This window comes from Pyrus communis, chromosome 8 (genome assembly GCF_963583255.1).
Source record: "Pyrus communis chromosome 8, drPyrComm1.1, whole genome shotgun sequence".
In the NCBI taxonomy this organism is placed as follows: Eukaryota; Viridiplantae; Streptophyta; class Magnoliopsida; order Rosales; family Rosaceae; genus Pyrus; species Pyrus communis.
Window position 1 is genome coordinate 14102694 of NC_084810.1, and position 143731 is coordinate 14246424.

A 143731-nucleotide genomic window follows, 5' to 3' on the forward strand; every position below is an offset into this window, starting at 1 on the left:
AGATATAGCGTAGCCACCTCCTCTAGGTCAGCCTACGGATCATACAAAACAATAGTGCATTAATTTCATGAATGATAAGGCTTTGACAATTCACTTCAGAACATAATAACATTGTCAAATTTGTAACTACCTTGCAGATTTTGTCTCTGCCATTCATTTTCGCCACAATGCTTGCGGGTGATAAGAGCTGAACAGCATGCCTGATGAAACAATAAATAAAGTAAGCATCCTTCAGAGGGAATGAACTCACAAGCTATCACGTCTAAAATTTATGCCAGACCTTAAAGATGATTCTTGTCCTATCTCTCCAAGGTAAGCCAAACTGTCATCATCTATCGCCAGTTCCTCCACTTGTGCACGAATTACTAAGATCTGGCTCAAGCACCAACCATTACAGTAATCAGTAGTTTGACACTTTCACGAAAGGAAAAAAAAATTAGTAGTTTTGATACTTGATAAGAGTAGAAAGAGAAATTTCATAGACAATAAGCAAATGAAATTAGTCTAGACCTTGATCATCTCTTCAAGGCCGTAAGTCTGTGTTCGGATAATCACCAACCGGTCCAACAAGTCAACGGGTATTCCATGAGGACTAGCCATATCAGTCCCTCTGCACAGTAACATACTCATGGTTAGAAAGCAAGACATTACAATTACAGTGAGCAAACTGAAAGGACGTTACCGTCAGAATACTGAAGGTTTCTAGGAAATCCTTGTACAATTGGACATGGAAAGATAGGCATTGCCTGGGTATATCCTTTTATACTGACATATAGGTAGTACCTCGGAAGTTATATGGGCTAATGCCTGTATGATGAGAACTCTCATACCTTACATTGCAAATTCCTCTATTGGTCGCAAATATCACTATTGGAGACAACGAGCTCTCCAAAGCACGATTCAAGTATGAAAAGCACTCCATATCCAGCATATGTACCTATCGGTCATGATTTAAAAGTACAAGTGATTAGGAGAAATGTAATAGTTATAAAGGATTTGACTTGGATGAGAAAATAACCTCATCAATGAACAGAACTCCAGGTACAAGCTCCGCTACACCCTCATCAATATACCGGTTAACAACCTGTCATCAATCATTAAGTGTATCAAACAACTTCTTTCCCTTTTACTTTAAAGCTAATAGAAATATTATTACAAGGAAAAAAACTGTAATACTGGTGCAACCTATGTAAATTATTTCAATTAATTATAAGTTTCATTTTAAAGAAATTGGTTTGGAGTTTAGGGATTAGGGAGAAAAAATAGTTTGTTTCAAATTCTTCATTGCATGAAAAAACCTGAGCGCTTAACTACAGGAATTTGAAATACCCTACCATAGACTAGAGAAGAAAGAAGTCATAACGAGAAATTAAAGTTGAAGTTTTAAACTTAGTATACTCCATGAACCAGCTCACCCTGCTTCCATACATATAATAAGTAGAGAACTCTCTCAACCGCACTATTGCTCCCTTCCTCCAAATAACCACTTTCAGCAAACTATCAAAACTTTCCAGGCTACTAAACTACTGCCACTTCCAAAACTTCCTTGATAGACTGCCCACCTCCACCGCCGATAAAAGCGCTCCTCAATAAATTCCAAATGCAGGGGTAAAATCTCTGGTGACAGACTAGTGAAGTAGCAACGAATTCAAAACATTTGCCAATCTAATCCATACGAAGAACTATGAACACTAGGAAGTAGGGATAAAACTGAAGTTGATTTGACTTATAATACGTCAAAGGCTTGGAACTTTTTTATCAGTTGACTTCATTAGTAACTTTTTCAGCAGGCTTCTCCAACCATATTTAAGAAACTAGTAATGATCCTTTCTCATATGGAAACCATATCTTTGGCTCCTATCACAGAAAGGACATTAAGTTGGGTCAACATTTCTTTATTACAAGACTACCTTATTTATTTCTTGTCGCAACTTGTCAGTAATTTCTGTTTTCCTTGGCTTCATCATCTGACCCATTAGAGATAATATGTCTTGCCCACCTTGAGGCCGCGCATTTGCAGCATCCAGATCATGTAGTGTTACATCCTGTCAGGAGTTGTATAAGTGAACAGAAATTGAGCATCAAGAAAAGAGCAGATTATCAGTACACAAAAATTAAATTCTATTAACAAATATTGGACATATAGAATTTAAAGAAAGCACGATGAAAAATTGATCAAAAGTTGTAGTGTTAATGGACTTAGGAGGAGATACCAATAGGGGGTAGGTTCAGATGGTATTCCAAAAAAAATATTAGGCGTCCAATTCGATGAATTGACCAATCAATCAAGTCCAACTACTCGATTGCAGGGAAATAAAATTTTCAGCGTATTTCACGAATCCAATTCCCCGTATCAACCCAAAAATAAAACATAGAAACGGATTATTTGGGAAACACCTGCATCATGCAAGGATGATGCATATTCCTTTCAAAAATATTTAGCATCCAGCCAGCCAGAACCATTCACCAATCAGCTTGAGTAATAATCCATATAGTTACTAATAAGGCTGCAAGCTGATGAAAAATCAATCCTAGATTACGTCCACAAAATGGATGCTATCAGCATCGAACATTTACTAAAAGAGCACAGATCACATAGAACAAACCTGCACAATCTCCTTCTTTTTGTGAACCTCTCCTTTTGGAAGTGGTACGTACTCTTCTGCTTCGAGATCAAACTCTGTAGCAAAAGCATCACTTCTACCAACTCTTTTAACTGCTCCACTATTTGCTTCAATGTATATAACATCACCAACAGCTAACTGCATGTTGTATCAACAAAGTTGTATGAAAAGAAGAAATGACCTGATATAAAAGCCCCTTTAACATGACAACATGAGTTGGACATCGTTTAGACTATTTGCCATCAGTAGCTTCACATACAGTGTAAAATAGTAAGTAAAATTATATAATCAACATGGCGAAACAAAAGTCTCTCTTCTGCACAATAAATAATAGGGCCTTACCTTTTCCTTAATCAATGCATCATAAATAGTGGGGTCCAACTTCAGTTGCTTGGTTCCTTTAACAGTTTTTAATCCAATGATGACGTGACTAATGCTTTTACCATAGCCACCGCTAACGCTCTCTGTTTCTTCTGGTGTGAGCTCTGTCACCTAAAATGAGAATATCAAAACATCAAGAACCATAACCAACCAACTCAAATAGCATTATCAGACCGAATTATTGATAAAGAATTTGATATCAATTAGCAACTTGCCTCTCCTTCATAGACCTCTTTATTTTCCTTAATACGCAAACCAATAGCCCGTCTAAAATTTTCCATTAGAACCTCAGTTTTCTTTACTTCCGATGAGTATACTTCTGATCCAACCATCGGGCAGAATGGAACCTGCATACAAGATCAATCAACCGTTCGAAATCATGATGAAAAAAAACTATTCCTAATGGAATATGAATCAGAATCTCCCACAAAACACAGGATAATCAGTTTAACATGAAAAACTAGATTACTGAGAAAAAAATGGTCAGAATACCTTACTCCCAAGCTCCTGAGATATACCAAGAGCCAGTGCTGTCTTTCCTGTTCCAGGAGGTCCAGCAAGCAGAAGTGCCCGACCAGCCATCTTCTTCTGTCGTATCATATCAACAATAAGGCCTGCAGCTTCTCTTGCCTCCCCTTGACCAACAAAGCCAGCTGCCCAAGGTATTGCTCTTCCATTGGCCTGAAAAAGAATGACACCGAAAAACCCATATAACATTGCAATTCATTCAGATGGAGATCAGTCCATAAAATGCTGAGAAAGGAAAATCATTGCAGTATCGAAGTTAAACTCACACTAGTCTCTTTCATTTAAAACATAAAAAATAGATAATTAGCCATTTTCTTCCAAAAAATGGCCAGAAGAATAGACCCTTATACTTGTCCGGTTTATAAGTTGGTTTCTTTGCAGCCAGAAGTCGATTTATTTATCAATACAATATTATATATAGATAAAGCAATGACCCTTGATTTCAAACACACACACACACACACACACACAATTGCTAGGGAAAGTTACAGTAAACAACATTGCGAATTCAGTGAACACAAAAGTAAAAAATGAAGCATCAGCTACAACCCCTCTAAATTCTAAATATGCATTATCAGTCAGAGTACTAATAGCAGAACATTTTCGGCATATCAAAGAGGAATTTTGATAAAATGTAGTGCACCAAACAGACCCTAAACCCTAAAATCAAAGACAATTTTACATTAGAAAAAGGAATAAATAGTTTTGAAATGCACTACCAGTGCGTGTAGAACAAAATATATATATATATAGAGAGAGAGAGAGAGAGAGAGAGAGAGAGAGAGAGACCTCAAGACCAAGGCCTTTGATGTGGGTGTGAGTGGCTATGCGCTGCTTCTTGGTAGTGGACTGAACCTCTTCTATCCTCACCTTGTCCATCTCTCCTTCTCCCCCTCTCTCTTGAATTAGGGTTTTTTAGAGAAGAAAGTTCGAGTACAGGTGTTTAAACCTGTGAAGAATTTGGTCCTCTGTATCCGAGACGAGGAAGAAGAAGAAGAAGAAGGAGACGTTATTTTCCTTCTTCAGCTCTCCTATTAGATGGGCTTAGCATGTCAGATATGAGCTTTGGGCCGGGCTTAGAATTCAAATCACTCATCAATATCACTAAATGCTTAGGGATGTAGTCAAATCAGAATTTTATAAGACTTTAAGATTAGAGTATAGTCAATCAAAACTTTGAGAGAAGATTTTAAAAAGAATTTGAAATCATAGTGTAGTCAAACTAGGATTTAAGATGATTTTAAAAATACATCCAAACATATAAATAATCAATTTAGATTTTAATAGGAATTTTTAAAGTGATTATAAATCTTGATTTATTCAAAAGTGGATTTTGTTGGATTTGTGAGCACAAATATGTATAACCAAGAGAAAAAAGAATCTCACCTCAACCCCTAGGATTTCAAATCCACTTTATATTCACATTCTATTCTATCACTCCTTTCTTTCCTCGCTCACTCTTCTCCAAAACCCTAGCGGGTCATAATAGAATCTCACAAAACTCTTGCCACCCATGGATTTGATTTTTTATGACTTGGGTTCTGGGAATTGGATGAAGAGGTGAATTGGGTTGGTGGGTGGTGGGTATTTGAAGAAAGAGTAGCGGGGCTTGTTTATATCTAACCTCTTTAGAAATGATCAATTAAGTAGTATCAACTGGAACTTGAAGGTCAATCACGTCATTGGCAATTGCAATTGGGATCGAGATTTTCTTTCTTCTGTTGTAGATACATATATTGCGGATCTCTTGAAGAGAATGTGGAAGCTTAATGTACCTCATAAGGTTAAAATATTTAGCTCATTGCTTATCGTGGGAATACTTCATACATGAGATTGCCTATCTAGACATATTAATAACATTCCCACCGTTTGCCCTCTTTGCGACTTGGAGAATGAAAGCACAAGTCATCTTTTTATGAATTGAACTTTTGCTAACCAAGTTGGTAGCAGTCCAGATATTTGTAATACTATAAAGATAAATCGTTCCATACAGTTCAATGACTGGCTCCAGTCTCTTAATTACAAGGTGGATGGCAATCTAAATGACACAAGTGCGGCTTTGCTCATTTGCTGGTAAATTTAGAAAGAAAGAAACTTAACTGTTTTTCAGAATAAAAGAATAGACCCTAAGAGAGTTGTTGTTATTGCCCTAAAAATTGGCAAAGAATATATAAAAACAAATAAAAAGATTTTGATTTCTAGTAAAAGGAATGACAAATCCAACAAATGGTCCCCCTGATTCCAATTTTGTTAGATTAAACTTTGATAGTTCTGTTATTAATAAAGGTGCGGCGACAGGTTTCGTCATTAGAAATGAGAATGGGGAGCCTATTTTAGCAGGGGCTAGTAGGTTGGACATAATACTATTTCTATAGCGAAATGTCTGGCTCTTCGAGATGGATTATGGATGTCAAAAATTAGGAGTTTCAAAAAATCAATGTTGAAGGAGACTCCAAACTTGTTATTAACTCCATCCGTGGCACTTATCACATCCCCCTGGAGACTAAAGACGATATTCGAGGACATTCGGAACCTACCTGGTTCTTTTGAGGTGATTAGTTGGAAGCACGTTTCAGGGAGGCCAATTTTCTTGCAGATGATGTCACTAATGTTGGGTATTATGTGTGATAGCCCGTCCCAGAAATTTTAAAAACGTACGCGTGAAAAGACGGTTTTACCCCTAGTGCGTTTCCTTTACGTTTTGTGGTTGTTTTGGGTTCCTTGTTGCCATGTTTTGGGCCACACACCCTAACCTGCACCCACATCCATTCCCTTGCCCTGTACTCCCCTGTCCCGAGCCCCATTCCTTTCCCATTTCCCTTGAAACGTACGGACACACACACAAACTCATCGAACCTCCACATATCGAAGAAACCAAGACCATATTCATGCTCGTGAGGCTTGTAGGAGTCCAACCATACCTTTTTCAGGTGAGAATACCTTCGTTTTCACGTCGAACTCACGATGCCCGATCTTGGTACTGTTCATGCACACGTAATTTCTCATGTTTTTGGGAATTTCAAGCTTGTAGGAAGCTTGGTGAGGTCCCTAGGAGGCTCGGGGTGGTTCGTTTGAAGGTTTTGGACATCGGGATCACGAGTTTCAAGGTTGGCCGGAGTTGGGGTGATTTTTTAGGTGAGATTTGGTGGATTTTAGCACTTGAAAGTAGTATGATTGTGTTCCTCTAGTTCTAAGCTTCATTTTGGTACCAATTTTGTGAAATTTGGGTGAAAAACGAAGAAGTTACAAAGGTTTGAAATTTTCCCGATTTTCCGGCACCGGAGGCTCGCCGGAGAAGACAACGGAATATTCCGTCAAGTCTGACGGAATATTCCTGACGCCGTTGACCGAATCTGGTAAGGATAACGGAATATTCCTGACGCCGTCAGTTGACGCCGTCAGCGTGCCAGGCACGTGCCTGCGCGTGGCCGGCGCGTGGGGGCGCGTGCGACGGTGAAAAATTATTTTAAAAATATAGGGATGTTCCTGAGGTTGAGTAGATCACATTGGTGTATTCATACACCCCATTTGAGCATTGTATGAGAAGTTATTTCTAAACGTTGGTTTGTGCTTTAAAATTAACGTTTTTGTAGTTGTTTCGCATATAGGTGATACCTATCCCAAAGACGAGTGTGGTCACTCGAGGCAGAGGGGTTACGACCCTTCCACATACCAGTGAGTGGGCTTTTGGTTTTCCGTATATACCTATATACTTATATTTTCCCAGAAATTGATTTAAATGTATAGTAGTTATATGCCATATATTATATTGTCGTTGGTTATGCATGGTCACTTGCATTTATATATATGTGTGTATTGGTGCTGCGGACGCACAGGTAAGTGCCAGGTGAGTGGTGATTTATATTTATGTTCAGTAGTGATTTTAGATGCATTGAGAGCTCATAACCTGCATCCCCGGTGTTAGTGCTCCCGCCCAGAGTAGGGCACAGTCCTTCACGTGATGTTCACCTCCCGCACCACACGCTTAGCTTGGATCCAAGTTAGGTGCACAGTCCTGTCGTACAAACCACTATAGGTGGTTCCGACTCGAAGGTGACCCGCGATTATTCGCACAGCCTTCACGTGATCGTAGCACTAGAGCGTTTATATGTATTACACCTAGGCCTGTCGTACAGACCACTATAGGTGGTTCCGACTCGTGTGCAGGTCTAGTTAGTGAGATTGGGATTTGAGCTCTAGATTCAGCCGTACATGTCACGTTAGGTGACTCCGACTCCCAGATTATGTGACAGTGATATGATTATACCTGAGCACTTGCATTTCATTCTGAGATCTTGGCACGGCATATTCTTGAGCATGATTGTTATATTATATATGTCTATTTTCTGGGAAGTATACAAGTTTTACGGCGAGGGGTTAGAATTTATTTGTTAAATGGTTTTCGAAAAGCTTTGTTTTTGCCCATTCACGTTTTTGTTTTGCGCCCCTCCAGGTTCTAGTTGACTAGCAGGTTTGGTGGTTTCCCAGAGGACTTTCCTGGCATTTCTGACAGATCACCAGCGTAGGGCGACCTTCGGGTGTACTGTTGTCGCGTTGTTTTCTTTTGGACTGCTTTAGGCTTTATGCTCTGAACTTAGCGTCACACTTACGCTTGCACTTGTTTTTACTTGGTGTAAGACTAGTTTTTATTTATTCGTACTGTTTACATTATTATTTTATTAGCTTCCGCACTGTGCACATGGTTACGTCACTCTCACGTGACGGCTAGCATGCCCTGATCTCGATAGGGGTGTGTCATTATGTCAACAATCTACATGTTTAGGATAGATCTCTCCCCTTAGTTGCTCATCAAGCCTGTTTGTTATACCCAAAATGGTTGCACTAGGCGTAGACTTGGCAATTTCTTACACAACATGTTAACATGACACGTAAGCGACACGAAAATAACGGGTTTCGAGTCAATATGATAAATAATTGAGTCACGCCATAAGAACCTGTTAATAATATGTCCTTAACAGGTTTACACGAAAGTGACACACGGGTAACCTGTTTCGAAACGTTAAGAAAGAAGTTATTTTGATGATTTTGATTTTTTAAAGGAAAAATTAGGTTCACATCCCTATTTTTCCTACTTCATTGATTAAAACCTTATTCATTTTCAATTTTTTATCAATGTCCTTGGATTTTAATAAATGTCATTAATTATTTTAATAATAAAATATTTTATTTCTAAATATATTCATTTTGTGTTAGAAAAGTTACATTTGTTATATTTATATTCATGCCTTCATGGCTAAATTTTTTATCATATATTTTTACTTTTAGTTTGTACCCATTTTTAATTTGCAACTTTTTTTTTTAATTTGTACTAATTTTCTTTTCAGTTTTAATTTGTACCCATATATTAATTCCTTTTTGTGTCCATGTTTTTTAAACTTTTATTGGTATTTGTACCCATATTTTTAATTATTTGTACCCATTTTTAATTTTGTTAAATGTACCCATGCTAATTATATGCATTTAATTTATGTTTTAAAATACATCAATAGTTATTTTTTAAATGTTAATAATTATGTGGGTGCATTATTTTTTTGCTATAATTTTTGTGAAGAACAATATTACTCTAAAATTAATTTTTAAGTATTTATTATATTTAAAATAATTATTTAAATTTGTTTAAATTTCATAATTTGTGAGACATTAAATGACACACCCCGACCGAGATCAGGGCGTGCTGGCCGTCACATGGAGGTGACGTAACCATGTGCACGTGCGGAAGCTAAAAAGATAGTAATATAAAAAGTACGAATAATTAAAAACTAGCATACAAAGTGCTAAAAACAAGTGCTAGCGTAAGGGAGACGCTAAGTTCAGAGCAATAAGTCTACAGCAGTCCAAAGAAAATGATTCGACAATAGTACACCCGAAGGTGACCCTACGCTGGTGAGTGTCTGTCAGAAATGCCGGGAAAGCCCTTTGGGAAACCACCGAAACTGCTAAGCAACTAGAACCTGGAGGGGCGCAAAACAAAAGCGTGAGTGGGCAAAAACAAAGCTTTTCGAAAACCATTTAGTAAAATACATTCTAACCCCTCGCCGTAAAACCTGTATACTTCCCAGAAAATAACATATGTACGTATGTATATAGATAAGCCAATCATGCTCAAGAATATGCCATGTCAAAATCTCATAATGAAATGCAAGTGCTCAGGTAGAACTCATATCAATAACATAATCTGGCAGCCGGAGTCACCTAACGTGACCTGTACGGCTGCATATAGAGCTCAAATCTCAAACTCAATAACTGAACCTGCCCACAAGTCGGAACCACCTAAAGTGGTCTGTACGACAGACCTGGGTGTAATACATATATACGCTCTAGTGTTACGATCACGTGAAGGCTGTGCGAATAATCGCGGGTCACCTACGAGTCGGAACCACCTAAAGTGGTCTGTACGACAGGACTGTACACCTAACTTGGATCCAAGCTGAGCGTGTGGTGCAGGAGGTGAACATCATGTGAAGGACTGTGCCCTACTCTGGGCGGGAGCACTAACACCGGGGGTGCAGGTTATGAGCTCTCTAAGCATCTCAAACCACTACTGAATGTAAATATGGATAACACTTACCTGGCACTTACCTGTGCGTCCACAGCACCCAATATGCATATGTATATATATATGCAACTACTAACGTAACCAACGATGCATGAATAACGATAATGTAATGCATGGCATGTAACTGATAACCATTTAATCAATTTCTGGGAAAAATATAGTATATAGGTATATACGGAAAACCAAAAGCCCACTCACTGGTATGTGGAAGGGTCATAGCCCCCCTGCCTCGAGTGACCACGCTCGTCCTCGGGATACATATCACCTATATGCGAAACAACTATAAAAATGTTAATTTTAAAGTACATAACCAACGTCTCATACATTGCTCAAATTGGACAAATGAATATACCAACGTGCTCTACACAACCTCAGGATCACACCCAAATTTTTAGAAAAATTTTCCACCGCCGAACGCGCCCCCACGCGCCGGCCACGCGCAGGCACGTGCCTGGCACGCTGACGGCGTAAGGAATATTCTGTCAGTTTTGACAGATTCCGTTAACTGCGTCAGGAATATTCTGCCAGACTTGACGGAATATTCCATCTCCTTCCCCGGCGAACCTCCGGTGATGTCGCCGGCGCCAGAAAACTGGAAAATCTTTAAAACGTCCTAACTCCTTCATTTTTCATCCAATTTTCACGATTTTTGTACCAAAATGACGCCTAGAACTAAGAGAACATAAATATACCCCTTTTAAGACTTAAAAATCACGAGATCTCACCTATCACCAAACTCCAAATCCGGCCAACTTCGAACACGGCGATCCCGACGTCCACTTCCGTCAAACGAGCTACTCCGAGACTCCTTGGGACCCCACTAAGCTACCTACGAGCTTCAAATTTCGTAAAACGTAAGAAATTACGTTCGCATGAATAGTACTCAAAACGGACATCGTCGAATCGACGTGAAAACGACGAAGTTCTCACCTGAAAATGGTACGACTGGACTCCCACGAGCTTCACGATCTCGAATGTGGCCTTGGTTCCCTCGATCTGCTAAGGTTTGATGGGTTTGGGTGTGTGTCCGTACGTTCGAAGGAAGAGGAAGGAATGGGAGCACGGGAGAGAGACAGGGGATCTGGGAGAGTGACAGTGTGTGTGTGTGTGTGGCCCAACACATGCCACACCACACAAAACAACCAATAATGTAACGAAAACGAACTAGGGGTAAAAGTGTCGTTTCACACGTGAGTTTTCGATATTTTCGGGACGGGATGTCACATTAAATGTATAAATGCATAAGTTAAATCTCTTAAATGAGGCAAAGGATCTCGATCAAAATATTTAAACAAATAAGATTTCAGTCTAACAATTAGGTTGATTTGTGACCAGAACCAAAATGACATATTTTTAAAATACTAAAAAAACTTACTATAAATACAATAATCATAGTGTATATGTATATATTATAAATTAAATATAAAATATGTATTATTGTATTATTATTCTATATAAATTTAAAAAAATTTAAGTTTTATTATTTATTTGTTTATTTTTATACTATACTATAGGCAAAGAATGAGACGAAAAAAAATTATAAAATAGAAAAAAAAATACATTAAAATAAAAGTATCAAGTAATTTAAAATTTTCATTCTACACTCCAAACTTTCTATATTAGAAAAGAAATATACACTTATGAGGAGTGTAGAATGAGATTTTTTGAGTGCCAATAACACTTCCTTTTTTTTTTTTTTTGTAAAATTATGTTTTCCATTTTCATTATTTGTTGATTTAAAAAATATTTTCTTTAACAGGTAATGTGACAGCCCGTCCCAAATTATTCGTACCGTAGGTGTGAAATGATGATTTTGCCCCTAGTGGTTATTTTTCGTTGTGTGGTTGTTTTGGGGTTTTGGTTGGCTGCATCTGGACCACACACACACACCCACACTCTCATCCTCATCACTTTCCCTGTCCCGTGTCTCTCTCTTTCTCTCCCTTCTTTTTCTTCGTACGGACAAGACCAAAAACCTTCGAAAACGTTGCAGATCGAGGTGGAAAACTATACCCTTTGTGTTCGTGGGGTTCATACGAGTTCAACCATGCCCATTTCAGGTAGGAAATCCTTCGATTTCACGTCGAACCATGGAACCTCGATTTTGGTCACTGTTCATGCACACGTGAAATGTTGTTTTTCAGGGAATTTGAAGCTTGTAGGAAGCTTAGTGAGGTCCTTAGGAAGCTCGGGGTGGTTCGTTGGTAGGTTTTGGACGTCGGGATCGTGAGTTGTAGGTTTGGTCAGATTTTGTGAAGTTTTTCCGACGAGATTCCATTGATTTTAGGGCTCCAAAGTGGTAAGGTTTTGTTTTACTTGTTGTAAGCTTCATTTTGGTACCAATTTCGTGGAATTTGGTTTAGAAATGAAGAAGATATGAAGTTTTGAAATTTTTTCCAGTTTCCGGCAACGCAGACAGCGGCGCGGACGGCGGCGAACGGCAGCGGCTCCGGCGAGACTCATCGGAGAAGACAGGGGAATATTCCGTTAAGTTAGCGAAATATTCTTAACGGCGTCAAGTTAGTTTTAACGGAATATGCTTACTGTTGGACGGAATATTCCCTAATGCCGTTAGGGATTTCATCAGTGTGCCAGGCACGTGCCTGTGTGTGGGTGGCGCGTGGGGGCGTGTGAGACGTCGAAAAATTATTTTAAAAATATAGGGATGTTCGTGAGGTTGAGTAGATCACGTTGGTATATTCATACACCCCATTTGAGCATTGTATGAGAAATGATTACCTAGTTTTGGTTATGTGCTTTAAGTTAACGTTTTTATAGTTGTTTTGCATATAGGTGAGACCTATCCCGAGGACGAGCCCAGTCACTCGAGGCAAGGGGGTTACGACCTTTCCACATACCAGTGAGTGGGCTTTTGGTTTTCCCTATATACCTATATACTTGTGGTTTTTCCCAAAAAATGAAATGAAATGTTTATATGTTTTAAATGCCATGCATAGCGTTTGCTTATTTATTTATGCATTAGTGGTTGCATATATGTATGTTTGGTGCTGCGGACACACAGGTAAGTGCCAGGTAAGTTATGGTTTATGATGATGTTTAGTAGTTATGTGAGATGCACAGTGAGCTCATAACGTGCACCCTCGGTGTTAATGCTCCCGCCCAGAGTAGGGCACAGTCCTTCACATGATGTTCACCTCCCGCACCACACGCTCATCTTAGATCCAAGTTAGGTGCACAGTCCTGTTGTACAGACCACTTTATGTGGTTCCGACTCGTAGGTGACCCGCGATTATTCGCCCAGTCTTCACGTAATCGTAGCACTTGAGCGTATTTATTTACACCCAGTCCTGTCGTACAGACTACTTTAGGTGGTTCCGACTCGTGTGCAGGTATAGTTAGTGAGTTGGAGATTTGAGTTCTAGATTTAGCCGTACAGGTCACGTTAGGTGACTACGGCTAACATGCTACTTGCATTGATTGGTATTACCTGGTTTACTTACATTTTATGTAGAGGCATTCAACATGGCATATTTCTAAGCATGTTTTCTATATATGTGTATATTCTATTTTTTAGGAAACTATACAGGTTTTACGGCAAGGGGTTAGAACTTTTGATAATGAAATGATTTTGAAAAGCTTTGTTTTTGCCCACTCATACTTTTTGTTTTGCACCCTTTTGGTGGCTCACGAGGAATTCACGGCATATCTGACAGATTATCACCAGTAGGACCCACTCTGAGTGTGTTTAGTTAGTATTTGTTCCTCTGGACTGCACTAGGTTTTTTATGCTTTGAATATTGTTTTTCACACTTACGCTTACACATGTGTGTTAACTACCCTGTATGCAGTTTGGTTTCTATTTGTTTGTACTTTTATTATTATTCTTAACTTCCGCACTGTGCACATGGTTACGTCACTCTCACGTGACGAGCAGCATTCCTTGATTTCAGTCGGGGTGTGTCAGGTAACATGTCAAATCATATTACCTGATAATATTAACTGGTCGATTTCTAGTTGAATCATATTACCCTTTTACTTAAACGGAAGTTACATGATACGACCTATTAAGATATCAAGTATAACACGAAAACAACATGAGCATAAAAAATACGACACGAATGTCAGGTCTACCTAGACGCTTCTCTCTTTAATGAATCCTTTTTTTTCATAAAAAAAAAAAGTAAAAAAAATTAACCAATCAAGAGTTCAGCAAGAGTCAGTCCACACTAAAACACAACCCCACTCTCCCTTCTGACCTGCTCTTTGTTTCCTCCGATCCCAAACCCTCGGACCCACAGAGAGAGGGGAGAGTAGATCCCAATCGGAGAATGGCTACCGCTCAAGCGACGCCCGGCGGCGGCAGGCGCCAAGTGTTGGAGTCTATGTACTCGATGATTGCGCTCGTCTTCATCATCTTCGCCTGCGTTGAGCTCTGCGACGCCGCCACCGTCGTCGACGTGTATCGGCTGATCCAGTACGACATCTCTGGTGCTCCTTTCGGATCTCGGCTCGCCAACCTCAACCACCATGCTGGCTCTTTGAATTTCGCTTCTGGCTCTGATCTCTCCCGTACTGTCCTCATCATCCCCTTACACGAACTCAACATCTCCTTCGTCACTGGTACTACTACTATTACCACTCTCCAGATTAAGATTTGAATAAATCTCAGAAATGCTTCTCAAAAGTGCTTCGATAATTTTACTTCTAAAATGCTGATTAGTAACAATTCCGGCATTCGAATAAGTTCTTGACGTATTGAATGCAGGGCTCTAAATTTCCTTTCTCTAACAGCTCGTTAAAGTGAAAAAATTGATGTTTAAGTAACTGAATAACATATTGCGGTTTGAATGTTGAATATATGAATGCTCGAGACCAAATTAAGCAGAATGTTTAATATGATTGTTTCTAAAAATATAACTAATTTAAGTGAGCTTGTTAAGTTGGTTGAGTACCGACCAGCCTTTCCGTTGGTGATTTTGTGATTGCTGATCAAGATTGGTAATCATATTGCAGAATACATTACCCAGAAGCAGCCTCTGGGAGGTTTGCTGTTTTTGCTGCCCCAGATATTTAGTATTGAAAACAGAGAAAGGGCAACGAGCAATCATCAAACTGATGGAGAGGTGCCAATGAAGAATTATCTGGCCGAACTTGAAAAATTACTTATTCATTCCAAGATACCTGTGAGTCAAACAGCCATAACTTTTTCTTGTTCTTTTTACATTCAGGCAATTGTTTTTTGGTTTCTTGCAGCTCCCAAGTGATGGTTTATGATACCCGTGTGCCTATGCATATGCTGTTGTATTTAGCTTTATGATTGCTTGACAGCTAGCTTCTATAGTTTTCCTCGAGCCTTCCTATGTAAATTTATGAAATAGTGCTTAAATGATGAATGTTTATTTTCTGACTTGTTTGTTGGAACATTAGTTGGTAGGTTTCTGAATATTTCAGTGTCCTTCCGTGGTTTAAGATATATGATTAACTTTTTCCCCTAATTTTCTCCACCACTGAACCGTACGCTTGAGGTTCTTTATTTGATCAGTATGGCATATATTCTCAACATAACTTTGGTAGAAACAGCTACTAGCTTAATTTGTGAAATCCAATGCAATCTTAGTTTTCCCAGTAAACCACCCCAGTAATTGTTTTTCATTCCTTTTATTATCTTGCATTTTGAGTTTGAACCAATCAATGAAAGCAAAGCAAAGTACTTGCACCATAATTGGCGTTGTAGTGCATATGTTTTTTTTTTTTGTGAGCATCTGTTTAAGAATACATTCTCCAGCAATACTAAACTTGAAAATGGCAAGTAGATTCTTAAAAAAGGCCTTCTACGTTAACTTTTACATCATTTACACTTCCAATGTATCTTTTTTATCTTTAAAAAAAAGAAAAAAAAAGAAAAATTACACTCTATTGTATATACATTTGCCTAGAATTCGGGTTTCATGGAAGAACATCTAAACCTATTATCTATTTTCCATCCACTGCATGTTATTGACCAAAGAAGGATCAATGAATTATTCTAGGATTTCTTAGAATATGCATAGTATTTTATACGTATCTATGCTTACCAATAAGGGTGAAATATTGATCCTTGATTGTTGTACCATATGTTGTAAGAACTTTATTAGGAAACTTATTATGTGCTTTTCTAATATAGTCAATGGGAAACTAATATGTAGGTTCTAGTTTCAGAAGCAATGAATTGCATTCAGCATTCATAAATGAAATTGCATTGGTTCATGTTAATTCTTTCGTATCTGTGATTCACTATTTGAATGTTTGAATTTTGTTTGTTTGGAAAATTCATATATTAGGATGGGAGTAATTCTAGGTCTTAGTTGCGTTTTGCTTATTTAAGTGTTTATTAAATTATTTTTTCTAAAAGATATTTTTGTGGTGGTGTGTTCTGTTACAGTATCCTGTATATTTTGCTTTTGAAGATGATGATATTGAGGCTGTGTTGGCTGATGTCAAGCGGAATGATGCCACTGGTCAACCTGCTACTGCAACTACTGGCGGGTAAGTAAATGGCTATATGATTAATATTAAGGAAAACTAACGAAAAGGGCTTGAAAACTTTGAGTTTTAACGATAAGGAAAAAATAAAGAGTAAAGTGAATAGTACCAGGATTGACTTTTTAGTGTAAAAATGTGGTTTTTCATTAAAGTGAACAGTACCGTGGGCTTTTCGTTAAAACTCCCTTAATATTATGAAACTTATTTGACAGATAGCTGCAGAGTATAATGTGCATCTTAAATTAGAATTTTCTGAATTTCAAATCGATGATATGCCAGAAAATATTGGTCTTAGAGAGTGATTTCTAGTGAGAGTGAGTTACATTGGGAGGGTGGTCCCTCTAGTGAGTTCGGGCCCTTGTACCTTTTACTTGGAATGCCATACCAAGGATGCAAAGATTGCACAGAATCATTGCGTTACAAGTTCATCAGGATTCTAGAGGGGTGGCAATCAGAATTCCTGAAATAAATAAACTTATAGCTACTTCCAGAAGGTGGATTTTGGTGCAGCTTTCTGGTCATAGGAGGGTTAGAGGTTTAGAGAAAGGAATCTTAATTCCCATGGGATGTGAGCTGGTTTTGGCTAGGACAGCTGGAGGGGAAAAGAATAAAAGAACATAGGTCTGTAGACAAAATATTTGGAGACCGAGTTTGTTAAAGGTGGTTGTGCAAAACCACAAAGAGGTTTTTTGGGGGACTAGAAACTTGAAACTTGTAGTGTGAAAATACATATATGGTTGCTGATTCAGGAGATCTTTTCGATGACGTCTAGAAAACAAGTACAACTTATACAGCAATAAGCTTTTGTTCTTATCCTCGTTGTTTGTTTTCCTTTGTATATCATTATTTTTCTGACCTCATCTATTATTTTTCTTCTGCTCAATTCTAAAGATTTCAATTGTGCTTTTTTGAAGGAAAATATTTGAATCTTAATTATGCTTTAAATGCATACATATGGTTCTGTTTGTGGTACTGTTACTTCTGTATGATTGTCATTGTTCGCATCAGTCCTTTTAGGTATATCAGTAACAACTCACACTATACTTGTATATCCTTGTTTTGCACAAGCTTGAGGAGGGTTATAATGTTTAGTCATGGAACACCTCTGAATCACTTTCTTTTTCTGGTCACATTTCGCAGATACAAGCTTGTTGTTTCAGTGCCAGAACCCAAAAAGCGCGCATCACCCACCATCACAAACATTCAGGTTTAAGCTAAAAAAGTTTCTTGTTTATTTTTTCATTTTTATTTATTTATTTCTTTTGCCGTTGGCGTCCTCTTTCATTGGGTATTGAGATAGATAATAGTTATGAGTATGCTCCATGGGGAAATTTTTCCAAGTTGAATCATTGTAGTTGGGTCCATAAAGTTCTCCAAGGTTCTACAATAACTCCACTGGTCTGACCTTTTCACCAAGTTTTTAACAAAATTCATGCACTGTTTACGTGTGAAACCAAATTGGTGTGTTTGTAACTAATTGTTATTGAAGTTAATAGGCACGTATAAGTGTATCAAATTGTTTGGGATATATATTCTAAGCTTTATGGAAGATGAGTGTTTCTTTTTTCCCAAATATAAACAGCACACGTAAAAACGATGGCAACAAAAATGACCCCCAGTTTGTGGTAGCAAGAGAGTTTCTCAGAGTGTTCAAGAACATGACTAGTATTGTCGATGAGGATGATGAAGACTATTACGTCAAAAACGATAAAAGAGGCTCCTAACAATAATCTTCACATCCGTTCCAAAAATGAGTTTTCCATCATTAGGCTTCAAGACATGACTAGTAACTCCAATGCACCCTCGAAGAGTATTAGGTTTTGATTGCAATTCCGTAAAAAACTTGCTTTGTTTTTAGAACATGACTTGTTATTCTACTTGACCCTGGACTGCTCTTATAATGTGTTGGGTACATTTTCCTGTACACGGCTAAAGCTTTACTGCTTTTATGGATTGCATTTTAGCTGATTGGAACAAAGAGTTAAGTGATGGAGAAGTTGTTAATAATTTTGGCTTATCATATTACCTTAAGTAGTCCCCCAGGATTTATTTGTTGCCTACGTATTGATTAGTTGTATTCAATAGGATTTGAGTTTTTGCAGTCTTTTCCTGCAATGGTAGAGGTGTTAAAGCTATGCTAAGCTCAAAAAGTGTTCCAAACCTGTTAAGTAACAAGTTGACAACTTATGTTGCAATAACAACTTGACAACTTATGTTGCAACCAGAAATACCTTTAGTATGCATAGGAGCTGGTTGACATTGTAATTCATTGTAATACATTAAAGTGAAGTGAGGTCATTGCACATATATTCCCCCATTTTGTAAAACTCAATGGCCGGCCAAGATTATCTAGTTTCTCAGTTCTGTATTCATATTAGCATCTTGGAGATAAATATTTGTTAACATTGTACGTCACCTGTACTAAATATTTTCACACTTCTGAGCGTCGGTCCGGTTTTAGTTGTAGTCTTGTAACCTTATTCTGCAATTAGCATCAGCAAATGTTTTCATAGGAGCGTCATTGTAATTGGAAACCCTTTATTGGAAGATTGAACATGCAGTTGATTGTGTTTAGTTTGCTTCACTTTGTTTGGAAATTGAATGTTTCTTTTTGATGAACACAGGGATGGTTGTCAGGACTGAAAACAGAGGGAGAAGCAAATCAGCTTCCAACTATTGCTATAGTAGCATCTTATGACACTTTTGGGGCAGCTCCTGTATGTAACTTTACTGCATATTGTCAATAACTTCAGCTACTTTAATCGTCATAAAGGTCTAAATTTTCTTATGTTTATAGGCTTTATCAGTGGGAAGTGATAGCAATGGAAGCGGTGTTGTGGCACTTCTTGAGATTGCTAGGTTGTTTTCTGTTCTTTACTCCAATCCTAAGACAAGAGGAAGGTATAATTTACTTTTCGGGTTAACATCAGGAGGACCTTATAACTACAATGGAACTCATAAGGTGCTCATCTCTTCCTGGTTTATTACAGCTAGCATTTTGTCTCCAAGTCACTTAAATATTTTTCCTCTCTTTATCTTGTGTATTTCTTATTTATTTTCATTTACAGTGGCTTCGGAGCTTTGATCAACGCCAGCGTGAGAGTATTGACTATGCTATATGCTTGAATAGTATTGGCTCATGGGACAAGGACTTGTGGATTCATGTGTCTAAACCACCAGAAAATGCCTACATAAAGCAAATTTATGAAGTAAGCTAATAAAGTTTTTCAGAATATACTACAAGTTGTATGTTGAATTACATTGAGTTCTGCTAGTATGGTTTAAATGTGGGATTTGCTGTAGGGTTTCTCTAGTGTAGCAGAAGAACTGGGCCTTAAAGTTGGTCTGAAGCACAAGAAGATTAATATCTCAAATCCCCGAGTAAGCACCCGTTTTTTGGTGAACTAAGAATATTTGGTTATGTTGTGGCCGAACAATTTAATGATAATATTTCAAATCCCCGAATAAGTATATTGCTAAATGCCTCAAACTAGGAAAGATGTTTGGTTATCTTGCACTTTATTCTTGGAAGCAATATAACTATTATTTATTATAGCTCTGGAAGTAGATTGCTTTGGTTTTCCTCAGGTAATAAACTGGTATCTGGGTTGGTTGAAAATCTTGTACTTGGGGAATTTTGTGATACCTGCAATCAATTTCATTACTGACTTTGATATGGAAATCCTCAGGGCCCAATATCTTGCTATACTGAAATTTCATGGAAAATGTTTATGACTTGAGAAAATAACTAGAATCCCCTTAATCTAATATCTGGCTCTAGGATAATCAAACTAATCATTGTTATGCATGAGGTTCATTGCAAACTTTTAATCTATTGTCATCTTTACTGATCATCGACATGAATATTCTGCTTGTTTGGTATATGTTGAGGTCATACCTTACACAGACAATTTGTTGATTTGTTTTTAAAATTGTATGTTCTGCTGCTGCAACCAAACAGGACACTACTGATTTGGTGTTTTTGTGGGACTCTAAATCAGTCAGGGTGCTTCTTCTTCAAAGTACTAGTCCATTGCTAGAAACATGCTGTATTTTCATCACACTCCTGTACCCTACTGTTTATATCAGGTGATAAACCGTTTTATTGCTGTAGGTAGCTTGGGAGCATGAACAATTTTCACGGCTGAGAGTTACTGCTGCCACTCTTTCTGGACTCCCCGTTGCTCCTGAACTGTTAGAAAGCACTGGCAGTCTTGTTGATGGCAGGTTATTATCTATACCCACGTCTTCTTACTTCTGGAACTTATAAATAAATGGTCTTTTGCTGAGATCTTGGTTTGTGCAGACCTTTTGGGAATGAAACTGCAATCATCAGAAGTGTCAAGCTAGTTGCTGAGAGCCTTGCGGTAGGGTTAATCTATCTGGAAATTACTCTTTATTCATTCCTTTTTTCACATATTTCTCTCTTGGTTCTAGTACTATCTTTATAAGAATGCAATCATGGTTTTAGTACTTATACTATAGTTTGTAAGTTTTCTACTTTCTCTATTTTTTGTCATGCTTAAGGAGAGAGAACGTTTAGCCATGCTTCATAGATACCTAAAGCTTCGAATTATGAGAAGTTTTTGTGGAATCTTCTGTCTGTTATGTTGTTAACATTCCATACATTTGACAACTAGACATGTAGGTCTGAGAGGAGTGGTAGAGTCCATCTAGATAAGCAGCATGTTTGGGTGACTTGAGTTATCGAAGTTGAAACTTCAGGATCATGGTACTTAGAAACTTTGACATTATGCTGTATAGAAACTTGTGACTTGATACTGTAAAAGCAGTTGCACCTGGTGATTGTCATGTCATTCGATATAGAATTTAGAAGGATCTATAACGTAATGGTGTCCGCATCGTCTGTATTATGGATGCAGTTGATTCAGGTCATCATCAACTAGCATTGATGTGGAAATAGTTGCTTGAACAGGAAGTGTGTAACCTTGCGAATTCTGGAATATTAATTGTTATATTTGTCCAATAGAATTCAAAATGGTAGCCAGAAAAATTACTTAATGGGTTGGAAGTAATTGGTTCCTGACCATTATTATTTATAATCTCTAATGTATTATTTCCCTCTATTTTATTCAGAGGCATATCTATAGTCATGAAGGAAAGAACGTTCAAATCTTTGCTGACAACAGTAGTTTAGCAGTTAATCCTTCTTACATAAAATCGTGGTTGGATCTACTGTCACAAACACCTCGAGTGGCGCCATTTTTATCAAAGAATGACCCTTTTATCTTGGCATTGAAGAAGGTTGTACTATCTTCATATTTTACATACATTTCATGGTTTATATCTTCATACTCACAATTGCCTTGATATTATGCTAAAATTTGCTCACTATTTATTAAATAATTATTTACAGATATGCTCTCTAATTTTTCTTAGTGTATGAAAAAGAACAAAGTTATAAAGTTAAAGATATGTTGGATGCATCTAAGGTTTCTCTGTTGTTGACAGTCTTTTGAGCTCAACCTTCAGAAGTTTGGCAATGCTACTTTGCTGGGTTAATAAGTTTCATTTATGGGCTCAACATGTAATTGTCGGATTATGCAATATATGTAATACAATTTTTGAGTTTCTTAAAATAACTGTCTTTCTGAATTCAAGTTACCTATACTTAGAGATCATTCGTGGCATATGATCAAACTGCGAGCATGCAAAACTTCTCAGAGACATCATGGTAAAGAAACTGGGGACAGCACCTGGTGTGCTTCAGGCTGCCATTTTAGGTGGGGTTGGGTATATATTGTGGTAGACTACGGGATAATCAAGTACATAGAAACCATTAAAAAATGGAGGGAGGGGAGGAACCTTAAATCAAAGAGGAAAGTTTAAACCAACTTGTCTTGTATAAAATTGATTTCCTTTTCATTCCCTTGGTATTTGTTTCTAACTTATCAGAATTGATATTGTCGACAGGAATTGGAAGACAACACAGATGAGGTGAATGTGCAGCATGAGGTGCTTGATGGGATGTTTACTTTCTACGATTCAACTAGGGCTAGCCTTAACGTATATCAGGTACTAATTGTGTATATGAAAAAACAAAATTGTTTGATTGTGTTATTTTATGTTGATTTTTGAACCCTATACAAGGGGCATTACATTGAATGACAACTGCCTCTTCGGCTCTTCCTACTGCAAGGGCTTATACTTGCTAGTTTTCTAGTCTAACTCTCAGCTCTTATATCAATCTTCTTTGGTAGTACAATCTCCTTTATAGTGCTCGAGCTTAAATAAATTTCTCATGACACCTATTATATTTAAACTGCCATAGAAACATGCTGGTAGGAGTGTTTGAGAATTGTCCGTCATAAAATATGTTGCATTATCTTTTTAATTACCCGTCAGTTCTTTTCTTGGCGTAAAGACTGATCAGCCTAACCATGTTATTTCAGGTGGCTAGTGTGACATTCGATTTGCTGTTGCTTCTGGTCTTGGGATCATATTTGATCGTACTTTTCAGTTTCCTTGTCATCACAACTAGGGTATTGTTCCTAATCCTTACAATACCAAAGCATCGTATATTTGTCCTGCCATTCTCACTTTTTACTTGTAGATTGAATGGAATCGAGCCAGATATCTGAATTTTTTGAATTGCTTGTGCTGCTCGTTGACAGGGTCTTGATGATCTAATCAGTTTATTTCGACGACCTCCCTCGCGTAAAGTGAAAACAGCTTGATTACCGAAGGTAGGATTGCGCCAGAAAATTGCATTTTTGGTACTGAAGATTCTCTGGCTTAGATTAAAATGACAATTGACTAGTTTGTTAGTGGTTCCATCCATGTCTTGGCCTAGTTCATGTCACGAGGATCATTCAGATGTTCGTTATAGGAAGATGCTTATAGTTTATTGCGCCAGAAAAGCATCAAGGTGCTGAGAATTTTTTCTTTGTCGACGTTTCATATTTTATCCGAGTAATATTTCTGGCAACTTGTATGAATTCGATCGAGTGGGTCGAATAAATAAGGCAAAGGTGAAGATATTTACTTGGTTTTGCTAGAAAGCAACACGATCTTAGATGTTTTCTTTTCCACTCGCTTGTTACCTAGTGGTAGCAAAAATTTTCGGAGTGATCAATTTTATCACGCGATTGTTTCAACTCCTATAGAATGTGCAAAGTGCGATGTGTTTTCGAGTGAAATTCGAATTGGTCCATTTTTGTTCTGCATTTGCTTGTGTTTTGTTCTAATTAATATAACATTCCCATCGTCTTTGGTAAAAGCAAGTGTACCGCGTAGACATTCATAAACTGCTCTACTGTAATTCTTAGCGGATAACTCCAATTTTGGTTGAATTCCAAAGATCTTAGATAAATCCAAATAGGGTTTTTGTGTACGTTCATCAGTATTTCTAGATTTCAATACACCCAATGCCAGATAGCTGCCAAAAATCAGAAGCCTGAAAACACAGTATGTGCCCCATCCACACCTTGGTAACTCCAAGTACCCGGATTCGTTACAGTACCCCTTGCGATATTCCAACCGCCCCATGAATTGGTTATTCCTAAACGAGTCGATTGAATATATAGATTGTGCTAACGATTCAAGATTCCAAACGAGTTTTTATCTGTTTAGACAAAACTTTAGAAAAAAAAAAAAATTGCAAACTTAACCTTGGTGGTATTCGGTGAGAGAAAAACTCAAAGCCTGGTTGTTGAAGTTGGGTTATTTTTTGTCTAAGTGCATTTCCAATGTTAGATGAGCCAATACCTTCTTTAGCACACCTAAATGGTAACAATGTCAAAATATAAGTATGATACTCTACTGGCGTGTCTTTTGCAATAGGACTCGAATCTCAAGTGATCTCAAGGAATTCCTACTAATTCTTACGTAGTTAAGTACTATTTATTTTGAAAAGCACGGCTTCAAAAAATTTGATGGGATTGTGAATTGAATACAAGATGTCCAACCAAGTAGTGTAAGTCTCATATTTTTTTCCTCCTACAATCTCTCTCACTTTGTTGTACATAGAAATAACGAGCAGAATTAAATAGGAGTGTGTAGGGGAAGATAAAGGGGTGGGTTATCATTTTTTGTGTGAATATAGTGAATTTTCCTACACCTTGAAATGACCAAATTGTCCTTCCATATAGATGAGTTATCCAGAAATTCTAGCTCTCATTTCTCATTTTGTAGAGAGAAACAGAGAGGAGAGAGAAATCTCTCTCCCCCAATTCTAGTTCAAAGAAGCCTAAGCCACCCATCTTCTTCATCGAAGAGCTCTCTTTAACCCACCCATCTTCTTCATCCAAGCTCTCTCTCTTCTCTCTCTCTCTCTCTCTCTCTCTCTCTCTCTCTACATTTCGAATTTCGAATATACTCAAGAGCTCTCTCTCTAACCCACTCATCTTCTTCGATTTTTACCTTTTCATTTGTAGGTTTTGCGAACTGGGTTTGCTTAATTTTGCTTTTTGATCGATGGATTTATGGAGTTGAAGTGATTGGTTTGGTGTTTCTTGGAGGAGACCCAAATCCTTCAATTTTGATTTTTTGAATTTTTATTTTATCATTTCTTTGATTTATACGTGGATTTTCATTTCTTCTGTCTTCTCCCTCCCTCTGCTTCCTCTCTTGATCCAATTTACAAGCACCAAAATAGGGTTTGGCTTTTGCTGCAATTAAATGAAAAAACGTATTAAAGGTCAGTTGCCTTTTGGAGAAGAGATAAATTTGAGGGAAAAGAGAGAAATCAGAGTGGAAAAAAGGAAGAGAGAATGATATGGATGAAATTGTTTCGCATATTCGTTTGCTCTCTTCGTATTAAGCTTTCTCATACACTGTATGTACACAACATGCACATGACATGCTCATGCTATGCTCTGGGCTCAACCCAAAAACCCATAACTCACAGCTTTCTCTTCGAAATCAGAAAAATGACCCTAAACTATATATGAAGAATCGAAGATTCATTAATTTGAATTTGGTATCAAATTTGATTGGGTTCAAATATTTCAAGGATTTGAAAAAATTGTAGTTTGAATGGGCACGAAAGAACCCAACTGAATCAAAGAAAATTGTTTCATGAACTCGTTCGCTATTTTTGTATTTCCAGGGTTTGCCTTTAAATCAAAGAAAAAAGTAGTAAACTACGTTAATGCGAAGAGTATCAAAGATGTAAATATGCATCATCTACACATAATACACTATATGTGTCACGCCCCGATCCCAACATACGTCCAGGATAGCACAAAAGTTGTCACGCCCCGATCCCAATATATGTCCAGGATCAACACGTGACATCATCAAATAACTGTATATCTAACATACCCGCCTCCGGAATATATACCAAGCACATCCCAATCCTCGGATTGCGTAGTAATTTTTCGTACACTTTATGGCTGCATCTAACATCTCGTTAGACTGCCTACGTACCCTCAATAGGGATCAAGCCATTCACAGTTCGTCCGAACGTTATACTCAACTTTTATCACATTACTTTTAAGTGGAAAATCATAGCACTCATCAATCAATTAATAGAACTTGACATGCTAGAAATTTCTAGATTCAGGGTTACATAACAATCCCACATGATCATTACTATTTCCACTTCATCCATCGCATAAGTCATCATGTTTCTCCACATAAAATCACAATACATAGCATGAAACATATTAAAGAATCAACAAAGCACAATATTATTTCCTAGCCACATCGATCAACTAAAACAATCATACTAATAACAATCATATTCAGCGTCATTCCACAATCCTGTCAATTAATCAATTCATGAATCAAAGATGCATGATCTTAGCATAATTACATTAATCAATCAATGCAATAACATATCATTTCACGAATTTAACCAAGGAACTTTATATAATTCCATACTTGGATTATGAGTAATAAACATGGTAATTCTAATTTATATTCACAACGTCTATTAGGGTTAATTCTCAATCACTCGAATCTAGGGTTTTAGACTAACCTTATGGAAATGAGCAAGAGCAAGGATTCCGGAGCGCTCAACGGAATCCAAAATATCAAGTGGTTTCTTGTAATCTACCCAGGCCTATCACATGTATAATCAGTGCCTTCATCATGGAAACCGTGCACAGGCCAACCAAAACTTGGATAAACTGCGAAACTCGGGTGAGTGACAATAATACAAGTATGTGATATTCAATAAAAGGAAAGACCACCGATCACAGTTTATAAACCTCAAATATGCGTTTATAATTATGAAAACATATTCAAGTCTATGAAACTCTGAATGAGTCACCCAGACATCCAACAATTTTCCTAATTCAAAACCACAAGATTCTTAAAAAACCATTGTTCATATATACATTAAAAACTAGGGCTAGAGGGACGCAGTTCGGCCGAAACCTACATAAGTAACCAAACAGGAAGTGGCCCCCCCCCATAGTGGATTAACCAAGCAGAGCCACCCCTGAGTAACCATGTAGGTAGTGACCCCCCATCGCGGATTAACCAAGCAGAGTCACTCCCACGAATCTGTTAGGCAATGATCACCCATCGCGGATTAACCAAGTATGATCACCCCTAAGTATGTATGGCTATAAGGATAGCCCATCGCAGATTAACCAAGCATGATCCATAAATAATATGGTCCCCCATCACGGATTAACCAAGCAGGACCACTAGTGACCCCCCATTGCGGATTAACCAAGCAAGGTCAAGATAACAAAGTAGGTAGTGATCCCCCATCGTGGATTAACCAAGCAGAGTCACACCTCCATAACTATTAGGCAGCGATCACCCATTGTGGATTAACCAAACATGATTAACCAAACATGATAACCCTAGATTTTAAGAGTTCTTTAATTCGACCAATTTGTAACACCACCGCCTCTAAAACTATTTGGGCTTTGTTCCTGGCTTCAAGAGGAGTGGTTTGATGGTGGTGGTGCTCGACATGACCTTCACGATCGTCGGATTCCGCCGTGACACCCCCGGAACCCACGGGTTTCATTCTTATCGAATCCGTGTTCAAACCCAATACAATTTGGTTGGAAAAGGAAGAGGGAAGGCTAGGGAGTTGTTTCCAGGTGGCAATTTGCATCAATTCTTCGTGGAACGCCGTGAATGGAGTCGAGTTTGCAAGCCGTTGGGTCGAGCCGGCTGCTACCCGATTCCCCCTATTTTCTTCTTCTCTCCTTTCCCCTCCTTTCCCTCTTTCTGATTGGTCCTCCCCCCTCATTTCCTCATATTGGTTCATTTTACCTCCCATTTGATTGGGCCGAGTACCCCTTTCTGATTGGTGGCCTTGGTTTTAATTCTGATTGGGTTGAATTCCCACCTGGTGGGAATTCAATTAATATATAAATTTAAGTTTTAATAAAACGAAGGAAATGATTTTGAATGCTAGTAACTTTTCCATTATAATTCCGTTTTGCGAACGGTTTTTACCTACGCACTCATAGGATCAAGCTCTATCCAAAAATATAGATTTTGACCTCGAAAGGTCTATGGATTTTAAATCATTAATTTCGAAACCTCAACCTTCATAACTTGTTTAATTAAAATCTAAATTCAAATAAATTAATATAAATTCCCGAAAATAATATATAATCTCAATAATACAAATACGTAAATTATAACAGTGAAATCCAGGAACGGGATTTCACAATATGCACACCACATGCACATAATATGTATAGTACATACACATGATATGCACAGAACGAGAGAAACTTTAACAACAACATAATGGTATAGTGGATACAATTAAAACATAATTGTTATGTATATAAGGTTACAGTGATAGTTTGAAAAGTCTTGTTACGTATATCAACCACCGCTTAACCGTGCACGTGGAAAACATGATACTCGTTGTCGTTATTTCATGAACACGCATGACCCTTAATGTCCTCTATGTTTTTTCTTAATTTTTTTTTTTGTTGAGGCCAACTAGGTTGTGGTCATACTTGCTAAATTATGGGGCTTAACATACGTGCATCATAACTACTGAACATTCTTGCTTCTCATATAAAGATGTAGCCATACACACCATATGCGCACAACATGCACATTACGGAAAAATTTTCACAAATTTCTGCAATTGAACACTTGAACCAGAAATTTTTCCACCCAGTCTTGTAGCACGTCAAAACTTGAAATTTGTTCCACAACCCATACGCCCCAACATGAAATACAAACCCTAATTTAACTTCTAAGTATTAATTCATCTTACAAACAACCCATTTATTCCATAAATCATTGATGAAGGAACTTGGAACTAAATACCCTACCTTACTATGCCTGCTGAAGCTTCAGTCGCCCGAAAAAATGGAACTTTCCGGCCAAAACAGAAAATATGGTACAAAATCTAGCTCACTCTTACCTCTCTCTCTCGCATCCCTTTGTTCAAAATCAGAGGTATGAGGTGAACTCAAAGCCCAACTCACTCTTCTCGCCTTTCTTTGGACTTCCATCGCTTCGAAATCGAAGCTCAGAGATCTGAGAAAGGGAGAGAGAGTAGAGAGAGAAAGTGAGAGAAGAGAGAGAGGAAGGGTGAGAGAGTAGAGAGAGTAATTAGAAAACGAGAGGAATAACCCATTTATATGTGGGTATTTTAGTTCGATTTTGTGCATAGCTTGTGCATGGCCGGTTTGTCCTATTTTTGTCCCAAGATTAAGAAATTGTTCCATTTTGGAGTATTTTCCTTTTTTTATGACATTTCCCAATTAAGCATGTGTTGAGAATTCAATAGTTTATATAAAAACAATTTTTTAATGTACTTTGAGAGAAGGGCAAAGGAAGGGATCAATTTTTTAATGTACTTTGAGAGAAGGGCAAAGGAAGGGATGCTATCCCCTCCGGATCTCTCCCATCAAATTCTAGAGATCCGAAGATCCGGACCCTTGAAATTTGATCAAACAGCTACAAACATGGAGTCCCTCTAAAAGTTATAATAATTGTAGCCATTAGATCAAATTTCAAGGGTCCAGATCTCCGGATCCCTAAGACTTGATGGGAGAGATCCGGATGGGATCTCTTCCTGCAAGGGAATTGATTAAAACGTGACAAATGGATGGCTGAGGGTTTTTTTATCTGTCATAAACAATTTTTCAAGGGTATTTATCTACTTCAAGGTGCTTAAAAGATTGAGGATAATTCACGAGTATAGAGTTGTTTCCACGACCTTTTATCATCGAAATTCTTTCTCTATGTCGTCAGGGGCATGAAGTAGTGAAAATACACGCGAAAAAAGGCTCATGCGATGCAATTTTGATGAAATTTATAGCAGAAATTGACGGAGGTAGTACATTTACATTAAAAGAGGATTATGAGTTCACTCGCATATCTACATTCAAGTAGAAAATCTTTCTAACCATTTGCCAATGCCATAAATCAAATTTGATAACTCAAGCTCCATCTCCAATTTGCATTTAATTGTTTTTGTTGGTCTAATGGCCTATTTTTGTTATTTGCTAACAAACTTGGACAAACTTATGCAAGATTTCCTCAAAGGAAACACAAAAGTGCGGAAAAATACCTAAAAACTCACTCTTACCTAGCGAAAACAAAATGCGAGACTAAATTGAAGTGCTAATCACACTTTTCATTAAGAAAAAGTCGAGTGCACTTTCAATTAACAATTAGTACGCTTCAACATTGTGTTTAAAATTCACTTGCTTGGGTTCAGGGGGTGTTTAGGGGTATAAGATTGCTGAGAATACAAAGGTCTTTACTTGCGCATCAGGTAAAAGACTAAACAAACATTCAAAACTACGCGGCACTGTCAATTCAAAACTTACAAATACCCCTATATCGAAATTCCCCTCCCATGAGAATGAGAATCGAAATCCTATACATCATATGCACACGTTTAAAGGGGGAACGAAAGAAGAAGGCACACAACGAACAAAAACAATCCAGCTTGTAGACTCTGCTGATTCAGGTAGGCGTTCACTGACCTGCGTTAACATGCTGACGGTCAAGCTTTTCCGAAAAGGTTATGAGTGGGGTGCCTTCTGGAGTGCTCCGTATACCATGTCAATGAATTGATTATCCTACAGAGCAGGCAAAGTTCATATTCAAATTATGAACAAAGTTAATGATATCATAATTAAGAACCTAAAGATTATTAAGCAGTTACTTCAGTCGAGAACTCTAGATAATGACTCGGTACCCAATATAATTCAAAAAATTCAAAGTTGTAATGCAAACGGATGTCTCCTGGAAAAAGGCATCAGGAGATATAAACCTAGGTATTTGTTTCCTTGATGCATTTTTATCGATTATAAAACTACAAAACGTTAATGATGCATTTTTAAACAATTTCCAGAATATGTGAACGAATTTTGAACATTACTACAAACATTTAATCTTTTCAATTGAAAAAAAAAATGAGTGTAATTATATCTACATAGCACCATTACGACAAGACTAACCTGTACAAGCAGCATGAGTGCATTTCGTACTTTATCTCTGTTAACTGGCCCATAGTTCGGAGTCGGGAAAGAAGCAGGAGTGAGAGACGGTGGAGGAGCTGGCGGTGGAAAAGGTTGTAAAAGAGGAGCACCATATGGACGTTGCACACTTACAGCAGGTTGAAGAAGAGGAGCAGCAGGGATTGATGCAGAGACAGGTGGCATGGTTGTTGCTGAAGAGGAAGGATGAACAAAAAAAGAAGATGGCTTTACAAGATTACTGGCCAAGTTGGTGGTGTTACGGGATTCAGGGAGGTCAAGGTAAGAGGCTAAAGTTGTAGACGATAACAGTGGAGCAGATGGTACTTGCATGCCAGAAATACTTGAAGGGGCAACACCGACTGGATGAGAAGGTAGAGAGACTGTCGAAGACGACTGGTAAGGCTGTCCGGTAATTGCTGTAGTTGAAGAAGTCACAATAGTCATAGCCGTCTGCAATTAATGTCCAAATTTAGATGAGCCCAGATATAGGAAAAATGAAAAAAGATGTTTCATCGATCCTGAAATTATATCCATCGGTATGTTCAACAATATATATACATATGCAGGGATGACATTATGCATGAACACAAAATTACATCCATCAGTATGTCCAAGCTGTATACAGACACGTGCTTGTGCTGCGGCATGTATATGTAGGCATCCACTTACCAAGTCTATATTTCCTTGAAATGAGCATAAAACAAAGTGCAAACAGGCACATTTAGGAGGTACTCCGTTGGCAATTTTATTTATTATTTCTTAAAGGACTAGAACCAACAATCCCACATTAACTACTGCTCGCTGTATTTGAGAGTAAACCAATATTAGCATCAAATGCAGAAATTGTTAAGACAATCAAAACACTTTCATTCTACAGCTGTATAGAACAACCAAAATTCCTCAATCAATGACTCAAAATTAGGAATTCATGAAATCCTAGACGGTTAATACTACAAAAGGCCAGAACAAACTTCCACAACTGCAGAACATTAAGAGGAAGAGAACATACACTGAAGAAGTTCACAAAAGCTGGATCATCTGGAACGTCTGTGACATGAGAGGCAGTTGATGATGATGGCTCCAAAGGACCATCCATAACAACCATGCTTGGGACTTCTTCCAGTTCCTCAAACTCACTACAAAAGTAACACATTCTTCCTTCAGTTGTTATCATAACCAAAATGACTAAAATTTCTACAAAATTGCACAACTGAACATTTGAAATATTCAACAGCATAAACGCATAATTTCTTATGCTATTGTATTGAGAATAGAACATAGATAAATATTCCAAGAATTTTACAAACCTGAAGTTTGCAAGCTCAGCAGTATACAAAAAGAAAATATCACCTTCAAAATGACCAATATTACAAAGCCAGAAGTTTATATACTATTGTCGACAAGGAAAACTTTGTAATTCCACAGACTTCAGAAGTAAAGGAATAACTACATTAGTGCTAAGTAGGGATGAAAGGAATATTACCTCTTTGTTGGTGATACCATTGACTTTTGAGGCACCTTGGAATATGCACTAAGAATCCTGGAGCCACATAAATAAAAGATAGAATGGATTTAAAAACAAAGCACTTAAGGATAATATATAATTTAGCACATCTCAACTTTTCCTTTTTAACTTTTATATAAACAAGAAGGATAAATAAAATGCAATTCAGTCAGGATCCCAGCAAACAGTTGCAATAATAACATCCCTAGGTCATGTCATGTGAGAAACCAATAATTAAAACTGTTAACTAAAGAAGCAGCCATTGTTGGCTAAAGAATTAGGTGAAATCCAGCCATTGTTGACTAAAGAAGCAGCCATTGTTGGCTAAAGAATTAGGTGAAATCCATTGTAATTAATATAGTAGTTTCATAGCAGTTTTTTTTTAATTCTTGTACTGGTTTCATACCTGATCATCATTGCTTGTATTCCTATATAAATCCTCCGATTGGGAGATGAAAATATCAAGAAATTAACTCTATTTTGGCATGGTATCAGAGCCTTTCTGATCCAAAAGGAGTTTCTATTCTGATTAACCTACTGGCACTACTGCCATCTACCCCATAAGACCTGAAGAATAGCAGGCCTTCTACTTTCATACGAATCCAATCCCTCTTTGGCCATATCTGCCAACATCACTACCCATATTGAGCTTGTTAACCATATACATTCCGCTGCATCTCTACCCATCTTATGTCCATTTGCAATATCTCCACGAACCCATAAAACTTTCCAAAAACAAAAAAAAAAATTTAAATACTACCCCATACCCTATAAACCATACCCGTTGGAATCACCCAACAAACCTGTGCCATTGCCTCTTCCTCCTTGCATTTTGTTCCTGCATCTCTCTCAGTGAGACTGACTCTATTGTTTCAATAAAGAGAATTCGTTGCAGTAGTAATGGGTGACTCCAAGACCACTGTTTCAGCTGCTGTTACACAAAATGATATGTCTCTGCATATCACCCCAGACAAGTTGGATGGGTCCAACTATTCCTCGTGGTCCCAAAGTGTCCGCATCTACATCACTGGCAGAGGCAAATGGTCTTATGTCAGTAGAAAAAAGAAGGCACCAGCAGAAGCCGATGCATCGTATGCTATATGGGAGGAAGAGAATGCCATGGTTCAATCTTGGCTTCTCAACTCCATGACTAGAGATTTGCGGGCCATTTTTCTCCGACTCTCTACTGCAAAAGATGTTTGGGATGCTGTTACCCAAACTTACTCAATTGAAAAAGATGCATCAAAATTATATGAACTTCGCCGTCAAGCACTGGCGACTCGCCAGAATGGTGAGCCTTTATCTGCATATTATGGTAAACTTCAGCAAACATGGCAAGAAATAGATTTCTTACGTCCTGGAAAATTGAAATGTGCTGATGATGTTGTTGCTCGAGAGACAGAAATTTCAGAAGAAAGATTGTATGATTTTCTGGCTGGCCTTGATCCTCATTTAGATCATGTTCGCAGTCAAGTTTTGACTCAAACACCTTTGCCATCTGTTCGTGCTGCTTATGCTCTTGTGAATGCTGAAAGCAAGTAGGCAAACCATTATGTTGGTTGGCCCACAAGTGGAAGGATCAACCATGGTAGCTGCTCCGTCTCGATTTCCCCGTGGAGTCTCGAATTCTCGATCAGGTGGATCTAAAGTTACTGATACAAGGAAGTGTACTTATTGTGACAAGGATAAGCATACTAGAGACACTTGTTTTAAGTTGCATGGATATCCTGATTGGTGGGTTCAAAAGAAGGAAAATCAAAAGAAAAGCATTGTTGGATCACAAGCACACCTGTCTACACCAACGCCTTCCGTGCCTCGAGTAGATCAATCTGCTCACTCAGTTTCTCCTACTACGGCTTCCACTTCCTTAGTCGACGCAGGTAACTTTGGTTTTGCCTTGAACACCACATTTGGTGCTCCAAATAAACCTTGGATCATTGATTCGGGGGCTTCTGACCATATGACCAATAACTCTTCATGGTTTGCTTCTCACACTACTCCACCTTTAAATACCGTTAAAGTTGCTAATGGTATTTCCACTCCAGTGCTTAGAGCAGGCTCCATCTCATTAACACCATGCCTATCTCTCTCATATGTTTTACATGTTCCTAATCTTTCTCACAATTTGCTTTCTATTGGTAAACTCACAAATCAACTAAACTGGAGTGGAAATACCATTAGCAACTTTAACGGTATTTAAAGGTGGAGTAGTGTGAGAAGCAAACCATGAAGAGTTATTGGTCATATGGTCAGAAGCCCCCGAATCAATGATCCAAGGTTTATTTGGAGCACCAAATGTGGTGTTCAAGGCAAAACCAAAGTTACCTGCGTCGACTAAGGAAGTGGAAGCAGTAGTAGGAGAAACTGAGTGAGCAGATTGATCTACTCGAGGCACGGAAGGCGTTGGTGTAGACAGGTGTGCTTGTGATCCAACAATGCTTTTCTTTTGATTTTCCTTCTTTTGAACCCACCAATCAGGATATCCATGCAACTTAAAACAAGTGTCTCTAGTATGCTTATCCTTGTCACAATAAGTACACTTCCTTGTATCAGTAACTTTAGATCCACCTGATCGAGAATTCGAGACTCCACGGGGAAATCGAGACGGAGCAGCTACCATGGCTGATCCTTCCACTTGTGGGCCAACCAACATAATGGTTTGCCTACTTGCTTCAGCATTCATAAGAGCATAAGCAGCACGAACAGATGGCAAAGGTGTTTGAGTCAAAACTTGACTGCGAACATGATCTAAATGAGGATCAAGGCCAGCCAGAAAATCATACAATCTTTCTTCTGAAATTTCTGTCTCTCGAGCAGCAACATCATCAGCACATTTCAATTTTCCAGGACGTAAGAAATCTATTTCTTGCCATGTTTGCTGAAGTTTACCATAATATGCAGATAAAGGTTCACCATTCTGGCGAGTCGCCAGTGCTTGACGGCGAAGTTCATATAATTTTGATGCATCTTTTTCAATTGAGTAAGTTTGGGTAACAGCATCCCAAACATCTTTTGCAGTAGAGAGTCGGAGAAAAATGGCCCGCAAATCTCTAGTCATGGAGTTGAGAAGCCAAGATTGAACCATGGCATTCTCTTCCTCCCATATAGCATACGATGCATCGGCTTCTGCTGGTGCCTTCTTTTTTCCACTGACATAAGACCATTTGTCTCTGCCAGTGATGTAGATGCGGACACTTTGGGACCACGAGGAATAGTTGGACCCATCCAACTTGTCTGGGGTGATATGCAGAGACATATCATTTTGTGTAACAGCAGCTGAAACAGTGGTCTTGGAGTCACCCATTACTACTGCAACGAATTCTCTTTATTGAAACAATAGAGAGTCAGTCTCACTGAGAGAGATGCAGGAACAAAATGCAAGGAGGAAGAGCAGTGGCCACTTGACATTGGTGGTATGCATTTTTCGGATGAACACTTGTCTGATGCCGGTGATGGTCCAAATTTGCCTAATGATGAGGCAAAGAGTGGAAAAATATTGAAGGTATATGAGAGGACAAGAAAAAGGGGAGATAAAGGAAAAGAAAAAGAAAAAGTGGCTGATGAGATAGACCACCCACATATAGATCCCCTCATTGACCAACTCTCTGACCAATCAGCTGCTACTCATACGAATTATCCTGAGGTAACCACTCATTCTCCTTCTCTTCAGCCTACTATATTTGATGAGTCCAATCATGAGATTTCATTAAGTGCTGATCCAAATGAACCACATCATGAGTCTGGTTCTCGTTATCCTATTCGAGAAAATCGAGGGATACCCCCTGTTCGTTATGGTTATTCTTCTACAAAGGGTATTCAATATCCTATATCTAATTTTGTTTCATCTAATCGCTTGTCAGACTCTTATATAGCTTTTGCAAACCAATTGTCATCAGTCTCAATTCCTAATAAGTTACAGGATGCTCTTAAAAATCCAAAATGGAAAAAAGCTATGATTGAAGAGATGGAAGCTCTTCGAAAAAACTCCACTTGGGAACTGGTTAAACTTCCTGAAGGCAAGAAACCTGTTGGGTGTAGATGGGTGTTCACAGTAAAGCATAAAGCTGATGGTTCAGTGGAGAGGTACAAGGCCAGATTGGTAGCCAAAGGTTATACTCAAACCTATGGCATTGATTATCAAGAGACATTTGCGCCGGTAGCAAAGATCAACACTATTAGGGTTCTTATGTCATTGGCAGCAAATTTGGGGTGGCCTCTACGACAGTTTGATGTGAAAAACGCATTTTTACATGGAGACTTGGATGAAGAGGTATACATGGATCTTCCTCCTGGATTCACTACCACTTGTGATATTGGCAAAGTATGCAGGTTGAGAAAGTCCTTGTATGGATTGAAGCAATCACCAAGGGCATGGTTTGGCAGGTTCGCTCAATCGATGAGAAATTATGGGTTCAAGCAAACTCAGGCTGACCATACCTTATTTCTTAAGCATGATAAAGGTAAACTTCCAGCCTTAATTGTTTATGTGGATGATATGGTGGTTACAGGTGATGACGTCGAGGAAATTCAAAAACTTCAAATGTATCTAGCCAAGGAATTTGAAATGAAGGACTTGGGTACTTTGAAATATTTCTTGGGTATTGAAGTTGCAAGATCAAAGCATGGCATTTTTCTTTCTCAAAAGAAATATGTTATAGACTTATTAACTGAGACTGGGATGTTAGCTTGTAAACCTACAGACACACCAATTGAGCAAAACCATAGATTAGGAGACTATCCTGATCAAGTTTCGGCTAACAAGGAAAGATACCAAAGATTAGTTGGGAGGTTGATTTATTTGTCTCATACACGACCTGACATAGCCTATGCTGTAAGTGTGGTGAGTCAATTTATGCATAGGCCAAGTGAAGCCCACATGGATGCTGTACAACGCATTCTCAGGTATTTGAAGTCTGCTCCTGGAAAAGGTTTGATGTTTTCCAATCATGGACATCAAGAAGTTGAAGGATACACTGATGCAGATTGGGCTGGATCAGTAACTGATCGCAGATCGACTTCTGGATACTTTACATTTGTTGGAGGAAATCTAGTTACTTGGCGCAGTAAGAAGCAACATGTAGTGGCTAGATCCAGTGCTGAAGCTGAATTTAGAAGTATGGCACACGGCGTGCAAGAATTGTTATGGCTCAAGATTTTGTTGAGAGAATTGGGTTTCAATTCTACAAAGCCATCAAATCTTTATTGTGATAACAAAGCCGCCATTAGCATTGCTCATAATCCAGTTCAACATGATCGTACTAAACATGTTGAAGTGGATAGGCACTTTATTAAGGAAAGGTTGGTTGATGGTACCATTAACTTGCCTTATGTGAAGAGTGATGACCAGCTAGCAGATATTTTAACAAAGGCAGTGTCAAGTAGGATTTTCCATCTTTCACTCAGCAAGTTGGGCATTCGAGATATTTATGCACCAACTTGAGGGGGAGTGTTAACTAAAGAAGCAGCCATTGTTGGCTAAAGAATTAGGTGAAATCCAGCCATTGTTGACTAAAGAAGCAGCCATTGTTGGCTAAAGAATTAGGTGAAATCCATTGTAATTAATATAGTAGTTTCATAGCAGTTTTTTTGACTTCTTGTACTGGTTTCATACCTGATCATCATTGCTTGTATTCCTATATAAATCCTCCGATTGGGAGATGAAAATATCAAGAAATTAACTCTATTTTGGCAAAAACACTAAAAAATGCATTTCCGGAACTCCAGTTGACCAATAAATTAAAGTTACACAAAGTATATAAGAAAGTAAACACTCGAAAGAGTGGTACGCAAAACTATTTCTCATGGCGTTACTATGTCACAATAACCTTCAACTTTCTCTCACCATGAGACATATTACTCGCATTTAAAGTTTTAAACTAATTGTATACACGATAAGTTCAATTGTATCTTGGCACAAAAACTAGCCTTCATTATTTATGTCCAACAGAGTGAAACTAGTCAAGGGTAGATTCCCTGGAAGGATTTTTTCTGCACACAACGTATTTCAACAATGACTGATAAACATACACAGGTAAAAAGATTATATCTATTTTAGGCATGTATTAACATGTATTAAAGTTTAGAGTTACTCATCTATTTTTCTTACTTGTCTTAAAAAAAAATATGAGATAAATCTTAAATAGTACATTATTGGATTACTTTTAAGATCTTCAGATATTTAAATGTTATGCACTGTTCACATAAATGCCTTATTGTAATAGAATATCCATTCACTGGCATACTTATTGCATCCACGAAGTTGTTGATCGTGTCAATCAAAAATACCACAAAGATTATAATTTTTCAATCAACTTAAAACTCCCAGAAGACAATACCTGCTAAAAAGATTTGCCACCTCCTCACATTCACTTGGATTGTAGAACCAAATGCCATTGACCTCTCGAGCCGCATTTCGATACAATAGATATGGATGTTGGACTTCAAATTCAAAATCTCCCAAGAGATCCTCCACCAAATTTTCTGCTTATGCAAACATACTAAATCATCTTAAAACACAGAAATTTAGTAAAGTCTAAACATAAAAAGCATGCCATATAAAAATTAAAAGCAAAACATCATTAGGCGTCTGAATAAACTGAGATATAGACTTAAACAATACTAGAAAGGCTAATAACCAAATCAGAAGATTTTGAAGCCTCAAGTGAATGAACTTTCATCTCTCAATCTCAAATACTTGGTCCCTTTGGTGCTTAGCCTTTCATGTAGCACACTTGCTGTGTGGAGTACAAGATATTCACCATATGCAGGATCAAATGCATAGGATTCAACACGAGGCAAAGAAGAACATGAGACCAGAGAGGAATCAAATTAAAGGAAAAAAAAGAACTCAGAAATGTGGTCCAGAGTCCATACTCCAGTAATGATTGGAGACTGGTTCTAATGATATTTGGTACCAGAGCAGGCCAAGCCAGCTAAGGGAAGGACACCCGAGAGCTCATACGCTACTTCAACATATTTTCTTCTTCTAGTGTGAGACATTTGGCGTACTTACTAAGTTAAACCCTAAACCCTAACCTAATAGTACCATAGCAAATTCTCCATTTTTGAAGTCTACACTAAAGGATCAAGTTTAGCTAGTAACTCGGAAAATCTGATCAATCCCATTCACAAATTTTTGAAGTCTACACATGCAGCGAAACGACACGGATCAGGAATTAAAACACAATGCAAATGCACTGACCAGTATTCCGCCGGTTCATCACAATGAACTGAAACCGAGGTTGCGCATTCCTGGAATAACAGCAACAAAATTAACCCCCAAAATCCAAATTGCAACCAAAAAAAAAAAAAAAAACCCAAATCTTGCAACACAGAATTACCTCTTGACCACGAAGAGCGATCCTTCAACGTCCTTGCGACTCTAAAAATGGAAAGGAAAAAAAATCAGAGAGAAAATTATGCAATTGGAATCAGATCATAAGCAAAAAATAATGAGATATCAAGAAGAAAATAATGAAAAATTAAGTAGAAAAGGAAGGACTACCCATTCGCTGAGGTCAGTGTTGAACTCGTAGAAGGTGACGTGAGTGGAGGTGATGAGAATTTCCTCGACGAAGGGGTCGATTCGCTGCAGAACCGTCAGATTCAGAAGCTTGGTGCTCTGCTGGTCCAGATTCGGCGTCAATTTCCCGTTCTGCGACATTTTTTTCTAACTTGGGCTTCTGCTCCGCCACCGCACCGCCGCCGCAACCGCAAAATTTCAGAGGAAGAAGCGGAATTTAAGGAAGGCGAAGGTCCAACGACATCATTAACCTTGTTTCTCAAGCGAACCCGTGACTCTGTTATCCACAATGACGAAAATACCCCGACATTCTTCTTCTAGAAGGGAATTCGAGGTTTTGGGGGTTTTACATTTGTTTCTGGAAAGTTCCATATCCCACTTCGCCCATAAGTGCTGCTGCTACGCTGACAACATTTTCCCGCCTTGTAACGAAATGTTGATTGAAGGAAATTGATTTTAGAGCACAACATTTTCGATAAATAAGGAAAACATTATATTTAATTTTAAGTTTGAACTCTTGTGAAGAGAACTGTATTGTACTATCCTACGTATTTGGACAAGTATTCGACATATAGATGGCTTTGGCTAGTAGGGGCTTGGCATGGTGGTGGCTCTTGTTCTCTATTCCAATACTAGTAGTGATTTTATGCCAGAGTTCGTTGCTCGTATTCAAAGAGTGTTCCTTGACTACAATTATTGGAGCTTTCGGGACCACTCTCTCGTGTAGCAGTCATGAAGTAATTGAATTTCTAATTGTCAAGATCCAACTTCTTTGGCCTTTGTACCGTTGGTTGAGTCAAAAGTCTTTCGGCAAAAGTGATTCCCTCCAACCAACCCAAGTGCATTCCTTTTTTGCTTCCTACCTGTCATACCCACAAGTCCGTCAACACGTTAGCTAGCTATTAAAATGGCTCCTCGAACCCCTCAGATTACATTCTCTCCCCCCGTTACACACTCATGTTTAATTATATCCGCTATTTTCGTTTAATTTCTATTCAACGTGATGACAAAAGACAAGAGAGTGCTTAGTTAACGAAGAGGTTCGCTATCGAGACCTCAAAAACAGACTAGTAAATCCATTTTATTGAACAAACTTGGATAACATATTTAAGATTCACAGGCCTCCATTAATTAGGAATCATTTTCTTTACCAACACTACAGTTTCAGCACAACGAAACCAGCACAATCTCGCGAGCATCCCCAAATTGGCTCGTACCAGCTCATTCAGTTGCCTTGCCTTTGCGCCGGTCACTGCTGCTAGTTTCCAACAAGTAACAAACCATGGAATCAACATCATCTCCGAATATGCTGTATGCCTCGATCACCTGCAGGTAGCTGAACCCCATCGATAGCACGACTTGCATACTACTGCTAAGGGTCGAGTCCTGAAATCCCTTGTCCCTCCCTCCCATTTTAGTCTCACTGCCCGATGATCCTGTTGTTCATGTGACATTCTAGTCAGTAAAAGCGTAGAATTAATCAAAGCCTACATGCAAATTTCACCCGTGTACCCAAGTGTTGCCAAACTATATCATCCAAAAATGCAGTCTAATACCTAAAAATTGAGCCCACTCAAACTACAAATATTCTTCTACCGAGTTCTGTATGAGAGAGGGAGGGCGGGTGGAAGAAACACAGGAACGGAAAACTCACTAGCTCCAGAAGATGATGGCTCAGCACTAGAAGTGGAAGATTCTCTACGACCAAGTTGTTGCTTAAATGTGCCGTCTGCATATTCAAGCCTTGAAGCTTCCATCACCATGCGCTCAATTTCTTTCTCAGTAAGCTCCAGATCCGAGTAAAATCGCCCCTCAGCTAGAAGTGCCTGCCAATAGTATAGATGAGAGGAAAAAGTGATCATGATATTCCTGGTCAAGTATTTCTGAAATCTATAACACTCAAATATCAAGATACTTGCATTATCAATTTGTTGGTCTTGTTGAGCCTTAATAGCAGCCTTGACCTGATCCTTGTCAACATTTGACTACAGAAACGAAAAGATGAAACATGAGATGTAAGTTGAACGGTTAACCGAATAATATCTTTCAGAAAGTCGGAACTACAGCTAGGTTACCAAACCTCCAAATACCCTTCATCCAATACCCCCAACAAACAAAAAAATAGTGAGAAACAAAACCACTGGATAGCTTGGCCCGTTACGTGATGTGAATCCTTGCTTTCTTTGATAACTTCTTTAATTGGAAACACTAATAACCGACAATGCTTTGAGTGAATGGTGCCATTTTCAGTGCCCAATTTCATCATCCCACCGTATTTCTTCCCCACCCCCACTCCCAGCCCCCGAAAAAGATTTAAAATGAATCAAATTCACTTTAGTCAAGCCAAACACCCCTTAAACACAGTTCTCCTTCCCCTAACAGTAACTTCTTTTGTTTATATAGGAGTGGAAGCAGCCAAAGCCTAATAAAGTACAGAACAAATTTATGAGCCCATGTCACATGGCAGTAAATAGTAATCGAACTTTTTTGAAGGAAACTGGCAATAGTGTTACACTTCAGAATTCTTTTCTTAGTTTCCTTTTTTAACCTTCCCCTTTATATACAAGCCTATTTTTATCATGTCAGAAAGAAAAGGAAAATCTATGTTATCCATGTTTCATCCACATGTATTAGAAGTAACATAATTAAAGCCAGACGAATATAGAATGATTAAGCACATGCACCCACCCCACGAAGACGGCTGAACCCAAGTCCTACACCGATGGTCTGACGACGGGGATCAACAAGAGAGTTGTAATGATTTCCATGATGATAACTTAATCGTAGGGGTGGTGTGTCAGTGTCATAGCTTCCGTGGAAGATATTAATTGGTTCTGCATCAGACTCACTTTAAGTTAACAAAACATTGCAAATAGAAAATTTCACTGGAAGAACGAAAGAAATCATTATTCAGCTCAAAACCTGTGCTATAGGAATAAATATGGATGGGCCGATTATACATTTCAGATAAGGCTTGGATCTCCACATTGTTTCCGTATACCTGACATAAGATAAAATGAGCTATTAAACACATCTGCAGTGGAAAAGATGGGGAACTGTGCAAAACTTCACTCGCCAATAATTAACAGACATCATAATACCATTAAGTATAAAACTAAACAAAGGTTAATACATGGTGAAAACTGAAGCCACCAGATCCAAGTCATAATATAAAATTACTGAAAGACAAACACTTGAAAGGCGACTGAAAAAACAACCATGCTTAGTGTGTAAAGAGACGGTGAGGAGGGTAAAATAGGTACCATGCAATCCTGGGGATAAGACCTTTTAAGTTTTCTAATCATACCATCTCTGTTAGCAGTCAACACATATGCCTCTATTATTATAATTCACCTAAGTCACCTACCATAAAATTATTACGATCATTGACAATATTCATCAATGTGTCATAATTCAGCAGCTAGGCCTTTCCGCACTCTCACAATTAGCAAGCATAACTTCAAGAGGAAATTTGATTACTCTTCACCAGGATATAGTGCAGTGTCATCTGAGAAATCAACAGCCATTCAGGGCAGTTTCCAAGATAGGTTGGCAAATACTTCCTTGGGGGTGTAAATCTAGGTGTTGAATGCCTCACCGAGGGTGCAAAGTTGGGCAGTTTCCGTCCACAATATTTTTAAATTCTTAAGATGTCTTTTATCTTTTATCACCGACTGAGCCTGGATATGACCATGTCGTGAGGAACTAGAAAGACAAAAACTCCTTTTGCAGAGGGCCTTCCATTGAGAACATGCACCATCATCATAGCCCAGGAATCATTTAATAAAAAAATACGTCAAAGCCATTGCCAGTTTTCACCAATGCAACCCAACCTCTCTTAACGGAATTCAAATTCAATATGTAATTTGAAATCATGATTCAACCAACACCACCTTTGCAAAAGTCGCACACAAAATTACATTCGATAAAAATGGGAATCACATCACCATCAATATAAGGGACCATTACAAACTATTTGCCAATACCATTACAAACTATTTGCCAATAGGACGCTCATGCTAAATATTTTATAAACAATTGGTCTTTCCTTTGGTTAAACCAAAATATGAGGCTTTCGTTGTGCCAATTTTGTGTCATTTAAACTGATGCTTTTACCAAAATTTTGACAGTAAAGAAAGGAAGACTTTATTAATTTCCCCAGATTCACTACAAAAAATGAAACAAATTCTAGATCTCCAAAACACTCAATTGTGAACTCTTTTGGAAAAATATATTACTTCTGCAAGCATTATAGTTGTAATTTCACCTACCAGGATAAAGATTTCATTATTTACCACCTTTATAAAACGTTTAGGAATAAAGTTAGTAATCTAATGAATAAAACTCAACCTGGAATTAATCTGCTTCTTTTCCCACATAACTAGTAAGTTTAACTTAAATGTATTTATCAAAGACTACTACACAGAATTAAGTTTCCCACTCCCATTTAATTACCCTTACTAGATTGTTTTATAAACATTCAAAATAAAATAAGATAAAATTAAATTGTTAAACAGACCAATAAAATAAGCCATTTCACCCTTTAAAGTCAAGTATAGTAAGCGTTGACTCACTTTCAGAAAGAGTAGAGACATACAAGCATACCACTGTTAAATAGACACATAAAGAGTAGAGACATACAAGCATACCACTGTTATGAAACTTCGCCTACAAAAAAGGGGGAAGGGCATTGAAGAACAGGAACGGATACTACAAAAGCTTTCGCCAGTTTCCAACTTAGACATAACTACTATGAAACTAACCTTGGAACGTAGGGATGATAATAGGATGACAATCTTTAAGAGGACATGCATCAATTAACATTGCACCACATTACCATTATTCTGGGAATAAACTAGTGGAACTCAAGATGCCAATTTAAAAGACTATACGGAGCTATTGTGTAGGCATACCTCATCGATAAAATATTTTGAGTAAAACATCAATGGAACTATGATATGACGTACCTTGTCTCTTCTTTTCCTCTTACAATAAGAGGTAAATCCTTCTGTAATAAATTGAGAAAAGTGATCCCTCTCTCGTTCCTGGAAAAATAAATAGAACTTAGTATCAGAAATCATGGCGACTATAGCATTAAGTGGGTACAAAAAAAGATTATGGTATAGCATTAATTGATGAAATTATGATAAAGAAAGCAATATTTATGTTCGTGTCCAGTAATTTGTTTCTTTAACAATTAATGGGAATCAAAACTATAAGTATTGTTACTATGAAAACCTTTTCCCTCTACTCCATGATTTTCTTCTATTTTACCATTCAAATCTTTCATTTTTCTCCTCATTACACGCTTAGTAACATCTGTGGGGTTTACCAATTCACTTTACAACATTGTCCAGCAACCCCATAGTTGTTATTTGTGAGTATATGATAACATTACATGGCCAGATTCCAAATTAAGCTGTCATAATAATAAGTACCAAACATCTGAACGTATCCGCAGCGCCTAATAAAGAGCATAAATAGCATAAAAAATAGAGGACGGGTAAGGAATAATACCATGTAATCTATGCACATTTGCCTGATCAAGTCATAGGCTTCAGAATCCCCATAAACTTGATCTGCAACAGCACGAAAGAGACAATTCCCATCCTCCAGCATTTTTTTCACTTCAAAACCTTTTGCACGTCTAATATCAATTTCAAACTGTCGTTCTCTTTCCTGACATAGATTTAACATGCCAATTTGAGATTTCTGAATTAGAAGTGAAGAATGGAGCAAACAAATGTAAGACCCCACTGGGGGTGCAAATGCGACCTCCAAGGCATGAAATAAAAAGTAAAGAATTTTAATGAGGCCGCATTTAGCTTCTGCATAAGCGTTTTGTTAAACATTTCTTCCTGATATGGAGGAGTTTTTATTAAGTTGATATTGGGATGCTGCTGTTTCTTAGTTTCTGAGAACATGTACATACAATAGTTAAAAAGTTCAACTTTAGGATGCAATCATGCTTGAGTACCAAAAAACCAAAGCAAATATTTGAACAATGTACCAAAAATCGCCAAAAAAAAAAAAAAAAAAAAAAAAATATCTTATGACACATTTTTCAATTCCTTCTAGAACACTGGGATTCTTTGCAATAAAACCTACTAAGGAAGACATCAGATATTCCTATTTATTTGCATATATAAGATCAGAAACTTACAGTGTCATCATAGGAAGATACAAAGCAAGGACTTTGCTCATCAGCACTATTGTACCCCTCGCTTTCACCATGAGACCTGGGAGAAGAAGGCCGCGACCCATTTGGCGAAGTCCTAGTTGAAACAACAGGCCAGGCAACTGCTCTTCTAGAAGGTCCAATCCGCACAGCATTCGAACTTCCTGAGACAGATCTCCTTGAATTTGAGTTTGCCGAGGGAAGTTTTGGGGGAGGGACTGGAGGAGGTGGTGGTTGAGAGCTCCCAATCACATTTTGTAAAGAATCCCTGCTCGAGTCCACATTTTCAACTGTCACCCTTTCAGAAATCCTCAGCCCGTCTAGACCTTTCATCAATTCCCCTGGGCTTGCAATGTCATTTTTACCAACTTTCTCCCCATCAGCTAGTTCATCACTTGGACTCACATTGTCATCATTAAAGCTTTCTGTCAAAAGATCCTCACTTTTCACAGCCTTATTGTCACCATTCTCACAATACTCTGGCAGCTCATCCAAAATAACATTTTCTTGTGCCTCCTCTACAATTTCCTCATCTTTCACAACCGAAAGAACCTGAGGATTATTAACCTGTGGCTGTGCCCAAGCAGAAGAAGATCCAGACAAGGAAGAAGGACGAGTTGGGTTGGAAGAAGAACCACTCGAAGAACCTCGCTGAACCAGAATTCGAGTCATTGCATTCAATGTTTAACGTCTTCAAAATCCTAGCCTAATATCCTTTACAAAACCCCAAACTTAGAGTTATGTTTGTCACGCGTTCTGGCCTTGGGCACAGTCACGCCAATCCCTTGGCTGAAGGTTTTCTTCCAGCCCAGCACGCTCTGCTCCTCGGGAAACGATCTCTGCATTCCCCTAACAATTCTCATGAGACCCAGAGCTCGAACTTTAAACAAGAAAACCCTCTAAGCTACTCGAATTTTACCCGAAAAATTGCCAAAAATTTCAATCTTCAACTACCCCAAGCTGCACGCAACAAACACCATACATTTCCAAGACAAATCAACAAAAAAGAACACAGCTTTCTAACGATCCGCTTGGCTTCTGAGAAAAAGAAAGGAAATTCAAACAAGACTAAAACTTGGGTAATCTTCTCACTTTATCAAAAAGCACAAAACCAGAAAAACCTAATCTTTCTACTTTCTCTCAATTTTGTTCCCCTTTCCTAGCATTTTCTCAGCAACCAAACAGACACAAACCCAGCATAACCGATTAACAAAATCCAAAACTCCAAGAACCACGGAAGAAAAACACTAATCAGATAATCAAACAAGACCCACTCGCAAAACACACACAATTAACGAAATTTGACAATTACATAAATTAATTAATTTAAAAAAAAAACCTACGGTTGACTCAGCACGAGTTGGCGACTCACCTGAGAACAAGTACAGAAACGCAGCCTTCTTCTGAAGCTTCAATCGCAACGCGTCTGAGACCTGCAAAAGCTGAACGAAATTAATTTAATATTTCAAATTCCCAAGTATTTTTTTAGGGTTTATGTTGATTTTGCGAGGGGAAGAAGAAGACCAGAGAGAGGAAGGTATGTCGATGTGAAAAGGAAGAGAGAAGTCACGAGGGAGAAAACGGGAGGCTGCTTTTTAACGGAGGGTGAGAGACGGGCACGTGACGTGTGCTTACCCGCTACGGCCGCGCGTCTGCTGTCTCTAAGTTTTTAACATGCGTTCACTCACTTAACTAAACAATTAACACTAATATACAAAATAAAATAAAAAATTTAATATTTTCACACAGTGGAACAAACCCAACACCTTGGCCACTTAGTACTAAGATCTAAAGGTATTTCTCTCTACTTAAAAGTGAGAGATTTTAGGTTTGATTCTTGCAAAATGTATATTTGAACTACATTATTGCTAGCTTATTGTGAGGCTAAGCCCACCCCTTCTCCTTAGTGTAGATAATATCGTTCGTTCAAAACAAAAAACCAGCACCTTGGGACCTTCCCCTACGCTTGGACACCTATAGGCTAACACGTGTTCAGTTCCCTTAGGTTGATTACCATGTGGGGGAGGAGTCAATCAACTTAGTTCATGCGAGATGATTTTGATTCTCAACTTCGTTAAAGTCACCTAGACAATTCTAGTGGTATTCCTATTCACTTGTAAGTGAGAGGTCTTAGAGCATCTCCTGTGGAGTCCCTAGATAGGGACAACCACCTATAAATGGGTATAAAACAAATACAGGGACAAAATAAATCTCTAATAGATCGGAAAGTGAGTCCCTAAAGGTATAGGGACTCATAGGATACGTAGTATGTTCTCACCTATAGGGACTATATGAGGACAATCTTAAGTGAAAATGAGGCCCACTGTAACGACCCGTCCCCAAAAATTACAATCTTAATAATTTTAATAAGTGAATTTATGAAAATGCCCTTCGAGGCAAAGTGTTGACTTTTGTTGACTGCCATGTCGTGTCATGTAAGACTCGTTTTCTTGCCATATTCTTGTAGTACTCATCACTACGGACGCATGGGCGCAAACGGAACGCAATTTGGAGTTACAACGAAGGAGTTATTAACAAATGAAGTCGAGGGTAAAATTGTAAATTTATTATTTTCTGGAATACTCCAGATTTTTGGAGTAAAATCTGGTGGAGCCACGTGTGTGGCCCATATTTAAAGAAGAAAAGATGGGCGGTGGAGATAGGCTATAAAGGAGAGAAAGGATGGGGATGTGAAACCAATCGGGAGAAGAGAAAGATGGTGAGTGACCAATGGAGAAAAAAGAAAGGAGGGGAAAGAAGAAGGGTGAGAACCATGGGATCATGAATCCCTTATAGGTTCTCTACGACCCGACCCATGGAAACTGTGAAACCCGATGGGTTTCGATGGTTTTCTAGCCAATTTCCGACGATTTACACCGAGTTATCACCTGGGAACTTCTCACCAACCTTTTTTTTTCAATTTTCCACACAAATTAGACAAGATTTGGTCTTAGCTTCGTGAGAATGGCACCGGCGGCACCGTGGTGTTCTTGGTGGCAATTCACCAATTTTTGAAGCAAAGTCCTTCGATCTCTACCACTATTAGACTTTCCTTGAACCCAGAAACAAAGACCAATCAACCTTGGAGGCGTCAAAGCTTGTTTGGAGTTGAATCAAGAACACCCACTTCAAGGGTTTCCGGCAGATTGAGGTGGATTTCAATTGTTTTCCTTGCCAAATTGGCATTGGCCACATGTATGAAAGTTGTTTCTCTCATTGAGATTTTCATCCCTGTAAAATTTGGTAATTTTTAGAAATAATTGAATTTTCCGGAGAGTCGGGGCGGCCGACCGCCACCTGCGGTGGCGCGTGGGCCGAGACATCCACTGACCTTCCTAGGTTAAATTTGAATACCATGATTCCATTGGTGAAGTCCGATTGACGAATTTCCGTCATTTGAACGTAGTTCCATTAAGGTCCGCCACTTGATTATTATAGCAATCGACGATCCGACTGTTGGATCATCACCAAAATTTGATACGTTATAATACGTAATATTTGAGGATGTTAGGAAACTTACGGATCGGGAATCCGACGTACGGATCTTCCCGAATATGATATGTAAGTTAAGTGTTCTATTGATAAGAATTCTAAGACATGATTTGATAATTGTTCTAGGCGCTGATCGTTCGTGATGCCTTGATGTTTGTGCTAAGGAGTTGTAGCGCGGACTCTAGGTGAACGGACTTTTGGTTTTTTATATATACGTATATATGTTTCCATTTTTCGTAGAAATGGTTTTAAATGGAATTTCGTTTAAAATGCCATGTCATGGTTGCTTCACATTTTAGCATATGCATTAGTATAGCTTTGCATAATATTGCATGATGTTGCGGAGGCCCAGGTAAGTTCAGGTGAGTATATATTGACAGTATGGTTGCATGGTAGTTGATTATGAGTTGATGCACGTAGAGCTCATTGTCCTGCACCCCGATGTTAGTGCTCCGCCCGTGGCTAAGGCCTAGCCTTCACGTGATCATTCACCTCTCGCACCACACACTCAACTTGGATCCAAGTCAGGTGCCAGTCTGTTGTACAAACCACATTAGGTGGTTCCGACTCGTAGGTGACCTACGATTCATCGCACAACCTTCACGTGATCGTAGTTTTTTAGCGTACTTATTTACACCCAGCCTGTCGTACAGACCACATTAGGTGGTTCCGACTCGTGTGTAGGTTTAGAGCCGTACAGGTCACATTAGGTGACTCCGGCTGGATTGATGAGCAATAGGTTTAGTCATACAGGTCACGTTAGGTGACTCTGGTTGACATATCATTTTACATTGATTTATTTCACCCAACTTACTTATTTCATTGCTGCGATACTTGACATGGCATATACTTGGTTTTCAGTACTCTCAGCATGATTTCTATATACGTATGTATTATTATTTTCTGGAAAGTTATACGTGTTCTACAGCGAGACGTTATAACGATTTCAAAAGGTTTTTATTAAAAACTTTATTTTCAGGCCCACTCACCCTTATTTTTGCGCTCTTCAGGTTTTAGCTGATGAAGGTCCGTATCAACGAGGATTCTTGGCAAATCTCAGTATTGGTGGCTACCTCCGAGGGTATGATCCTTACCCACATTACTGTACTTTGCATATACTCTGACGTCATGTGTGAAAGGGGTTCATTCCTGCTCGTAGTGCACTCTGGTCCCTAGGCACTTTTAGGTTTAAATTTATTCACATTTTCCACATCACCGTACTTTATGGCTTCGTCACCTTCCAGGTGTCGGCCAGCACAGCTCGATTCGAATTCCTAGTGGACATTTTGGGTCGGAGTGTGTCACCCACAATCTTGATTGAAGATTTTAATGCTTTTAATGCTTTTTATTTTAATTGTTTTAATTAATTAAAAAAAAAAGTTAACATAAACAAAAAATACGCATCTAATCAAATTATTACATAAAATTGTAAAAACTTCAAATTTAGGAATTCTCCTAGGACTCTACCATTGGAGGCAATAATGGTGTGCGCGGGTTGGGTTGGGTCGTTTTGGGTCAAAACCGAAACCAAACCGAGCTAGTTGGTTGGGCCAAAATTTCAAACTAAAACCAATCAAGTTGGGTCTAAAACTGATCATGTCGGTTGACCAACAATGGCAGGTTGGTTTGATTGGTTTTCGGTTTGTGGATGACGCCTGAGTGAAAGAGAGAGAAAACTGTCATCTGGAGAGATTCACAATGGTGGTGAAGGAAGGAAGAATGGAGGACGCGGCTGGGAGGCTGCTATGCTAGGTTTGAGAACTAAGTCTGAAAGTGAGAGAAAAAAGGGGGAGAGAAAAGAGGCCACAAGAACAAATAGCCAAAAAGTGTTATCCATTAAACACTCAAAATGGGGCCATAAGAACAAACAACCAAAAGGCAAGAAAAGTAAAGAAAATGTGATGTCGACACAAACTAGGCAACAAAATAGTCATCCTAGACATACAGACGAAATACCACCATCACCACTAAGGTCTCTATTTTGATTAAAACAAATAAAAGCAAACACACGGGTTGGTTCGGTTAACCAATGTTCAAGAATTATAGGAACCACTCATCAAACCAAATTTAGTCGGTGCGGTTTGGTTTACTCACCAAAAAAAAAGAAAAACAAAAAAACAAAAAACCAAACTAAACCGTTGGTGTAGTTTGGTCAGTCTAGATTTTTTTTTTTTTAATTGCCCAGCCCTAGGAGGCAATATTCTTTTAGGGGCTCAAAGATTTGCTTTAAGTCCTTAAATAAGTACTCAAAAGTGGTGGTAGGAGTCCCTAAATAGAGACTTACATTGGAGATGCTCTTAGGTTTGATTATCGCCAAAAGTGATTTCGAACCACATTATTGCTAGCCCATTATGAGGCTAAGCCCATCCTCATCCCCCCTAAGTGTAGATAACATCATTTGTTCAACAAAAAAAAAAACGGTCACCTAGACAATTAATAATTTTGTCCATTTGGACTTCTTTGAGACGAATTTAGTCCAAACTCAATCACTCAGATCATGTGGTATAAGCATTAAATAAGACATGGTTTGGGTGTTATTTATTTTTTCTTTTTGGACAAAGACATGGTTTGGGTGTTCAATTATATTGATTAACGGATTCGGTTAAGATGTTTCAAATTGTATTCATTCATACCATTTTAGAATTTTAATATGTAGCTTTGTACAAAAAATAAAATAAAGTGAAGGCTTTGATGGCTTTTGTTCTATTGTTTGAAATAAGAGCTACTCATGTGCAAATTTTTAGTAGTTTCTGAGTTGTGAAATTAGATGTAATTTATTCAATTTTTAAAGCAAAAATGTTTTTTTTTTCTTCTTATTTATGGTTTCTTCCCATTTAATTATTTAAATAAGTAGCTACTTAGTACTACGGTCTAGTAGTGTCACATCCCGATTTGGGCCCCCATCACATCCTCGGCTCGACTCCACCGTAGCACGATATTGTCCGCTTTGGGCCCCGACCACGCCCTCACGGTTTTGTTTCTGGGAATTCACACGAGAACTTCCCAGTGGGTCACCCATCCTTGGATTGCTTCCACGTGAACTCGCTTAACTTTGGAGTTCCTACGGAACCCGAAGTCAGTGAGCTCCCAAAAGGCCTCGTGCTAGGTAGAGATAGGAATATACATATAAGGCTTACAGGATCCACTCCCCTGGGCGATGTGGTTCAAATTCGTCTTTGACGAGAATAAAACCTAAGACCTCTCATTTATAAGTTATAAGTGAAGAGAAATACTACTTGTATCATCCTACATCGCCCAGAGGAGTGGATTATGTAACGAGGCATATTTGGAGCTCACTGGCTTCGGATTCCGAAGGAACTCCGAAATTAAGCGAGTTCACGCAAAAGCAATCCCAGGATGGGTGACCCACTGGGAAGTTCTTGTGTGAATTCCCAGAAACGCCTCGTGCTATGTAGAGATGAGAATATACATATAAGTCTTACAGGATCCACTCCCCTGGGCGATGTGGGATGTTACAAGTAGTATTTCTCTTTACTTATAAGTGAGAGGTCTTATGTTTTATTCTCGTCAAAGGCGAATTTGAACCACATTATTAATAGCTTATTGTGAGGCTTAGCCTATCCACTCCCCCTTAGTGTAGGTAATGTTGTTTGTTCAAAAGAAGAATTATTAAGATATGTAAACCATCACAGAGTGACCCAGAAGTTGGGATGAATTTTAGACTCATATTTCACAGGCATGCTATGGGTTTGATTCTTGGTGTTGATGAATCACACGATGATGGACATGAGAGGTTGAAATGTTTTTGTAAATCTTCCCAGTCCTCAGAGTGGTAAATTTTAGTGGAGAAGCTACTAGTTAGTTCGTTGTTTTAAAAAATAAAATTATTTATATAAGTTTAATAGTCTTAATTCAAGATTTACGCTTATTCACGTTGTAATTTAAGATTCATGCTAATTCTTAAGATGGGGCGTGAAACCTAGGTATCAAATACGGTTCTTCTAATTATTTGTATCATCATTTTCTTTTACTACTAGTCTTTTTAAAATAAAATAAAAAATAAAAAAAAAGACAATAATCCAACAAAAAGGAGAAGCACAAAAAACCTATAGCCCCAAGAAGACTAACACCAAACAAAAAGGCACGTAGACATGTGAAAAAATCCATAAAGAAAACAACTAGGCACGAAAGCCGACCAGCTCAAAAAAAGGCAACAAAAAAGGAAAAGGATATTCTCTGGATCTACTTTGTAAGGATCTTAGGGAATCCTACATTCTAACTGTTTATCATACATCGTGCGATCAATTTTCATCAGATAATATTTGTGTTTAATTTTAAATAAAAAAAATCAAATGATTTCTGACCGCACAATGCAAGATGAATGACTAAAATGTGAGTATTCCTAGGATCCCACAATTTGGATCCAGATGGGATCCATTTCAAAAAGGTACACCAATTCACCAAAGGCTAAAAAATTGAAAGAGATTAATTTAATAAAAGAACACTATTTGGCTGCTGAAAGTTCAACACAGCTCCTACTGGTATTCGATTACATTTAAACACGTGTTTAAATAATTAAAATTGTAAATAAAAAGTAAGAACGTATTCAATTGTCATTAGATATCAGCAAGAATGGCTGTTGTGCTGAACTTTCAGCAGCCCAGTAGTGTACTAAATAGAATTGATGATGGTCTTTAGAGTCGTGCATTGAATTCTTGCTTTCATTTCTGAAGATCATTTTGTTTCTCTCTCCATATGGCATAAATAGTAGAAGCTAGGCAAAGCTTTTAAATCAAATTTATCAAATGCTTACCCTTCCACTTATCAAAAACTTTCTCAATAAAAATTTGGCAATGGACAACAAAGCCAATTCTCATTACACTTACTCAAAAGGCTCACACAAATCCCATCACAATAGGTGTAACTAGCTAGTAATGCTTGAGGGCGTTGCTGTGGGATTACAAATTGCATGAATAATTATGTATCATTCTCTTCTAACAGATTCTCTAATTATAAGTTTTATTAAACAGCAAATAAGATTATTTTCTTGTCACAAAATTAGCATTTTCAATGCATCAAAGCAAGTGGTACTTATTAAAATGAATATGTTAACATATAGCACAAAATCTAATAACCTGAATAATAGTATTTTAATTGATATCAACAATTAGAAACATAATTGTAAATATAAAGTTGAGTGATTTAATGGTTACAAACCATGTAAATCACCTAGACATAAAGAAATAAAAAGTAGATGAAAATTAAGGATTGACTTGAGCAAGTTCACAAAATGCTTTTAAAAGTAGTAAATATTCTATTGGATTGAGTTCCTTGTAATGAGACACTCTTCTCTGCACAAACTGCATGAATAAAATTCTAACTTTCAACCACTCGTAATTTATAATTAAGCTAAGCAAATACATAGTAAGCACTGCACAATCACAGTAATAACAATTTTTAAATAGCATTACATCTATCAATTACTCTGCACATGAATTTCAAAAATGGATAACTAAGCTATAATTTAAGATCTTTGAAATTGCAATTTTATAAGTCACTAAACCCAAATTACAAATTATGCAGTCAATCTCACTACCCTCCTTATTACACATTGAAAGTTGAAAAAACAATATAGTTTCTTTGAGATTTGTAAGTGGAAGTACCTATTTGAAAGCCTTCTGGAAGCACTGCAACACCTTTTGGAATTGTTGCCTCATTTGGTCCAGAGTGCATAATGCGCAAGCAGTTTAAGCATTTCCCAGTACCACATAGCATCATATTTCCTATCATTAATCCACAATGCCTCCTCCAGCTTTGAAATAGCAACTGGGCAAACAAACACAAATCTACAATTATAAATTCAAACTCCCAAATAACTAAATGGAAGAAGTCCCAAATTTATATTTTCAACTACCAGATAAAACATGGAGAATTCCTACGTCTAAAATAATTAATATATTTCAAGAAAATTCAAAGTTAGCTTCTTTGATTCCAACACATTCCAAAACTGAGACAGATTGCTCTCCGCTTCTTCTCATAATTTTTAAATCATATGTCCAATCTCACAGAGAGATCACAATCAAACAGTTGGTGTTTGATGGTGAAACTTAAAAACCAAAAATGCACTTTAATGTCCTAGAAAGAACAAAATTGCAAGCAAAATTAGAATATTGAAACAATATCATGGTAGTCACCAAATAAGTTTATGGGTTTGCTAATATTGATTATTAGGTTCCAAGTTTGTCTCAATTTATCATTTTCTGTTAAGCTGAAAGTGTAAACATTTTGGTACTTACCAAGAAAAAAGCAATTAACTATTTGATGCCACTTACAAAACCTATTGGGATATATAGGCTTTGATTAAAGGGTTAAGTGTCTACCAAAAGATTCCAGCTGCAAAATGCATGGAATATCTACCAAGTATTTGATAAATCCAGACTTTGATTCTTTCCCTTCCTCTGTTTCCTTGCACCCCAAGAAAAGAAAAGCAATTTTGTGCCAAACTTTAAAAAGAACTTATAAAATCCAGACTAAACATTAAAGAAAGTTAACAGTGTAGGACATAAATGTTTGCCCAAATGAAAGAGGAAAGATGTTTCCTAGCTATACTTCAGAGTATTCCAAAAAAAGGAAAGATGTTTCCTAGCTATATTTTAAGCAAGCTCACATACATAGAACATATCAATTCTATCATACACATAAGTCAAACAAAAGCATCAGAGCCAATAATAACACGGAATTGAAAACCCATCAACCAATTTATTAACATATTTTGTGTAGATCGCTACCTCTATATTCTTAATTTATCAAATTGATTAAAATTGCTAGTTCTCTTATTTCTGACAATACCCCTCCCACTCCAGAATGATAAACAAAAAATTTCTCAATTTCTTATATCTCACAAAGAAAAACACATGCATGTCCATTTCAACTCTTAAAACCGAAAGAAAATATCAGGGTTTCTTAGTTTCTTACCCAAATCCACGAATTTGAACAGTTCAATATCGAACCGTTCATTGTCACTAGCTATACTAAAATATCAAGATTTTTTGTTATTAATATCGATAAAACTCATTTGAGACCTCTTGAATCATTCATTGTGCAAATTGATGTCATTTTAATATCGAACCTTTTAGGAATCTAAGCTCATCAAGCGACAATTAATTTCACATGATACAACCAAAAATGATAAATATACAGCAATGAAGCTACTTTTCATTCCCAATGGCCAATTTTATAGGATTCAAGTCATACATGGGAATCAAGAGGATTGAAGCTGTCAGGCATAAAACATAGTTACTGATTGATGGAAATGACCAAAATATAAGATAGATAAGAAGAAAGTTTACTCACTTTCTGAAAGTAACTTTCTGCGGTAAAACTTAATGAGCTTAAGGAACAATATTTCATAAGCGGGAAAGTCATTAACTTTGGAAAGATTGATCCCCCTTGAAGATATAGCCGATCATTCGTGTACTCATCAAATTCAGCCATCATTGCAATCATGTACCACACCTTTCCTAAGATCTCTCTTGCATTTCCAAACGGTTAAAAAAATGTATAATTTTACTTATCATGAAAGGCCAAGGAGATTACAATGATTATAGTCTGGTGTAAGCAAACCTGATATACTACAACTGATGCATACAATCCAATTAAAATGTTCATGAAAACTGCCAACACGATACTTGAAACAACCACAATTAGCCACAGAATGCTTGTCAAACCAGCAATAAGGATGCGAGCTATTTCAAGAAATGGACCTTCTCGAGTGATCAGATCATGAATCAGTCGATACCAGCCTTTAAGCAGCATATATGGACTGTTTACAACAGCAATTACAGTGTAAACAGAATCTCCACGATCAGCCCCAACACGCCAACTATATTACTGTGGACATCGAAATTTCGGTGAAGTGAATGTTGACCAATAATTAAAATTTCAACGCTCACGTGTCACATAAATTTTACATGTAGCGTGCGACTCAACGAAAAATTGAAATAAATTGGAAAAGTCATCAAATAGGACACGTGTCATTACCTGGCAGAAATGATTTATTTCATCTGATTATTTAAATCCAAAAATCAAGTTTTGGAATTCTATAAATAGGAAGCCAAGGCATTCATTTTGAAGGAAGGAAGGAGAGAAAGAAGAAGAAAGAAAGAAAGAAATTTACATTACACCAAAACCTTGAAGCCTTGAAACTCTAAAGCTCTCAAGCAAATCTCGAAGGACCAAGAAAGCTATCTTTGTTCTTCGTCAAATCCGAAGATCCGTTCATCATCCGTTCATCCTAAGATCAAGCCCCAACGGCCCTTTGGATCAACAACCTCAACAAATCCACACATCCAATCGTTCTTCAAGATTAAGCCCAAAAGCCCTTGAAGATCCGCTCATCCATCAACCTTCAAGATCAAGCCCAAAAGCCCTTGAAGAAATCCATACACCCATTCTTCAAGAGCAAGCCCAAAAGCCCTCGAAGATCCGTTCATCAACTGTTCATCCCTAGATCAAGCCCCGACGGCCCTTTGGATCAACAGCTCATCCACAAACCCATACACCCATTCTTCAAGAGCAAGCCCAACGCCCCTTGAAGATCCGTTCATCCCTAGATCAAGCCCCGACGGCCCTTTGGATCAACAGCTCATCCACAAACCCATACACCCATTCTTCAAGAGCAAGCCCAATGCCCCTTGAAGATCCGTTCATCAACTGTTCATCCCTAGATCAAGCCCCGACGGCCCTTTGGATCAACAGCTCATCCACAAACCTACACCCTACGAAGATAGAATCATAGGATCAAATTACAAAGAGATTGTAACCCCAAAATCATTAAATACAAAATATATTTTGTACTCATTATTCTTGTTTCTTGTTTTTTTCAGGAACTTTTCGTGTTTACAAACTTGGCACGCCCAGTGGGACATCTCTACCTCTCATCTCTATCCTCAAATCATCGAAAAACGCAAATGGCATCAAGAAAGGATCAAGCTGTTCCTGCAATCAAAGCAAAGAACAAGAACATCATCACCGCAAGTGGTGATATTTCGGGCATCATAACCCGAAGTAAGGCAAGAGCTCTTTTTGCTGCGGCTTCCGCCCCTGCATTAACTCTGTCAAAGGAACAAGAGCACTTGAGGTACGAGCCTGTGATCACCTTAGCCTCGCTAAGGGCATCAAAGGGGGAAAGCCCGAGGAAATACTCAGAGTCCCTACTCTCCGACGCTGATTCGAGCGGCAGTACAACCATGCAAGTTATGACCACTGGAGCAACTTCAATCGAGGAGCAGCTAGCTCAGATGAATGAAGCAATCGCAAAGCTCACACGGACTGTGGAAGAGAAGGACTTGCAGATTGCCGCACTTGTCAACCAACTAGATGCGCTGCCCGACGTGAAAGTCGACCCAAATATTGGCCTATTAAAGAAAGAAGACGACGAAGAAGAGGAGCCACCAGTGGAGAAAGTTGAAGAGAAGCCGAAGCTAGACCAAGCAACGGCATTCATGGGATCTCTCTCTATCCAGCAGTTACAGGAGATGATCGCAAACACTGTCAAGACACAGTACGAAGGAAGCTCGCATGACTCCGTACTGTACTCAAAGCCTTACTCCAAGAAGATTGATGCTTTGAAGATGCCAAGGGGTTATCAGCCCCCAAAATTCATGCAGTAAAATGGAAAAGGCAACCCGAAGCAACATGTCGCCCATTTCATTGAAACTTGCAACAATGCTGGGACAGAGGGAGACTACCTCGTCAAACAGTTCGTGCGTTCGCTGAAAAGTAACGCTTTTGACTGGTACACTGACCTCGAACCTGAGTCTATCAACAGTTGGGACCAGCTAGAAAGGGAATTCCTCAACCGTTTCTACAGCACTCGTCGTACTGTAAGCATGCTAGAGCTGACCAGTACGAAACAGTGGAGAGATGAACCTGTCGTTGACTACATAAATAGATGGCGCTCCTTAAGTCTGGATTGCAAAGATCGGCTTTCTGAAACCTCTGCCATTGAGATGTGCGTTCAAGGCATGCACTGGGGGTTACATTACATCCTCCAAGGCATAAAACCAAGAACATTCGAAGAGCTAGCAACTCGTTCCCACGACATGGAGCTGAGTATCGCTAATCACGGGAAAAAGGAGCCGATTACTAACTTCAATAAGGATAAAGTATTCGCCCCAAATGTAGACAAGACCGGGAAGAAGCCCGCTAAGGAAGCTTTCACCGTCAACACTACCCCCATCAAGACCTCTTCAGCGCCCATCAAGACCTCCTCAGCGCCCATCAAGATCTCCTCCAAGAAGAAAGCGAAGGAGATAAAGACAAGTGAGCCTTCTCGCACCCAAGACAGATACAAGAGCACCTTGAGAGAGTTGGAACAGAAAACGTACCCTTTTCCTGACTCTGACATGGCTGCCATGTTAGATGACTTGCTGGAAAAAAAGGTGATTGAGCTACCCGAATGCAAGCTTCCTGAAGAAATGAATCGCACAAACGATCCTAGGTACTGCAAGTACCATCGTATTGTGAGCCATCCTGTTGGCAAGTGCTTCGTTCTCAAAGAACTCATCATGAAGCTAGCACAACAAGGGCAAATTGAGCTCGACCTTGAGGACACGGCCGCAACGCATACCACTACAATTGCGTTTGGATCGTTTAATCCTGTGCCTCTCCAAATGACACCTGACCGTTCCCGTGAATGCTTAAGTTGCACGGCACCTCCTACACAACCATCACTGGAGAGAAGCGACCAAGATACACATGCTGATGATGAAGAAGGATGGATAATGGTAACCTACAAAAAGACAAGGAAACCAAGACCACAAGTCATACAGCCAAAGGTGGAACAAAGAAGAAATCACCACGACCGCAACAATGCGAAGCCTAAAAGAAACATAAAGCATAATAAAACAACATATGCTAGGGAACCTATGGAGCAGGAGCCACGCATTCCCGTTTCCTTGCGTGAGTACTTCCCGAATGACTTTTTCCAACAGTGCACTACCGTGGCCTGTCACATGGTTGAAGTAGAAATAGAAGAGCCCTCAAAAGGCAAAGCTATCGCCACTGAGGTAGAAAAGACCCTTACACCTGGAGAAGGTCTGCTAACACACTTTAGCATCGAGGAAGCGCTACCATTGCCAAAAAAGATGCGAAGAGCACTAGCAGCAGTCTTGGCAGGTCCCGACGACCACGAAGTGCAAGAAAGTAACGATGAAGGCTCGAAGCTTCAGCCACATGAATGTGCCACATGTTGTGCCACCTATGACGTAATTAACTTCACTGACGAAGACCTACTGTTGGGATCAAAGCCTCACAACCGTCCTCTCTTCGTCTCTGGGTACATAAGGGAATACAAAGTTAACCGCATGCTTGTGGATGGTGGGTCGGCCATAAACATCATGCCAAAATCAACAATGACCATAATCGGCATCAAGGTGAATGAACTATCCCTAAGCCGTCTGCTAATCCAGGGTTTTAACCAAGGAGGACAAAGGGCGATGGGCATGATCCGAGTAAAGATGACCATGGGTGAGCTCAAATCAAGCACGATATTCCACGTGATTGATGCAAGAACTTCCTACAGCTTGCTCTTAGGAAGACCTTGGATCCACGCAAATGGGGTAGTGCCGTCCACCCTTCACCAATGCCTAAAATTTTACCGAGAAGGAGTGAAGGTGATCCAAGGTGATACCAAGCCATTCACCGAAGCCGAATCACACTTTGCAGATGCCAAGTTCTACATGGATGAAGAGACGGTACCCGAAGCCCTTCCGGAAGAGATCAAATCCACGGGCAGAGCAGCACCTAAAAAATAGGAGTGGCAAGCCATGCCTAAAAAGCAAAAAGAGCAGGCCGTGCCATCTTCAAGCAAAGATGATGACGAGTTTGCTAAACCTGCAACAATCAAAGGGAGTAGGATGCCGTCAGAAGGACCGAACACACCCATATTCCGGTATATCCCGATGTCAAGAAGAAAGAATGGTCAATCTCCATTCGAAACTAGAAAAGCCGACACACAATGGCACACGGATAACGTGAAGTTGCTCAAGGCGAATGCAGTTTTGCCTCTGACACAGCTAGGGGGTGCTAAGGCCGCAAGACTACCACAAGGCTTCATAAAAGCTCTACCAAAGAAGGTGGAATCAAGCTTTCTCCCAACCAAGAGGACCGAGGAAGGTTTCGACCCTAACGCCTACAAACTCATGTCAAAGGCCGGGTACGACTTCGCTTCTTCTGCGGTGGCTGGAAAGAAGGTTTCAAACACTGTCAATGACGAAGAACGTAACCTCACCAAAACTCAAAAGAAGTTGAAGGAGCATGGTTACGGAGTTGATAACAACAAAGCCGGACTTGGTTTCACACCAAATGCACCTGTGACGATTTCAAACAAAGTGAAAAACACTAGCACTCAATACGTCAGCATGAGCATTGAACAAGACCAAGAAGAGCCTAAACCCTCCCCTCGGACGTCGGTCTTCGATAGAACGAGCCATTCAAGCTCCAGAACTTTAGTGCTTAATCGCATTGGTGGTCAATAGCGAACCTCTGTCTTCAAGAGGCTTAACGCGCCGGCATCCCAAAGCTCTGTTTTTGAAAGGTTGTTAAAGCTTAAGAAACAAAGCGACACAGTTATCTCTCCTCTGCGACGATCAGCTTCAGAAAGATTTGAAGATAATGAGAAGCCTTTTGGAAATAGGAAGACAACCCCAAAGGGAGAAAAGCTCGATGGGTTAGGAGAAAAGGACGACGTTCGAAGCCTGATCCTTCAAGGATGAAGCGCCGAGCAATCCTAGAGGTTGACACAAAAGGACCACTGAAGGTAAGGAGGCGCATCATCGTCCACACTGGCAAATCTTCATGCCAACAAACCCAAGAGAACGGCACTGAAGATGAAATCCCTAAGAAAGATGTCACTTCTGGCTCTTTCGACTCAAAGTCTTCACCTCAACCGCTGGGGGCACGCTCCAAAACCATGTCAGTCAAGTCAAGTGAAGATGAAGGATGGATTCATGTCACTCCGAAGAAACTGCACGAGAAACATATGTCTTGTCCACAAGTTCACCAGTCGGAAAGGGGGCAAAGCAGCTACCGTCAACCTTCAAAGCTACATGAAAATGTTGAGGATGATGAAATTACAACACAAAGATCGTTCATGCGGGATCTTTTCTTCCTCGAAGACGTCTTCAATTCCTCGGTCAAGGCTCATTCCTATAAAGATTGCGAGGAACGCCTCTCCCAGAACACCAGACAATCCTTATGCCAACAAGCTCGAGAAGACAGCACCGAAGAGTAGATCCAAGATGTTTTCCACGTCACGGTTCAAAAAGGTAAAGAAGACGAAATCTCCGAGGAAGATGTCACTGCTGCACCACCACAGCTCGAAGATGGGGGGCAAGCCACGATCGATGATCTCAAGGAACTCAACTTCTTCAAGGAAATAGCACGCAAGGAAGAATACTCAGTTGAGGCGGCCATAATTTCAGCAATTTTGATCTTTAAGGATGAAGAATCAATGTTAAGATTGTCAATTGCAGAAATAAGTTTCGACAAGTCCTCCTTAAGCAACGCAAGGTCCTCCGACGGGCATTTCGAAATCCTCCCCTCAATATGGCTCTTGATATCCATTGCCGCACGAAGATTAATGCGATGAATAAGCTGCTCAGTACCACTAAGGTTTGGCCCTCTCAGAGAGATCTCAGAGCTAGCTGGCAAAGGTGTAGAACGCATGACGGGATCTTGCATGCCTCCACCTACACACGGCAAACTTGCGAAACTTGACGAACTTGGGATAAGCTCTGTACCAGGTGGATCCCCAATCTCCTCGCCTGTAGGTAGGTCGCCTCCAAATAGCATCTCCGTATAAGAATAAATACCTGTGGTCGCCAAGTCAAAAGAACAAGAAGGCCCAACCTAAAGAAAACAAAGAAAGCTGTTAGAAGCAAAAGCTAGAACAATGAAAGCAGAGGAAGTCATAAGAGAGAAGAAGATGCATACGTCTTTCTCAAACAACACACTGCCATCAAGTTGAGGGAACCTAAACACTTCTTTCTTCTTATGACGAAAATTGACATCGCTATCGGCCTGAGCGCCTTCAAGACGTCGCTTGTTTAAAACTTGTTGACCCTGCCGCAAAACAAGTCCATCTTCGTGCGAATCAACTTCATCACCAGCCTCTTCAGATACATCCAGATGTTGAGAAGACAAGTGTGGGCATTGAGGGACTAAAACCACTGGTCTATCTTGCAAAGTAGCAGCACTCGCGCAATCAAAAGATATCAGTTGTGTAGGAACCACAGAACACCCCTCATTCAATACATTAAGGTGTGAATGAGAAGAATTGGTACCACTTGCCATCCCCAAATTCTCATAATATATCTTTGACCACCAACTTACGTAAGCACGGGTTACTGGACTACTCTTGAACTCGTCCTTGGCCGGCAGGGTGACAGAAGCATTTGTACATGCACGGGTACAAGACTCCCAATGCATATACACGGCTTGCAAAGAGTCTAATTGTTTTTTTTCCTTCAGCTTGCCTGACACATGTTGGACAAAACCAAATTGCCTGCTGAAACGGTGGGGACTATACGGCTGAACAATGCATCGATCTTCTTGCCGCAAAGAAACATACCCTGAGCGAAGACTTATAAGGTAAGATAAGTCTGAGAAGCGAAGATGTGAATCGTCCATGATGCCTCGCCGCACCGAGCCAACTCTCGCCAGATAGTCCATCTTCAAGCCTTCGCAGCTTCTAAACAGTGCTTGCGCCTGGGAATCATCGAGGCTCTTCGAAGAAAGCACGCCAGAATACTTCGTCATCAAAGGCCCTGACTTGTTTAGAGTTGAAGAAAAAAAATGAGTACCGAAGTACTCACCCAACCAACCATACATATAATGGTAGGGAAGAACCGCGGCACGATCTTCAGTGTTTGCTGAGTTCGAAACAACACTCAAGCCATTATAAATATTGGCCAAAACCGGGATAGCAAGACTGAAAGATTCACCTGCAGCCATCTTGTTAGCAACTTTGAAAACCCCAGGACGAACAAAGTTGACGTCGCCGATTGGAAAAACAAACTTACAAAGCCAACAAGCTAAGAAAGCAGCTAGGTAAGATTCTTCCACATGCTCTGATGCTATGCCAAGGTCCTCAAACGCTCTCAACTCGGCAGGGGAACAGCGCCTAGCTGAACCAATGGGGCTATTAAACTTCCCATAAACAAATTGCAACAATAATCGGGCTTCTTAACTGAAAAGCACGAGGTCAAAATTTCACAAAGAAAAAAAATATCCTAGCTATAAAGAATGTAGAAATGTTGAACCATGACACGACCTTATATTATTCCATAAGCCAACTTAATATCAATCCACAAAGTGGAATTATAATGCTTACTTGTCACAGTTAAGGACATGTTTTTGTTGTAGCACCAACAAATTGAAAATCATATTCAAGTATAATAGGTGATCAAAAAGAGGTGGTTCATGGTGAACCACATAAAAAACAATCTTATTGTTATCATGGATGGACGTAATATTCTTTATTGTGTTTTTAGACACAAATCATAAGACTATATATTTCTAGTTTCATTTCACCTGTAATTTATAACCTGCCCCCTTCCAGTTTAAACTTTAAAGGACGCTTTTCTTTAATCCTAGTTCTTGACAATCAGTGAAGAGTAATAACACATACAGACATTAAAGTTGAAACCTTTTCCAAGCAGATGCTACACATACCAAAAGATATTAAGCTTAAAGACCTTAATATCCAGCTTTGGATAATTGGCAAGTATCTGCTAACCTTCCCTTATATGCTACAAATTCTGACCTTAGCTTAGGAGCAATGGAATTTGATTAGAATTATTCAGAGTACAAAAATACGCGAAAACGCATACAAAATTCTTTGAGCCGCACGTTATTGGAGAAAATCCATCTGGTGGTTCATCAACTGAAGGCGACGATGATCCAAAATCAAGGGCAAGGTAGACGCCAGCTGGCCTTTCCCGAGGCTTAATTGACAGCAGTTGGCTACAGTCACCAACAACATCTGCCCACCCGTAAGGCGGCTCAGCCCTTCATCAAAAAGTGAAAGATCAAAATTACTTTTACAGTAAGAGCAATACCAGAAGATGTAATCTAAATTATTTATATTTGGTTCCCCTGAAATCCTTTCGACTGCTTCAACATACTATATGCGCACAGAACCAGAACCAGAACCAAGTCCAGCCTCTTACTCGTAATAGGTCTCCTCATCCACAACAATATCCCAGCTTTCCCCTGTCGTGCTTTTCCCATATTTGTGCACCTTACTGCAAAGAGAGAGCAAGTTAACTTGTCTAAGAAAAACCAGAACAACAGATGACAATGCAGTTCAGCAAGTTTATTTCCTTTCGTACCCATTTCCAAAATGCTCTTCTCCCCATGTCCTCGACCAACCTAGACATGAGAGCACAAAAACAGAGTTACATCAGATTAAATTATTGAAAGAAAAAGTTCGCTACTGTTGTAACGAATCGACATTAGAATCAAGTAACCAAGTTATGAAATACGAATTTAAAATGTAACTATGTAGGGGATGTAGTCAATTTGCATTTCTCAGGATTTTAATAGATTGTTGTTCAGTGACAGATTTTAAAGGATTTTAATAGAGTTTACAATTCTTTTGGATTTTGACGGATTCTAAATATGCATAGTACCCACAAAAGTGGAAAGTGGAACTGGGAATGCAGAGAGTCACAAAACAAAGATAAATTGTGATTCCCGTTTCAATCAACAACCACAAGTTCATTTTCGAAACATACAACGTAGAAAAAAATTATTCAAAGTTTGGAAGCAATGAAAAGAAAATTTTCAAGGTCTAGGTGAAAAATCATACCTGAGATATTTCAGAGAATCAACTTGACTGGAGTGGGAATAGCGTCGTATTGAGAGAGATCAAAAGCCAAATGGCATCAGACACTTTCTTCTGCTCGATATGAGCATCGGTGAAAAAGACAGTTGCTTGACAGATAGATGGAATGGCCTGTTCATCTTCGTCTGGCGTGAAAAGGAATCAGAGGGGTTAGGATTAAATTTTGGATGGCATTTGGTATTTATACCACCTCTTTAAAATCCATCAAAATCCTTCACCTAATAAAATCCTACTAAATCTTTGAGATTTTGACTACACCTATACTTGTGTGGACTTTTTTAAAATCATAATTGACTACCTCTGGATTTGAATGGATTTTTAAAATCCTCTTAAATCCTAATTTAACTACATCATGATTTCAGAATCTTTTAAAATCCTCTTCTAAAATTTTAATTAACTACACCTAGATTTCAAAGTCTATTAAAATCCTATCAAATCCTAATTTGTCTAGAATGAATTGTAGAAACCAATATCTTCCTGACTAAGAAAATAGATTAGAGAGAAAAGGAGAAAAGTAGAGAGAGATTGGATTAGGATAAAATGTTTCTCATTGATTGATAATGTTATTACACTAGAGTGTGTGTGTGTGTGTGTGTGTGTGTGTGTACCCCTTGGCTTTGTACAACAATACCTTTAGCTAACTATGACTAATTGCATATTGTACCACTATTCATCTCAACTAACACTTTATTGTTATGACAAACTAACAGTTTTAGATACCGAGGCATTTACCTCAATACACCCCCTCAAGCTAATATTGGACTCAGCAAGAGTGCCAATGGGAAGCTTGGATTTTAAGTAACAAAACCTATTTTTGGACAGAGACTTGGTGTAAATATCGGCCAACTGATCTTCCCTACAAACAAACTTAACTTTGATAAGATTTGTAAGAACCAACTCTCAAATATAGTGATAATCTATTTCGACATGTTTGGTTCTTGAATGAAAAACAGGATTTGAAGCAAGAGAGATAGTTGAGACGTTATCACACCATAGGGTAGGAGTAGAACTGAGAGGAAAGCCAATATCATGAAATATTTTGCATATCTAGGTAAGCTTTGCAGCTGTGTGTGCCAAGGACCGATACTCAACTTTGGTGGATGATCAAGCTATAATAGCTTATTTCTTTGCACTCCAGCTGATTAGATTTGAACCAAGAAAGACACTATAACCACTAGTAAATCTACAATTAAATAGGCAACCTGCACAATCGGCATTTGAGTATGCAGTGAGATGAAGAGAACTTTTTTTAAACCAAATGCCTTAAGAAATTGTTCCTTTCAAGTATCGAAGAACTCGTTCAGCAACCTGCAGATGTTGGTCTCTCGGAGCATGCATGAATTGGCAAAGTTGATTCATTGCAAAGGAGAGATTAGGTTTTGTCTAAGGCAAATATTGGAGACCACCAACAATAGACCTGTAATTAGCGTAATTAGACAGAAGAGGACCATTGTGATCAAGTTTGGTAGAACTGAGAGGAGTGTAGCAAGGTTTAGAACCTTCCATATTTGTCTTTTAAAGGAGATCAATGAGATACTTGCTTTGGTGAAGAAAGATACCCTTAGGTGTTATTTAAACGTCCAGTCCCAGAAAGTAGTGCAAATGGCCCAAATCTTTGACTGGAAATGGCACTCAATTTCTGAATAAAAGATTGACAGAGGGCAATGTTGGGACTTGTAACAAGTATATCATCTACATATACCAGCACTATTACCAAGGTAGGTCCTTTGAGAACAAATAAAATGCATATGAAGAAGATTGGGCAAAACAAAAAGTTTGTAAGACCTGAAATAATTTGTCAAACCATGCCCTTAGTGCCAGTTTTAGGCCATAAAGGAATTTTCTCAATTTGCTAACATGCTAAGGCTTTGAGGGATCAATAAAACCTGCAGGTTGCTCCATATACACGTCTTCTCTTAAATCACCATGAAGGAAGACATTGCTTATATCCAATTGATTTAAGAAATAGGCACATAAAATTGTGAATTAACCGATGGTGAGCTAATAGAAGCATTGGGAACTGATGATAGGTTGGTGGACTTGTGAAATGGATAAGTGCCTTCATCAAAGAGAACATGTCTAGATATATACATCATGCCAATATTTGGATTGAGACATCTGTAGCCCTTGTGTTGTAAACTATAACCAAGAAATACACAAGCTTCACTTTTGGGATCCAATTTTGATTGAACATAAGGTTTGAGCTAGGGAATGCAAATAGTCAGGAGGCCTGTGAAAGAGTAATTCCCATGGAGACTGTGACAACCTAGAAATTGGCAGCCTATTAATCAAATATAAAGCTGAGGAGAAAGCTTCCACCCAATCGAGATGAGGAGCCTTGGAGGCAACAAGTAGAGTTCTTGCAGTTTCAACAAGATGTATGTGCTTTCTCTTTGCACAACCATTTTGTTCAGGTGTATGGAGACAACTTAATTGGTGAAGAATGCCATGAGTTTGGAGAAATGAGTTAAAAACATTGGAAGTAAACTCACCCCTTGAATCCGTACGCAAAGTCTTTATTTTATTACCAAGATAGTTCTCTACATAAGACTTGAATACAACAAATGTATGAAAAGCTTCATACTTAGCTTTTAAGGAAAAAAAACTAGTTATACTTGCTGTAATCATCAACAAGTAACATATAATACTGAAAACCACTAGGTGAAACACTGGAGGTAGGTCCCCATAAGTCACAATGAAGTAACTCTAAAACTGAGTGGATGAAGAACTAGAAACACAAAAGGGAAGTTTGTGATTCTTAGCAAGAGCACAATCATTACAAAAGAAATCGACAACAGATTTTCCTTGTAGTGCAACTTTATTACTAGACAAGATTCTTCGAAAAATTGATGAAGAGGGATGTCCCAGTCGTTGGTGCCAAACTTGAACAGGAGCCTTGACACTTATGAAAGCTGAAGGAAATGTAGGTGTTGAGCTGGATGCTTGAATGAGATATAATCCATCCTTAACCAGACCCCGCAAAAGCATCTTCCCCGAAATACGATCCTTTACAATGGATCCATCAGGGTTAAGAGTTAATGCATAATTATTGTCTTTTAAGAATTGGTACGCTGACAACAAGTAATGAGTCATGTGAGGAACATGTAAGACATTGCTCAATTTAAAAGAAGCATGAGGAGTATTCAAAGATGAATGACCAACATGAGAGATGGACAAACCTTTATCATCGCCAATATAAACCTTATCTTCATCGGCATAAGGAGAATGAGCTGAGATATTAGAAATGTCATTTGTTATGTGAGATGTAGCGCCAGAGTCGATCAGCCAAGAATGGTTTGATTTAGAAAAGTAATGAGCACAGAAGGCAGTCAATTTTGCAGGTGGTACTTTTCCAAAGATCTTGGGGTTCATCTGATCGAAGCAATTAATGGCCTCATGACTGGTGGAACCACAAATTTGACAGGGAACTTTAGAACCTGCGTGAGATGATGAGTACTAAAAATTGCCAGGAGAACCCTGATAGTTGCCACAAGAAAAATTGCTTTGATTGTTGCCTGAATAGGTATTACGAGAAAAATTCCTTCGATTGAACCTTCTGGTGGTGTTGCTATTATTGTTGCGACCGCGATTGGAATTATGCTTGAATGAATTATTCAGATGCTCCTGTTGAATAGAAAATGCATGTGAATGAGTGGGGAGGAGAAGTGCCTGAGACTGCACAGAAAAAGCTTGAAAGGGCTCAGTGGTGATGGATGATATAGCTTGCTTTCGGCGGGCCATAGATAGATCCTTTGTAAGTAGCAGACCATGAAGTTCATCCAGGGAAGTAGATGAGGTTCGAAGCATAATCAAGTCAATGAAGGACTCAAATTCCTTAGGTAAACCATGAAGAATCGCTACAATTAAATCACTATCAGGAACTGCAGCGCCAACAACTGCAATAGAATCAGAAATTTCCTTAATTTGTTGCAGATATTTCGAGATCGATTGAGAACCTTTTTGGACAGTTTGAAGATGAAAGCGTAATTGATGAATGTGAGCATCAAATACTTCCCCAAATATCTGCTCAAGTTTTAGCCAGAGATCACACGATGATTAAACACCAATAGTGAAGGGAATAATTTCTTCAAACAGCGTAGAGTTCAACCAAATAAGAAGGTTTTGATCATTTTCATACCACAGTTCGAAGGAAGAGTTGAGAGAACGATCAGGCAAGAGCGGCGGCAGGCATGATTCAGTGCCATCAATGATGCCGACGAGCTTGTACCGGTGGAAAGTCAACATAAACAAGGCACGCCATGGAAGATAGTTTGATCGGGACTACTACCGATATTCTAAATTGTCAGAGAGGTATATGAATTCGAAAGTGGAAGAAATTCCAGAGGGTGACGCCATAGCTGATAGAGATCAAATCAGAACACAAATTACAGAGAGAATAGACAAATCAGTAGAGAAATCAATGAACATTCATCGATTTAACAACAGAAGAGGATTGATCGTCGTGAGGCAGAGTAGCGTGATACCATGTAAAAACCAATATCTTCCTGACTAAGAAAATAAATCAGAAAGAAAATGAGAAAAGTAGAGAGAGTTTGGATTAGGATAAAATGTTTCTCATTGATTGATAATGTTATTACACTAGAGTATATATATAGCCCTTGGCTTTGTACAACAATACCCTTAGCTAACTACGACTAATTACATATTGTACCACTACTTATCTCAACTAACACTTTACTGTTATAACAAACTAACAGTTTTGGATATTGAGGCATTTGCCTCAATATGAATATGTGAAATCAAATAGTTAAACCCTAAAAAGCACCATTGCAAATAGCATAAGAAAATTGAAATTAACCCTAAAGAAATTAGGAGAGAAGAACATGAAAAGGGAATACCTTTTGGCCCTTTGAGTTATTGGAAAAAAACCCAACAGAGCAAAAGCCTCCAACTCCAAAGAGTGTTGTCGAATTTGAAGATAGCAAGAAAGAGAGAAAATATTAGAAGAAATAAAGAAAGAGAGGGGGGAACCAAAAGGGGGAAGAAGAAGAAGAAGAAGCAGCAGCAAAAGCGAAGCAAAGGAAGAAGAAATAAGGGGAAAAAAAGACGATTGAAATTAATGGAGAGAGCACCTTCGGATTCTTCGGCTTTCAGATGTTCATAATCGAAGAGTTCGAAGGATTTACCTTTGGATTCTTTGGCCTTCAGATGGAGTTTGCTTATGTCTGGGAGAGAGAGGTGGAGCGGCTAGGGTTTGAGTATGGAAGAGATGAAAAATGGAGAGAGCACCTGTTTTGGCTAAAGCAACGACTCACACACTCGTGGATCAAAAGTAGCGGCATGGCCTCCCATCCCCGAAACCCAAACGAACGTCTCTCTCGAAAATCCTCTCCTCGAAATCCCGGCGAACGTCTCCCTCTCAACCCTTCTATCGCCCTTCCCTCTCTCCCCCTGAGTCAAAAGCCTCAAAGAGTGAAGACCCATTCTTAAGCCCAGTGGTAATCTTGTAAATAAAGTGAAATTTAGGCTGAAATCAGCTCGGTGGCAAACTTTTAAATAAAGTGAAATTGGGCCAAAATTGCACAATGCCGTTACCCCCAGCCCCGTGGCAAACTCGTAAATAAAGGGAAATTGAGCCAAAATTGCATAGTGCGTTCCCCTTACTTTAGACTAAAGTAATAAGAGGTGCTGGTGGGATTCAAATTAAGAGTTACAAAGGACACCTTTGATCAATGTTGAAGTTGTAAACATGAATTATATCTGTAGTAGCAAGCCAAAGAACAAAGGCCTCACTAGGATCATTTTGATTGAACCATGCGGGATTAGACCAAGAAACTTTAGGTTCAGAGGCTCTTTGTTGCCAAGACGACCAAGTGAAGAACATACCGTTACTTTATCAGAGCCACCTCACTTTATCACGAGAGTTGATATTAAGAATATTGTTGATGAAAATTCTGATTCCAAGGCTCGCCTCAAAAGTATTCATCGAACATCATTTACAATGCTACTCACTTTCATATTGTTGGAAAATATTAGTATTTATGTTTATTTTAGTATTTGAGTTCTGCTTCTTAGTTTAGGATTTGGGCTAGCCCTTCCGAGTTAGGATTTCTTAGGTTTAGTTTTCTATAATTATAGCTTGTAATTTAGTTTGATAAGTAAGTCAGGCTCCGTATTGACATTCTGTTTGTTTAATAACATTCTTATTATTTTGTAATCTTGTTCGTCACACACTCTGATATTCAACTCATATTATTGTCAACTACAACTTGACCTAGAGCAAGATTGAGAAGGAATACTAGTCCCGAAGCATTTACTCATAAGATGATACATAGATACCCAATTAACCCACAAATTATTGTCACCTTTACAAAGAAGGCAAACATGTCTACACATCAGAACTTTATTCCACTAATGCAACCTTCAAAGATCCAAACCTTCTTGGGAGGCAAATATCATCCAACGAAACTTTAGTAGTATAACAGGTGGTGGTCTGACTAGCCAATAGGAAAGCCCTTCAACAATATTCTCTTATTATTCGTTAGTTAATAAGTATTGTAGTTTTAGAAAAAACTAGACATGCGTCTTATGGACATCATCACTGCACACTTATATGTGGAATTAGATGCCAATACCTATATGAAAGTGCCAAAATGACTAAATTCGTCGAAAACAACTACGCAATCATAGAACATGTACTCCATCCATTAGGATGTGGTATAATTGTCTTAATGAAATTTTGACTAGGAAAATTTAAATTATGGGTTTGCAATGGTGGTATATGTTGATAATATGAAATTAATTGGAACTCCTGAAGAGATCAATAAGATTTTCGAATATATAAGAGTGAATTTGAAATGAAGGCCATTTCTTGGTATTTCTTGAGAGAAGGGCATTTATTATTAATTAAAGATTTATAAATTTCGTGTGATAATATATATATATATATATATATATATATATATATATATATTCTTGGCAAAGATGATTTTTAGATTAAAACCATGTGTAAGATCAAAATCTAATTTTAGTCCCTTAATACATTAATAACCTCATTTATTAATTATATTTTGATTTTTTAACTATTTCTCTTTTTCTTCCAAATTTTTGATGTATTAATTTTATTTCATTATAATTATAATTTTCATTTCATTTATCGTAATATATTTTGTTGTAAACATTTAGATAAACTAATTTGTTATAGAATATATTTTTAATGTACTTTGTCTTCTTCATTTAGGTACATTAAATTCATTATAATACATTTCGGAGGATAAATTTACGTACACACATTTCGGTACATACATTTCGATACAAACATTTAGGTACATTAATTCAATATAATACATTTAGGCACTAACATTTTGGTACACACATTTAGGTACATTAATTTAATATAATACATTTCGGTGCATATATTTCGGTACATACATTTAGGTACTAACATTTAAATACATTAGTTCAATATAATACATTTTGGTACACACATTTCGGTACTAATATTTAGGTACATTAATTGAATCTTTTAAGTTTGAAGATGTTAAATAAAATTAATAAATTAAAAAACTCTTTTTTGGTCAAAAAATGAATTCAAATTTGTATATTAATAAATTTAAATATTTAATGGGAGACATTAAATAAAATGCACATTAATTATTTTGAATTAAGGACACATCAAGGGATTATAATCAATATGTAATCTAACACCAGATTTATTTTAAATTTTAATCTTCTTGAAGAATTAAAGTTAAAAAACCCCAAAAAAAAATTGAATGAATTCCTATATAATTTAAGGCTTATTATATTAACACCCCACAAATTGTTGAATAAACCGTACATACTTAATACACCTCGCATTTACTTTTTCACTTAAAAATTATCTTAATACACCCCACATACTTCCCCATAATACCCCCACACCCCACATTCTCAATATACACCTTATATTTTCTACATACACCACCACATTTCTCAAATCTTATAACACTCATTTTTAATTTTCAGGGACTGAATCTAAACATTTGAACTTTTAGTTTGCCGAATGATTTCAAAATGAATGATATGAAAAATGTTTAGATTCATTTGAACTTTTTCAATAATGGAGAGAAAAAGGTAAGAGTTTTATGGAACTGGTGCAATGGTAATGTTCTGGATGGTTTGTCTAGAAAGAAATACCATGATGTTTAAGCATACATTTGGAGACTGAATTAAAAAAATAAAGGATAAGCATTGGGAATTGTTTTGGGTCTCGATTTCTAATGACTTAAAGAATGCCCTTTCTTGTTGAATGTGAACATTTTCTTCGATTTCTCTTGGTTAGAGGGTTATGTGTCTTTTAATTGCATTTCGCATTCTTTGACACTGTCTAACATTCAATTGAAATAGATTTCTATAGTTGCTACCCTTTTTCTCAAGGGTGGCCATAGAAAATGTTGCCTTTCTTAATTGCTAAACTTTTCTCTTTGGGATGACAAGGCGGGTTTTCCCAGGTATATGCTGTCATTCATATATTGAAGAACTAGGTCTCCATCTTTCTAATACAAATAACATAAAAGAACCAACAAATTTGATGGGGATTGGCACCAAATGATTCCATTAGACTTTCAAAATTACCTTCTCTCAATACAAGTGGAAGGTACATCGATTTAGTGTTCCATTCGTCAAAAATAATTTTTCTCAATCAACATGTGTGTAGTTTCATTGGTTAGGATTTCGTTCAACAATGGAGGGTGGAAGGCGTTTTAATAGTGATTTGGGCTGCATTTAGAAATTTTTTATTTTTTTTAAACCTAATAAGGTCAAAATTGTCATTGCATAGCGGGGTAAATAAGTTATTTAATATTAAATTTTAATGTGAGGTGCATTCAACATTTTGTGGGGTGCTAATATAAAAAGCATTTTTCTTTCTAAAATTCATGAGTAAGAGTTTAAATTAAAAAAACCCAACTACATATGCCTACCCTTATTATCGTTGCTGCCACGACTACCATCACTGCCACATTGTCCATGACCACCACCATCGTCGTCACCACCATAACAAGATCACAACACACCATTACTAGTACCACCACCACCACCATATGTCCATGGTTAGCAATCCCCAACATTGCCAGAACCCCCACCTTACAAGTTACAACCATCGTTGCCATCACCACCCCACCACCACAAGATAACAATTCACCTACACGGTTAATGTTTGTAGTAGATTGCTATATGTCACATGCTCCGGGTTTGAAACTTAAATTTTATTAGGTTAATCAAACAAAAATCATCACAAGTTTTAGAAAATTATATAAAATGATTTTAGAATTCTTTAGTACGAGAGTTGTTAATTAGCGTGAAAGATTCTCAAAAATAAGGGAAATAAAGAAAGAAAAACAAAACGAACGAACAAAAAACTACTTTTAGCTAGCATATATGTCTTGAAGCCAATCCACACAAATCTATCATTACTTATATCATTTTACATTCACCCTAATTTTAATGGAATTAATAATATACACAATGGACAACATGCATGTCTGAAATTTAGAAGTGTTAACAATACCATTATACAGTAATTAAGCTCCTTAATTTCTCATTTTCTTTTAAGAGAAAAAGTAGAATTCACAACCAGAAACACAAAAAAGACTGCTGCGACAAGTGAAGCCACAAGAGCCCCACTGAGTGCCTGGCAGAAGTCGTTGTATTGCCTGTAAATAGTAAGCCAGTTTGCGTTCATGTTCCCGTTATGCACCAAGTACACAATTGCAGATGAAGCACCATCTGCTGCTATGATTAGAGCAACCATCACCTGCAAAGCATTTAAGGAATAGTTTTTGCAATGTTTTCAGTAAGTCAATATTATAGATCAACATATACATAATTAAGGAAAGAGAAAACGGGGAGCTCTTTAACGATAGAGTTGCGATATATACCATGGTAGCTGATTTTCACATATCCATTTTAGTCTCTCACACACGACATATCCTTCTTTATTCATGGCAATTGGTTGATATCTGTTGAAAATAATGAGTTCCTTGATTTAAGGAATGTTTTATTCCTTGTTTTATTCCATGTTTTATTCCTTGTTTTATTCCTTGTTTTAAGGGGAATGTTTTTTTTGTTTTTCTTAGTCTTTTTCCTCATATATACCCGAACCATTGTACATTGCATTCATAATACACATCACAAATTAAAGCTATAATTTCTATATGGTATCAGAGCAGGTTCATTTGTAACCTGTCTCTGCCATTCTTGCTGCTGCGATTTTTTCTTTCTTTCAAGGTCTAAGTCATGACTGAAGAAAGTCCTGTCAACCATGATAAGGAAACCCGGCACAATCTCTCTCCAAACTCCTCAGACGTTGAGGTTAACACCAATCAACGTTTATGTTTAGTTCTCTTGAACGAGTTCAATTATCTTCCTTGGTCTCGAGCTGTTTCACTAGCTCTCGGAGGCAAAGGGAAGTTAGGGTTTGTAAATGGAAGCGTGGAAGCTCCAGATCGTTCTTCCTCTACATACAATGCATGGCTCTGCAAAGATCAACTTGTCATGTCCTTGCTGCTCAACACCATGGAGAAACATGTTGCTGAAATTTTTAGCTACTCCAATTCCGCCCATGATCTTTGGAAAGCTTTGCAGGATATGTATGGAAATCAAAACAACTATGCACGGGTCTTCCAATTAAAGAAGGACATTGCCAGTGCTCAACAAGAAGGGAAAGCATTTGTTCAACACCTTGGGAGTCTCAAAGCCATGTGGAATGAGTTGGATGTATATCTCCCTCATACCACAGATCCTACCATTCTCCTAAAACGAGCTGAGGAAGACAAAATTTATCAGCTGTTAGGGAGTATGAGCTCTGAGTACGAGGACCTAAGGAGTCACATCTTGATGAGTCAAGACCTGCCTACCTTCAACAATGTTTGTGCAACTATCCAACGAGAAGAAGCAAGGAAGAAGGTTATGAATGTTGATCCCAATCCTAGATTAACGGAGACTCGGGCATATGCATCAAATTACAAGAACTCAGAAGCCAAGGTATACAAGGGAAGAAACACACATCTAAAATGCAAATATTGCAATGGTGTTGGTCATGAGGAAGACAAGTGTTGGGAACTTCATCCTGAACTCAAGCCTAAGTTCAACAAAGATGGAAGGATAATACCAAGGTCCTCACAACAATTTCAACCTCATTTCAAGGCAAAACTTGCTAATGCTCACGCTCCTACTATCTCACAAGGATCCATGGAGTTCACTGTCAATCCATTATCATTGATCAATGAATTTGCAGCTTACCTACAAAGTAAGGGGCACGGAGGAGGCACACATGGTCAAGGCAATGAAGAGGGTAGTCACACAGCTATGTTGGGACAATTTGCCGGATTTCTTGCTGGAAATGAGAAATTTCCAAAGGGAGAAGCACCAGGTATACTCAAAGCCTTTACTACCGCCCTATTAACTAGTACTGAAATTGATTGTTGGATAATTGATTCAGGCGCCACAGATCATATGACAAACAAAGTTACAAATTTACATCATTTTAAAAAAATTTCAAGCCCCTCACATGTGTCTGTTGCAAATGGAAAAAATGTCTTAGTTTTGGGAAAAGGAGAAATAAACTTACTCTCTCAAAAAACACCTTCCACTGCCCTCTATGTACCAACCTTTCCCTTCCAACTTTTGTCAATTGGAAAGATCACCAACACCCTAAACTGCCGTGCTATTTTCTCACCAAATAAAGTGATGTTTCAGGATGTTCTCACCATGAAGATGATTGGTGAAGGGGTCTTCATAAATGGACTTTACTACCTGTGCAAGAATGCATGTTTCACTCAGGCTCTTCAAGCTCAATCAAAGTCCATAGATGAAAACCAACTTTGGCATAAGAGATTAGCTCACCCCTCTGAACTTGTCTTGTCGAAACTGTTTCCAATTTTTTGTAACCCTTATCCTACTTGTGATACTTGTCAATTTTCTAAGTTTACTAGGCTACCTTTTGGTAATTCAATGTCTAGGACAAGTAAACCTTTTGAAATGGTACACACCGATGTATGGGGACCTGCAACTGAATCAATGGAAGGTTTTAAATATTTTGTTCTATTTGTTGATGATTTCTCTCGAACAAGTTTTCTATATCTTATGAAATCAAAAAGTGAAGTCCCTACCATTTTCAAAGACTTTCACATGCATGTTAAAACGCAATTTCAATCAAACATTAAGGTTTTAAGGTCAGATAATGGCACTGAATTTCTATCCAACAACATGCTTCAATACATAAGTTCTCAGGGTATCATGCATCAAACCAGCTGTGTGGGGACTCCCCAACAAAATGGAGTAGCCGAGAGGAAAAATAGAGATCTCTTGGAAAAAACTCGTGCTCTCATGATTCACATGCACGTTCCAAAGAAATTTTGGTCGTTTGTCATCCTTACTGCCACTTATCTCATCAATCGACTTCCAAGTCGTGTGCTAGGGTTTAAATCTCCATATGAAGTTCTTAAGGGGAGGAAAATAGATTTGACACATCTCAAGGTGTTTGGTTGTGTGTGTTTTGTTCACATCCAAACCTTGAACCGTGACAAACTAGATGCCAGGGCAACCAAGTGTGTGTTTATGGGATACTCGACCACTCAAAAGGGATACAAGTGCTTCAATCCAGTCACTAAGAAGTGCACAGTTTCAAGAGATGTGAAGTTCGAAGAAGACTATCCCTATTTTACAAGTCAGGGGGAGGATTTAGTTGACATGTTCCCACTCCCTCAAAACTTTAATTATCCGATGTTGGAAAATAGATCAGTCATTGTAAGTCCAGATTGTGAAGAAGTTCAAACTGACCAAATTACTACCAGTGAGAATGAAGACGAGCTCTACTTTGATCATTCTCCGCCCTCTACAGAGTCTCAGGTGATTAAAAGAAATCCTCCTCGAATCAGAAAACCTCCAGTTAGGTTGCAGGACTATGTTACATATGCCTCACGACATCCAATCAATGAATGTATCAGCTTTAGTAAGTTCTCAACATCTCATGCTACATTTCTCAGTGAAATTGATAAGCACTATGAACCAAGAAGCTTTCAAGAAGCATTTCTTCTCCCACAATGGAACCAAGCCATGAAAGAAAAGCTTTGTGCACTGGAAGAGAATTGCACCTGGAGCCTAGTTCAACTACCACCAGGAAAGAAGGCTGTTGGAAGTCGTTGGATTTACAAGACTAAATTCAAAGCTGATGGATCTATCGAGAGACACAAAGCTAGACTTGTTGCTCGAGGTTTCACCCAAACCTTTGGTGTAGATTATAAGGAAACATTTGCACCGGTGGCCAAGATGAACTCAGTCAGGGTTTTACTGTCAGTTGCAATCAATTGTGGGTGGTCACTCTACCAAATGGACGTGAAGAATGCTTTCCTTCACGGCGAGCTGCAGGAAGAAGTGTATATGCAACCTCCTCCAGGCTATGATGGTATTAAAGGCAACATGGTTTGTAAATTGCACAAGGCAATATACGGATTGAAATAATCACCAAGAGCTTGGTATGCCAAGCTCAGTTCTGTTCTGGAAAAGGGCTGGATTCATGCGAAGTAATGCTGATTCTTCGCTATTTGTATGAACTGGCACCAGGGGGAAGTTGGTGGTCCTCATCTATGTTGATGATCTTATCATCACTGGAGATAATACCGTAGAGATTGAGGCACTAAAACTCTCACTACATCAAGTTTTCACTATCAAAGATTTGGGAAGGTTAAAGTATTTTTTGGGGATCGAAATGGCAACATCTTCAAAAGGACTGTTTCTACATCAACGGAAATATGTATTGGACCTCCTTTAAGAAGCAAAAATGCTTGACTGCAAGCCTGCTATCACTCCCGTTGATTGTAAACTGAAGCTCAGCATAGATGGAGAAGCCATGCATGATGTAAGCTACTATCAACGATTAGTAGGCAAGCTCATATACCTCACTATCACTCGTCCAGATATCACATATGCAGTGAGCTTGGCTAGTCAGTTCATGCACTCTCCCACTGTTGATCACCTTAACCTTGTTAAGAGAATCCTTCGTTATCTTAAGGGTTCAATTGGGCAAGGAATTACAATGCATAACAATCAGTCCACTGTCATTAGTGGCTACACAGATGCAGACTGGGCAGGTAATGCAATTGATAGGAAATCAATCACAGGCTATTGTACATTTGTTGGTGGAAACCTTGTCACATGGAAGAGTAAGAAGCAACAGGTAATTGCTCGTTCCAGCGCAGAGGCTGAGTATCGAGCCATGGCAGCCACTGCTTGTGAACTCATTTGGCTTAAAGGGCTTCTTTCAGACTTAGGGTTTCCTAGTTCTACTCCTATGACGCTTATGTGTGATAATCAGGCAGCCATGCACATTGCTGCCAATCCTGTGTTCCATGAAAGAACCAAACATATTGAAGTGGATTGTCATTTCATCAGAGCTCAAGTTCAAACGCAAATCATCCGGACCATGTTCACACGAAGCCATGATCAACTAGCAGATCTTTTTACAAAGGCACTAGCATCATCTCAGTTTCATCGGTTATTGGGCAAGCTTGGCTCAGTGAACCTCCTCGATCCAGCTTGAGGGGGAGTGTTGAAAATAATGAGTTCCTTGATTTAAGGAATGTTTTATTCCTTGTTTTATTCCATGTTTTATTCCTTGTTTTAAGGGGAATGTTTTTTTTGTTTTTCTTAGTCTTTTTCCTCATATATACCCGAACCATTGTACATTGCATTCATAATACACATCACAAATTAAAGCTATAATTTCTATAATATCAAACAAATATAATGGATATGATCCAACATGGGTGTGTCGTGTGTGTGAGGAGAAAAAGAGTTTACTTATGATTTCCCATATACATGTAACTGATCATCTCTAGAGCGTTATTTCTTTAATAGATTAAAAAATTATTAGTTAGGTTTAAAAGGATGAATCACGTGACATGTTGATGTAGTGTATATATAGTGTGTAATCAACTCAGATTACTATGCGTATACTAATTAGTCTCAGATTTAGATTAAAAAAATTTAAATACTAACAATATTTGACACGTGTTACAATTTGAACGAATATACACTCGTCAATCACGACAAAGAAATAAAAAAGGGGACTCATCAGTATGCCATGTGGGTATGGAATAGTAGAATTTGTTAGTCATATTACTGTGTCAAGGATAACGAGCAGTAGCCTTAGCCCTATTGCATGAGGTCGAATAATGCAGATTATAGAGAAGGGCAAGGAGAGGGCTATATATGTATCCCACAGCTACTGCATTCGCAGCCACAAAAAACCTGCCCATATATATCAAGGAATCCATCAAAACCCTAATCAAACACACTACTAATTTGTTTGCTCAAAAGAAAATTTCAAAATTTAAACGAAGCGTATATATATGTTTCGTACGTCAAAGTTGGAAGATCATTATCCTGAGCATGGAACTGGAAGAACTGCGTGAAGAAAGGAAGAATCTGTTCGGTATTCCCCGTAATGTAAGCAGCAGCAAGAGCAGCTGAACCGGCACCAAGCTGCAGCACAAAGTCAATGATTGCCAAACCCTTTCTCCATCCTCCTCCCATATTCTGGATTTTGGTAGCTTTTGTGGTGACCACAGCAGGAGGAGGAGCAACTTCAGCAGTCTTTCCTTCTGCACCGTAATTCGCCTTCTCATCGGTACTGATTGCTACTGTTTCACCACTCTTTTTAGAGTCCATGTTATGGAATTAGTTTTTCATGATCAAAGGAATGCTGGGATGGGGTTTATATAGGGATATGCAGTGATTAATTAATGTGTTAGTTTTAATGTTGTTTTTAATTGGGAGATGAATAGAGGAACAGGAGTTGTTGCCGAAAAGCTCACGTGCTCCACTAATTAAGCAACATCATGAGCAAATGCTAATCAAAGTGTTTAATTATGAAGATTAACCTAGCTAAAGCATTAAGTTTGATATTTATGATCATGCTGTGAGTATAATCCTTACTTAATTACTAGTATATATGTTAGTATATTGGATGATGGATCAAGTTATTGGTGGGATGATTAAGCAGCAATGAGATAATGAAATATCATTATTTATGATAATATTTTTGAAGCGTTTATAACAAATCCCTCCAAGAAATCATCGTCTTACTTCTTTACTTCCTTTTTGTTACGAAACAATTGGAAATTATGTCGTCTAAGGTTATCTTCCTCCTTATGAACGACCTTTACCTTCCTAGAGTCCTCATCTCCCTCACGATCTCACTCTCCTCCATCACAATCTCAACATCCCTCGTCTCCTTCGCGACGTCGCAACCTCCATCCACGCCTCAACCCTGTCATCCGCGCCTCCAACCCGTCATCCACTCTTTCTGTTTAACATCGTTGATGGATTGGGGAGCGAAGCTGGACAACCCAAATGAAATTGATTGAACATAACTTAAACGAACCAAATCAATTTGATTTGGTTCGTTTTCAATCTTGGGTGTGATGGGTGAAGCAAACAGACCGTCACTGTGCCAAATCGAGGTCCAATCTCAAAAGACTTACATGAAAACTGGTTTACAAAGGCCAATTCGTTAATATCAAACAGAATCTAGAAAACCACTTTAAATTACAAATGAATTATTTTTCGAACAAGAACCATCCCGCCTTTAGACTAAAGAAACGCTCGCCCCTCTTCGTAATTTACAAGCCGCAGAATTACAGAAAGCCTTTATTCTATCTCAAGACCCCCCGGAAGGGGAAGAATCAAAGATAAGAGCTACAACAGCCTAGCTGTCATTCCTATACGTGCTATCACAAAAAGCTTAACCTTCAATGGGTGTCTTTGAACATAACATTTGAGTGTGTCTACAAGTAACAATGGTTATCAACTCACTTGCTATGGTCGCAATCTCCATCCACGCTCTGCAAGTGCTTTATGCACTCGACTGGCTGCTTCTGCGGTTTCATTGAGCGGAGGGTAACTCCAGCTCTCTGAAATCTGTCAATATACAAAGCAACAAAGATCGTAAGATAGAGAAAGCCAGAAGTATAATTGAGACCAATATTCATTCGGTAAAGATGGTGATCAAGAATAAATGAGAATGCGGTTAGAATCAAGAAAAAGAAAAGCACAAAGAAGTTAATATACGGAAGGTTTGTCAAAATATACGGAAGTTCCAACCATTCCAAATGGATATATTATCATTATTAGCAAACTGAAGTCAGACATTTGTGATTCCATCAAGAAACGAAAACTTGGAAGAACCACCTTTAAAACTATTAATGGCCCATAAACCTTCCAAAGAAAGAGAAAAAACCTTATCCTCGAATTGCATGACAAAATCCGCCATTACAATGTGTGCAAGCAAGAATGTTTCCTTCAGTTTTGGTATCCTTTGGAATGGATAACAAAGCAATTTTATTGTAGCAGTTCTACAGAGAGTGTGTGTGTCTGTGAGTGTTTACAAGGGAAAAAAAACAAATGACCTCTCCTCCTCGGTACTCCCAGTCTCTTTTATTTCCCAATGTTGTCTGTCAATTTATTCTATTAGCATCTATGTTGACAGAGAATGATGAACGAATAATGCAATCCTAAGAAGGGCATCCTCTATAATCTGCTACCTTGTATGGAAGAGTTATGGAAACAAATTGGTTTTTACTTACATTCTCAGAACCTGTGAATGGCCGAACTACTCCTCGATCCTTAAGTGATTTATGGAACTCTGAGAACTTCCAAGTACATCGCTCAGCTCCCATAATATAGACAGGCTTCCTAGAAATATGGACAGACAAAATTAAAATGCTTAAATAAAGAATACATTAAAGAAAATATCATGAATACAGACATAATTTCCTCAATCATACCCAGTGCTGCAAACCTCGCTTATCATACTGACAGAATCTGCAGTGACAACAAATGCATCGGCCCAGGCTAGATGGCCCATGTGTGGGTTTGGCTCTGGAGACCAAAATATTCATCAGTACAGCACAAAAAGCCCAATTCATATCAAAGTTAAAAACGACCTGAAACTCAGAAAAAGTTAAGGGCCTGTTTGGTAACCTATTTGAAAATTGTTATCATTTCTCAAAACATTTCTTAAGAACATTTCTTGAAAATAATTTTCTTTAAGACTCAAAAACTTGATTGGTTTGCGATTTCAATTTTTTATATCTTACGACTTAAACTAGACAAAGAGAACTAAAAAGAGGGGGGTCGCAGGAGAAGGAGAAAGAGGAGAGAGGAGGAAAGAAAATAAGAGATGATTGAAGGAAAGAGAAAGAAGACAGAGGATCCGACGAGAAAGAGAGGAAGATGAGTGAGAGAAAGAACTAAGAGAATGAAGAGAGCAGATTGGAGGAGAGACGATAAAGGTAAAAAAAGAAAAAAAAGAAGAGAGAGAAAGAAGAAAAGAGAGATTTGGAGTGAGAGAAAAAGAAAGGAGTAAGTTTAAGTTTAAAAACTCTAAAAACTCACTGTTTATATTTTTAGAGAATAGACTATATTTTTTTAGTTAGTCTTGAGTTCAATTTTTGCAAATCGTCCTACCAAACACGTTTTTAAGGCCTAAAACTTGAAAATTGTTTTTGAGTCACATGATACCTTGGCCATCCCAGATATAAACTTTTGGATTACCGCCAAGCCCTTTCGCTATAACATTAGATACCTGACGAGCAAAAAGGAAAAATTGAGTATCACAAAAAACCAAAGTAAGAACTTGTATATCTGTAGCAATACCTTTTCAGGAGTCTTATTAGAGAAACATATTCTGATACTCCCACAGCTAGGAAGAACACTGAGCAGGTTGGTAGTCAATTGCTTTGCAAGGTCCACACCATAACGACAATTGCCTATTGAATGAAAAAAAAGGATACAAATCATACAAGCCCCAACTGGAATAAGTGGACTACTGCAACAAAAATAACAACGTAGATAGTTCCAAACATCTCAGAAAACTCAGAAAATGAATGATCTAATACTCCTCAAAGTAATCATCTCTCTACTAAATCGTGAACACTAACGTGCAACAAAAATCTATTTAACATTAAAAAAACATAAAACATTTTCACATTTCCTACATTCGCTTTACTAGGCCATAATGATTTCAACTCGAGATTCAAACAAATTACAAAAAAAAGACACAAATTCCATTATCCATCGTAGTATAAACTTGGATTCAAATCTAGGTCGGTGATATTACACAAAACAAAAGGGTATACCACGCAACACAAGTCACTCCCTTTGTCAAAGGGAATGCATTCTTCTAAAGAAATCCCGACCTCCAAAACAACATTTGTTGGCAGGATGGCACGAACTTGTGCATAAATAAGAACACAAATAATTTGAACCAAAGTTTTTCCAGAATAACTAAATGCTCGTTTGGTGACATTGAAAGACACGTGCCAGTATCAGGTTATTGCCACATTTCATACTATGTCTATAAGAAAAATAATGAATTGGTATAGACTTCCAGAGTCTGATTATTGGCTTAGACAATACATCTAATAAAAAACTAGTTGATAAAGGAAAATCCCAAAACAAATTAACGGATAAGTATCCAGTGCATAGTGCCTTTTTTGTATCCAGTGCATAGTGCCTTTTTTGTTAGCCCTTCGGTGTTGAGTGTTAGCAAGGGTGTTCTTGTAACAAAATTGGGCCATTGACTTGGCAATCTCCTCCTTACATAGTGTTGTGGACCCTTTCGAAGGAGAGGAATAGACGTATTTCTAGGACAAGAAAGTTACTGTCGTAACCTTTAGAGATATATTTTGTCTTTGCTTTGATTGTTCCAATGCTAGAACTACAGGTAGTACAGGTATTTAAAGTTCATAGATATACTACACTTACAAATCAAAACACCATGTATACTGAGCACCCATTCTAGTCCCCCTTTTTAGTAACACATTTAATATATAAAAGAACAAAAGAAAGGAGAAAGAAAAGCATCACATCCAAACACTAATAGTCTACCAGCTGCCCCGCATACAGAGCTTAATCTAACCTAACATGAAGCAGGCATTATATATCAATCATGATGTGGTACTCAAATACTTATATATCAATCCCATAAACCATTAAGCAACAAGGATTCAGATTATATCAAAACATTATATATCAAGTACTCAAATACTTATATATCAATCCCATAAACCATTAAGCAACAAAGATTCAGATTATATCAAAAATTACCTGTAGGGCCACCAATGTTCACAACAAGTAAGGGTTTCGGCAAAGGTGCAAACTCATCACGCCATGCACTAGCTGCATTACGAAGTGCACCAGCATCAACTTGATGTAAAGCTCCAACAGTGAGAACCTGATTTTAGAAGTTTTTAGTATGTCATATGTTGGAGGAGGGGAGAGAGGGGGAAGGGGGAGGGGGAGGGGGAGGGGAAGGAAATTAAGATAGCCTCCAGTTTCGAAGTACTGGGAGCAGTTGATATTAAACAAGGTTAAAGTTTCTTAAATATATGAAATGCATGCATATAACAAAGTCATCAATCATCATACATACCACATGACTGTCAGGAGGTTCACGTGGAGTTATCCACCTATGAATAAACTGAGGAACCTGCTTTTGTGCTTCACGTGTCAAAGGATAGTAATCATGCTTAGGGGTAATCACCAAGTCAAATCTATTTAGATGCAACCTGGGATGTAGTATCTGCGAAACAGATGGAAAATGGTGGTGTCAATAAAAATTAGAAGATCATGAACATTTTGGGTATTCAAATGACATGGCAAAAATGGCCGCAGCCACCAAAAGAAAAGAAGATTGGATTGTTGAGCTACTGAAAATTATGAACCTACTCACAGACTAAAAGTCCTTTCTAGGCAAGCAAGCAAATGATTTCCATAACTGAACTAAAGAGGCATCCACTCCAAAGATCTCTCCAACCTTAGCAATGAATAAAGAGAAAATTGTGCACTTCTTTTGAAGAGAAAATTGTGCACTTCCAAAAACTAAACCCTCATTGCAAAACAGATGAGCAAAGGCATACTCAAGCAAATTCATAACATACTTGATGAAATCAATTGAAATTTTATAACAGAAATGGAGATACTAACTTCATGAAATCAATGAGAGAATATGACCCTAAAGACAAATCAAAGAGTACTGAAATCTGACACTAACCAATAAACAAAGAAAAGGGTCAATTCCAAACCCATTTGTGTACTCATATACCCAAAACTACTCACTCAATCAAAACAATAACATAGTACAGTTTAGATCCTGTAAGGTTGAGAAGTTGAGAAGATGTGTAAAAACCACTTAGAATGCACAGGCCAAAAGTAAGAGTCAGGGAAACCATGATATACATAGATTTTGAAAGCCAGATATTCAATCTAAAATCTTAAATTACCCTTTTTATCCATTACAACAGTAACAGTATATCTGGGACCAAAAATCTCATACAGAATTAGGTGCAAAAGGCAGCGAGTAGCAGTAGTAGTGTTTTCCATAATAACAAGCATCAGTCTGATGTAGAAACAGCATACAGATATAAATTCAAAGTGGCCATTGCTACATAATTCAAAGGCCTGGTAAAGCCAAGAAAACTATAGGAAAGGTAGAAGGAAATGTTGAAAACAAATAATATGGATGACTATATATAATCACCACCAAGAAGGTTGTTCTTTGTTAAAAAATAAAAACCACACTTCCAAACTACTTTAACCACAAAAATAAAACTCGAAAGTAAAATATCCAGAAACTATCTCAAGTTGACCTAACTCAAGCAAAACGTACATGAAATCATTAGTGCAACAGGATACTGCAAGCGTACTGTCACAATAAATATAAACATTGTGACATATTCATTCATTGTCATTTCTGCATTTACCGCTAAACCATGTAACTTAATAAAAAAATCAAGTCCAAATTCATTTCGGAATATAATATATAGCTAATAACTGATACAGGAAAAACAAGGTCCCATTGACAAACCTGAACAACAAATACATTGTCAGATGCAAGTTGTTTAATAGAACTTGCAACAGAAATGGTATCCCTTCCAGAAGCTACCACCAATATAGGTCCATCCCTGAAAAAGAAAAGAATGAGTACCAAAAGTTAGACAGGTATCAAGTCAAGCACCACATTCTAAATTTTAAGAGGCAAATGCTATTCTGGATATTAGCAAGTGTATTTCCTGAATAAACTTTTTTATTTTTGCTTTTGTTTTTTTTTAGGCTACCCAGAAATCTCCCAAACCGCATTGCCGACTCAGAATCGAAACTATGCCCCCAGCAACCGTACAATCTTTTGGACACAGGAAACTCCAGAAAATAGCTAATAGGTTCCCTAAGGAATTTAACCCCAGACCGCGTGGAAGCAAACCTGAGGTCCACTCAACCAACTCATGCCGCTGAATACATTATTTAGGCAAACAATTGAAGAATACACTTCCTATAACTAACAGTGAACTGTGAAAGAGGAGAAGAAATATTTACTTTTCAAAATTCTGACGAACCATTGTCACAATCTGCTGGACATCAGCTTCTAAAACACATTTCAACCCCACACTGCCACCATTTTCTGCAGGTTGAGGCAAAACTTTCTGCCCCCGATACTTTAATAAAATACAGATCTGTCTTACAATGTAATATAAATTTTTGTGAAGAGAAACTGGGAGCCAGTGAAGCCACTCATTCAATCCTCCTTTCGGCCTTGTAACCCGCTGCATAACATTGTCAAAATTAAAAGATAAACAGAGTCAAAAAGTGAAACTGATGTCAGAATAAATTTGGGGATGGGGCGGGACTCTTAATTACAAAAGGTTACAGTGATGTTAACACCGTGTTTCCAGACAATAATTTGTTGCACCTTGTGATATTAATAGTATTTTTCAAATCGCAAAGTAGTTGGGGAATCACATGCATATTATAAAAACAGGAAGAAAGTAACAATGCAAGATAATAATTCAGACATTTGCATCACAAAGGAGATATAGTTAACATGCATATTGCATGCTCAAATTATTAATTGAAACTTGCAAAATTTATAATAAAATTAAGCTTCAAACGCGTATTAGAAGCAATAATTTCTTTACAGCAAGAAAGGTACTGTAACAAGCAATCACAAGGATGACCTCCAAACACAAGACACAAGTAATCTAAAAACGAAAACCTTTTCTAGTTGCTATGGCTACCACCTTTGATGAAGACACCAATACATCAAAGACCAACTAATTATTCTTATAAAAATTGACAAATAGTAACAAAGCAAGTCACAGAACCCTCTGCCAATAACCAATAAAACATCTCATACGTCTTGAAGAACAATGCAGCTTTCGAAAAATGTAATTGGTTCACACCAATTCTAGTTGGATTTGATAGAGAAATCTATTTCAGCCTAAACTAGTTTAAAGTCAAAGTGGGGATGAAATATTGAGGATGAAATACACAAGGGGCACATTTTGTAATCAGCCGTCCAGTAGGATTAATTGACAAAAAATTGAATGTCATATGTTTTGCAGTTCATTGTTAGTCTTGAATGGTTATAATTCTTTAAGCGATCGTGTATGTTTTCCTTTTGGTCGATAAGATGAATTGAACTATTGTCATTAACTCCGTCAAGGTGTACAACTCAATGGATTGATGGTTAAACCTCACTTCCAATTAATGAAACCAGATATTGAATACCAACTTTGTACTGGAAAACTTCTGAACTGGCACTGACCCCAACATATGTAAGTCGACAGCATTTTTTCTTTTCAGAAGATTAATTTAAACTCGCTCCATTACAAGTAACCTGGCTGGTCTTGTGGATTGCCAAACATCCAAGTTGAATAGCAATACGGAGTTTATAACATTAAACAACGACAACAAATCATTCAGTTCGCAAAAACCAAGCCTTATTAAACTTTTAACGAAACAGGAAACAATGAACGGAAACAGATTCAAAGAATAACGCGGCCGCTTTTCAGTGGAAACACATTCAAAAGTAGTATGCAACAAATAAATAAACCTATAACAGATTCGTGTACTGGACACCAATAAAACATCGTTGTCTAACTGCTAGAGTAATCAAACATTATACTTCAGTAAGTTGCCAACACCTTTATATTCCTTTCAACTAAAATAATTTCAACAAACAAAAAGTATACTAATTTCTAATAAGAACCTAGTAAAACATGCATTTAGGTTGTAAAAGACTAAAATTCATACAATTGCGATATGTTCTTGAGCTTGAAATTACAACCATCACACAAAAATTAGTACGAAATATTTAATGGGTAGTTTAGCATACAAAATTATAACCATAATTTGGAGAAATCAAAAGGATTAAGCCCATGATTAGGTTTAATCACGTAACTTACATATAAGACATGCTTATCAGCGAGGCCGAGAGCGCAAACCAAGCCGATGCTCTGATTCTCCGAACCCGGGGAGCCGTTGCCAATCACGACGGCGCGCCTAACGACGCCGTACACACCGCCTTCGAAGATTTCCGGCGTGCGCAGTTTGGGACCAGGCGGCTCCGGAAGCTGTATGGGCCTCATGAAAGTTAATAACTTCGGATTCGGATGTTCAATTCGAAGCGTAATGCAAAGGAGGTTAAAGGCGGAAAGATTTGGTGCAAACTCACGGTAGTTAATTTCCCTCTGCTCGCTGCTTGGCTGTCAAGAGTCACCAAGAAAAAGAAAATTATTTTCTATAGGCCCTTTGGGGTATTACAATTTCTTCGTAGAGTAACAAGAGTTCCATAAAATAAAAATATTTTTAGTTTTAACGGTAAAAACATTTTTACTTTAAAAAGTCACACATGCATTATTTACTTACAATATTTTTTTGTCATTTTGATCAAAACAAAAAAAATTTAAATTTTTTTTCATTAGTATTCCTAAAAAAAAAAAAAAAAAGGAAAAGAAAAAAGAGAACAGAATTCATGTATGACTCATTTAGAAAAGTTCTTCTAACATGTCTGATGCGAGGCATATTGTGGATGATGCGAAGGTTTGCTCCTCAGGATCACTGGAGCTATAGTTGACCACACTCGTCATGAAGCCAATTGTATTGCTCACTAAGTGGTCTAGCCAATTGTATTGCTCACCCGTGGTGTGGCCAGGATTTTCAAATAATGAGGTCATAATATCAACTAAAAAGTTTCATTGGGCTATTTCATCAAGCACCTAGCAGGCACCCTGCCAATACCTGCCAACATATGTCAAAAGTTTGTGCCAATATATGTCGACAATTACTATTATTTGTAGAGGCTTGTTGAACGTGGATATGATACCGTGGAGTAATGTTGAAGATTGCCAAGACTTGTCAACTAGGATAATTCATCGAGTACATGGTACGTACAATAAAGTCGCACATAAAAAATAAAAAAGAAAAGAAAAGAAGGACAAATATAACATAAGAAAATAGAAGTAGGAGGATGAGTTTGTAATTTAGTTTACCTTAATTGTTTATAGGGGTGAAATACAATCAGCATTTTAAAAACCTCGCCCCAAGGCGCGCCTAGGTGGCTTTGGAGAGGGGGGCGGGAGAAAAATCGCCTCTGTTTTGTGAGTGGGCAAAAAACTTGCCTAACTTTGTCAAGGCGTGCTTGGACGGCCAAGGCGCGCCTGAGGTGTTCACTGGGCGTCCTTGTTTTACTTTTTGAGTTGCTCAAATTTAAAATTTTCTAGTTGTAGGATGTCTGTCTTCCCATCAAAGAAGATGAATCGTGAGGGGTTTTTTTTCTTTTTTTATTTATTTATATTTTTTTCTCTTTAAAGTTTAAAATGACCCTACTTTTCTAACATTTATTACCTTACTATCTTCTTTTATGTTCACTTTTTAATTTTTATATTATTTTTTTTCTCATCTACAAGATAGATAAGCATCTTTTAATTTTTGTTCTTATTATTTTTTTATGATAAAGAAGCATATTTTCCTGAATATTCTGCCAGTAGAAAAGTAAACATCTTTTTGTTTTTAATTATTTAACCTTTTATTATTTTTGAAAAGAAACTTTATGATCTTATTTCTTTTTTTAAGACTACATATCCTAACCAAGTATTACTCAAAACACACACACACACACACACACATATATATGCACTTACTTAAGATTCTAGATGTCTGATTTCTACTTTATTTGTTTGTTTGTTGATTAATTTGATTGCTTTGTTAAACTTGTTTGTGATGTGAGTTTGTGACTTATACATTTTTGAATAATAGTGAATATTTGTTTTACAAAGTATTATATTATTTATTTATTATATATAATTGTATATTATATATATATATATATATATACATAGGTGAACTGCTAATTTAGTCCATAGATTATCACCAGAGTGAAAATTAGGTCACTCTACTATTTTTTTTCAAAAAAATCAATCCTTGAAATTATAAAAGTATGCCAATTACATCCCTAATATTATATTTGAAGCTACTATATTCAATTTTCCGTCAATTTAAGTCATATTACTTGCATGTGAGACATATTGGAGGGTAGATTGGTAATTTTTCATAAAGAAATAGTGCATGGAGTTAACTTTAGAGGGTAAATTAGACATTAGATTCACAACCTATATGAAATGTTAAGGGCTTATAGGAGAGAAAATGATGATCTTACACTCTAAAGTGTGTCAAGTGATTTAATTAACAAAAAATTGGTAAAATAACTTTGAATGTAATAGTAAGGATGAAATTAGCAATTTTTAATGAACTTAAGGACTTATTTTACCGAAAAATCAATTCAATGACCTAATTTTCACTGACTTATATTAAAAAATTTTAGGTCTCATGATGATTCGCCTCACGCCTCAAGGCTTTCGCCTAGGGAGGGGGCTATCCATGAAATGCCTTGCCCATGCCTTCACTTTTTAATACATTGAATACAACACACAAACAAGTGTACATGAGTTTTTTACGTTGTTGGGGTCAAGGGCGACCAATGACCCCATGCTGGCTCCCCCACTGTTCTTGCCATCTAGCACGTTATTCCTTCACAACGACTCTACCATCTACTCATGATTTGAGGAACCACCAGATTTCATTTCGAACTTTTTATTATCTGATTGTAATTGACTTGGGCTTTGCTTGTAAATGGCTTGATTGCATGCTGTTTCATCGATTTCTTTTCGTTGAATGGAATCTACTATCGTTACTACAAAAAAAAATTATTGAAAGCGAAATGTTTTTAAAACCAATCCTTAGTAAAAATCTTAGCAAATGGTGGAAAAGCACTTTAAGTGCTTGGCCAAAAGTGCTTTCAATCATTTTAAAAGCACTTCCAAACATGCCTATGTTTTAAATACCAAAATTATCTAAGTGATAAAAAATAATATAGATTTTAGTAGGATATATATGTTGTAAACTTCTAGTTTAAGTGTGATTGTGTAAATCCTAGATTGGATTTGATTATAGTTATTCTTTCATATATGGACTTGTATTCCTTGGAGGAGAATGATTTCTTCTCTCTCTTATTACTATAAATAAAGACACTGTGTAGGGGGAATAACACACACATTCCTCTACACAACCCTACAAACACATCTCTCTCTATTTTCTCTCTCTATGTTGCCGGCCCCCTTCCTTTGTCAGATAAAATAGGCCACAACACGTTATCCACACACTCCTACCATTGCCCTTAGGAATCTGACGTGGAAGCTTTCTACATCAAACCAGTTCACAAATATCATCACACAATAAGGTTCTTCCAAAACAATGGTTTTTATGTCGATATTTTTGCAACCCTGATAGCATGAACATTCACCATAATGCATGACCCAACTTTATGTTTTATGAATTTTAGATTCTACATAAATTGTATATGCATTATATCCATAATTGTTGAATTATGTGAATTTGATATTTTCCATAAATTGCATCCTATATCTGCTCATGCATTAAATTATTTGTCAATATGCATTGAATTATAATATGGAAATAAAGAAAAAAAATAAAAAAAAAAATTTCTAGGGACCCAAGCCATAGCCTGAGCCCGAAGCTCCAAACTTCTGGAACCCAGCCCAAAAACCCCGACGCCCTTCACGGCATAACAAGCATGGCCTGCAGCCATGCCTAGCCATTACGGCTACCATCCCTGACGACCTACAGTCGTCGCTGACATTGTTTTTGGTTGAGATTCGTATGAATCTCCACGGATTTCGAAAACCCAAAATTGAATCCTAGGTTTTTCTTTGGTTTTTGGACGTCGAGACCTTCTTCGTCACACCTTCCCAGTTCCATGTTAAACACAACAACTCGTTTCGAGTTCTTTTGACTAGAACACAATCGCCTGCAGCGGCGGTGCGGACCTTCGTCCTCGGTGACCACACCCAATGAAGCTAGGGTTTTCTTATGGCTAAAACCCCAAGCCCAATTAGGCTGTCCATCTCGGCCTATGATAGGAAAAAAAAAAAAAAGGATTTTTTTTTTTTTTGGTAACGGGGCTCGTCTGATATGGCCTAAAACCATGGCTCAGCCCAACATGTGACACTAGCCCGAGGGCTATTTTTTTTTTTTTTGGTAACGGGGCTCGTCTGATGTGGCCTAAAACCATGGCTCAGCCCAACATGTGACACTAGCCCGAGGGCTATGGTGTCCTTGCACCTGCGATGCACCGGATCTTAGTTTGCAGCTAGTGCATTAGTGCACCTGCATCGCGTTGCATCTGATAGCTATTTGGGCCTCTCTTAGACCCAATCCTTGTAGCCTATTTCCTGCTATTGGGTCTGCAGCCCAAACACCAATTGAGGCATGATCAACCTGTGCCCACCTCAGCCCAGTTTTGGGCCTAGACCTTAAGGTACAAATTTGCTTAGCCCGCACGTGGGTTTTGGCCCATGTTTTTGGGCCCTGAGCTTAGTTGTTTATTTTTTTTTAGACAATTTGAGTTTTATTATTTTTTCACCCACACTTTAAATTTGCCCCGAATTCTAAATAATTAATTCAAATATAATTATAGACCTGAAGTTTTATTTGCATATTTCCTTGTTGCATATTTTTGTATATATATTTGTGTTTGTCTGTAGGAATATATGAACCTGAAGTTCGTAATTATTTTGAAACCTAAAGTTTCTACAAACTTGCCTTGTTTGAAAACCTAAAGTTTTTCTTAAAAACATCACTCATGAAAACCAGAAGCTTTTTTCATGCGAATTTAAACCAATACATGTCTATTAGAACCTGAATGTTCTACTCCTATGTGAATGGATTGATTTTTTTTTTTATCCATTACACTAATCACATCTTATCCATTTATTTTGTGATAGGAACATGTCAAATTTAAACAAACTCGACTTTACCGCTTTGGAGGTCTTTGAAAGGAATTATCTCAAGTAGGTCCAAGATGTAAAGCTCCACCTCACTGCAAAGAATTTACATCCCACCATTGAAGATGAGACGGACAACTCAGTTGGCGAAGCTGAGAAAGCCATTGCCATGATCTTCATCTGAAGACATATTCATGATGCACTGCAAACCGAGTACCTTACTAAGGAAGATCCACGAGCACTCTGGGTCACTTTGGTTGATCTCCTTGATCACCATAAGAACATCTTCTTTCATGAAGTAAGACATGACTGGCAGCATTTGTGCTTCCAATACTTAAAGTCTGTGAAGGAATATAATTATGAAGTTTGTTGAATCCGATCACTTCTCAAGTTCTGTAACGAGACCTTAATCGAAGAGGATCTCCGAGAGAAGACCTATTCAACCTTCTCTGCTACTAATATTGTCTTGCAACAACAATATAGGGCTCAAAATTCACTAAGTTCTTGGATTTGATCTCTGTTTTACTTCTCGCTGAAAAGTAAAATCACCTGTTGATGAAAAATCATCAAGCTCGACCTATTAGGGCGACTGATGTGCCTGATGCACACTATAACACAAACAAACACCTAAAACGCCAAAATAAGCATGGTAGGGGTGGCGAAAAGCCACCTCGTCAAGGTTAATAGAGCCAAATAGGGGTGGCCAAAAGCCACGTCGTCAAGGTCAACAGAGCCAAGGCTCATCCAAGGGAGGAAACAAAGCCCAGAAGCGCCCTAATCTCGCTCCTAAGGCCCCAAACTTCAAGAATAAGGGCAAAGCACCTAAACCATGGATGCGGATATGTGATATCACTATGGTTCAAATGACCATGGTCCCAATGTTTGCCAAGCTCCCCAGAAGGTTGTAGCTGAATATCATTCTCGTCGTAAAAAGTTTGAATCAAACTTTGTGCAAGTGGATGAACCGTAGAGTACCAAGATGGAGATTTCTGACTTTCAAGAGGCTATTATCCCTATGGAAGATTAGAATCTTTGACATAAACTATTTTTCTAGTTGAAATTTAGACAATGGGACCGAATTCCACCTAGTGGCTGAACCCCTATTTTTGTTTTTGGTTAATTTTAAACAATTTTCCTTTATGTTTAGATTATTTGTTGGTGATTTGTTTTTTGGATATTAAGTTTTAAATTAATTACCATCCTTGGATACTTAAATTATTTTGAATGGATATTTGTTTTTAGAACTTTTATGCATGTGACCGATTCAAACTAATTTTCATTCTAGGTATGACTAGTGGGGAAGTTAGTTGTTTGGCAGATAGTGGAACCACACACACCGTTTTATTTGAATGCTTATATTTCACTAACTTCATACCTAAGAATGCACCTCTGACAACCCTCTCAAGCCCATCCAACCTGATCGAAAGATACGGTAAGACATGTATAATGTTGTCCAATGGTACAATTTTGACCATTGATGAGGCACTTTATTCTCCGCATTTCGGAAGAACATTGTTGAGTTTTAAGGACATTAGAGATAATAATTTCCACGCTAAAACCTATGTAGAAAATGGAGTTAAATTTATGTGCGTAACTTCCTACGAATATGGTCAGAAATGTATTCTAGAGATGATTAAGCGTATCCTAAGTGGTCTGTATACTACGACCATACACCCTATAGAAAGCCACTATGTGGCCGGCCTTACCTCTGGGACCACGCACGAAGTTACACTTTGGCATGATCATTTGGGACACCTTGGACGAACAGCGATGCGCCGTATCCTCAAATCATCACACGGGCATCCACTAACCCGAAGTTTAGGTTCGATTCAAGGAATTACATGTCAAACCTGTTCTATGAGAAAGCTTATTATTAAGCCTTCTTATGACAATATTTGTTCGAATCCTCCTATTTTTCTACAAAGGATTCAAGGGGACATTTGTGGACCGATTCACCCTCAATGCGGACCATTTAGATATTTTATGGTTTTGTTTTATGCTTCCACACGTTGGTCACACGTGTGTTTGATGTTTACAAAGAATGTTGCATTCTCCAAACTGTTGGCTCAGGTTATCAAGCTCAGGGCTCACCACCCTGATTATTCGATCAAATATATTCGATTAGATAATGCTGGAGAATTCTCATCTAAAACTTTTGATGACTATTGTATGTTGGTTGGGGTTGAAGTTGAACATTTTGTACCCCATGTTCACACCCAAAATGGCCTAGCAGAGGTATTCATTAAGCGCTTACAAATGATTGCTTGATCGTTGGTCATACGTACCAAGCTCCCGATCGCTGCTTGGGGCCTTGCAATATTGTACTTAGCCATGTTGGTCCGTCTGAGGCCTGTTGCGACCCAACCATATAGCGCCCTTCAGTTGGTTACCAAATATGAACATGACATCGCATCTGCGTGTTTTTAGTTATGCGATCTATGTGCCGATTTCGCCGCATTTACGTAAAAAAATGGGGCCTCATCGAAGGATGGGAATATTTGTTGGATATGATTCTCCTTTGATTATTCGTTACTTAGAACCTTTGACAAGCGATCTGTTTACTGCTCGTTTCGTAGATTGTCACTTCTATGAGACAATCTTCCTGTCGTTAAGGGGAGATAAGAACGTCAACGTTCCTGAAGAACGACGTGAATTATCGTTCATGACTCCCACTTTGTCTCATTTAGATCCGCGCACCACTCAGTCTGAGACTAAAGTGCATTGCATATTAGATCTTCAGAGCATAACTCAGAGCATGCCAGATGCTTTCACCGATTTAGCATAAGTGACAAGATCACATATTCCAGCTGTGAATGTGCCTGCAAAGATGGATGTACCAAATGTACGACGGACTTCCCTCCTAGAAGCCTGGGATGCCAACTTTGGCAATCTAAGTATGTTATCAGCTAACCAATCATCTGTCCCTACACAAAAGCATGGCAGACCGCTTGGTTCAAAGAATTCACACCCTCGAAAGAGGAAACCTGCTGCACAACACCTGAAGAGCCTATCGTGAATTTGATCATCGCTTACTCATTCTATCTAACTCATGAGGAAATTCTAGATTACAGAAGCGTATTTGAAGAGATGAATCTACCTCTCGAGAATCGTGAGATTTCAGTCTATTATGCTAGCTTAGATGATGTGTGGTGTAGAAATAAGATGATCGTCGACGATGCATTAACATATGCAGTAGCTACTAAGATCATGTTGAGCGATGATAGTTCTATTGAGGAATGTCAACGTAGAACTGATTGGTCAAATTAGAAACAAGTAATCCAAATTGAACTCGATTCGTTTGCAAAACGTAAGATGTTTGGACCTATAGCTCTTACTTCTCCACATGTGAAGCCTGTTGGCTACAAGTGGATTTTCGTTTGGAAGCGTAATGAGAAGAATGAAATTATACGTTACAAAGCTCGTCTTTGCGCAAGGCTTCTCACAACGCCTCGGGATTAACTATGATGAAACTTGTTCACCCGTTATGGATGTGATTACTTTTCGCTACCTTATCAGTTTGGTAGTTTTTGAAAAACTGAGTATGCGGCTGATGGAAGTAGTAACTGCATATCTCTATGGGGATCTTGATACGGAAATTTATATGAAGGTTCCCAAAGAACTTACTTTGACTGGATCAAATATTTCCAAACCCTAGAACACGCTCTCAATTTGGCTGAGGCGTTCACTCTATGGCTTGAAACAATCTGAAAGAATGTGGTATAATCGTTTAAGTGAGTATTTGACTAGTCAAGGATATGTGAACAACAAACTATGCTCTTGTGTGTTCATTAAGAACTCACATTCCAGTTTTGTGATTATTGCTAATATATGTCGATGACATGAACCTTATCGAAACTCTTAAAGAGCTCGATAGAACTGCCATGTACCTGAAGTCGGAATTTGAGATGAAAGATCTAAGAAAGACTCGATATTGTCTCGATCTCGAGATAGAGCATTGTTCAAATGTAATCTTAGTACATCAAACGAACTACACCTAGAAGGTGTTGCGCTGCTTTAATGAGGATAAAGCGAAGTCTTCGAGTACTATTATAGTCGTTCATTCGGTATATGCAAAACGAGATCCTTTCCGGCCGAAGGAAAATGATGAAGAGATTTTGGACCTTGAAGTTCCTTATCTAAGTGTGATACGCGCTTTATTGTACTTAGCCCAGTGCACTAGACTCGACATCTCCTTCGCTATTAATCTTTTGGCAAGATACAATAATGCACCAACACGCAGACACTGGACTGCTATTAAAGACATTCTTCACTACCTTAAGGGTAATACGGATTTGTTCCATCTTTATGGATCCTCGAGTGATGCCCCACCCCTTTATCTCAAGTCGATTCTCGCCTTGTTGGTTATGCCAATGCAAGATACTTATTTGATCCACACAAGGCGCGTTCTTAAACGGGTTGTCTTCACCGTTGGAGGCACCGTAATCTCTTAGAGGTCAACTAAATAGACCTTAGTTGCCACTTCGTCTAACCATGTTGAAATTCTCACCTTACATGAAGTAACTCGGGAATGCTTTTGGTTGAGCGCAGCTGTGGGCCATATTCAAAGCTCTTGTGATCTTTAACCCGTCATTGATGTCTCGACGACAATTTATGAAGACAATGCAACAAGCATCGAACAACTCAGAAGGGTTGCATCAAAAGAGACAACACCAAGTGCATTGCGTCGAAGTTCTTCTTCTCACATCAAGATCATCAGAAGATTGAAGTCATGCAAAATCCATTCACAAGACAATCTGGCCAACCTCTTCACCAAAATCACTACCGAAGGCGAAGTTTCAGAAGCTTTTTCAAGAAATTGGTATGCATAAACTTTTCGAGTTGTAACATTGTTAGTTCTCTTTGGAATTGTGTCAAACTCAAGGGGAGTATCCTGAATTATACTTGCTTGATCTTAACGTACTTTTTTTTTCCTACAATTAGGAGCATTTTCCCCACTGGGTTTTTGCTACCTAACTAGGTTTTAATGAGACACCCACCTTGGGTTGATCATATCCCTGATGACGTCCCGTAGATGTTTCATTTGACTTTGCATTACTCACGCATTTTCCCTTAGACTATGGATTTTGCCCCTACTTGGGTTTTTACCATAGCCATAGGGTTTTTTGTGAGACTTACTTCCTTATGCAAGTTCCTACCTTATTGAGAATAGCGTGTTCCTAGAATCAGTGTCCTTTAATATTTATACACTCAAGGGGGAGTGTTGTAAACTTCTAATTTAAGTATGATTGTGTAAATCCTAGATTAGACTTGATTCTAGTTATTGTTTCCTATATGGACTTGTATTCCTTTGAGGAGAATGATTTCTTCTCTCTCTTATTACTATAAATAAAGGCACTGCGTAGGCGAAATAACGCACACATTCCTCTACACAACCCTACAAACACATGTCTCTCTATTTTCTCTCTTTGTGCCGCCAACCCCCTTCCTTTGTCAGATAAAATAGGCCATAACAATATAAATAAAAATTACTAACAAAAGATCTTTCATTACGTTAGGCAAATAAAACGCATTTGCTGATGGGAAGAAAATAGGATTGCAACGATGTGACACAAGATCTAGTTTGATTTGAGGAATTTTTGGATGTAATTGTTTATTTGTTACTTAGCAAAGGATAGAATTTATTTGTAATTTGGGGCAGGACATTCTTTTTCTCTTCAACCGGATTAAATCATTATTCAGCCCAAATAAAGACACCATATATTACACTTACTTATTTCCCCATTAGTTGATATTGTAGTTATGTAAAAACAAGTCGCCACTTAGTATCACAGTTTAGTGAAATTCATTTTCACTTATAAGTGAGAGATCTTAGATTCAGATTTCACCAAAGACGAAGTTGAACCTTATTATTATGGCAATCCCATTATAAGATTTAGGCCACTCATCAACCATGTAGATACTATTGTTTGTTCCAAAAAAAAAAAAAAAATGTCAATAGAACATACTTAAGCTTTGTTCGTATAGACGCACACACGATGAACGATTTTAGAAAAGTTTTGAAAGATACGTCCCATGAACTTTCTTCAAGGTGTGTACCGTAACCATTTCCTAATAAAAGTACAAAATTGATCAGAGTATTCAACTCTCTCTTTCCAAACCCTCCGCAGATAAACACAGATTTTTTATTTTGAAACGTAAACACACAGATTTATTCATGATATATATGACCTTGTTACCAGAGTTTTAACCCCAATTTAGTTCTAATATATACGAAATTGTAAATCCAAGGGACCTTCCTATGTTCCCACAACTTGCAAAAGAATGGTTTGAAAAAATGCCAACGGGAGAGGCTCCGCTGTTGCACTGACAAAAAAAAGATGGATTTTGAAGGAACAAATTCTTGTATTAGTCGATTGTCGAAAATGATTTGCTCTGTAATTCACAATGATAATGTGTAGCGTGATATGTTGCTCAAATTTGAAAACCCTTACTAAGTCTTTCCTTGTTGACAGTTGAATCCAGAATTGAGATCCACCATAAAAATCAATTAACAATATGGAGAGAGAGAAATCAAGGTAGGCCCGGGACCATTCTGGTCGCTTCATGGCTCCGCCCATGTTAATTGAGTGACTCCCCTTTGAGTTTATGCACATCATCAAGCCTTCTCCTCCGGTACATCTGTTCATGTTATGCTGCAATGTTTCCTTCGTTTCGGACTCTCATTTTCAATGGATACCTGCGGTCTTCTATCAATAAGTTTTCGAGGTAAAATACGTAGCAAGTCAATTTTATCAGGTATGAGTGAAATGGAAAACGTAGAAATGAAGTTACATATAAAGAGAATGGCCTTCCGGAAGGAAATATTGAAAAGAAACAGAAGAAATTAAGAAAGAAGGACTAGCATAACCAACTACAGATTAAGAAATTGGGGAATTAAGTATACCATCCAAATAGCATTTTACACATGCTCTGTGTCTCAGCTGATCATTTGACAAGAGGATCACTTGTAAAATCAATGGAACGAAAACCAAACTCTTGTTACTCAACTAAATATTCCAAGTGTTACATTGCTATGTAGCTTCAAGTGCGAGATTGCCCATCAGTTTAACCAAGGGAACAGGACACTTTGTAACAATATCAAACCTAGATGGGGCAGAGGCTCGGGTAAACAGAGATAAACTCAACAACGCGAGCTCTCTCAGAGACAACCTTGACGACAGAAAGCCTTGCCAGTAATAAGGATTCAAGTCAAAGAAAGCGTCAAAGAAGCTTCTACTCCCATTCAGATCAAGCTTCAACAAAGTCTCCATACCAAATGAGTAAAAGTCCCTCGTGCATCTCCTCTCAATTGGCCACAAGCCATTCCATGCTCTATGATAAAGCGGTTGCCCTCGGATCATTCGGGTTGAACCAAGGCACTCTGCAATGGCCTCAGCCAACACCGGGGCTAGAGACATGGTTCTAGCCACCATGTACCCAGTTGAAGGGTGAACAACCCCAGAAGTCCCTCCAATTGACATCACTCTTTGGGGGATCCGAGGAAGCGGACCTCCCATTGGGATCAAACACTTCTCGTTTTCAATCACCCTCTTCACTCTAATCCCCAAATGCCTTAGCCTCGCAACCATTCGTTTCTTAATCTCCATATAAGACAACACGGGCCTACTAACAAGCGAAGTTTCTTCCAGAAACACCAAGTTTGAATCAAACGGCATTGCATATAAAAAAGTTGGGAATCTAGAATTACTAGTGCGCAAATAAGGCTCGTTATCGAGATGGGAATCTCTCCAATCCATTAGAAGCATCTTGTCCAAATCAAACGGGTGGTCTTCCACTTCAGCCAAAATACCATGAGCAATCTGATAGCCATGGTTCCTAGGCTTCTCATACTCTATGAAACTGCTTGCAAACCCACTAGCATCAACAATCAAGCTTGCCTTGAGCTCATTCCCATCATCGCACAAAATAGAGGACTCGAACTCTTCGTGTTCGATTTTCCAAACCTTAGCCTTATGAAATTGAACCCCATTGGAGAGACACCTCTCCAACAACAAAGTCTTGAGTTTCTTCCTACTAACTCTACCATAAGGGCGGTCCAAATACTTTGTCTTACTATCGTTCACATGAACAGAAGCCATAGGCCACGTTTTGTCCAAGCAACTTTCAAGATTCAAGCTTTCAAATTCATCAACCCAAACTCCATAGTTATTTGGCCACATAGAAAGAGGAGAAGGATCAACACAGCATACCTTAATGCCGTAGCGGGAAACTTGCTCCGCAAGGCGAAGCCCGGCCGGGCCGGTCCCGATAATGATCACATCTAAGCGAGACCGGGTTGACGGGTCGAATTGGTGGAGATCGAAGTGCAAAGACTCGGGTTTTGCCTCTGGTTTTAAGTCGAGAAAATTGCCGAACCTGCTGCTGTGGAATTTGGAGAGAGATTTTTTTGGAGATGGGTAATGGGTTTTTGGAAAAGGGAGTGGAGGGGTGGATGAGTGGAGGAATTGGGAAGTTTTGGCCGCTGCCGGCGGCGGTGGAAATGGCCAGAGAAGGGTGGCCATTAGAGCGAGAAATGAAGGTCAACGGGAAGTAGGAAGCGGTGTTATTAATAGATGCAGAACAAGAGAGAGCGACAGAAGGAATCTAATGTTTACTGTTAACAAGATACCTCTTCATATTTTTGGTGGATTGCCTAACTTTTTAAGCAAAACTAATTAAAAAAGTTTGAAAACTTTGAGTTTTAACAATAAGAATAAAATAAAAGGTAAATTAAATAGTACCAGGATTGACTTTTTAGTGTAAAAATGTGGTTTTTCGTTAAAATGAATAGTACCGGAAATTTTTCATTAAAGTTCCCAACTTTTTATCAACAGATCTTGAAGAACCAAAGGAGAATTTTGATGATTAAATAATTTCTTTATAAGAATTTTTATTCTAAAACTTGAAACAAATGAAATCCTTAATAATTAAGTTTGTGTTGGGGGCCTATTTTACAGAGGAATTATACAGAGAGAGAGAAGAGCCGGCAACATGAGACAGAAGAGAGAATTGGTGAATTCTGTGGCATGTACTTCTTACTCTACCTTTATTTGTAGTAGTAAGAAAGTAAAAATATTTGCTTTTCAAGTAATACGTTACAACTAGGAAACTATACTATAGAATCCTATAAGAATTTATACAATCACATTTCTAACTACTTTAAGACTGCAACACTTCCCCTTCAGTGTGTAAATACTTGATAAATGTCTCATCAGGTTTTCAAAAATGAAGTAAGAGCAGTTGATGAAGTCATCGACACGAGCGAATGCGAGTATCAAAACAAAAGGAAGAATGCATAAAGAGTTGTACTCACAAAACCTTGCTATGGTAAAATCCAGGGTTGGATAAAAAAACCCATAGTCTAAGGAGAAAAATGAGACTTGCATTAAGTCAAAACTAAACGCATTCGGGATGCAAGTAGAACACACATAAAAGTATGACCAGCCATGATGGATGCCTCGTTAAAACCTCGTCAGGTAGCAAAAATCTAAAGGAAAATAGTACATTAAGATCAAGTGAGTCTACTTCTGGATGCTTCCATGAGTTTGACAAAATTTATCAAGTGAGTCTACTTCTGGATGCTTCCATGAGTTTGACAAAACTTCCAAATGAGAACTACAAGCAATTCAACTCAAATAGTTTATGCATACCACTTCCTTGAACAAGCTTTTGGAAAGTAAACTTCGGTAGTGACTTTGTAAAGTGGTTGGCAAGGTAGTCCTAGGAACGGATTTCCTTGAATTCAATCTTTTGATACTCTTGTTGTTGATGTGAGAAGAAGAATTTCGGCGCAATATACTTGGTGTTGTCTCCTTTGATGTATCCCTTCTTAATTTGGACGATACAGGCGGTGGCGTCTTCATAAATCATTGTAAGGACGTCAACAATAGAAGAAAGTCTGCTAGTACTTCAAATATGCTCCATAATGGATCTAAGCTGAAAGCATTCATGCGTAGCTTCATGAAGAGTGAGAATTTCAACATTGTTCGAAGAAGTTGCAACTAAGGTCTGCTTGGTTGACCTCCAAGATATTGTGGTGTTTTCAACAATAAAGACATAACTTGATTATAGAGAGATGAGAGGGGTCAGCGGTTAGAGAAAGAAAAGAGAATTGGTGAATTATGTGGTTTGTATTTCTCACCCCATTGTGTATTTATTTATAGTAATAAGAAATGGAGAATCCTTGCCTTTCAAGTAATACATTACAACTAAATAACTATCAAAAGATACTAAAGAATTCTATAAGGATTTACACAAAGACATTCCTAACTAATTTAGGACTGCTGACAGTTTGATAATTGTAAAACATTTTAAGGCCTAAAAAATAAATTTATCAGGTATATTGTATACACTAATATGCATTAGATGCTATCATCAAGTATTTCATATCCAGCTCCATTAAGTAAGAGGTTTTATATTTGACTCTCATAAAATTACATTTTACCCCCCTCCAGTTTTGATATAATTACAACCTCATATATCATTTCTGAAACATTTCAATCTCATATATTCACTATTAATTCATTTCAATTTTATAATCAATTAGCCAATCCCTCAATTTGACTGTTAAGTGATGACGTAACACTTATAAGGCCCACATTTTTGCTAACGTGGAAGCCACTAACATGCCACATATGCTAATTTTTTTTTTTAGAACATAATAGACCCCACTAAGGCTGGGCATGGGCCGGGACCAAATTTGGAGGAACTTGACCCTACCCGTTTTAAAATGCAATGGGGCGGGCCATGCTGGGTAAAGGGATTTTGAGTTTAGGAATCAAACCTAACCTAGCCTGTTTCAAACAAGTCGGTCGGGGTGGGTCCACGAGTCCAATTACTTTTTTATTTTCGGTTTTAAGCATACTGAGATTGAAGCAGAATGAGGAGCAGTTCTGGTGCAGATCGCGACAAAGACTCCGTCGCCTGACGAGATTTCATTGGAGCGGTTCCGCGAGTTGATCGCCGAGCTGGATCGCGAGCGGCAAGTTCGCAAGGCGGTGGAGAATTCGAAGTCAGATTTGCAGGTTCAATTTAACCTACATACTCGCCACTGCCCTACTTATCGTCAAACGACGCTCGCTTGAAGTCGCGCGACCTCTTTGTGGTTTGATTTCGATCGGGTTTGATGATCATTATGCTGAAATCGCAGGCTGTTTTCGTCTTCCTCTTTGTCGTCAAAGTAATCGATTAAGGCTCCGTCATTGAAGTCCTTGGGGAGGCATTTGAGGAGCGAATGGAGAGAGGCGTTGTCGTCTTCGTCTTCGTCGGCATTACCCTTATAGACCATGATGGGGTATAGGTTGGGTTCTGGGTCAGAGCTCTTGTGCTTGCTCTGTCGATCGGACTCGGAGTCATCGTCGTCGTGGATGAGTACCATTGAGTAATCAAGTTTGGGTGGGATTTTTGGGCCCGACGAGTGGTAGGGATCAGATCCAGTTCCGATTGGGAATGAGAGATAGGAAGATAGAGAGAGAAAAAGTGTGTTAGCTAGAGTCTGAGAGACATACTCTAGACTTACAGAGATAAGAAGGGTGAGAGAGTGAGTTGTAGAGGCGATGTCGTTAATGAATCGAGGTTGCTGGGCCGTCCATTGCAATTACAAACAGGTTGGTCTAGGGTCCCCTTTTCCTATACATCTGGAATTGCCCTACCCTTAAAATTTCAAAACCCTGCCCAACCTCGCCCCGCCCAGTTTCTCTTATTAAAAAATTGGAATTGGCCCGTACCCGCCCTAAACCTTGATTACCCGCGCCCCGACCCACGATTTTTATACCCATTTGCCCACCCCTAGGCCCCACCCCACCTCTACTACTATTCACCTTCAACTTGCTCCCCTTCCTCGCAAAATGTGGAATTCATATTCTCCACGTCATTACTTAACAATTAACTTAACATATTTTCTAACAGATATATGAAATTAAAATGAATTAAAAGTAAATGTATAAGAATGAAATGTTTTAAATATTTTAAATATTTTGTATGAGTTTACAATTGATCCCAAAGTTAAGTAAGTAATATGTAATTTACTGTTTAAATTATTATAACTAGTTAATCCCAGTCAATATGTAAATCTCGCCACAAATTCGAACTCTAAAACCTTGATTTCACCGATTTCCCCCAAAAATCCTCTGCTCATTTTCCACCGAATCCCTATCAAACCCTCCCAAATTCACATCAATCCATAAGCTTCGGTTTCCCTCTAGGGTTTTCAAAGCTATGTAATTGCATAGATAGAAAGTGGGTAGTCGTCAAAATGCTAGGTGGGTTGTACGGGGACCTTCCTCTGCCCTATTCGACAGAGAAATAGAAGCCCTACAATAGTGCGGTGTGGTTGAACAACACGAAAATGGCTCCACATACCCTTGGGAAGTAGTCATCGATTTTGCCCCGCTGCAGACGATTTAATTGTAGAGCACTATTTCGCATAGAAGAGGGCTATGCCCTTTTATTTTTGTTTTTGATATTTCCAAGATGGAGAAGGATCTGGATATTTTCATGATAGATAATAAAGACTTTATATATATATATATATATATTTAGTTTGATATTAAATGTAAGATCCCACATCACCCAGGGGTATATTCCCATCTCTACCAAGCACAAGACCTTTTGGGAGCTCACTGACTTTGGGTTCCATGGGAACTCCGAAGTTAAGCGAGTAGCGCGCGAGAGCACTTCCATGATGGGTGACCCATTGGGAAGTTCTCGTGTGAGTTCCCAGAAACAAAACCGTGAGGGTGTGTTGGTGGTGGAGCGGGCCCAGGAAGTGGTCCCCCCGGGTCGGGATGTGACAATTTGGTATCAGAGCCTAACCCTAGATGGTCGGACCCCTAAGGATGGTGGATTGTAAGATCCCACATCGCGCATGGGAGTGATCCTTATATGTATATTCCCATCTCTACCTAGCACCAGGCCTTTTGGGAGTTCACTAGCTTCGGGTTCCATGAGAACTCTGAAGTTAAGCGAGTAGCGAGTAAGAGCACTCCCATGATGGGTGACCCACTGCGAAGTTCTCGTGTGAGTTCCCAGAAACAAAACCGTGAGGGTGTGCTGGGGGCCCAAAGCGAACAATATCGTGCTACGGTGGAGTCGGGCCTGGCAAGTGGTCCCGCCCGGGCCCGGAATGTGACATCGCATAGGGAAGTGATCTTTATATGTATATTCTCATCTCTATATAGCACGAGGCCTTTTGGGAGCTCATTGGCTTCGGGTTCCATGGGAACTCCTAAGTTAAGCGAGTAGCGCGCGAGAGCACTCCCATGATGGGTGACCCACTGAGAAGTTCTTGTGTGAGTTCCTAGAAACAAAACCGTGAGGGTGTGCCGGAGGCCCAAAGCGGACAATATCGTGCTACGGTGGAGTCGGGCCCAGGAAGTGGTCCCCCCTTGGCCGGGATGTGACAATTTGGTATCAGAGCCTAACCCTGGCTGCGTGTGTGCCGACGAGGACGTCGGCCCCCTAAGGGGGTGGATTGTAAGATCCCACATCGCCCAAGGGAGTGATCCTTATATGTATATTCCCATCTCTACTTAGCATGAGGCTTTTTGGGAGCTCACTAGCTTCGGGTTCCATGGGAACTCCGAAGTTAAGCGAGTAGCGCGCGAGAGTACTCCCATGATGGGTGACCCACTGGAAGTTCTCGTGTGAGTTCCTAGAAACAAAACCGTGAGGGTGTGTTGGGGGCCCAAAACAGATAATATCGTGCTACGGTGGAGTCGGGCCCGGGAAGTGGTCTCGCCCGGGCCAAGATGTGACATTAAAAGACTTGGAATCCACAAAATTAATTTTCATAAAAATATGGAATCAATAATATTAATCTTCATAATAGTTTTAATCAGAAAGAATAAACATTAATTTAGCCCATCTCCGAGCAAACACCAAATTGAAAATAATATTTTTTTCATTATCCTGCCCTTTAGTCCTACACTGCACCAAACACTTCACTAGTTTAGTCCAACTTATTCTAGTCTAAACCAGTCTAGCTTAGTCCCTAAAGCTAGTCCAGTTCGAGATAATCCGGTACAATCGCAATTTAAAATGGAAGACTTTTTTTGTTTGTTAAAAAAAATGGAAGACTTTTTAAAATATTTTGCTAATGAGAATTAAACCATATAAAAATTTATACAAACAATCATAAAACCAAACAAATAAACTAATATGCAAACACAATAAACAATATAGATAATAAAGGTCCATGAATATATATATATATATATATGCATATATATAGGTACACATTTACATAGGTTCATATATATAGGTGCATATATATAGGTATACATTTACATAGGTTCATATATATAGGTGCATATATATAGGTACACATATATACAAAAGTTCATATGTATAGGCACACAAATGTAAATATAGGAGCATATATATATATATATATATATATATATATATATTGATACATAAATATAGATTTATGTACATATGCATAGGTACACAAATTATGTATTTATATACATGCATATATGTATTGTTACCACTTAAGCAATTTTTTACACGTATTGAATACACATTAAGTAAAAATCTTTTATTTATAATACTAAAAATAAAACAAAACAAAAGTTAATGATTATTAGCTAGATTTTTGGTGATATATAAAGTCAAAGGACCAAAATCAGTATTTAATCTTACACCCAACTTTAATGTAAAATAGATCTTATTTAGGGATTATATTCTAGTTTCCTATATAATTATTTTATTTTTTCTGTTTTTTGTTTTTTCAAATAAAAAAAAAAAAACCAATTACCACACGCATACTAGTATATAGATAATGTATCATGATTATAGTGTCAATATAATAAAAATGGTGAACTGTCAATTCCTAAATTATCACATGAGTAAAAATTAAATCCTTAAACTATTACTGTTTTTTTTTTCGGAAACATCAATCTTTGAATTATAAAATTTTGCCAATCACAACCCTAATATTAAATACAAAGCTACTATTTTCAATTTTCTGTCAATTTAAGTCACGTCACTTGCATGTGATATACATTAGAGGGTAGATTAGCAATTTTTCATAAAAAACAATGTATGGGTTTAACTTTGGAGGGTAAATTAGATGTTTGGTTCACAACTTATATGAAACGTTAAGAGTTTATAGATGAGCAAAGGACGGTATTACACTTTAAAGTGTGTTAAGTGACTTAAGTTGATGAAAAATTGGATACAATAACTATGACTATAATAGTAGGGATGCAATTAGCAATTTTTAATGAATTTAGGAACTTATTTTACCAAAAAAATAATTCAGGAACCTAAATTTCACTGAAGTGATAGTTCAAGCTATATCTGCACTTCACCCTAATAGAAATACATCAATACGAGTCACGTTCAAACCATGCCAATCATGTCTTAAGGTCAGTCCACATCTGTATGGTCATGGCAGAATCTACAGCAAGGGATATTGAACACGAGTAAAACTTACGGTGCGGCTCAACGCAATGTTCACTAAAAATGAAATGATCACCTTTCTGGCGAAGAATGTAAGACAGGCTTGACATCACAGAGTATGAACTTCTAGACAAAGCCACTCGAAGAATAGGTAGGCTGCTTTCGACCAAAGGAGAAAATAATATGTAGGTCTGCTTATAAACGAAATGCTGCATTGCAGAAGCACTACTAGGTTGCACAGAGGTTATCAAAATCAGTCTCATTAACATAAACAGAAAACAGACGACACCAAACCAGTGCTTAGCTAGGAAGGTAGAAGTTTATATGACAACCACCACTCATTTACTCCCTTGTCAAGGCATCTCCAATGCAAACAACCTCCTACACGACTAACAACTGAGATGCTGCATATATAGGGTTTTATAACGGCAGTAGGAGATGACATAAAATGTGTATTGAGGAGGTTTATCTACAGATACTGGAACCTCGTGGTGGAATATGCATTTTGGTACCATCCACACCTTAGAAATCGTCAAAGACTACCAATTAGTAGTATGTAAGTTTTCACAATCAATAACAATTTACTAATTACCAAAGTGTTTAAAAGTTATGGAGATGATATGAGACTGTTAGAACAACTTGAAAGGCTTCCTAAAAAATATCAGCAATTCACTCCAAGTGCACAATCTACAGGATTATTACTGGTACATTGCAAAGCTAAGATATTTCACTTCCATATAAACACAAAGAATTTGAACCATCAAGCACTGGAACCCCTTTCCGTACATATTGACTTGGATTATCTCAAAAGTAATTGTTCCATACCTCAGCAGAATTTGAACAACAAACGAATTAGTCAAGACCTGCAGGAAGGTAGTGTGATGCCTCCACAACAAGCAGCAATTATGATGTACAGAAGCACGACAATCAAGCATGTCAACAGGGCCCTGTAACAATTAGACAACCTTCAATGCACTGAACTGGAAATGGCAATACCAAACAAACAAAGCATGGAAACACGATATAATATCATGCAGCTTCATCTTTTCAACATTTGGGAAGTACAAAGGCTATACAGCTCAGCAAGGAAAAGCATTCAGTGCTTATGGACCCAAGGATTTTGGAGTCGAACATGAAATCAAAATATTTGATCTTGTTACAAAGTCGATGTCATCTTCAGAAGGCAGTGTGCATAATAGATTATAATAAACTTAGAGCATGATATTATGACCAGTGAAATTAAATTTATAGCCATTGAGTGATCTTGCTAAGCTTTCTCGACCATTACTTTATTAACAATGTCGGCCTCAACTATTGAAGGAGTTATCTTGCTCTTCAAGGTTTTAGATTTCAGGCTTGTGATTGCAGATGGATACCATTACTACCGGCATACCTGCAATAGATTTCCTCTGTTTTTTCTCAATCAAATACATAGCCTTTATCTGGTCTGAGAAAAATTATTCAGAAAAGAGAAATTTAATGTTTGGTTTCGTTACTTAATGTTGAATTCCAACCACTTCTAATGATCTTTATGTTACCTTTTCTTCTTCCCAGAATATACGCCAACCATTCTACATCATATCATATTTGTAAATCAAAACGACTTACAAGAGCTTTGCATTTTTCATCCACAGAGCTCGACGAAGGCGTTTAGACTGCTTCTTGAAGTGAAATGCACTATCTTGCATAGTTGCAGTTTTGTCAACAAGTAGCTCAATCCGATCACCCCTCTCCAATATCTTTTCGATGTTGTCCACCATTATAGTTCGTATCTAGATACCAGAAAATGACTGTTAGAACAAAATAAACATAAACTAGAAAGGCATTGAAGAACGAAACATCAACCTAGCAAATCAACAGAGTGCCGTATAACCTTGAACGCTACAAATTAAATGCTTCGGTATAATATTTTGTTCACCGAGACTGCAAACTATCTTGTGATGCCTCAGAAATTATTAGGTTAACAACACCGACTTGCTTTCAGATATCAGATGTGTTCTCCTAAAACACTCATTTTACCCCCAACCAGTATAACGGGCAAATTGCGAAACAAGTAAGATAAGACGACCAAATGATCAAAATTCCAGAGAAGCACAGCAAAATTACCTCACCAACTTCGCTCCTCACACGGTTGAGAGTGTCGGCACTAGGATTACTGGAGAAAAACTCCATTTGTTGATGCAACACCCTCGAAAACTCGTCGTTCATCGCATAAGCCGGAGCATAAGGGGCAACTCTGCCATAATTCTTCATGAATCTCATATGAATATCCTCCAAGTACGAAAAGGGTATTCTTCCTGGATCAATAGCAATTCACCAACACACTAAAAATCCACAAAACCCACAAAAAAAAAATGGAAGTTCCCAAATCAAAATTGAAGAACATAATCGAAGGAAAGACGCTACGCACTGCCGAAGGTGTCGTTGGCCATGCAGAGGAAAGTGAGGCCATTGGCTCTAAGTATGTGGAAGATGTATCGATCTTGAGAGAAGCAAACCCTAGATTCGGCCTCCGACGGAAGCTTTTCGCAGATCCGCCGAGCCACAGCCCCTGTGTTCCCCGTAACCGCGCTGAACTCGGCCAAAACCACCGTGCCTCGAGCCACCACCGCGTAGAGTATCGCCATCGACGGTTCGTATCGTCGGGAGTTGGGGTCTGGGGCTCCGCAAGCTCTCTACTTCGATCGCGATCGAAGTCTCATGGAGCTGTTTGAATTCTGATTTACTGATTATTTTGTTTTTTTTATTGTTTGTTTTTTTGTATTTTTTGTTTTTTTGTTTTTGTTATTGTGAAGGTGAAGACCGGGAAGTAGACGATGTTTGCTGTCACCGGTGGGCGGTGAGTCCAACGAGACATTGGGGTTTCGTGTTTGATAAAATAAGAAGGAATCGTACACACACTTGGTCCTACTACTGTTTCGAAATTTGTTTCCATGTCCCTGTTAGTTTGTGTTTCTGTTAAGACTTGTAAACCAATTGAATTCTGATCAATTTACTGTTATTCATATTCGAATTCATTTCTAATCTAATTATTTTAGGCTTAAATGTTAAAATGGTTCATGTGTTTTAGTCATTCGGTTAATTTAATTCTTATGTTTTTAATTTGGTCAATTTGATCATTGTGTTTATTTTTGTGAGCCAATTAAGCACATTTCCACCTAATTCATGTAAAAAAATTTACAAATTATTATAAACATATTTATAAAATTATAATTTATTTGATTTAAAATGTTTAAAATGAAATAAAATTAAAAATTAAAAGAAAAATTATCCTCCTCATAACATTACACCCTTTCTTTTCTGTGTCACAACCTTAATCAATTTTTAGATTGCAAGTTTTATTTTTTATATGTGTTATTTCTCATTAATTTGCATTTTTCTGTAAAAAGAAAGTGTAATTATTTCTTATATGATTTTTCTTATGAATTTCTTAAAAGAGATTGCTTTAAATGTCCTTAATTGACTAACAGAGACAAACACGTGGACTAAATAAGCCAAATCGAAAACATGGGGACTAAATTGGCCATATGGCTATAACATAGAGACCATTTTGACATTTAAGCCATTATTTTAAAATGGATCGAATTGATGAGCATCAAATCCGATTGTTGTTGTACTATTTATAAATAGTACGATAATCTATGCTATTTCATTTAAACTACGAGAAGAGATTCGAACACATAATTTTAAGTGCAAGGATAAATTCGCTTAACTAACTGACCACAACTCATTGTCGCAAAAAATGGATTCTTTTACTATCCATGAAATTTTTTAATACTTCCATGTATATAATAATAAAAAGATTATAAGAGTATTTTGCATGGGAAATGGATCATCTCCAGATCCCTTCCTCCTAATCCACCAAATCAAGGAATCCATACCGTTAAAATCTAATCCAACGGCTGAAGTTATTATAACTTTTAAAGTAGACCCCTATTTGAAGCCATTTGATCAAATTTCAACGGCACAGGTTCCCTAATTTGGTGGATTAGGATGAAGGGATCTGAAGAGGATCCATTTCCTTTTGCATGCATAAAATAATTATATATATATATATATATATTAATGCAATAACATTATGAAATGTGAGGGTAAAGCCACTAATACAACAAAGACTCATACACTCAAATCACTAATACAACAAAGACTCGTAAAATCAAACAAGTAGTAGAACTAATAGAGCATTGATAGGTACATAAATACCCTTATATATATATATATTTTTTTTTTTTTTTTGCCAAAGAGAAGAATATTATTAGTTATGAATAGAAATGTTTACATCAATAGCCAGAGCATTAAACAACCACTCTGGTTTAAAGCAATCCCACAAGTGAGAACCCAGCATATGTGTGACATAATTCGCCATCAAATGTGCAGCCCATTACAGGCACGAGGAGTAAAGAGAAATTCTACATAACTCAATTGCTGTCAGATATGACCAATGTCCCATAACACACCTTTAATGCTAGCCTCCGGTAATAAAAGACCATTTAACATATCCACGAGCACCTTTGAATTAGTTTCAATCTAACCATCCTATAACCTTTCTCCATACATGCCAACAAAGCCCCCATCACCGCTTCCGCTTCCGCCATCTAGCTAGATTCACACAAAACATTCCCCACACCTCCGGCTCCTTGAAAAATCCCTGCAAAATCTCTAGCAACCCATCCAAATCCACCCCTCCCCGTTTAAGTGTACCAATCTCCATCACAATTAACCTTAATTGTGTGAAATTGAGGCTTCACCTACCTCTCCTGAACCGTCCCCCCTACTCGACACTGTTGTCCATCTAACTGCACTTGATCCCCTCCACATTCCTCAATCTCACTCCATTGTCGCTGCAGAAGCTCCAAAGTAACTCAAGGCTCCACTATGCTCTTCTCAAATACCACACTATATCTACATTTCCAAATACGCCACAAACCACACACCACCTACCACATAAGTTTGTCCGCCTCCACGTCGTCACTATATTTCTTACTCAACCATTTCCAACATTCCAAAAAATCCCCACCCTTCACCGAAACCACATCCAGCTGTAATGGCGAGCCAAACCAAAAATTCTAGCAAACGAACATTTGAAAAAGAGATGTACTGTGTCTCCATGTCCTCCCCACAATGTGGACAACAAGTCTCCAACCGAACACCTCGACATTATAGATTAGATCGAATTGCAAGGATATTTTTGCAACCCTTCAGAGGAACCGGTAACTACCACACAGCCAACCAAATAGGATCTTTAAGATGATCCTCACTTGACTGACCCATACCTTTTCGTCCCAGCTCACCATTCCACTCCATCTCTTGAGCCACCTTATATCCCAATTTGACTAAGTACATCCCATTCCGTGTATAGTGCCAAATGATATGATCCGGGCCTCCAAATTGACTAAACGGTAAACTTAACATGATGCAGGCTTCCTCATTATTGAAACATCGATCAATCACATCTATTTCCCATTTACCATCAGGAACCACGAGCTCTTCAGCCCTTTGTGGCATCTCCGTAGAACTTGAGATAGGGATAAAAGTACACGAAATAGGTAACCTTTAGAATTCGAATACTCCGTCCGTCTCCAACCCACCATCGTATGCCTAATTTCAAAATATTTTGTCCCTACAAAATACCCTTCCAACCCCAAAAAGTTCCTCTTTCCACTGGTGCATCCAAAAAAGAAGAGGAAGGGTAATATTTTGCTTAAAGAACCTTTGCCAACAGAGTGTCCGGATTACAGATAATACACCACCCAACCTTCACTAGCATGGCTAAGTTAAAAGCAATAATTTCCTTGAACCCAAGCCCTCCAAATGTCATACATTTTGCCACTTTCCTCCAAGCCATCCAATGAACCACCTTTTGTGTTTTCTGGTCCTTCCACCAAAAGCGAGCAATTACTTGTTCAATTTCCTTTGCCAACTGAATGGGTAATTGAAAGCAGGACATAGTATAATTAGGCAAAGCAGTCGCTACACTTTTAAAAAGTACCTCTTTCCCAGAAACCGATAAAAACTGTTCTGCCCATCCATTAATTCTCTCTTCTAACCTATTCCATATATCTTCAAACACCTTCTTTTTTTAGACCTCAAAATCCTCTTGGGTACCCAAATATTTGCTGAAGTTCTCTTGATATTTAATCCCTAACACCTCTAATAGCCGAATCCTTAAAGCTTGCAGACAACAAGAACTAAAGTATGTCGAGATTTTCTCCAAATTCACGAATTGGCTCGACCCTTTAGCATATTTTTTTAGTACACCATTAACATGTAACGCCTTTGTTGTTGTTGCTTGACAAAATAGCACCGAGTCATTCGCAAAGAAAACATGAGAAAGAGACTCGGCAACATGGCTAACAGTCATGCCCCGAATGCACCCAACCTTCTCTTCATTTTGTAGTAAGGCAGAAAGAACTTCGGCACAAATTAAAAACAGAAACGGCGATAGAGGGTCCCCTTGGCGGTTGACCCCTGCAAGGTGTGATGTTCCCCAAAGCTTCCCCTTTACTACCACACTATAAAAGATAGTTTGTACACACTCCATCACCCACTCACAAAAAGTTTCATCAAATCCCAATTTATGCAACATAGCATTCAAAAACAGCCATTCAACACAATCATAAGCCTTAGCCATATCCAATTTCAACGCCATGAAATTGATCCCTTCCTCACTCCCGTGCTTCATAGAGTGAAGCAATTCATGAACCATCGGTATATTATCTGAAATTTGTCTCATTGCCATAAACGCCGACTGATTCAGACTAATTACCTTAGGAATCACTTTCTTTAATCGATTCGTCATCACTTTTGAAATAATCTTGTACACCACATTACATAAGGATATTGGTTGAAATTGGGACATTTTCCTTGGATTGTCCACCTTTGGAATAAGCACAATATTTGTGTGATTCAACTCTTTTAGCATTCAGCCAATTTGAAAGAAAGTTTTAACCATGCCTAGCACATGCCTAGCACCACACCACCCACTGTTTCCCAATGATGATGAAAGAACCCAACATTAAACCCATCTGGACCTGGTGATTTGGTTGGGTGCATTTGATAGATAGCATGCTCAATCTCCGCATCGGTCACCCGAGCAATCAATAAATTATTTTCCAACCCTCCTATTCTACTCAGCACACATGATATAATATTCATGAATTAGATGCCTTGGCCGAAGAGAACAAAGATTGAATGTATTGCACTGCAATACCTTGAATACTTTTATAGGCCATGCCTCCTTAGTTTAAAAGATTTGTCTTCCATTTTTTGAGCCTCTTGTGGGTAAGTAGGCTATAGATGATGGCCATAATACGGTAATGGGATCTTCTCCTGATCCCTTCCATCTGGATTCGGAGGATCCTTTCAATCTTAGCTGTCCAAAAGAAAATCGAACAGTCAGAAAAATGTTTAAGTCACTATCGGAATTGGAAGAAGCTACGATGGCAACAATGGCTATCAGATCCTCTGCATCGAATTCCCCGTGATGGTGTTGACGACATGAGGGTTTGAGAGGGTGCAGAGGTGGAGGAGACGACAACGTTGTCAAAATTGTAGTCAAGATCGATAATTTCAAGGTCCTGTTCCAGGCAGGGTTGAGATCGTGGCTTTATGGACCTGTTCGAGGAAGAAGATGAAGCTGCGATTGCTTCACGGCTGTGCTGGAGGTAGGCTTGCAAGCAAAATTCAGGATTCGAAGGATCCGGTTAGGAGGAATCCAGAGATGATACTTTCCCATATAGGAATAAGATCATTTTCGGATCCCTTCCATCTGGATTCGGAAGATCCTTCAATCTTAGTTATCCAAAAGAAATCTGAACGATCAGGAAAACGTTTTCCTGCCATCGAAATAAGAAGAAGTTGCGATGGCAATAATGATCATCGAATCCCCGGCAATGGTGTTGACAACATGAGGGGTTAAGAGGGTGCAAAGGTGGAGGAGACAACGGTGCTTTTAGAATCGTAGTCAAGATCGATAGCTTCACGATCCTGTTTGAGCCAAGGTTGAGATCGTGGCTTTGTGGACTTATTCAAGGAAGAAGATGAAGCTACGATAGCTTCGCGGCTGTGCTGGAGGCAAGGCTTGCAGGCAAAATTCATGATCCGAAAGATTTTGTTGGGAGGAATCCGGAGAGGATCATTTCCCCCTAATATGGGATTTCTTCCGTATCGATTACTGACATGTGGTGCAGAGTTGATAGTTGAGCATGCCTTCTACTCTTGGGTAAAAAATGCTCAGTTGTGGAGATCAAAAAGTGACCAGGGTCGAGCGCTTTAGTTAGACAATACGCTCAGTTTGAAACCTCTCTAGTTAATGTTGTGGGCCTTGCCACCTAGATAACCCATTACTAGTTTAGGTCTCTGTGGATTTCTTTAGGAGGCCCATTTTAGTGAAATAGATTTTTACTTTTTAATAAGGCCGAAAAAGCCATTTATTAACATAACTAAGAAGCATATGATCCAAAAAGTACAAGTCTTGAATGAGTCTTCAAAACTTCGAAATAGTATCGACCATAAAATTAACTTCTCTATGAACGTGTTTCTAAGTGATGTAGGTGAAGTGATTGGAATTCTAGATTTTTCAGGGCAGGTTGGTGTTGACTTCCCTTTGTTGGGCAGGTCGGTGTGACAATTTAAGAAGGGTTGGCACACCTTGCATTCAATCGAAGGACATAGTTAGCTTATTATCTATTGAGTTTGCGCGCCACGTAGGCTAAGTAGTCTTTAGAGTCAAGAAATTTATAACAATTTTTTGTGCTCATATGTTATTGTGATCAACCTCCACATCTTTTGAGCATAAAAATGAGTGAGGATCCTCACTGGATCCTTTAATCACATTTGGTCATCGTACATCGTGCGGCTAATTTTTGTTAGATACTATTTATATTCAATTTTAAATATAAAATTTTACAATGATTTCTGACTGCACAATGTACGATGAACAGACCTAATTGAAAGATTCCCAGGATCTTCACAAAGAGGATCCAGCAAGGATCCTCCTGGCATAAAAATGGTTTGCACTGTGTCTTGGTGGTTGGATGCGGGCCGGATCCTCCTGGCATAAAAATGCTTTGCACTGTGTCTTGGTGGTTGGATGCGGTTCATTTGTAATTTGCTAACGTTTTTTTCCATGCAAGGAACCAGACAACAGAACGCTTTTATTTCTTTTGAGTTAACAAGTCCGTGTGAAAGATTAACTATCTTGGTTATCTGATGTGCTGTAATTTTTTTTTTCTTTTAATTACTAAGCATCCTTTAAAAAAATAAAAAAATAAGCTAGTATTCTTCAGAGTTCTAACTATGATCTGTCATTTTATCTATATGGTTGAAAGGGTCAAGATTCAAGTGTCTCTTCTCCCCATCTATCACCCACTTCTTGACTTTCTCCAATACAATTTTATTCTCTTCTGAAATTACTTTAGAAATGTAACCTAATGACGAAATCGAAATGAGTTGGAGTGCCAGCGCAACTCTATTTGATTTGTTTATTGACATTATTTCCATTTTCTTTCAGATTTCGAAGACTTTCTTTTTCTTGACCAACTGATAATATATTAATAAAAAAAGAGATTACAAAGGAACAATGCTTTTTAACTCTATAAGTAAAATTATAATAGGAACAAAGTACAGATGGTCATCTCCAAAGTCAAATATCAGCCTCAACTAATCTAACTATTTATTTTACATGAATTTGAATGGTTTACTTTCTTCTAATTTTTCACTCTCATTCTTCTCTTATACTTGACAATGGAGTAGTCACAAAAAATTTACATTTTACTGCATCTAAATTAAGTTATACCTATGCTTTGCTTCCTCTAATAGCTTAGCTTGATGCCTAATCCAACTGATGCATGTTTAAAAGTTGGTTTTGGGCTGCTTATGAGAGAAAATTTAGTTGTTCCCATTCCCATAGAGGTTCTTCAAAACCTTCATTAATCTCCCAGTTACTAATATTAATCCCTGCTGACGTCTCCGGGAGATCACCAAGCTCTCCTGAATGTGAATAAGTTTCATCTGATGCGCTTGCTTTCTCCATCATTGTAGTCTTCAAAGAAGAAGTACTTGCTCCTGTAGAGTCACTAAATTTTTGTTGTGCCTCTCCGACTGGATCCAATGGCCGTCTGTCAAATGCTCGAGAACTCCCAGATACCACGTACACTCGACACAATCTGAATTCATGCCCCAACTATAGGGAATAAAATGTTATTAAGCGTGATGTGAAGAAAATTTGAAAATGATAATGTAATAATGTGATTGGTTCTGATAATTTTGAATCCAGACCTCGAGTGCAGAAGCGAATGCTCTTAAGTCATATCTAATTGAGCTGCAAATGCATTACTGTTCGTATTGTCAATTGAATTATCGTGCACATACCTTGGGTGTATTGGTAGTTGAGTTGTCTACTTCAATGGCTCTATACTCATTCATCTTCCATTTGGTTTTTCTTCCAGTTGGAGCTTTGCCTTTATAGAAAACCATGGTTTTCTTCACTCCAATCACCTTGTTATCTGAAGAGTAAACGTAGCCAGGTGAGCCGGTGGCCTTCCAGTACCCAGAGCCAGTAGTCCTGTTGGGCCTCCCTCCTTGAGCTTCTCGTTGTTGCCTCGGCGTAAAGAAAAACCATTGCTCTTTGTCTCCACGGCACAACTCCCCCGATGACACTACAACATATATAGAACAAACTTACTCACATAAGCACTAGCTACCATTATATTAGTATGTCGTGTTGGATTGAACTACATATCCAATCATCCAGTACTCTGGTGCATGCCATGCAATTGAGCATAGTAGAACATATATAAGAGTGTACGGATTAATTGAAGATAGAATGTACTTGGAAGGTCCCAAGGCTCTTTACTGTAAATTTCTACAGTGGGGATTACGCGGCAAGTATCTTCTCGCTTCCCTTGGAGCTTGTTATGCAGATAGAAGGAGACCAGTTCTTCTTCTGTTGGATAGAAGCGATAACCTGGTAGCAGCTCCTCCATGTTTTTTGTGTTATTCTGTATGTGTATATATTTTAGTTTGATATCCGTGTGCTTGGTAAGGGAGCTATTTATATAGATGGAGAGGTACAAAATAAAAAATAATGGGGAGAAAGAGACAGTCACCGAGTTAGATTGGAAAAATGGGGAGGCCTGTGGATCGGTGGAAACGTTCACGCGTTTAGGTCAGAAAATAATTGCTACTTTTTTATTTAATGTAGACATGATTATTCAGCTAATAAAATCTCCTTTGAACTAGTCAGCTATACTATTCAGTTTAACTCTATCAAGAAAGGAAAACAATTAAAGGTCCAATTCTTTTGTGGGTTTGTGGTCCATACGACGTAACGTTTCCAACATGGTCACCGCCAATTTTAATAATAAATGCAATTTGTAGAATTGAAGTTAATCTTGATATCTGTGGTTTTCTGGACGCAAATATGTGACCTGAGTTTTAGTAGAGTTATTTGGATTTTTCTTTAATACTATATATTACCGATGATACGTACCATTGAACTCAAATTTGAACTATTCACTAAATAATGTAACCATGGGTCTATTGCTTAAATTTAAACTCACTCTCCTCTCCTCCCCTGGTGAAAAAGAAAAAAATCTAATCTCTAGTGGACACAACACAAGGTGGTAGACAAAATTAAATAATATTACAAAAATAATGAATATATTGAAGATTTATTTATGCTATTTATCTTTACTTACAAGCATAATGTTTTAAGTTTAATTTTCGTGAACGGTAAGTTTGATATTTAATTATAATGGCTAAGTCATTGTGTGACAACTCAAATCTCCCCCTTTTTAATGTAAATGCATCGTCGTATGAAAACAATATATATATTAAAATTTTAAAGTTGTCTTAACTTCTTTGCATATAAATAAGAAAACATTAAATTTATAACTCTAGTTTTGTTGGTGAGATGATGCATCTTTGTGTACATTTGATGAGGTAGCATTGTAGGCTTTTCCATACATAAGCTCTTTATGAAAATCATAATTTAAAGAAAAATTGACATACCCCGACCGAGATCAAGGCGTGTTGGCCGTCACGTGGAAGTGACGTAGCCACGTGCACAGTGCGGAAGCTAATAAAATAGTAATACAAATAGTATGAATAAATAAAAACTAGCAACATAAGGTGATAAAACAAGTGCTAGCGTAGGTGAGACGCTAAGTTCAGAGCAACAAGCCTACAGCAGTCCAAAAGAAAAATGATTGGACAACAGTACACCCGAAGGTGACCTTACGCTGGTGATCGTCTATCAGAAATGCCGGGAAAGCCCTCTGGGAAACCACCGAACCTGCTAGACAACTAGAACCTGGAGGGGCGCAAAACAAAAGCGTGAGTGGGCAAAAACAAAGCTTTTCGAAAACCATTTAGTAAAATACATTCTAACCCCTCGCCGTAAAACCTATATACTTCCCAGAAAATAAACATGTATACGTATGTATAGATATGCCAAATATGCTCAAGAATATGCCATGTCGGAATCTCAGAATGAAATGCAAGTGCTCAGGTATAAATCATAACAATAACATATAATCTGGCAACCGGAGTCACCTAACGTGACTTGTACGGCTGCATGTAGAGCTCAAATCTCAAACTCAATAACTGAACCTGCCCATGAGTCGGAACCACCTAAAGTGGTCTGTACGACAGGCCTGGGTGTAACATATATATACGCTCAAGTGCTACGATCACGTGAAGGCTGTGCGAATAATCGCGGGTCACCTACAAGTCGGAACCACCTAATGTGGTCTGTACGACAGGACTGTGCACCTAACTTGGATCCAAGCTGAGCATGTGGTGCGGGAGGTGAACATCACGTGAAGGACTGTGCCCTACACTGGGCGAGAGCACTAACACCGGGGGTGCAGGTTATGAGCTCTCTAAGCATCTCAAACCACTACTGAAATATAAACATGAATAACACTTACCTGGTACTTACCTGTGCGTCCACAGCTCCCAATATGCATATGTATATATATAACCAATTGATAATGCAACTAACGACGCATAAACAATGATAATGTATTGCATGGCATATAACTAATAAACATTTAAATCAATTTCTAGGAAAAATATAGTATATAGGTATATACGGAAAACCAAAAGCCCATTCACTGGTATGTGGAAGGGTCGTAGCCCCCCTGCCTCAAGTGACCACGCTCGTCCTCGGGATACGTATCACCTATATGCGAAACAACTATAAAAACGTTAATTTTAAAGCACATAACCAACTTCTCGTAATAACTTCTCATACATTGCTCAAATTGGACAAATGAATATACCAACGTGCTCTACACAACCTCAGGATCACACCCAAATTTTTAGAAAAACTTTTCACCGCCGCACGTGCCCCCACGCGCCGGCCACGCGCAGGCACGTGCCTGGCACGCTGACGGCGTCAACTGACGCCGTAGGGAATATTCCGTTAGTTCTAACGGATTCCGTTAACGGCGTCAGGAATATTCCGTCAGACTTGACGGAATATTCCGTCTCCTTCCCCGGCGAACCTCCGGCACTGTCACCGGCGCCGGAAAATCGCGAAAACTTTAAACTTCGATATCTCGTCCGTTTTTCATCCAAATTTCATAATTTTGGCACCAAAATGAAGCCTAGGACTAGGGGAACACAACCATACAACTTTTAAGGGTTAAAAACCATGGAATCTCACCTGCAAAATCGATCCAACTCCGGCCAACTTCGAACCCAACGATCCCGACGTCCAAATCCTTCAAACAAACTACTCCGAGTCTCCTTGGGACTCCACCAAGCTACCTACAAGCTTCATTTTCCTTAAAACATGAGAAATCACGTTTGCATGAATAGTACCCAAATCGGACATCGTCGAATCAACGTGAAAACGATGGAGTTCTCACCTGAAAAATGGTACGACTGGACTCCCACGAGCCTCACGAGCTCGAATGTGTACTCAGTTCCTTCGATCTGTGGAGATTTAGTGTGCTTGTGTGTGTGTCCGTACGTTTTCGAAGAAAAAGGGAAGGAATGGGGCTCGGGACAATCACAGGGAAAGGGACAGAGGGTTAGGGAGAGTGAGAGTGTGAGTGTGTGGCCCAACACATGCCAACACAACACAAAACAACCAATAGACGTAAAAGAAGCGAACTAGGGGCAAAATAGTCTTTTCACACGTGCGTTAAAACGTTTTTGGGACGGGCTGTCACAAAAACACTTTAAAACTAAATAATTTTGAGAAAAATTCAAATTATTTTGTAAAATCAAATTAAATATACAGCTAAGAAAATTTATTAGAGCATAATAAGGAATAGATAAGGAGTTTTTTTTTTTTTTTTTTTTTTTTTTTTTTTTTTTTTTTGCCACGTTCTTGAAGTGTTTTTTGCTAATTTGGCATATTGGCAAAAAAAATCAAATTAACAAAATCCTTCAACGATTTTTTTTGCCAACATGGCCTTCAACCGTTATATTTCATTTGCTAACTTTCTTCATGTAATAGTTTTAAAGTTACTTTTTGATAAATTTGAAAGTATGATGTGTCGAGGATCCTCTGTGTAAGTTTTTATCATCTTTTAGAAATAAAAAAAAAAAGTTGATAATTTCTTGTAACAAATTTGAGATCCCTCCCTTGAAGTTTGCTTATACATGTAAACACATGCTCACATACAAACAACCCCTTCATAAGAGTAGTTCCCTCGGATGAATAGTACAAAGAGCTAGTTAGATCTTATTCTTTAAGAAACAACTATATATAAAATCTTTAATTATTTGACTATCACCATGAGCATTTCATTGTTTTATAGAAAAACATCGTGTTGGTCTATTATGATGTTATATATAGTTAGATAATAATTCTTGATTTATTTTATCATGACAAGGAATTTCAATTTCGATATGAGAAATTGAAAGACAACTTTCAAATTAAAAATAAGAATTTCATATCACCATTCCAGACATAATTTTCAGTTTATTTTAGTACACTAAAACAAAATCTTTTCAGGCAGTTTTTAAATTTATTTATTTTATTTTTATTACAAGGAATATTTTATGTCAATCTACGCTAAGAGGTTGAAAAAGAATTTGAATCCAAAATGCAGAGGGTTGAATGGAAGACTCTAATTACCAAATCAATTCACCACTTACAATTTTTTTTGAATTGTTTTACTCCACAATATATTATACCAAAAACATATACATATTTTTTTTCCCAAAGGATATATAAGTAAGCATGATGAGAAAAAAAAATCTAAGAGCATCTCCAATCCATATGTGAAATGTGATGTAGAATGCCCAATGCCATGTCGGACAAAAAAACAGCGAAATGTTATAAGCTGACGTGGATCGATTGCATTGCCTTTGGTTGTCATTTTTGGCAGCATAAGGTTTGGGCGCTAAATGCTTTTAATTTATTTTTTAATGCACGGTTTCCTTTACCAATCAATGGAATGAAAATTAAATCATTTTTAATTATTTCTTAATAGTTAATGTACCATGAGGCCAAACATATTAATAAAACAAATATTTGACACATGTACTTCAAGGAAAGAAGATTAAACATCAATATTTAATTTGTTACATAAATTATCAAATAAAATTTTGACAATAATAATTTGACATGTCCATTAGAGATGCTTCAAGACAAGCAACATTTCGAGGAGTGCCAAATATAAAAACATCGACACCTAAATAAAATGAGAAATTAAGTGATATGCATAACATAAAACTGATAAAATTTGTATTAACTTTTCATATTCTTTATTAACTATATATATATATATATATATTTATTCTATTAAGAGAAGAGGGCTTGTCAACTTTTTGCTCCTTTTTTTTTTTCAATTTTGCCCTCACTTTTGAATACACAATATTGACATTAGAAGGGCAAAATTGTAATTTTGTACCTTTTGAACTTTTTCCCCCTTTTTTCCTATTTTACCCTCACCTTTTGATACACTTTAGTTACATAAGAAGGGCAAAATAGTAATTTTGTATCAAAATATTTACATAAGATTTATTAAGAGAAATTGTCTCACCATCATTTTTTTTTATACAGGTAAGTGAAATCATGATGTTTTTTGGATAATTTGAATGAACTGAAGCGGTTGCGCTTGAGGAGAATGTGAAAGGAGATAGACGGTTGTTCATACACACAAAGTATGTGCTCTCTGCTAGTATTTAATACTTAAAGCCTAATTTTCCACCATGGACTCATTCTTTTCCAATATCATATATCATTATAAAGAGTAAACAAAATGTCAAGTACCAACAAAGACTCGGTCATGTAGGGCAGTAAAGGGACATAAATCTAAGAAAGGGAAACATACTTTTGTGTGACATCTTGTATTCCATTAAAATCCAATCTTTGCACGCGTGACTTGGGGAACAATTCTCTTCGTTTACCTCTTCACACCCGCGTTCAGGTTTTGTGGTCATCCAACTTGCATGCATGGGGCCTTCTTTCTGGCCTTCTAGTCATCGTTTGGTGTGTGACTTTAATTTTTGACTGTCGTATGTCCCAAAGGTTAAAATGACTGGACAAATTACAAATATTGAGGGCCTCATGCGGGTGGACTTCCTTTGACACTCAAACGCCATGGTGGGGGTCAATTATACAGACAAACATCATTGTATTTTGGATTATTTATATTTTCTATAGCATTCTTGAAGTTCTTCCGTAACAAAAACCATTTAGTCTGCCATTAAATTGCTGATTTGGAAATTAGACCCGTACAAGCAAAAAATGCTGATGCTGCAAGATAGAAAACCATATGAAGATTTTGTATATAGTACTATTTATAAAGGATAATACTTCTTGTGTATTACATACCATTTATATACAAAGATTTGATCCATAGTCTTGTAAAAAAGCGTATGAAAACTATAAATAGCAATTTAATGGCAGACAAATCGAGCTGCATATTTTACCAAAATTTCAGATTAAATTAAATAAAAAATCCAACAAAATTTAATTACAAATTTTGATGTACCCTGGCCCGGAATATTGTTAGAAAGTCATTGTAACTAGATAGGAATGTTTTTATTTAATTGATTTGTAATTGATACTTTCTGTTATCGTGTTCCTAGTTTCTAGGTCTTCTTGTTGTACAAGGAAAGGTATTGTAGGTATTGTATATATTGAGCATTCTATCAATGAAAGGATTATTCTGGCTAAATACTTTTTCACATGGTATACAGAGCAGGTTCCAAACCCTAGCTCTTTTCTCTGCCGAAACCACCAGAACCTTTTTTTAGTTCGTTGTCCTCATTCTCCATGGTTGACAGCGACAACACCATTATCAAGAAGGGCGACGGCGAGAGTTTTGCCGACCCTTATTTTCTTCATCCTTCAGATCATCCTGGTTTGATTTTAGTCTCCAAAAAATTAACTGGGGACAACTACAACACTTGGTGCCGAGCTAGGGAGATTTCTTTAGGTGCCAAGAACAAAATTGGTTTTATTAACGGCAAGGTGAACATGCCATCTGAAACAAAGCAACCCGATGCTTACGCCGCATGGCAGAGGTGCAATAACATGCTGCTTGCATGGATCATCAATTCCATTGAATCTGATATTTCAGATTCAATTCTTTACTTGAAGACAGCCTATGAAGTTTGGGAAGATCTTCGGGAAAGATTTTCTCAAAGCAATGCTCCACGAATTTTTCAGCTTCAAAGAGAGATTACCTCTCTCACCCAAGGCCAACACTATGTGGCTGTTTATTACACAAAATTGAAGGGTCTTTGGGATGAGTTAGCATCCTATAGTTCTTCAACAATCTGCACTTGTGGCGCACAACATGAAACCAATAGACTTATGCAGTTCCTCATGGGATTGAATGAGTCTTACAGTGCTATTCGTGGACAAATCCTATTGATGAATCCACTTCCCTCCTACCGACAAGCGTATTCCTCGATCATCCAAGAAGAAAAACAACGGGAGTTAGGCACTGGATCCCGTAGTCTAACTGAACCAGCAGCCATGGCGGTTCGCCATCAGCAGCACTCTTACAAGAAGCAGCACTAACAGTCGCAGACCAGCAGCAACAGTCGACCTCCTCTTCACTGCTCTTACTGCGACGCTAAGTATCATACCGTTGAGACTTGTTGGCAGAAGAATGGTTATCCACCAGATCATCCCCGTCACAATCCCAACAAGACACACAACTCCAAACAAACTGGTGGTGGCAGCGGCTTCTCTCGTGGAAGTTCTTCTGCTTATCATGTTGCTTCTACTCCCACCATCAAGGATCTTCAAGCTGCCGTGCCCAACCTGTCCGAGAAACAATATGCAGATATCTTTTCTGCCTTGACTTCCAAGCATGACAAACCACAAGCTGCGAATGAAGCACCACAAGCCCATGCCGCTCTCACTTCTTCACCACTCTCAGGTTTGTCTCCGCTTGTTCCCGGTCGATGGATCATCGACAGCGGAGCAACGGATCACATCACTTGCTCGTCTAGTTTATTGACAAATTCCATTAACAATACCTCTTTGCCGCCTGTCTCACTGCCTAGCGGAGAGAAGGCTTCTATTACTTCGATTGGCAATATTCAATTAAGTGATTTACTACAATTGAAAGATGTTCTATGCGTGCCTTCTTTCCAAGTTGATTTATTATCTGTTGGAAAAATTACAGATGGGTTACATTGTTCAGTGACTTTTTTCCCTTCTTGGTGCATTTTACAGGACCTGATTTCGAAGGTGACGATTGGTGTTGGTAAGCGACGGGGCAATCTCTATTACCTTGTGGCGTTGGCTTCTACTTCCTCTCTGCAAAACCGACCCTCCTGTCACCTCATTACCGTTTCTGCTGACCTTTGGCACCGCCGTCTGGGGCATCCTTCTCTTGGGCGTCTACAATATTTAGCAAATCAAACCTTACATTTCCCTTTTGATTCAAGTCATCGTTGTCATGTTTGTCCATTGGCGAAACAAACTCGCCAACCTTTTAGTCGTAGCTCCATTTCAACTTCTAGTTTTTTTGAACTTTTGCATTGTGACATTTGGGGTCCTCATCAAACTGCCTCCCTTACTGGTGCTCATTATTTCTTAACTATCGTTGATGATTTTTCTCGTTTCACCTGGGTTTTCTTAATGCGACACAAACATGAAACACAACCTACCCTCAAAACTTTTTTTGCTTATATTGAAACTCAATTTCACACCAAAATCAAACAAATTAGAGTCGATAATGGGGGTGAATTTTATTCCATGCGGAATTTCTTCTCTGACAATGGGATCATTTACCAACACTCTTGTGTTTACACACCACAACAAAATGGTGTTGTAGAACGCAAGCATCGCCACATCCTAGAAACTGCCCGAGCTTTGCGTTTTCAGTCTCATTTACCAATTAAGTTTTGGGGGGAGTGTATTCTCACCGCCACTTATCTCATAAACCGTCTTCCTACACCATTACTTTCCAGAAAATCACCATTTGAGATCCTATACAACAAACCACCTTCTTATTCCCATATGCGTGTTTTCGGTTGTCTTGCCTATGCCACGTCTGTCCATCCTTCCTCCAAGTTCTCTCCGAGGGCTCATCGATGTGTCTTTCTTGGTTATCCCCCAGGTCAAAAGGCTTATAAGCTTTATGATCTTGAGACACATAAAATTTTCACCAATTGGGATGTTATTTTTCTTGAAGACATGTTTCCTTTTGATCCATCCACCACCGCTGCATCCTCCCCTCCCTTATCCGATTTATCTCATTCCACACCTTTACCCATCCCACTTGATCCCATCACCCTTGACCATTCCACCACTACTCCACTAGATATTGTCCTCCACACTTCCACACCGCTTGACCCACCGCTTGACCCATCCCCACCGCCTGACTCATCCTCACATCCTCCCACCTTTCACCCCCTCACGGACCCCCCCACGGACCCCACCCCTGACCTTCCTATTTCTACTCAACCCACCCGTTTTTCCACACGCCACAGGGAGCCCAATGTTCGTCTCCGTGACTACGTTTGCTCGCAGGTGATGCTGCCCCCACTCCAATCTTCGTCGCCTTCGTCATCCGGTTCCACCAAAGGTACTCGTTATCCCATTTGTAATTCTATTTCCTATCACAGATATTCACCATTGCATCTTTCTTTTGTTGCTCACGTTAGTCGAAGTGTAGAACCTTCTTCTTTTGCTGAGGCTCTTCAAGACCCTCATTGGCGCGCAGCTATGGATTCCGAACTTGAGGCACTTTCTTCCAACAATACCTGGACTCTTACTCCGCTTCCTCCCGGCAAGCGTCCCATTGATTGTCGGTGGGTCTACAAAATCAAGCATAATGCTGATGGTTCTATCGAGCGTTACAAAGCTCGTTTAGTGGCCAAAGGATTCACTCAGGCCGAGGGGATTGATTATCATGACACTTTCTCTCCCACCGCCAAAATGATCACAGTTCGCTGTCTACTTGCTCTTGCCGCTGGTCAAGGGTGGTATCTTCAACAATTTGATGTTCATAATGCCTTTCTTCATGGCGACCTTCAGGAAGAAATTTACATGTCCCCTCCTCCTGGTCTTCGGCGTCAGGGGGAGAACCTTGTATGCCGCCTCAACAAGTCCTTATATGGTCTCAAGCAAGCCTCTTGACAGTGGTTTGCAAAATTCACAGAAGCTATTCTTGCCGCTGGTTTTACTCAGTCCAAAGCAGATTATTCTCTCTTCACCCAAAAGAACGGTACATCCTTCACAGCTTTGTTGATTTACGTTGATGATATTATTATTACGGGCAACAATTTAGATACCATTAATGCTCTTAAACGGTTTCTTCATACTCGCTTTCGTATTAAGGATCTTGGCAATCTGAAATATTTTCTGGGTATTGAAGTTTCTCGTTCAAAAAGAGGACTATGTATTTCACAAAGAAAGTATGCCCTTGAAATAATCAAGGATTGCGGCCTTTTGGGTGCAAAACCAGTAGGATTTCCAATGGAGGAAAACAAACTTTCAAATAAAGGTGAATTACTCAAAGACCCATCTTTGTATCGAAGATTGGTTGGACGGTTGATTTATCTTACTGTTACTAGACCAGACATCACATACTCCGTGCATGTACTTAGCCGTTTTATGCATCAACCGCGTCAACCATATATGGATGCAGCACTTCGAATTGTGCGGTATTTGAAGTCTGCACCAGGTCAGGGCTTATATTTTCAGTCAGATAATAAGTTAACTTTGAGAGCCTTTTGTGATTCGGATTGGGCTGGTTGTCCGATAACTCGACGTTCTACGACTGGGTATTGTATATTCTTGGGGAATTCGTTGATTTCGTGGAGGACTAAGAGGCAGAAAACGGTCTCACTTTCTAGTGCTGAAGCCGAATATAGGGCTATGGCTGGAACATGTTGCGAGCTCATTTGGTTACGGTATTTGTTAACAGATTTGCATGTACCCATTTCAGGACCTGCCATTATGTCTTGTGATAACCAGGCAGCATTGCATATTGCTGCTAATCCTGTCTTTCATGAGAGAACACGCCACATAGAGATGGATTGCCATTTCGTTCGGGACAAGATCTTAGACGGCTCTATAGCTACTCGATATGTCAGTTCTTCTCAACAATTGGCAGACATATTTACAAAGGCCTTAGGCAAAGAAAAATTTTCATCCATGTTGTGCAAGTTGGGAGTTCTTGACATCCACTCTCCAACTTGAGGGGGAGTGTTAGAAAGTCATTGTAACTAGATAGGAATGTTTTTATTTAATTGATTTGTAATTGATACTTTCTGTTATCGTGTTCCTAGTTTCTAGGTCTTCTTGTTGTACAAGGAAAGGTATTGTAGGTATTGTATATATTGAGCATTCTATCAATGAAAGGATTATTCTGGCTAAATACTTTTTCACAAATATAGATCCGCCTGGACACTCGAATCTAACTGTGCTGGCTTCGTCACCTAAAATAAAGCATGGTTGATGTGTAAAAGTAAGAATAAATTTAAACTTTAAATAAATAAACCAAAGTGCACAACACAACTTGTATGGACACGTGGACATTCCGGATTAGGATGTGTCAAATTCATCTGAATAATTTAAAAAAAATTAAAAGGTTCAAAGGAGGAATAAGAAGAAGAGTTAAATACTAATAAAAAAAAATGAAACAAAAGATGAAACTAAAATCAATTAAAATTTTCTATTCAGGTTGAACATGCATGGTTCTCTACATAAGCATTCTATGACATATTAAATACCTCCCTTTGTACAAAAATAGAAAGAATAGAGGCATAAAAGGTTCTTGCTGAACTTATTTTCATAAAGAATTCATTAAAAACGTGACATAAAAATTTGACACTACATGATACATACGTCCCGACGTTAAAATTTGGTTAACTGTTTACATGCATCCCAATGTTTAGTTTTTAATTTAACAACTTCTTCATCACATTTCAATTCTTCTTCCTTAGAGAACATTTCAATTTATACGATATATTGGGATCCTGATTCATACAATATAGTAACTCTAGTTTGGCCAAATTCATTCATGTACAAAGTGTTAGAGAGGTTAATATTTTTGCTGGAACTAGACTTTTGTTTTAAACAAAACGATGAAAACACATGTGGCGGATTGAAAAACAGAAAATGAAGTGGCTTACATCTGGCCAAGAATCCATATTGAGCTCCACAAAGTCATAGGCTCTATCTCTTTTAACTTGAATTTGTTCTTTCTCAATTGGCCCCTAAACCAACCATTCCAAATTAATTATAACAAATCAATAGGAAGGCTAGTAATTTATTGATAAAGTTCATCATATATAGACTTCCTCTTACTAATTTATGGTCAAAATTCAATCACAATCCAGCAAAGATAAAATAAAGATAAAACAAGTTAGAGATAAAATAAAATTCAATAACGATAGTACTACGGTGTAGTAGTGTTCCTCTTCACTTATAAATGAGAGGTCTTAGGTTCGATTATCGCCAAAGACGAAGTTAGTTAAACCACATTATTATGGCAATTCCATTGTAAGATTTAACCCACTACCTCATCCCTTTAGTGTAGATATTATTATTCGTTAAAAAATCTAAAGACTGAATTGCAAACTCAAGCATTACCATGTAATGGATAGTAAAATATCAGTACCTAGTCCATCAAATTCAATCACGATCGGCTCCTGACCCAGACTTTTGAACAACGATTTCACCACGGATGAGTACCTCATGACACAGTTTAAGAAAAAAAAAAAACCCAATTTATCATAGGGAAAACTAATGAAAATAACTTGAAAACTTTGAGTTTTTATGACAAAATAAAGGGTAAAGTAAATAGTACCAAAATTAATTTTTAGTGTAAAAATATGATTTTTCGTTAAAATGAACAGTACCAGAGACATTTCGTTAAGTTTTCTTCATCGTAAGCTTTTCAGGCCACTGATTTTTCTACCAAAATAAGCAAGTCGTCAAATACGAGTGCACTTCCTAATTAGGCCCCACACTTTTGTTACACGTTCTTCATGGAACCTAGGGGTGGTTCGGTATGGGATACCGAACCGAAAACTATATACCAAATACCGAACTGAAAAAGTTTGGGATGAGATTTTAGCAACCGAAACCGATCCGAAATTTTGCCTTTCCCGAAGTTCGGTATTCCCGAATGTTTTTCGGTTTTTCGGTACGGTTCGGGACGCAGCCAACACCAGCAATCTCCAGTGGCTTCTTCACAAGCCTCCTCCTGAGAGAGATCTTAATACCATTCTCCTCCGCCACCTCCACCATTCTCAGAAAGCAACGACCACGGTGACGACTCCGAATCCACCTAGCTCCCAACCCCACACCCACTCCTCTCCACAATCACATCTTCTCATGCCATTTCTGCACAAATCCTTTAGAACCCACAAGCAAAAATCCAATCTTTTTCTTCGAGCACGGCGGCGACTCTGAGTCCACCTCGCTCCCAACCCCACACGGCCACACCCACTCCTCTTCACAATCACATGTTCTTATGCCATTTCTGCACAAATCCTTCAGAACCCACATGCAAAAATCCAATCTTTTTCTCTCGAGCTTCAGTGATCATCAAATGGAATTATTTGTTGTGGGTTATGAATCGTGCATGCGCAGCGCTGAGGATTCATAACCCAGAGACGAGAGAGCTTCAGAGAGGATAGAGAGAGAAATGGGTCGAGGCCAGAGACGAGAGAGCTTCTTCCTATCTCTGCTTCCCAACACGAAGACTGCTTCTCTCATCTGCCTCAAGAATCAAGATTCAAAACCAAAACAAAAGCTTTGTGCTTTTAGTTTCCAAAAAAGCTTTGTGCTTTTATCCCAAACCGACAAGGCATCACCATCACATGCCTCTTCCATATTATTTTATTTTTGTTCCTTTGCTAGTGGAACTGAAAGGCTCTGCTGTTTATTTTATTTTTTCATTGTTCTTTGCAGATGTAGCGCTGGAAAGTAGGAACCAAAAACAAGAGAAGATTTCGGGACTTCGGGAATACCGAAGAAAAGAAATCTAGAAACCAATTCCATACCGAATATTTCGGTATTTTTCGGTATGGGATTACCAAAGTTTGGGATAGTTTCGGTTTGGGTTTGAGATTTTTTCGGTTTGGTTTGGGATTTTCGGGAATTTTTTCCAGCCCTAATGGAACCTATGCTATTTTGTAGTTGCTGTTGCTGTCATTTTGACTGGATTTTTTTTTTTTTAAATATATCAGTGTTTCAAAGAAGTAAGGAGAAAAGTACATTTCTTGGTAAGCTTAGACACAATAGGGAATCCAAATAGTAAGCTTTGTAAGGCATCGATGAACGCCATACCATGAATGGCATCAATTGGGAATACACCACGTGGGACCTATCTTCCGCTTCTTTGATGACAAGTTGTAGTTACCGAAATTCTTACACTAATTTGTCAATGGGTCTTGGACGAAGTCTTACATTTGACGTTGTGAGCAGACTACCTTTGATCTCCACCTCTAGTTGAAATACGCCATGTGGACTACAAACTCAAGATGACAGTTCTATCCTTGACTTAGTGAGCAGACTACCTTCTCCACCTCGATGGGTCAAGCGTAACTGCACATCGCCAGCAAGCCCGCTGCAGACATTATGGTGTGCTTTGAGCCCATGAAGTCTCTTTCTCACCTCTCTGCACATTGGGCTGAAGCAGGTTGGGAATGGCTTTTCAGAGTTCGCGGGTGTTTTCCTTTGCTACGGCAGTACAAGTCAACCAGAGAAATCAATAATTGCCATTTTACTACTCAAAATTCACAGATAATCAGTTTCCCACAAACACTTTTCTGACTTGGGCATTAGAGGCCCTTTGACAAATACCCTCCTCAGGTGTTTCGGTCAATTAGCCTAATGGTGTTAATTATTTTGAAAAAAATTTTTAGTAGATTATCTTTGATGGAAATTTGTATCTTATTGATCCTAAAAATTACAAAGCCTATGTGGCGCACAAACCGAGTAACTAAGGAGCCTACTACGTCATTTGGTGGTTGATTGCTGATGCGGCGCGTACCAACTCGCTACTTAGCTCGGTCAGGTGAATACTTTGAATGTGGTAGTTGTGTAATGGAATATGCTCCTAACTTCTGAAACTAGCGACTTTGGCCGAGGAAAGAACACTCTCGGCCTTGGGTTCTATAATCTAAAGACAAGGTTATGCCTTATGCTACCAAATTCAATATCCTGCACCAGGTTTGGTCGTTTCAATTATATTTGTAGAAATATAAGCATGCTGAATCAGTCAAACTATAGGGACAAATATATAAAAAGATGGGTCTCTTAATGTTGAAAAGTAGTTCGGTTGTCAATATGCCAAACTCTGAATGTAACTTGGGAATATCTGATAATAGAACATGCCACTTCGCCTGAAAAGCTAATGAAGTGGCCTCGCTTAAGGAAAGACTCAAAGACTCTTCCCCGGCAGAGGCTTGAGACAAATAACAAGTTGAAAAGAAGACCTTGTTTTTTAACCAAGATATCAAGATTCCTAGTCCTAGTTGATTCTACGACTTCATTGTTGTTTAACCAAACTGTCACCTTTGCCCGTTGCCTTTGGAAAATTCTGTTTAACGAAATTATCATCGTCTGTCGGCTGCCAACTCCAAACCTGTTTAACCAAATTGAATTTCAGCTGACTTGTTAGTGAAGCAATTACTATTTTTCTTAGGGGTGTGAGATGGTTTCGCATAGAATGTTGATTGTGTGTTGAGTTGAAAGTCCTTCCCTAGTTGCACAATGCCTTGTATTTATATGGGAATAAACTCCTTGATATTCAAGTCGTACTACCGTAGAGTCTGATCTTTGGAATATTATCTTGATAATCTTGAGATTATCCTCAACTATTTGGTGCTATATCTCTCAAGTGATGCTTCATGTGCAACCATGCAACTTTCATACCCACATTCTTCTCCAAGTACATGCAAGCCCTGTGAAGAAAAAAAAAAAAAACCTTTATATGTAGCTTATCTAGATATCTACTATATCACACTAACATCCCACATAAACTTAACTGTATCAAAATGGAATTGTTCAGATAAGCCCTTCATAAAATCTCAAAATAATATGACGATATAAAAATCAATGATAATATGTTATTATTGCCACTTAGTACTACAGTCTAGTGATATTCCACCATCTAATGGCCTCATCCAACAACCAAAAACATTTAGCCGAGAGCATGCAAAAGTGAATTCAGTTCAAAACATTGCTCTCCAGTTTCCTTGAGCTTCGGTCTGCATGCCAAATAGTTAAGGAACCTAATCTTTCAGCCTTAAAAAACCCCTTTTCTTTTTTCTCTGCTGCAAACTTCTACTCTAAACCATTCTCTCTCTCTCTCTCTCTCCCTCTCTCTCTCTCTCTCCCTCTCTTTCTCGCATTTTGTTAAAACAGTTGCTTGTTGCCTCCCTTATTTACTTATGCATTGGCCTTAACAGCTGAATGATTAAGAAAATAAAAGTTTTTACAAACAAGAATAAAAGTGGCATAACCATGATGAGGATGAGCCTAACGATACTTTATTTCAAGCAAAGATCTTTTGATACTGAGTGGAGATCTTTTTATAACATTGTTTCCAATATGATTTCGCTCCAAGCCAAGCAAAGGACCATCTCCAACTATTCTTGACTTGGTCAAATATTTTTGATTCTCGGCCACTTAATGCATTGAGCTATTATACGCTTCGAGTATAATCACTTGATTCATAATGGCTTTTAATTCGAACAACTTAGTCGAACGGGATTGCTCCATATCGACGGTATCTCTAATAACCATATCAATTGATATGGTTTCTTTGTCTGAGGTCGTTTCTCTAATTACCATGTCAATTAAATGGTTTCTTCAGCTGAAGCTGTGCTTGGCCTTGTTCATGACTAGGACATTCCTTCGACAAATCATCTTTTGAACTAATTTCTACACTGGCTCCGAAACTTGAACTATTTCTTTTGAGCTGATCAAATTTTCTATCTTAGTCGAAAGATTAGGCGGCCTAACTTCTTCTTCAGTTGTATAGACAATATTCTTAGGCTGATGCTTGATCAAGGCTGAAGTGAGAATTCGGCCCTCAACCTTTTGATCTAACCTTACTTTAAATGGGATTGACTTGTATCCAAGAACGAAAGGAAAATGTTCGTCATCTAGATAGACACTAAGACAGGCCCTGTCTTCTTTTACCCATTGTTCTTGTAAAGTGATGTGAGTTATTCCCTTTAACATTTAGGTGAAGAATTTTCTCATTTCTTCGTATGCATCAAGAATCTTATCCACTTCCTTTGCCATTTTTGCCTCTTCGCTCTTTTTGAATGTGTTTCTCCAGTTGAGCTCGAATCTCATCCAATCAGTTGAATTGAGCCGAATTAAGATATTGAAACATCATTTGAACTTCGCAATTTTAGCACTTTGGTCCCATTGGGCACACCAAAATGTTGATCCTAAAAGTTATAAAGCCAATGTGGCATTCATGCAGAGTAATTAAGGAGCCTGCTACGTTCTTCAATGGTTAATTGCTGATGTGGACGTGCTAACATGTCACCGAGCTTAGTCGGGTGAATACTTTGGATGTGATAGTGGTTTAATGGAATATGTGAAGTCAAGACTTTTAGGTTTGGCTTTCCTTGTCAAATTTTGTAATTGAACCTCACACATGCTCAATCTAGCTTTAGAATATACTATAATTATGGGTTGTTGCTGCTAGAGTAAATGTTTAAGATGTGGCACATGTCACCTCAAAAGGTTTGTTCATGCTTGTGCATTTCATATCTATATTTGTGTTGCATTCTGTCTAGTTTGATTGTCTAGTTAGTTTTGCGCACTAACTTTTAGCTATCTTGGCACAGAAATTAAGACAGTCTACATGGGCTGACTAACACTTTTATGATGGTGGTCAGTTTCTGACCGTTGATCTGCCTAGATCTCTTTTGCAACTGACAAGTGTCCTTAGGACAAGTTGGCTGATGGAAAATCTGATTTCCTTGGATATATTTGTTCCTTAGGGTTTCAGATTGTGTTTTGGGGTTTTTAGGATTCATTTTAGTGAGAGAGATAGAGAGTTGCCTTAAAGGCTTTGAGTTTGCCTCTTCTCCATTTATTAAACCCTAACTGCCAAACTTTCTTCATGTATTCAACACCAATCATTAGGAAGTAGGTTGTCATTGTTTTTATGGTTTTGCATTGAGTTTCAAATCCTTATATAGACCTGTTTTTAGAATTCACATCAATTTCCTCATTCCAATGTTTGACTGGAGAAACTTACAGGTCATTGAATTCAGATTTTACATAACCATCATTGTCATATCATTTGCACTGGTTGTCTTGGTTCTCGGTGCCACGAGGTGATGAACTCAAAAGGAGTTGCCACTTCATGAAAACCGTAGGAGTTCATCTCATGTAAGGCAATATTGCACAAAGGTAAAGCTGCTCCATAGATAGGACTCTAGAAATTGAGCTTTGTGTGGATCTTTGTATGAACATTTGTTTACATTAGTAGATTGGACTCAATGGTAATTCCCTGGTTTTTTTAACCCAGAGGTGGGTTTTCTGGCCATAAACTTCTTATGTTGATTATTGTCATTCTTGCTCACATATCTTGTTAAAATTTGCACGTTACACATTGACTCTAGGGTTTGGAAATAGATATGTGTTGTCAACTAAGTTTAATAAAGTTTAAAAGTACAATGAACTAAACCTTGTTAACTAGAGTTAAGTTAGTAAACCCGGTATAATTGTTTATTCTCGAGTTTGGTAAACTAACAAATCTAATCTTAGTTGACCGGTGACACTGACTAGTCAGTCAAGCATATATCAAATTTTAAATTGCAGGATATTCTGCCTAATACCAATTTCAATTGGTATTAGAGAAGCCTTTCTCTAGATATACTTAAAGTGATCTCTGGGAGTGATTGGTATTGGGTGGAATCTCGCCATTAATTGTGAACGTGTTGTTGCCTTTTACAATTCTCCTCCATACTTTGATGGAACTAGTTATACTGCATAGAGTGAAAAGTTTCAAATCTTTCTAGAAGCTCAAGACTTAGTTAATGTTAACTATCTTACCCTGGAATGAAGGACACCATCAAGAAATGTTAATGGTGAATCTGTGGTTAAGCCTAATGGTGAATTGACTCAAGGAGAAATTTCTTCTGGCATGGCAAATAGGAAAGAAAGAAATGCCATTGTTTCTACCATTTCATCTAATCAGTTTGCTCATGTTCGTTACTGTACAACTACCAAACAAGCTTGAGACAAGCTTAGAATATTTCATGAAGGTGACAAACAAGTGAGAGATCGAAAGCTCCAAATGACTGTTTCAAAATTTGAGGATTTGAGAATGCTCGAGTCTGAGACTTTCTGGGTTTTCTATGAGAAAGTTAAAATGTTAACAAATGAAGCCTTGGGGTTAGGAAAGCCTATGATGAAACAACAGTTGTTCAAAAGATCTTGAGATGCTTGCCTAAGAGATTTCAAGTAAAGAAGGCTACCATTCAAGAGTTTCAGGACTTAAATGAGATTAAGATTGGAAAATTTGTTGGAAACTCATCACTTACGAGATGGAGCTTGACATGGATAAAAGTGACTCTAAAAAGAGAAAGAAAGTGGCATTTCAAGGTGTTGAGAATTGTGAGGTTGTTGGTGATGTGTGTAGACATACCTTAGAAGATGATTTAGCATTATTTATCAAACAATTCAGAAGAATTCTTAAAAACAAAGGAAAGGAGAAACATTGAGCTGGAGTGAAACACAAGGGGTTAGCTAGAAAAGGTGACAAAGGTTTGTCAAAGGTACTTGGTCCCTGCTTTGCATGTGGGGGAAGTGGCACCATGCTGCTAAATGTGCTAACACCAAATTTCTTGGACAAAGTGTGAAAAAGCCAAGATGGCCACCTGGAGTGATAATGATGACCAAGAGTCTATCTTGTGTGACAAGTCATTAGATGATGAAGAAAATATTGTTGCTTTGTTGCTTCAATACAGGAAGTGTCTCCAAGTGATAATGATACTGTACTAAATGATAGTGAAGAGATGACTTATGTTGAATTATGCATTAAGTATGATACTCTCTTTGATGGAACCTGTACCACAAAAGTGGAGAAGATAGAGCTGACTAAGAAGATTTCTGAGTTGCAAAATGAAAACAAGTCTCCGTCTAGTCAGATCTGAATTGGATGAAAAGATTGGTTCTTTCAGGACTCGTGTTAAGGAGCTAAATAGGAAGGAGTCTAATCTTAATGAGAAAGATGATGTTATTGCTAGTCTTAAAGCTTAAGTTCAAAGCTTAGTGGTATCTCATTGATGAATCAAATTCATGTGTTAAAGGCAAATAATGTGTTGTATCATGAGGCTAACTAGAAACAACTAATTGAATTAAATGAGGCAAATGATAAAGTTATTCATCTTACCATTGAAGCTGAAAAATTTGACAAGATGCGGAGTGTTGGGAAACCACATGGTGACAAATGTGGTCTTGGATATGTACAAGGTGCCTTAAGCTCAGTGACCACAAAATTGAAATCTGTGAAAGAATCTATTCCTGTAATATCTAAAGTCAATTCAAGTTCGAAAACTAGATTTATTCCTACATGTCATCACTGTGATGAATTGGGCCATACTCGACCGAAGTGCAAGAAACTATTCTCTGTGAAAAATGATACGTTGAAGAATTAAGTAGACCGATTGGTCACTGAAGTCAACAAAATCGCACAACTTGTGTAGTCATCTAGTTTGGAGAGTGTGAAGCCTCAATCTAAATGGACTCAGAAAGTCTCCAATTGATGTTTGGTTGTTCTCAATGCACTCTCTACCACCAAGCCAAATGTGTGGTATCTTGACAATGGGTATTCTCGTCACATGTCTGGGGACAATGATGCCTTCGTATCTCTTTCGCCTTTCAATGGTGGTTGTGTTGTTTTTAGTAGTGGAGATAGGTCCTAAATCTCGACAAATGGGGTTGTAAATATTCCTAGTGTACCAATACTTAAGAACATTAGTTACGTGAAAGGTTTGAAGTCAAGTCTCCTTAAGCATTAGCCAACTATGTGATGAAGTGGCAAATGAAGTTTGCTTGTCCAAGAAAGGTTGTCGAATTGTGGATGAACATGGAAAAATATTATGGTTCTTCCAAGATCTGGTGGTAATTGTTACATTCTTGATGCTTTAAAGGTTGGTGATTCCTTAAAGTGCAACAAAGCAATTATGATACTAGTGTGTTGTGGCATAAATGACTTGGCCATATAAACTTCAAAGATCTTAATAAGCTGTTTATTAGAGAAGTTGTAAGGGGTTTACCTCATCTTTCAGTGTTTGATTCCTATGTTTGTGGACATTGTCAATTGGGAAAGCATACCAAAGTAACTCACAAAAGGTTGAAGGATATTACAACCTCCAAGACTCTACAATCGGTGCATATGGACCTTGTTGGCCTAATCCATACACTGTCTATTGGAGGAAATAAGTATATTCTTGTAATCGTGGATGACTTCTATAGGTATGCTTAGGTGTGTTTCTTCAGGGAAAAATCAGATACTTTTCAACAGTTCCTCATCATGTATAAAGTAATGAAGAATGAATCTCTGTCCAGTCGTCCCTCGCTTGTCAGAATCAAAATTGATCATGGTACTGATTTTGAGAATGCTCAATTTGATGAATTCTATTCTACTCATGGCATCAAACATGATATTTCTACTCTTATCATTCCTCAACAAAATGGGGTTGTTGAAAGGAAAAATCGTGTTCTGATTGAGATGACTAGGATGATGTTAAATAACAAGAATCTGGCAAAGCACTTTTGGGCTGAAGTTATGAGCATTGTATGCTACATCTCAAATCATGTGTTTCTTAGGCCAAGAACTGATGTGACTCCTTATGAACTCTGGAGAGGTAAAAAGCCAATAGTGAAGTACTTCAGAGTTTTTGGTAGTGTTTGCTATATTCTGAGAGATCGGGAACACCTAGCTAAGTTTGACACAAAGAGTGATGAAGGAATCATTCTGAGATACTTTAACATAAGCATAGCCTATATAGTTTACAATCTTCGAACAAATACCCTCATGGAATCCATAAATGTCAAAATTAATGACTCCATTGTTCCTCCTGCTCTAGATGACACGCCCCGATCTCGATATTCCCCAAACACCCGAGGGTGACGAAAGCCATTTATTGAGTGCAAATGCTGAAAACAAAGGGTAGATAAGACTTATAAATATAAAAGAATAATG

The 143731-nt window shown here is 38.2% G+C and overlaps 11 protein-coding genes, 1 long non-coding RNA gene and 1 pseudogene across 21 annotated transcripts in view; 3 read left to right on the top strand and 10 right to left on the bottom strand.

The window, feature by feature from the left end:
• Positions 1-4534, bottom strand: part of LOC137742430 (ruvB-like protein 1) — a 4816-nt gene extending 282 nt beyond the window's left edge. The window contains exons 1-12 of the mRNA XM_068482292.1: positions 4323-4534; positions 3498-3686; positions 3221-3352; positions 2967-3116; positions 2607-2762; positions 1911-2045; positions 1019-1084; positions 831-937; positions 511-610; positions 281-372; positions 131-200; positions 1-32 (exon numbers count right to left, since the gene is read on the bottom strand). The exon at positions 1-32 is cut by the window's left edge and continues 282 nt beyond it. Coding sequence (XP_068338393.1) covers positions 1-32; positions 131-200; positions 281-372; positions 511-610; positions 831-937; positions 1019-1084; positions 1911-2045; positions 2607-2762; positions 2967-3116; positions 3221-3352; positions 3498-3686; positions 4323-4412 — 1319 coding nt within the window. The 5' untranslated portion in view covers positions 4413-4534. The remainder of the gene's footprint in view (positions 33-130; positions 201-280; positions 373-510; positions 611-830; positions 938-1018; positions 1085-1910; positions 2046-2606; positions 2763-2966; positions 3117-3220; positions 3353-3497; positions 3687-4322) is intronic.
• A 9780-nt stretch (positions 4535-14314) lies between these two features.
• On the top strand, positions 14315-23615 carry LOC137743314 (uncharacterized). Its single transcript, XM_068483181.1, has 14 exons — positions 14315-14691; positions 15085-15254; positions 16493-16596; positions 17734-17800; positions 19218-19310; positions 19391-19555; positions 19662-19802; positions 19897-19974; positions 20708-20820; positions 20900-20960; positions 21691-21858; positions 22528-22629; positions 23007-23096; positions 23229-23615. The coding sequence occupies exons 1-14, from the start codon at positions 14400-14402 to the stop codon at positions 23289-23291; spliced, it is 1707 nt and encodes a 568-aa protein (XP_068339282.1). The 5' UTR covers positions 14315-14399; the 3' UTR covers positions 23292-23615.
• Positions 23616-30114: 6499 nt separating this feature from the next.
• LOC137741304 (mRNA-decapping enzyme-like protein) lies at positions 30115-40412 on the bottom strand. The gene is made up of 8 exons (XM_068481027.1): positions 39998-40412; positions 39834-39874; positions 39695-39744; positions 38829-38973; positions 32473-32529; positions 31999-32125; positions 30969-31439; positions 30115-30587 (listed from the first exon to the last, which is right to left on the bottom strand). Exons 1-8 carry the CDS (start codon positions 40154-40156, stop codon positions 30531-30533), a joined length of 1107 nt encoding a protein of 368 aa, XP_068337128.1. The 5' UTR covers positions 40157-40412; the 3' UTR covers positions 30115-30530.
• Positions 40413-41080: 668 nt separating this feature from the next.
• Positions 41081-47758, bottom strand: LOC137742161 (OVARIAN TUMOR DOMAIN-containing deubiquitinating enzyme 6-like). Of its 10 annotated transcripts, none has more exons than XM_068481938.1 (10): positions 47718-47758; positions 47566-47626; positions 46179-47153; positions 45533-45694; positions 44983-45060; positions 42938-43016; positions 42704-42849; positions 41935-42000; positions 41670-41841; positions 41081-41451 (listed from the first exon to the last, which is right to left on the bottom strand). In XM_068481938.1, exons 3-10 carry the CDS (start codon positions 46863-46865, stop codon positions 41237-41239), a joined length of 1605 nt encoding a protein of 534 aa, XP_068338039.1. In that variant the 5' UTR covers positions 46866-47153; positions 47566-47626; positions 47718-47758; the 3' UTR covers positions 41081-41236. The 10 variants fall into 10 exon arrangements, with proteins under 10 accessions (XP_068338039.1, XP_068338038.1, XP_068338040.1 ...); XM_068481937.1 differs by having other exon boundaries at positions 47566-47635; positions 47718-47751; XM_068481939.1 differs by having other exon boundaries at positions 46179-47231; positions 47718-47746.
• A 17873-nt stretch (positions 47759-65631) lies between these two features.
• LOC137741423 (uncharacterized) lies at positions 65632-66759 on the bottom strand. Its single transcript, XR_011069294.1, has 4 exons — positions 66520-66759; positions 66041-66080; positions 65879-65953; positions 65632-65717 (listed from the first exon to the last, which is right to left on the bottom strand). It is a non-coding gene; the product is annotated as an uncharacterized lncRNA (long non-coding RNA).
• A 9334-nt stretch (positions 66760-76093) lies between these two features.
• On the bottom strand, positions 76094-82224 carry LOC137741640 (casparian strip membrane protein 2-like; annotated as a pseudogene).
• LOC137741754 (uncharacterized) lies at positions 76714-80016 on the top strand. The gene is made up of 2 exons (XM_068481478.1): positions 76714-77926; positions 79088-80016. Exons 1-2 carry the CDS (start codon positions 76792-76794, stop codon positions 80014-80016), a joined length of 2064 nt encoding a protein of 687 aa, XP_068337579.1. The 5' UTR covers positions 76714-76791.
• A 798-nt stretch (positions 82225-83022) lies between the features above and the next one.
• On the bottom strand, positions 83023-91132 carry LOC137742480 (mitochondrial fission protein ELM1-like). Its single transcript, XM_068482361.1, has 10 exons — positions 90798-91132; positions 88930-89156; positions 88424-88520; positions 86990-87139; positions 86665-86791; positions 85213-85325; positions 85078-85141; positions 84342-84435; positions 84141-84249; positions 83023-83475 (listed from the first exon to the last, which is right to left on the bottom strand). The coding sequence occupies exons 1-10, from the start codon at positions 90978-90980 to the stop codon at positions 83374-83376; spliced, it is 1266 nt and encodes a 421-aa protein (XP_068338462.1). The 5' UTR covers positions 90981-91132; the 3' UTR covers positions 83023-83373.
• An 11439-nt stretch (positions 91133-102571) lies between these two features.
• LOC137742562 (capsanthin/capsorubin synthase, chromoplastic-like) lies at positions 102572-104274 on the bottom strand. The gene has a single exon (XM_068482468.1). It carries the CDS (start codon positions 104213-104215, stop codon positions 102725-102727), a length of 1491 nt encoding a protein of 496 aa, XP_068338569.1. The 5' UTR covers positions 104216-104274; the 3' UTR covers positions 102572-102724.
• Positions 104275-110713: 6439 nt separating this feature from the next.
• Positions 110714-113884, bottom strand: LOC137742602 (vesicle-associated membrane protein 714-like). Its single transcript, XM_068482510.1, has 4 exons — positions 113509-113884; positions 113205-113395; positions 112707-112870; positions 110714-112045 (listed from the first exon to the last, which is right to left on the bottom strand). Exons 1-4 carry the CDS (start codon positions 113723-113725, stop codon positions 111955-111957), a joined length of 663 nt encoding a protein of 220 aa, XP_068338611.1. The 5' UTR covers positions 113726-113884; the 3' UTR covers positions 110714-111954.
• A 2428-nt stretch (positions 113885-116312) lies between these two features.
• Positions 116313-117897, bottom strand: LOC137742992 (uncharacterized). Its single transcript, XM_068482917.1, has 3 exons — positions 117403-117897; positions 116809-117018; positions 116313-116603 (listed from the first exon to the last, which is right to left on the bottom strand). Exons 1-3 carry the CDS (start codon positions 117895-117897, stop codon positions 116313-116315), a joined length of 996 nt encoding a protein of 331 aa, XP_068339018.1.
• A 2478-nt stretch (positions 117898-120375) lies between these two features.
• LOC137743859 (NAC domain-containing protein 90-like) lies at positions 120376-122109 on the bottom strand. The gene is made up of 3 exons (XM_068483793.1): positions 121930-122109; positions 121470-121756; positions 120376-121281 (listed from the first exon to the last, which is right to left on the bottom strand). The coding sequence occupies exons 1-3, from the start codon at positions 122081-122083 to the stop codon at positions 120973-120975; spliced, it is 750 nt and encodes a 249-aa protein (XP_068339894.1). The 5' UTR covers positions 122084-122109; the 3' UTR covers positions 120376-120972.
• Positions 122110-128343: 6234 nt separating this feature from the next.
• Positions 128344-129794, top strand: LOC137742993 (uncharacterized). Its single transcript, XM_068482918.1, has 3 exons — positions 128344-129057; positions 129184-129460; positions 129760-129794. The coding sequence occupies exons 1-3, from the start codon at positions 128344-128346 to the stop codon at positions 129792-129794; spliced, it is 1026 nt and encodes a 341-aa protein (XP_068339019.1).
• The last annotated feature ends 13937 nt before the right edge of the window (positions 129795-143731 follow it).

Excerpts from the sequence above, each read along its gene's own strand:
- LOC137743314 (XM_068483181.1), top strand. The coding sequence starts at position 14,400 with ATGGCTACCGCTCAAGCGACGCCCGGCGGCGGCAGGCGCCAAGTGTTG. Across the intron at positions 14,692-15,084 it reads CAACATCTCCTTCGTCACTG|AATACATTACCCAGAAGCAG; the intron begins GTACTACTACTA and ends ATCATATTGCAG. Across the intron at positions 20,961-21,690 it reads TAGTTGCTGAGAGCCTTGCG|AGGCATATCTATAGTCATGA; the intron begins GTAGGGTTAATC and ends TATTTTATTCAG.
- LOC137741304 (XM_068481027.1), bottom strand. The coding sequence starts at position 40,156 with ATGTCGCAGAACGGGAAATTGACGCCGAATCTGGACCAGCAGAGCACC. Across the intron at positions 32,530-38,828 it reads GTGGCAAATCTTTTTAGCAG|GATTCTTAGTGCATATTCCA; the intron begins GTATTGTCTTCT and ends ATGTGGCTCCAG. Across the intron at positions 32,126-32,472 it reads ATGGTATCACCAACAAAGAG|TGAGTTTGAGGAACTGGAAG; the intron begins GTAATATTCCTT and ends TTACTTTTGTAG.
- LOC137742161 (XM_068481938.1), bottom strand. The coding sequence starts at position 46,865 with ATGACTCGAATTCTGGTTCAGCGAGGTTCTTCGAGTGGTTCTTCTTCC. Across the intron at positions 45,061-45,532 it reads AAATGTGCATAGATTACATG|GAACGAGAGAGGGATCACTT; the intron begins GTATTATTCCTT and ends TTATTTTTCCAG. Across the intron at positions 42,001-42,703 it reads GGTTCAGCCGTCTTCGTGGG|TCAAATGTTGACAAGGATCA; the intron begins GTGGGTGCATGT and ends TCGTTTCTGTAG.
- LOC137741754 (XM_068481478.1), top strand. The coding sequence starts at position 76,792 with ATGACTGAAGAAAGTCCTGTCAACCATGATAAGGAAACCCGGCACAAT. Across the intron at positions 77,927-79,087 it reads TCCAAAGGGAGAAGCACCAG|ATGCCAGGGCAACCAAGTGT; the intron begins GTATACTCAAAG and ends GTGACAAACTAG.
- LOC137742480 (XM_068482361.1), bottom strand. The coding sequence starts at position 90,980 with ATGAGGCCCATACAGCTTCCGGAGCCGCCTGGTCCCAAACTGCGCACG. Across the intron at positions 86,792-86,989 it reads AACCTCCTGACAGTCATGTG|GTTCTCACTGTTGGAGCTTT; the intron begins GTATGTATGATG and ends TTCTAAAATCAG. Across the intron at positions 85,326-86,664 it reads GAACATTGGTGGCCCTACAG|GCAATTGTCGTTATGGTGTG; the intron begins GTAATTTTTGAT and ends TTCATTCAATAG.
- LOC137742562 (XM_068482468.1), bottom strand. The coding sequence starts at position 104,215 with ATGGCCACCCTTCTCTGGCCATTTCCACCGCCGCCGGCAGCGGCCAAA.
- LOC137742602 (XM_068482510.1), bottom strand. The coding sequence starts at position 113,725 with ATGGCGATACTCTACGCGGTGGTGGCTCGAGGCACGGTGGTTTTGGCC. Across the intron at positions 112,871-113,204 it reads TGAGGAGCGAAGTTGGTGAG|ATACGAACTATAATGGTGGA; the intron begins GTAATTTTGCTG and ends TCTGGTATCTAG. Across the intron at positions 112,046-112,706 it reads ATGAAAAATGCAAAGCTCTT|GGCCCTGTTGACATGCTTGA; the intron begins GTAAGTCGTTTT and ends TAATTGTTACAG.
- LOC137742992 (XM_068482917.1), bottom strand. The coding sequence starts at position 117,897 with ATGACGAATCGATTAAAGAAAGTGATTCCTAAGGTAATTAGTCTGAAT. Across the intron at positions 117,019-117,402 it reads TTTTCTTTGCGAATGACTCG|TTGGCAAAGGAAATTGAACA; the intron begins GTGCTATTTTGT and ends TTACCCATTCAG. Across the intron at positions 116,604-116,808 it reads CGGACACTCTGTTGGCAAAG|ATGCCACAAAGGGCTGAAGA; the intron begins GTTCTTTAAGCA and ends AGTTCTACGGAG.
- LOC137743859 (XM_068483793.1), bottom strand. The coding sequence starts at position 122,083 with ATGGAGGAGCTGCTACCAGGTTATCGCTTCTATCCAACAGAAGAAGAA. Across the intron at positions 121,757-121,929 it reads AGAGCCTTGGGACCTTCCAA|TGTCATCGGGGGAGTTGTGC; the intron begins GTACATTCTATC and ends TATATGTTGTAG. Across the intron at positions 121,282-121,469 it reads CAACTACCAATACACCCAAG|TTGGGGCATGAATTCAGATT; the intron begins GTATGTGCACGA and ends TATTCCCTATAG.
- LOC137742993 (XM_068482918.1), top strand. The coding sequence starts at position 128,344 with ATGGTTGACAGCGACAACACCATTATCAAGAAGGGCGACGGCGAGAGT. Across the intron at positions 129,058-129,183 it reads CTGAACCAGCAGCCATGGCG|AAGAATGGTTATCCACCAGA; the intron begins GTTCGCCATCAG and ends ACTTGTTGGCAG. Across the intron at positions 129,461-129,759 it reads CACTTCTTCACCACTCTCAG|GACCTGATTTCGAAGGTGAC; the intron begins GTTTGTCTCCGC and ends TGCATTTTACAG.